The sequence below is a fragment of the Salvia miltiorrhiza genome, chromosome 5, assembly GCF_028751815.1.
Source record: "Salvia miltiorrhiza cultivar Shanhuang (shh) chromosome 5, IMPLAD_Smil_shh, whole genome shotgun sequence".
Lineage (NCBI taxonomy): Eukaryota > Viridiplantae > Streptophyta > Magnoliopsida > Lamiales > Lamiaceae > Salvia > Salvia miltiorrhiza.
In genome coordinates, this window is record NC_080391.1 from 14,082,401 (window position 1) to 14,197,256 (window position 114,856).

Here is a 114,856-nt window from a genome sequence, read left to right on the forward strand (position 1 = left end):
TTAAATAGTATCATATGCTACCTATAATATTTAATTATTTCATAAAAGAATAGGTTCAGGAAACAATATATTAAATTAATGAAATCGAAATAAGAATTTACAAATGTAAATGAATGACTATAAGTCTATAACTATGAGAATAATGTCACACATTGAGCACATCAATCAATGACGTAATAACAATGTATTACAAGATAATACATTATAATAAATTAGTGAAATCGAAATAAAAAATATAAAATAAAAAGAAATTACTATAATTGTGAAAATAATGTCATACATTGAGCGCATTAATCAATTACTTAATGAAATTATACTATAAGATACTATATTATGATAAACTAGTTCAATTGAAATAAAAAAAATAGTAGCACATATTCGAGTACAGAAGATGTCATCAAGAAAATAAAACTAATATAATAAAAATGAAAGATTAAACATGAAAAAGGAACAAAAATACTACAAATAAAATAAAAAGGTTCAAAACAACAACAACAACAACAACAACAACAACAACAACAACAACAACAATAATAATAATAATAATAATAATAATAATAATAATAATAATAATAATAATAATAATAATAATAATAATAATAATAATAATAATAATAATAATAATAGATAAAGAAAAAACACATAACGACAAAAGAAGGATTCATGAATGGTGTAACAGAGATTGGAATATACAAATACAACCTCTTGTGAATTACTCTAATCTTTAGTCACCGTGCCCAATAATTTCAAGATTTCATACCTATTTATTTTGAATTGAATTTTTTAAATTGGAGACAATGTCACTATTATAAGAAGATAATAATATATGCTAGTATGATTTATGTGAAGAGGAAAGGTACAAAGTTGTCACATTACAATAGAATATTTGTAAATATTTTTAAGATAATAATATGTGGATCCATTTTTATTGAATTGAATAATTATTTGTTTAAATTAATAAATATTAAAATAATTATAAGTTAATAAGTTAAAAAATTAAGAGCAACTAAATAAAAAAATATAAAATACGGAGTATCAAGCAATAGCAAAAATGGTTAGAATAATTTAATACATTAGTTACATTCTCTGATTATTTCATAAAAGTACAAGTTAATGAAAAAATCATAACAAATTAGCGAATTTAAAATTATATATATATATATATATATATATGACTATAATTATGATAATAACGTTATACGTTGAGCACATCGATCATAACTCAATAAAAATATATTATATGACAATATATCATAATAAATTAGTGAACTCAAAATAATAAATTAAAAAGAAATTACTATAATAGTGAAAATAATGTCATTGCTGACACATCGATTGATTACTAAAATGAAATTATACTACCGGACATTATATTGCATTAAATTGGTTATCTTGGAAAAAAAATATATGTATAAAACATGAAGGGATAACTGAATTGTTTAGAATAATATCATACGTTAATTAACTACTTTGTTTGATTATTTCATAAAGAATATAAGTTAATGAATAAATCATAATAAATTGGTGAAATTAAAAGAAAACTTATAAAACATCAATGTATGACTATAATTGTGGGAATGTCATACATTGATCACATCGATTGATAACTTATAAAAGTATACTATAGGACAATATATTATAATAAATTAGTAAACTCGAAATAACAAAATAATTTTTTTTAAATGAATATAATTAAAAAAAAAAACAATACTATCATACATTGAGCACATCGATAGTTACTCAATAAATTTATACTATAGTAAATTAAATAAAATAGGAAGTAATTACTATAATTGTGGAAATAAATTAATAAAAACAACAAAAGAAAAAACAAAAAAAATGAAAAATAAAATGGAAAGGAAAAACAAAACAAAAGTATTACTCCTATATTTTAGAGGAATATTGAGACATTTTTATTCACGAATTTTTTTAGAGGAATATTGAGACATTTTTAAAGGTTATATATAAATAATAAATCGTAGATTAACTTATTCACGAATTTTTATTCTTTAATAGAATTATCCGTTAATCGGATTATGCATGATTAATGAAGTATTTTAATTAACAAAATTCAATAAAATCGTTCATATCTTTTCTAAAATAATGTGAGCATATCTAAGTTGGTAGGATCTTGATTAGTGGCCATATCAATATTTTGTTTCCAAAATTGTTGCAGTAATAAAAGAGAAAAAAATCTTTAGAAATTTTCCAATATGAATTAAGGCTAATTTAGTAATAACAATAACTTAAATTAGGTAATAAATTTTTCAAGGGCATTATGTGCGCACATATTATGTGTGTTTAGCAGTACTCTACATTTAATTAATTACATTAAATTGATAAATTGATAGATACATGAACTTATTTAATTAAACATACAAATCCATTTAATTTAAATACATTAAACACTATCTACATTATAACTAGATCTAAAATTATAATTTAAAATTAAAAAAAAATTATAAAATTCTTATGTTCCCGGACTACTAATTTATAGACTATATTTAACATTGAACAATTCACAAGAGGCATAACTTCTTAAATAATGTCATTCGGCATGATTTTTTTATTTTTTTTATAACTTGAGGGAGGGGAAGCGATGGTGTTTGAACCCTAGACCTCACTGTTCACGGACAAGAGTTTGCACCGCGGCATGATAAGAAAGTCACAAGTGAAATATAATTCTATAATTCTATAATTAAAATTAATATAGGGTTTTTGCAATTTCTCCAAGAAAAATACAGGATATTGAAAAAGTACGGAAAGCTAAAGAGCGCAAAGATGAAACTATTATCCCGCTTCCAACCACAGAAGGCCAGCAGTCAACCTGCAGCTCCAACAATTCCTTGCGCGAGAAAAAGATAAATCACGTAACATCGACAACAATAATAAAATATAAGAAAAAGTTTGATATATGGCCAAAATATGAAAGGAATATACAGGTAAGAGAAGTATGCAGCACCAAAATTTAAGAGACAAGTTACAAAGCAAAAAGATTATCCATTAATGAGTTGGTTAGTCACGAATCCAACCCGAGTTAGTGTGGTGAGGAACATAGGGACCTTGAGCAAAACCTATAGATCCTTGATTTTGTGGAGGATGAGGAGGTGGGTGCTGCAGCGTCGGGCCCATCCTGGCATGATGGGGCTCGTGCAACCGAGCCGCATATCGCTGCGCTACAGGTGTTCTCATCTCCCCATAACTTGATGGGGCAGCTGCTAGTCCATAGTGATGCGAGTACCCGCTACCCCGCCCCTGGTAGGAAGGAACTGCTCTTTCTTGATTCCACTCATTAGGCTCTACTCTTCCTCTTCCGTGGACAACGACATTCATTTCCTCCGAGTAAGATGTATGAAGAGGAGGAGAGCCTATGAATCGACCAGTTGCAGCCGGTGAAGCATATTCCTGGTTACTTCCCCAATCATATTCACGTTGAGGGCGATATGCATCGTATACCTGTCCGCCACTCATACCAAGTTGAGGAGGGTGCTGTGCTCTGTATGCCTGTTCGCCACTCATACCATGTTGAGGAGGGTGCTGTGCACTGTATGCCTGTTCGATACTCATATCACGCTGAAGTTCCTCAGCACCGTACTTCTTCAACAAATCACTCACTCCCCCACTATTTTCTGATCGAGAGTTAGACCGACGTGTGGGGAGGTTACCCTGACTCAACTGCTGCTCGTAGCCACCCCTTTCACAAGGTACCTGTGCTACTTGACGATGCTCATCCCTTTCAGCTACTTGTCTAATCTGCCGATAGTCACCCCGTTCCCAAGGAACCTGTGCTACTTGATGATGCTCATCCCTTTCAGAACGAACCAGTGATGGAGTTTCACGATGTTCAGTTGGATAAAGTTGCAAATGATTATCCGGTGACAGATGGCGAGGCACTGAAAATTTGCTAGAGGATTCGTCCTTCAGCAATGTGTTACTTGGTGATCTTTGCTTTTTTCCTTTCCCACCAAAACTCTTGGGACTCGACTCAGAATGATTCTTCGCTGCAGCATGACTTTTACCCACTTCATTGCTGTTGATGTTGCATGGCAAACCATCCCCATGGCTCATAGACTCCTTCTGTGGCAAACCTTCCCGGTGGCTTATCGTCTCCTTGTCCAAGCCTTCCCGGTGGCTTATAATCTCCTTACTCTTCTGCTGCAAGTTTTTAGTTGTATCTGCATGTTCATCTTCGCCTTTACTATCAAACGCTTGTGCTGAATTAGTGGTGTGCAGCTCATTATGATTCGTATCCAATCTACAGTTCTTTAAAGCACCGGATTGGTGGCTGTGCTTTTTAGCGATAGCCTTGTGTTTGGGCGTCCAGGCCCGACGACTCCAGAGATAAAGTACCGGTGCAGTATTGTTCCAATCCTCAATTTGTTTGTCATTTACATCGACAGACCCAGGTAGATAAAATGACTGAAATAGACACAGTTCATTCATAAACAATTGTTGGCAGACATTACGAGGAGAAATAAACAGATCGATGGAAATGACTGCGAACTTACTTTGCCAGCCAGTATCTGATCATCTTCCCAAATCAGATCATATGGAGGCTTTTTTTCATCTAATCTGCAAATGAAAAACTAGCCTTCTCAAATCTCCTATGTATGCACCGATCTTCTGGTTTTGAATAAAGTAGGAAGTTTAGAGTGTGTCTGAGAGAGAGAGATTACCGCTGTGTCTCCCGAGGAACAATCAGAATTAACAGTTTTGGTTTGAATTCAAGAGCCTTATTGATAAACCTGTTAGCAAGTGCAGCATTCACTCCAAACGGTGGGTTCAGCCCCATGATCTACCCAAATAAACAATATCAGTTGCAAATAATTGGATCGCAATGCACAGAGAAAAATTAGTCTCACCAACTTCGACCCATCTGGCAGCTCTTCTTTTTTCACTCCCATCCAATCTCTTCGTTCAAAATTAAAATCATTCTACAGATAAACCCAAATGCCACACGTTATGCAAGCACTGAAGCAATGATGATAGAAGTCCTTTCAGATCTAATGATTCTCAAACAGTAAACTTTTGTGAGCAACTACGATATCACTGTCGAGATAAGGGATATAAAATGTGACATGTACCACCAAGTCAAAGTCAATATTTATTTGGTGTCATCATACAGAAGTATATAAGTGGTTTCCATATGGAACAAACATACCTGCAGAAGAGTTAGATTAGAAAACACTAATGTCTCCTAAGCTTTATCTATTAATGCACAAGGAAAATGAAGCCCTTCAAATCTCTGAAAAAAACTTATCATAGTTCGTGATGAAGCCTCATATCAAGCAAGATAAGATGCTCTTATGACTCTGACCTAGCAACCCCTGCCCTTGGATTGTCTTTCTAAACTAGTAGCCAGCTGGAGTTCGAGATCTAGTTTATTAACCGCAGGTTTGGAACCCTAATCCTACGCAGCCTAAAACTGCCCATCTCCCTCCATAAATGTGAATGCAAGTGCTTTCCCTATTGGGTTAGCAAGTACGCCACATTCACCACCCAAAATCTGCCCCCACCAGAAACAAGGAAAGATGAGTTATAATAAGAGAAGAAAACACTCCCCCTCAATTAAGAGAGAGAGAGAGAGAGAGAAGAAAACACTAAAGTTCAAAGTAATATAACACGGTAGTCTCAACTTATATGTGGCAGAAAGATTTTCTCAACCAAATTCTCTCAGCGTGCTTTCTTAAACATGGGATTACTCATTAATAGTGTGTTTGCATAACCAGAAAATAAAAAGATGACTGAACAGAATAATGAACTTCTAGCCATCAAAAAGAGGGTCCTTATTCACAAAATTGTCCCATGACAATGTTGAAGAGAAGCAATCATTTATCATCTAAATACATAGACTGACAGCCACCCAAAGCTCCTACTTCAAAAGGACCCATTACTATATTAAAATGTCATCTAATATCACCTTCACCAAAACTCATTTTTCTTATATTACCAATCTAATAGGGAACTGACTGAAAAACAGGATCACACAAGCAATTCATGATCTCACAAGTCACAAGTTAAAATTAATTTCCAATGTACTGATGAGCCATCAAGTCATAACATGTTTTGTCAAAATCCATGTACACCAATACAGCACTTAATCAGCGATTTGCAATTGGAAAAGGTCCTTGGTCTATAGGGATTGTAGATATATATTTTAAGCCGATTCCCAATTAGTCGAATTAGTTGGATGAATGTTTTTACCATTTCCCATTCTAAACAAGAAGGCATAGTAAAACACCCAAGAGACGAGATGATCCTGCATTAAAGGCATTCAGGATTACTGCAATTTGTTTTATTCGGATATAGCCCCTTCAAAAACAAGTAAACAACCAAGAAAAAAGAAAAGAAAATGGTGCTGAGTGTTAACCTTAGCTTGTAGGATGTCATAGTTTTTGAATGAGCATATCCTCCCCATCTCATCAAGCTTATTTTTCATAAGGCAGCTGAAGTCATTCGATCCACAACAAAAATCAACTAGCTGAACAAAGAAATGACAAAGTTTGGAGTTAAGAGTCCTAAGACAACACATTAGAAGTACACTTAAGAACTAAACAAATCATACTACCATCAATCTAGAATTATTTAACAAAACATATATAAGACAACTGCATACAGCAATAAACAATAGGAAACTTTGAAACTCAGGTGAATTAGCACCAAATTGCCCCTTTAAGGAATCTAAGTCCGAATTGAGCTTATCATGAGATTTATTCAGACAACACTACTTTTGGCTTAGACCAATAACCAATTTAGTTTAAAGCCACAGTCCATAAAGTCAGTTTCAAGCTAGACCCAGGAAACCCCTGTTCAAGCTAAATCATTTTTTCACAGTTGGGGTCAAAACATGTAAGCATTCTCAAAATCTTCAAAGTATTACTTAAATGAATTCTTGAACAAAAGAAGCAAGTAACTAAACATGTAATTCAGCCAACAAGTACGTCCATAGTCATAACTAGAGATTTGACAAAATAAAATAATTTAAAATGAAGTAGATGAATAGGGAAGAAAAATAATTTTAATTACCATATCACCATCTTGAACATACCAACGGAGTATATCAGCTATCTGTATAGTGAGACCACCACCAACACAGCCGATGAAGAAGCCAGTTAGACAATACAAAAGGCAAATTAAACATCATAAGACAACAAGAAATGGAACAACTAAACAAGAAGAAACGGATCAGGCATGCTACAACATACCATGTTTTACATGATATTATGAGGACAATTCATGTACTCATTAAGAAAAATGTGGTACTAAAATAAAAGGCTTCTAAAAAATGCAAATACAGGGATTCCATATTCAGCACTAACTATACATGCAATGAAGAAGGGCTGAAGTATTTTAATTTAAGTTTCTAACTTATCCCAACAGGTTTACTCCTTAGCAAGTTTGTGAGGTAAGTATGTTAATTCTTTCAAATCCAAAATAATTTTATTATTGCAACCGTAAGAAAATGGCAGAAAGTTTTTTTTTTAGTCAAATAAGACAATGCTTAAAGAGGGAAGATAGTACTCCCTCCGTCCCACTGTATCTGAGACTCTTTCTATTTAAGGCGTCCCACTGTAAGTGAGACTCTTTCTTTTTTTGGTAAAGATTTTACCTTTTAAATACATTTTCACTTTTTCACCTACAAACAAAATACGCTTTTCTTAATTTTCGTGTCCAAAAAAAGGTCTCACATACAGTGGGACGGAGGAAGTAGTTTTTCTCCCATATTCTAGTGTTAAGAACTCACATGCTTGCAGAGGTGAGCAAAAGAGAAACTACAAGACTAAGAACATAGTCAATTAGGCCATTCCCATCCACCATTTTCTGAAATCTAACAAAATATTTCCCTCAAGCCAACATACTCCTTGAATTACAAAGTAAATTCTCATTGAAAAGGTCAGCGAAACAAACCTCCTCCAGTTTATCCATTTTGGTGAAATGGCGACCAAAAGATGTATAGCGCATGCCATGTAGAAATGGAGCAAGATAAACTTTAAGCTTTTCCTGCAAAAGCAAGCATACCTCATTATATAAACATGGGATTCAAAACTACTTGGTACTAATGCATCTCCAAAATAGGCACGAAATACTAGAAAACCAGACCATTGTTATTATTCTAATCGCTGCCCTCGCAGACACTCCAATCATACAAAATACAAATACCATAAAACAAGAACAAGGAAAGCATGATACCCTACAGAATGACTTGTTAGTTGTGAGTTGTGACTTGCAATACCTATAAGTTCAGTCAAAAGTTGGAATGAACAAACATCTCAAGGCAAGGAAAACAGTAGACACGCAATTAAAATTAAGGTCATCATTTGATGTAGTTATGCGAACCATCTAAAACTACAGTATAACATTGTAGAATAGACAATTGATACTTTTACCAGTCATATGAGAATAAATCGTTTCATCTCCACCAAGATAACTTTAATCCGATACAAGTGGCTACAACTTTCTTGCAATTAATTTCAAGGTGATACACGCACCAATGTTTTAGAGTACGTTTTGTGAGGCGAAACGTTTTTCGTCCGCCTCATGAGGCGTAAGTTTCGAAATGGGGTGAGGTGTAAAAAAACGGAATTCATATAAAAACACATAAATTATAATTTATATATAATATCATAAAACACTTTAAAACATAGCAAATATTGCAAAACACATAAATACATAACAAATATCCCAAAACTCATAAGTTTTTAACTATTAATAAATAATAAGTCTTTAATAAGTTCCGAAACTGCTGGGAGTTGCTCCTCGAGACTGCTGCTGTGAGTTGGAGAGAATAGGAAGAGAGAGAAGCTGGGTCGGTGAGTTGACTGCGTTGTGCTGCTGCTAGGTTTTTTTTTTAATTTTTGTAATCTTAGTCTTTTACTTTAATTAAAACTCTAATTACTCCTAAATTATTAAAGCCCATTTAAATTAGGGCTAAAATTCATAAAACCCATGAATTTTCGCAGCACATATGTATAGAAATTCCATAAATCAGTTAGTTTGGATACACGCTCGCCTCGCGATCCTCACTGCCTCGGACCGCCTCGGCAAAGCGGAGGCAATCGTTCAGGGGGGAGGGGGGTAAATGCCGCCTGCCAAATGGGATCCTACCGCACCGCTTCAAAGCAGCGTTTAAGCGCCGTTTCTAATCGTTGTTTAAAACATTCACATGCACAAAAGACTTGTTGAATATTGCTCATGAGATAATTTGCACTAAAGAACAGCAACAGAATCAGAGTCCTTTGAACACAAAGTATTCTTATAGGAGAACCAGAAGTAGATCGTACAATTCAGGTAATAAGTTTAGGCTTAAGAATTGGTTGATTTCGCCGAGCTTTGCCCCTGTTCAGAGCATAACTTAAAAATTTAAACAATATCACATTCCTAAGAAAAAATCTAAAGAGAGTAGAAAGTAAAAGGAATATAAGCTGCCCACCAATTCAGACTCAAAAAACATTCTAATTTTTCTGCCTGGTCAGCTTGCCAACATTATTCAAAAGAATAGCCTTTCAGATCATCATCCAAGTTGTAATAAACTAATAATAGATCAATGCAACTAGTATCTAAACTCAACAGCTAAAAACACCGAATCTCTACATGCCCATATAACAATGATGAGCAGAGTGGTTTTCCTCTAGCACAATGCATGTTGTTCACACTTCACAGCAAGCAAACTGAGTATCTGTTTCTCTATGATGGCATGTACGTAATTTAAACAATTTCTGTCCTTACCAGTAGCAGCGCATAGTGTTGTAAAAAACGACTGGGGCGGCCGCCTTGAGGTGTGTCTCAAGGCGAGGCGGTGCCAAACCGCCCCAAATCTTACACCTCTATAGTTAAATAACTTAAATTAGTAAAAAAATACAAATCTTATGCACAACGAAGTCACCTCGAGGTACTGATGCAGTAAGGCAGTCGCAGTGCAACATTTAAATAACATGAGGAATATACCTTCCATTTCAACACCTGCTGAAGAAGCTCATTCCCACAAACTGCTTTGGCATCTCGAACACTGCCTTCATCCAATTTCTTGAGCGCAGCATGTACAGCCTACAGTTACTATCTAATTACTAGTTTTCAATATGATAAAGCAATCAGATCAACCAATTACATTGCACGCACCTGAACAGAACCTTCCACCTTCCCCAATGTAACATTCTCTGTAGAAAATTTTGAATACAGAGTTTGTGATGGTGGTTTATGCCTTTTTTTAACTTCTTGAAGTGTTACTGAAGATGATGCATCTTTCATCAAAGTCAATACTCTGCATCAAGCAACACAGAACAGTATGATAGAGCAAAGAAAATCTTTTGGTGTATTCCTGGGTGCATTAAGCAAGGGTTCAGGCCTATGAAAGATGTTTCTTAGACATAGTGACCATTCCACAAAATAAAGGCGCACTATTGAAATATGAAGATGGAACTGCATTACCTTCTTCTAGCATCAGCATCAAGAGTAAAAGTATTATCTGTTCTCTTTGCAGTTGGCTTGACCTTCTTAGTTATCTCATTCTCAGCATGTCCAGTAGTCACACTTTGGGGGTTCAGAGGCTCAGGTACCCCGTCATCTGAAGATACCTCCCCTTCATCATTTGTAGATCGTTTAAACTGCCGCCGAGAATTTCTGGTATTGGCTAATTTCTGCTTTTTAGAAGACGGAGTAGGAAGCTCCTCCAATCTTTTTCTGGAGAGATCAACACCTTTTCCCCCATTCCCTTTTTGTTGTTTTCCAGAAATTTTATTCCCTGCATTGTTTTTGAAAGCTAAACCTCTTTCCTTCGCTAGATACTTATTTTTATTTGTTTCCAACTCGAGCCTTTTCTTTTTCTCTTGTCGAGGGCCAGGGAATACTATATGGTTCCTAAGAGGTGTCAGCATCTCTTCGTCGACATCATGAGCTCTGATGAGAAGTATAAAATCAGGTAAGAACAAATGTTAGGACAAAACTGAAAAAAACAAATTAAAAACATCCAAGAATCTTACAAGCAGTAAATCAATAGGCGCTTGGGTATCAGACCCTCCCAACCTCTTTGGACAATTTCATTGTCAGGATCCTCTTCAGATCTAATATCCCTGTCAAAGTGTTGAAAACACTTACATGAGTAAGAGATGGAGATCTGCTCCAAAAGATTTCCAGAAAACACTTACAGCCCACCTTGGTAAACATTTTCTGTGGTATGCCTTTGGGCAGCGACGGCACACAGCAAATTGCATTTTGTCGGTTGACCTCACCTCTAATTCCTTGCAAACATCGCATTTGTGAATAGGACATGCAAATGGCTCCCCATCAGCAATTCTTTTCTCTAGTTCTTCTGTTGCAGCATCATCCCCAGGATGGAGAAGAGTAGCAACACATCGAGGATGATAGAAGTACCCACAAGCTCCATTAACACAACAAAATACCTGCAGATAGTCAGCCATGGGATAGCATCTTACGATTAATAGAAGTCTTGTCAAGAAAAGGAACAAAACACCAATAAAATAACTACTTAAGATTCCAACATCAAAACTTTTAAGCAGATTTTTTCCCTCCGAAAAATTGAGGAAAGTGATTCAAGGTCGCAACTCTTGTGAAGTTGCTATTCCCACTTGAGAGTAGTCAATACTAAAAGTGAAAAAACCATATATTTCTTGAAGATAAAACTCCCAAAATATAAATAGAAAAGGTGTAAAGGAAGTGTGGTTCATGTTCATTACAAATTTAAACATACACAACATTGTCTAACTTTGAAAGAAAAAAAAGAGAGCATGTAAATGCAATAAAAAATTAAGAAACAATTAGAATGTACTCCAAGAAGCTTGACCTTTATCTTCACCATGGTACATTAGAAAGAAAATGTGCTTGCATACCTCAGGATTAGATAATTCATCAGAAGATCCCAATTCTCCACATGCAAAGCATTGGTGCTTTTTATACTTGCAATTGTCACAAATGAAAGGAACATTTTTTATCGCCTGGCGTGAAAATCAGAAACCATCAGAGCCAAAATGAGGAGAGAGAGCGGTTGGGGCGAGGGGGGGAGAGGAGTAGAAAACATACTTCTAGTTCTGCATCAGTCAACCCCAGAGAGACACATTTGGATTCCTCGCCATCTTCAACAGTTGCATGGAATGACCGCATGCACTTGCCATCACAGCTGAATTCAACATATTTTCAAAACACCAAGTAAGAGATGCATTATTCACTTGTAGTGCAACCAGAAAATTAGCAACGGAGTGATCCTTTTGAATGAGGAAAATACTATCATGTCTGATCCCAAAAGACAAAAAGAAAAAAAAGCAATGTGCTTATAGGTGTGTCTTTTATCTTATGGTTGATAGTTTTGTATGTGGAGGGGGGAATCAAGTATGAGCACATTTGGCTAACATAAGAATTTATGAGACAATGTATTTGATGAATGCATAGCCGCCTAAAAGACTCAAGCACCTGTGTTCAAGCATAAATAGTAGATTTGTTCAACTTCCCTTTCAATGCAACTTCCCTTATGACAGAGAAGTAATGATGACTACAGTTCCCCAAAAGAGAAAGATGGTACTATATCATCAACATCTAACTCATAAGAACTAACAGAAGTTTAAGACCCTGCAATATGTGCATCCACAATCAAGCAAAATAACTACCACTATGAATTACAATGCATGACTTGGAGGTATCTCAAAACACAGTCTATAAAAGCCACCGTTAGAAGTAACGCCGGCGCCGCAAAGAAAAAAGAGTGCCCAATAATAAAACATCACAACCAAGACTTATTTTGGAGTGTAAAGAGCCAAGACAAAGCAGAGCTTCCTAGACAAAGACAGTAGAAATAACCATTAGGCCCCATATGGTACCAACTTTTTATAGTTATCAGCCTCAAATGGAGTAAGAGAATAGTTTCTAATATACTATAGGAAAACTCAATTTCGCTATCCAAATGTCTGAAGCCTATGCTTAGCTTATACAATGAATTCCCAGTGCATTCTCTTCTACCATTTCAACTCAACAGATAGAATTATTCTTCAATTTTAAGAAGCATCAGAACCCAAGAGACCAGGAGCTGTCACTCATAGGCTGTCGTCTCCTTAGAGCAGGTCTTAACTACAGGGCAAAGAAATACCAATCAATATTGACTAATAATAATCGCCATTCAGGCTAATTACCACCACTTAAACCAGGAGTCACTTTCAGGTCCAACTTATGAATAGAGAGATTTAAGATGTGATCGTAAGAATAGGAAGAGAAGTGGCAAGGTCCACAAGATGAATCTAATAAAGGTCGTCATCCCTCTGTAAGTAGGGCGAGTGAGGAAATTGATTTAAGACAAATGATACTAAAGAATCTTCTACACAAAGAAGATAGCAGATGCAGAAACTAAAGCACAGGAATGAATATGATACAGTTTATTATTAGCTGTAATATCTTTTATTTGTTGTTCTTAATATATTTAGTTATTTACGGTTAGAATAAATGGAGCAGGCTTTTGAGTGGGCCTCCAACTCCAAGTTATTTACTTGGGCTTCACTTTTTAGGTCTTTAAATAGGGTTTTTGAGCTAGGGTTTATTTATTTCAGGATATTTCTTTGTTTTAGGGACAGCTTCTGCTGTAGGGCCTCATTTGAGGAGGGTCTCTTTATGTCTTCTTTATTCATTCAATCGATTACTTTTCTATTCATCTTTCAATCCCTTCACACTATCAGAATAGAAATTTTCTGTTCCTAATCCAAGACAAATGACTGGAAAGCTGGTATTGTGACCTCACATTTGACTCACATTATTTTCTACTATGCAAAAGGTAGAAAGTAAAAAATGATGAAATTACTAGACAGAGAATGTCTTCCAATCTTTAATCTTGTATTCTCTCTAACTCTGCTCAGTGAAATCCAAATCTAGTTTTATGCTTGCAATAAAGACGATGCAAACAGTAACACATAAGAAAGCAAGCATGAGAGTGGCATAAAGCTAATAAAGCATGATATGGTTTACTGCAACCCAATTAAGATGGAACTTTACAGGTAGAATGCTTATATGTGATATGAGGAACAAGGTAAACATACATGTACAAATTACCGCCGTTATCACAGATTGCACACACAGAATCAAAACAGTCACTCTCATCAGAGTCACTATCATCATTTTCATCAGCCTTGTCACCCTCTTCGGACTCACTATCTTCACTTTCATCAGCCTTTTTTTCACACTCTCCTTGATCCTCTTTATCATTGACATTATCAACTATAAAGGGAGGCCTTACATCCTGCAAAGCAGCACGCTTACATTATCTTACTAGCTTCCCAGTTCTCAGAAGGGAGGTCAGTGCGCATGTGTGTCAGAGAGAGAGAGAGAGAGAGAGAGAGTAACCTCACTAAAAGTTTTCCTCTCCCAAGGTTTTTCCGCAAGGAATGCACTCAAAAGCTGGGTAAAGGGGAAACTGCTGTTAAACGAAATGATTTCCAAGTACAAGGAGGCCAAATAAACAACAAATCATATCATTTTAGTTTACAGCTTCAAGATCAAACAAATACAGTATTTAAAAAGGCAAAACATTAGAAATTGAGATGGAAGCAGCTACAAGCTACCAGAACTTCCCAAGAAGGTTCAGAAGAAGATAAACCATGAAACAGAATAAAATGTAGCCAAACATCCCTAAACCTTGCTCAGTGCCTTATTCAGTCCAGAAAACACTACTGACCTTGGATTTTTCTAATTCTGTATCCCGCTTAATGGCTTCTGTAATTAATGGTACATGATCTGCCAGATCATCCACACAAGGCCTTCTCTCAAACATGCTACAGAATAATAGAAAAATTAGATTAGAGTCAAACCACAAAGCATTAAAATTTCTGCATAAAACTTCCTGCAGAAACACCTATATTAACCTGAAAGTATCTTTAAGATTATCCCACAAAGCTTTCTGCGACCGCTGAGGATTCCACTTAGCAAAGTGTAAAACATGCAGAGTGACCCCAACCGTTCTGATTATGTCATGATAAGGTTTCCATGGCTTCAGAAGCTTGATCCAGTTACCCTGTGCTGACAAAACTGAGATCTCAGGCTTCCCCTTTAGGAGATTAAACTTCCAAGCAGTAACCTGGACATAGATTGTGCGAAGCCCTTTATCTGTTTTCCCGCGCAAGTATATCTGTAGTTGCTTTCCATCATGAGTGCTGCCTTCACTCCACACCACAGGTAACTTAGCAAATGAAATTGATTCATCATCAACACCACAGGTAAATTCATAATCAGACACATTGGTCGTTACTATATCGCCTTCATCATCAGAAGATGCCATCTTTTTCTCCAGTTTCTTCACTCAAAACACACTTGTTCACAACCCTAGCATATCCACGAGTCAGGAAAAATGCAACCCAGAACCTCAATCATAATTGTAAATCCATGAAAATCTCAAAGAATCTAAAACAATATCGTTGGCTGAGGCGGCGGTGACGCGATGCAAGAAGGTAGGAATAGGGGGATGCGAGGCGGCGCTGAGGCGATTGCGAATATGCGATATTGGGTTTAAGGCGATTGCGTATGGGAGTTTTTTTTACTCCGATGGAATTCTTAAAAAAAATATATATATATATATATATATATATTTAAAAATATCACTTGAAATAAAAAATATACTATCAACTTTTAGATCATCAAAATTTATGATTTATGATGAATATTGTCTCAATTTGAATCTCATAAATAATGATTTTTTTTTCTTTCGAAATTCAGATATTTTTTTTTTCAACTGCACGCAATATGAAATGAAAGATGAAATCGAAGATTTTTTTTCTTTTTCTTTTTTTGAGGAAGTGGATGATGTTTATTTCTTTGTGTTTTAATAATGATTAATATGGAAGACCATTAATTTGAAGAAGATGAAGATACAATTTCTAAAGAAGACGGTAGTTTTTAATGCGTCTTTGTTTACAACACATTCATTTATTTCTTCATTTTTTGCCCTTATAGATTAATAAATACTCCCTCCGTCCACAAATTAATGCCCTACTTGGGTCCTGGCACGGAGACTAAGAAAGCTGAAAAAGGTGATGTGGATGAAATATAAGGGTAGTTGACTAAAGTGATAAAGTAGTTGACTAAAGTGATAAAGTGATAAAGTGTAGTAAATATAGAATATAAAAGAGAAAAAGGTGTTTGAAGGTGGGTCCATTAGTGGCAAAGGGTAGTAAATATAGAAAAAGTAGGAGAGTAAAATGGTACAAAAAGCTAAACAGGGCATTAATTTGTGGACAGTTTTTTAAAGCCAAACAGGGCATTAAATTGTGGACGGAGGGAGTAATTTATTTTATTTTTTGAAAAGTAATAGTAAATAATTTATTTTGTACTTGATCAAATATTTCAATGTTAAATCATAACCAATAATTATTTACTAATTAAGGATGTAAATTAATTCTACATTCTTATTCTTATCTTAAAGGTGATTTTTATTTTAACCCAACCCTAAAGTAAAATCATATTAATGATGCTAACATTTATAGCATCAAAATCCCACTAACATTTATGATACTACCTTCACTTGGCTCTTTCGTATTACGAAATACTAGTACGCCCGCTCGTGCGATGCACGACTAATATTAAAAGTGAGTGATATTTTAAATAAATAAATATACATATTAAATGTAAGTAAATATAATTGATATTGTGTATAAATATAAAAATCATCAAATATCAAAAGCAAGTAAATGATAATGAGTATCATTATGTATCATATAATAATCTAAGATTTACTCCTATAAATTTATACAAATCTAAATATCACCTTTAAAAATTTACTTTTAAGCTAAAGAGTTCTAAAATGAACAAATTATAAGTTTAATTTTTTTAGTCGCATAAATATTAAAAATGATGCCCAATAAAAATACTATAAAAATAAAATTAAATTAATAAAGAAAAGGGAATGAAATAGGGAAAAGATATAACCGTGAAATTCAAAAGAATGGATTTAGGAGAGAGAAGATGATAGATGAGAGAGGAGAGAGAAAAGAAATAAATTTATGACTTTAAATAATAATAATTTATTTATTTTAAATTTATTTTTTGTAATTTTTACATCAAATTAAAGATCTTTTCGTTATCTTTAGTTTAACATCCATATTGAATATATTTTATGAATTAAAATTGATGATTTTTAAAAAAGAAGCAAAATTGAAAAAGAAAGATGAAGAAAGAGAAAATTTGGTGGGAAAAAGTTTACGTTAAACTCGTGTTTTATATATTATATAGATTTATACGTGTCAAAGGATCATTACAGTATATTCCTGTATTGCAGGAAGTACCCAACCACGGGGTACAAAAATCAACTGCAAGTGCTCCGCCTTGCTCCATAATCAAACATCAAAATTTACAGATAAGGATTGAAGAAAAAATGGTGTGAAATCAAAAGGACAAAAAATATATATTAAACATTTTTCCATTTTAAATTATGGGCATATATATACCTCGATGTGCAAATATAGGACTCATTATTCCCAGTGACTGACCTAAAGGTGTATATTTTTCTGTTTTTTTTTTTTTCCTTTTTCCTTTTTCTTCTTCCAACCAACAAAATTTTTCCAACCAATGGCTATTCACTTGGCAATTGTGCCTCCTCACTGTCCGGTGGCGGAGCAGACGTTGCAGTATCTGATACTGGATCATCAATCAGTGCAGATATGACGGTATCAGATGCTCCGTTGTCCATTGTCAATTGAGATATTTCAGAAACAACTGAGCCATCATCATCCCCGCAAACTGATGGGCCTGGGGAGGTGTCATGAGAAGCTGCCGCATTAGGGTATGAAGTTCCGTTCGTGGGAACTACCACAGGGGACACACAAGGAGTGGTGGCAGAAGCTGGAGATGCACAGCCATTAGTTGGTGTAGCGACTGCATCTGTAATAGAAACTGATGCAGGGGAAGGAGCCTCGTCAACTAAAGGTTCTGGTGACGCCCCACGACTAAACGAAGCTGTGGAAGATGAGTCTGAGTCATAGACAGGCTGCTGAAGGCTCCAGTACATAATACTTGCCGTGAGAGTAAGGATCATTTTTTGGTTCACCTGCCAATCCAACAGCAAGAGCAATGTCATTGTTTCAGACTCATATTTAGGGATACACTGTAAAGCTGCCTTCTAAGGTTGGTAGAAGCATTCAAGTCAGCCCAAATATGCTGGCAGGATCTTTTGTATAAAACTTGTTCACAAACCGTTCCTATGCATTCATTAGGAGAAGGAAGTGGTACTAAATAGGTTTACTTTTTTGTGTGGTGGTCTATTTTCTTCAGAATCAAGTGAAAAGGTACAGAGCACTTAATATTAGATGTTTCTCGAGAAGCAGAGCAAAAATTGGACCCTCACCTCCATGATATCCTCAGGCAACAAGAATATTGAACATCCAAGCTTTCTTGCAACACTAATAATATAGGTCGCATTTAGCTTCTTCTCCTCATCTATCAGAGAATAACAAAATGTCATATTCCCTTACAAAAATTCAAAACCTGAATATATATGGTACAAGCTATTAGATAATGAAACAAGGATAAGCAAAAGTAGATCTAATCAAGTAGAGAATACATGCAAGGAAGTAAGGCCCACATTGGATGATTCACATGCATACACAACCCCAAATGCCCAGACAAAAAGACAAAAAAATATTATTTGCTGCCAACTTACAATAACATTGTTAAAGGCGCATTCCTACTTTAATGAAATCACTTACTTTTTTTATGGGCCACATATTGTAAACATGTACAAATTTGCACTCGCACTTATAGATATCTTACTGACAGATGCAAATTCTCAGAGGCAACTGAAATTTTAACTGCAAAAAACCAGCCTAACCCAACAAAGTTTTTTAATTTCCATGAAACTGAGATGAACAATTACCAGTTTCACCCTTGGTTACAAGGTTCCAATTGACAACTCGAGGCTCAACTGCACTGAGAAGCTCCAGAAAGAACAATCCATTTGAAAGGCTCTTATCCTACGTAAGAATTCGACAAATACATCAAAAACCGGGCCAAAGAGTTCCATAGCATCCTATAGGCAAAATATTATACATGTGAGACAACAGATACTGGAAGGCAAACAAAAGCCATCCCCCACCTTGAAACTCTCAATTTTAGATTTTCTGCCAAGACTCCTGACTTTTCGGTTGGCCCAGTTCAGTATATCAGCATCACTCATCTCCCTCCCTTGGAAACGAGTTCTTAGTTTTTTCACAAGTTGAAGCATATTAAACCTCATTAACTGCCAAAGGAAAGCTGCAAGTACACCAGAGGTAAGGAAACATGAGAACCAAGCATGCAGCAGTGCAGCACTCATATTTCCAGTTTCAATTCACTGAATTGTCAAAACAATTTACAAGAAAGGAAACAAAGCTAAACCACCTTGGAACAGCCAAAATTGAATGAATAGGTACTTGTACACTTGCAAACATTCATCTTTCATTTGCCATGTTTAGTCTTCTAAATTTCAAGAGTCTTCAACTTTAGGGCAATAAAGAGTATTGATGTCACTAAACAAGTAAAAATATGTGAATATAAAGTTTAGTCATTGTGGCCATTCCTGAGCCACTAGCTTTTTGATCATCTACTCATCAAAATTGAAGGCTGACTTATAATTAGGTGAAAGCACAAGGCAATGCATAGTGGAAACCATTTGGTATTGAATACAATGGCCTTACTAGTAAATGACTAATAGACTAAATAAAAACAAATGAAAATAATGGAGATCATAATAACAAAAAATAAAAAATGGAAGAAGAAATGAAAAAATTTGGCTTGTTTCATCAAAATCTTCTAGATGGTTCATCTATTCTGCAAAGGACTTGAAAAGAATCAGTATCAAGTTGGTCGAGATCTTGTCGATGGTTTATGTGCAAACAATCCAACGGCTTGGTTGAAAGTGAGAGAGAATGTTCTGATAGAGTTAATCCACATTGCACATGACTTCAATCACTTTAATGAATATATATAATACATACAAGTACAACAAAGAACTACCATCTTGAGTTTTAATCACAAGACAAAGCAAACTCTTACCAAGTATAAGTTTCTTATTCCCTTGCACAAAATCATTACCAGCCACATTGACTAGGGATAGTTTCAACTGCATCCCTATCTTAACAACTTGGTTGCAGTTCTCTACTTTTCTAAATGGCATTTTTATGGGTGGTTTTGTAGCCTGCCTCCAGTGGACAGATCCTGGGGAAACTTTATCCATCACTTCCAGAAGAACCCACCTGTAAACAAGGTACCTTTGATTAGTATAGATATTTACTGAAGAGGCTAACACAACAGCCAGAAAGAGAAATGCAAGTGCAACTCCAGTTCCTAAATCATCACAAAAAAAGCAGTTCTTGTAGAGTAGAACAGCAGAGCACTCTAGAAAGTTTAGGATCCCGTTGGATGCAAGTGAATGGTGGTGACTTTTATGGAGCTGGAATACTAACCCATTCCTGACATCCTCAAACAAGTTGTTGACATACATGGAAATTCCTAAGCTATTGATCCACAGGCGGAAGCACCTCTCCTCTCTAGATATTAGCTCATCGTCTGTCATCATTTCTGCAAAAGATGCCTTTTTGCTGTCTGTCGACAAGCCATTCCTGGGGGAAGAAATATCACTTAATCAGAAAGTCCAAGAGATTTGAGTCACAAAATAAAAGTAACTATGTGAATATAGGTTTCACTAAACATTAAACCTACAATGTCAACAAATTAGAAATTCTTAACAACATGCGATAGCTACTTAACAGTCTCTATAATGCAGAATTAAAAGATATTTGGAGATACTACATCAATCAGCTATAGTTTTTTATCAGAGCATAGTAGTGGTGAAATACACGATTGAACCACCAAAAACTAGAGATGAGTCGTGTATGAAGCGAATATGAGAGATCATCTCTTTTGTGATTATGCAATACATCGTTTCCTTATCAGAAAAAATCATAACATTTATGAAGCATAAAATTGCTGAATAAATTCTAATTAGTTTTTCATTTGCTGTAAGATTCAAATCAATAAAGAAACCATTTCGTTTCCGCACCTTTCATGGAATATCTGTGCAACGAAAGCAAGATTCAAATTAGAAGATCCCTCCACAATATCCTTGGGAGTAAGGTATCTTTTGCAGTTCATTTTTTCTGCATGTTCGAGAACCAAGTCAGCCCTTTCATAGGGATCCTTTGTATCTAATGTGGCAGGGTTGCAATACTCCGGGGCAAGTACATTAAGCAGGTAAGCATAAGCCTCTCCATCCTGCAGAACATGAAGGCAGTATAACATTGCAACAGCTAAAGACACCTGGAAACTATAACAAAACAATCCATGTGCAACAGATACTCAAGGGCACAACAAGTCAACAACAGTTTTGAACTGCATTGATGACAGGCAAAAGTTACCAAGACGCAGAGTTGATCCCAAATCACTAAGCCCAAAACAGAGGTAAAGTTCTGTATGCTAAATTTCATGGTTGCCCAAAGAAAATCTCCAGATTACACTAAGCTCAGGGGCAGGGGTAAGCAAAGTGCAACTAATTTAGTGTGTAATACTAGAAATATTAGAACCAGGTGATGCTAATGTCACCGTAGATCCAATCTTCAAATAAAATAAATTAGAACAGTTGCAATCTATTATCAACTCCAAAACAAGCTACCTTCACATCAGAACTAAAGTTCGTCACCGTCTTTTTGTAGCCACCTTTCTTGAGATGGAAATTCATCCATTTCAGCAGAAGTTTTTCAGGGGCAAGCGCCATAAGCTCCTCAACATCCTGCATATATTAATGACACCTGATCAAAGTGTACAATTTAGCTCAGCTCTGAGTTGCACATTTTAGAATATAGTATAAAATATCACTGTAGAGTCATGGAGAGTCAAAAGGATGTGCAGCCTATACATTGTTGTCCTCCACAATTTCTAAGAGCTGGGGTGTCTTTCTGAGATTGAGATCTGCCAGTAGTTGGATCTGAAAATGCCACCCAAATGCCAAGGAAAGAATATATATAAGTAAAGACTCAACAATTCCAACTAAACTTGCTAAAATGTACTGATTATAGTAACCAAATCCTCTTGGCATCCCTTTCATCCTACTATTGATAAAAGCAAATTGAAATCTTAACAAATGTTGTGAAGAAAAACATGCTAACCTTTATAATTTGAGAAATTAATCCAAGTACCAGATGAGGCTGCATGAATCAAACAATTTACATATAAAGAACTTACAATGTAAGCTGAAATAAAAGAACTTCGTATCCAAACCTATGAAAGCTCAACTTACTCTTCCTTCAACAAGATCCTGAGTGCCAATATTGACCACTGTGCATCCAATAGCTTTTGCAGAGTTGAGACAGAGTGTGTGATTCTCATTTCTTTCCCAAGGGTTCAGTACCTTTTTTGTGTTGATAGCCCGCTCATCTATTGTACCAGGCACCGCAACATTGATAAGCTTGCTGAAATAATCAATAGAAAATTAAATTACCAGAAGTTGTCAACACTAAAGTCAATCAGGTGTGAAACTCCGAGACTGTTAAGTTCAAGTACCATAATAGGACTCCACCCTTAGCAAGGTCAAATAAAGCATTTGTGGATGGATCCATTGGAAGGAACTGCTTCATAAATGGATCATCCCTGAGGTAGCTATTGATATGTGCAACATATGAAGCCCTTTCAGTTTCATCGATGGTGTGAAGAAGAGTCGTGGTTGTTGCCTTCAGGAAGGATGAAGAGGTTTTTGAACCTCCTGATTTGGCATTGACTTTATTTCGTAAATCCAGATATGCCTGATTAACAGAAAGTAAACAACCATTCATCAACCTATGGCTCAAGCAGAACAAACTAAGTGCTATATGCTATAATTATCGACAATATCTCTTTGATGTAATCAGAACACTACAACCATTTGAAATAAGATTTAAGGAACCACCTTCCAACTCAAAAATAGGAAGGAAGTAGAAGAACTTACCCTGAGGAAGCCTTCAAAATCTACCTCGTCATTGATATCAGAATGTGATTCTCCCAATCGTTGTCTAATCTCCTCCTCGTTAAATACGTCATTTGAACTCTTCAGTTTCATGATTAAGGAGGGTATATCTCCAACCGTAACTTTACCATTCTGATTCTTCAATGATATGAACTACCCAAAGAAAATCATAATTACACAACCGCATATATCACAAATCAATTCAAACAGAAATGCACTTTGACTGGCTTGCTTCAATTCTTCAATTGAGAAAGCAGGGGCCAATGCCCAACAAAACAAAATCAAACAAAACTCAAGTCCGGAACATATATCATCAGATTGAAAATTGTTTATTGAAAAAACAAGCGATTCAGGAAGATTACTTTGGATTTGAGGCCCCGAAGCTCGACTTGTGTGAACTGGCTGTGAAGCCATTGATCAGCAACTACAACTCCCACAAAATTAGACATCTTCTTCTCGCCCCGCGCTCAATCAAATCGCGGGGTTATTTGTTACAGATCACCCTAAAATTGGAAATGGAAATTCAGCCCCAAGAGTCCACGATCCCAAGATTAATCTCTGCTTCAATCCAAAAACATCATCAGACGCGAAAACATAAGCAAGAAACCAACCATGCAAAAACAGATGGCAAATCTCCAATCAATGCGCTTCAATTCCTGACAAACGGAATATATAAAATTCAATCCGGCAATGATTAAAAAAATTAATGAATGATAGTAGTATAAAATGCAGACGTAAGAAGATCTCGAAATGGTAAAAGAATGAGGATAATGAAACAGGAAGGCGTTGTGGAACAGTTTTCAGGATTACATGCACACCTGCCGAGACAATCCGGGATTTTGGGGAGGAGTGTTCTGATTTCTCGATCCTTTTATTTCGTTGTTTATAAAGGTTTTGACTGTTGGACGATGAGAATCTCTTGCAAGAATGGAGGTGGAAATGCAATTGCTTCCGTGAAGGGCAAAGAGAGGAGAGGAGAGGAGAGGAGAGAGAGAGAGAAACAAAAACACGCAAAAAAACAGAGGCCAGTTAATTGTATACTCTCTGTATGGAGGCCCAGTTTCGACAAGCCAGTCGTCGTTGCCGATTGCACCCCACGCGCTATGCTTCCTCTCAACACCTCATTTTACACCTCACCTTCTATTTTTGTCCTTGTCTCCTTCCTTTCTTTTTATCTTTAATCTACTTCATCAATTCTTCAATCTCCAAAATTTGTTCTTTTTTTTTTTCATATTTTCTTTACATTTTACAAATTCTTATCTTATTACGTTTTGGCGAGTTACGTTGACCGACCAAATATATTTTTTAATTCACATTATATGTGTGGATTGGTATTATAGTTATTGAAAATAATACTCGATCAACAAAATAAACCATATCTTATCAATCAAATCGATTGAATGTATGTTGGAAACACACACAAAAAATGCATTTTTCTAACTTAAAAATTATTGTTATTTCCATGGATTTAATTCATTAGTTTAACGACTGAGAATTACATTACTTTTTTTTATTATTATAGCGGCGATGGTGAGGTATGGGTTTTTCTTCTAACGCATGTCGTTAGAATTTTCAATGAGGAATATCGTAGTTAATAGTATGTCTTACCTGTCATATATGAATCTAATCATTCTTCAGTCAAATAGTTATGATTGTTAACCAATACTTTAACAAGAACTTGGTGAGAATGACTCCCACCTGAGATGAGTCAAGATCTATATCAAAAATTTAATAACATATTTGTAATTATAAATATCAATAAAATTATACATATATTAGTATTCAAAAATAGATTTGAATCCAATTTTTAACCCATTTTTATGACGAGACAGACTAACACAAAATTCAATCCATAATATAAATAGTCACGAGAGTTTCTTTACTTGATGGCGGGTTTTGATTTCAAACAGAAGGGAAGGAATTGAAAATTTGAAAATCCTATTTTCACTTGTCAAATTGAAAATTAGAGTGTAATCGAATTGAACCGGATTGGATAATGATATGCTCAAATTTGATTTATTTAGTATCGAATCGAATCTCAACTTTATTTATCGAATACTTTGAGACTCGTGAACTTAGTCGAATATTTATAAACTTTTTAGATTTATATTTATATTCAAAATATTGATTTTTTTAAGATAAATCATTTCATTTAAAATAATAAATATATTGATTATTTTTTATACTAAACAACGCTAATTACATATTTAATACAATTATTATTAATTTAGTAGATAAATATAAGTTGCATATACTAATAATTTATATTTTTCAAGTTTAATCACTTAATGAACTTGTTTACGAGCTACTAACGAGTCGAATACTATCAAGCTTCAAGTTTGGTTTGTTTCTTTATCGAAATTCTCGAATGAATTTTTTTTCGAGCCAAACTCTGAATAGTTTGCGAACGGTTTGATTTATTTACAGTCTTATTGAAAATATAATATATATATATATATATATATATATATATATATAAGGATGCGCTAAAATAAAAATTCATTTTAAAATACAAAATATGAATCATTTTCAACATTTAGATCGTCAAAATTTACGGTTGATTCATCACTTTATTGGATAAATTCAAGTTACTGGATTCAAATCTCATAGGAAGCGAAAATTTTAATTTTCGAATTTAGACATTTTACATAACGAATCTACATAGAATTCATACATTTACACACGATTTCTCAAATATTAAATTTCAACCGTTAGAATATGAATGGATCAATGATGTAAACATGTTCCTATTTTATATTATAAGAGTGGTTTACAACCTAACTAATATATATATATATATATATATATACATATATATAGGGTCGCATTCTACAGAAACATAGCTTATACAGGTAAATCAGAAACATTGAACATGACAGTTAATCCTGTTGAACATACAAATAATTTGTTAAACTTTTGGGGGTTGGGGGGAGGTGTTCGATGGTTGTTCATGTTCAACAAAATTCCGCGTTGAACATTGAACATTAGATAAGATCAACGGTTGAGATTTCGTCTCATTTCTTTGCCTATATTTGCGTTTCTACAGAACTTTGCCCTATATATATATATATATGGTGTGGTTATAGTTAGAATTTTTTTTCGTGAGAAATGAGATCAATAACGAAATAAATCAATAAAAACTACGAATAAATCAACGTAACTCACGAATAGTCGTATCTAGTTAATATGGTGAAAATCTGGTCTCTTCCAGGGTTTGAACCCAAATGAAAATGTCTATTCATGCATTACAATAATTTACTCGTATAAATTATTGACTTATTCGAACGTATTCACACACATTCTTAATAATTCTCAATATCAATACATTTAACATTTTCAATGAAATATTTCTCTGTATATAGTCAAATAGGTTTAAATGGAAATTTTTTATTTATAATATGAACATATAATCATTTTTAGTCCTTCGATCATAAAATTTTTCAATAGGTTGAGATATATACCGTGTTATCAATTTTGTATTAAGTACACCATTCATCCTAAGTAATGGCCATTAAAAGATTATTACTAACCATATGAATAGTACAAACTTTTCGATAGTTTCTAATGTTATGGGATATTAATGATAGAGCATTATATTATAATGAAGGAGCATAGAGATTGTTGGCCCCATTATAGTTTGGAAAATTTAGGTGAAATGAATATATATTTCTTTTATTGCGGTAGGTCACTGATAAAACTGTACAAGTTAAGTGTTTCAAAGTGCAAGTAGTCGGTGATTAACACGATATTAAGTGATCAAATTTGTAAATACATATATTCAATTGGAAATTACAGTGATTGTACACATTTTAGATATTTAAGGATCGTTTCTTATATACACAATAAGATTAACATAGATACCTATAACACTAATATAATGTTTGCTTCAAAATTAAAGTTTTTTATAAATTAATAACATGTTATTTACTATTCATATTTTTTTATATTCTATGCCACACCTTTTTTTTTGTATCACACTTGAGAGGCATGCTATGTAACAAAAAAGATTTAAAAAAATTTATATACCTTATCAAATATGACATTAATATCTAATAAATAGTAGTAAAAGATATTATATATTACCACATACTACATAGCAAACAAAAATTTAATATTTTTGTTCACTATAAATTGTAATGGTTTGAAATATATTTGTGGTTAATGAAGATATATATTTCCTCTACTTTGTGTCTTTTACTTTTCATATTATTATGTTTTGGTTATACTAGTGTGTGGTGAGTAAAGATGGATTTTCTTACAGCATGTTATCAAATGGTAACATGAGTTTTAATCTATTCAATTGAATAACTTGTAGATTAAATGGAGACTTATTTGTTAACAATATATATTAACAAGGATAAATTTAATCTCATGACTTTGAAGATTTTAATTCGTGTTAACAAAAAATTGATTTAAATATATTTAAAATATAAGATAAATAAATAGAAATTTTAAGTAAGTAAAAATGAAAAAATATAGAGATGACACTTGGGGCTCGTTTGCTACGTGGGATAAGAGTGGAATAAATATCTATTATACATTAATATTTTGTTTGCTTTAAAACTCAAAGCTTTTGATAAAGTAAAGGCCCGTAATTTATAACTCACATATGAGTGAATGTGCATTGTTAGTCAAAAAGGTTAGTGCATAGCTCCTGACAAGCATTTAATGTTGCAACATTTTCTTTCAACATTTGCTGCAATATCTTCAAACATTACGGCTAAGTTTTGGCTTAAATTGAGCCTCGTTGCAGCATTGCAGATACACCTGTTGAGCTTGGAATAAATCTCAATAGAAAAATAGATAAGAGCATAAAAATAACGCAAGGATTATTGTGGTTCGATCGTAAAGATCTACATCCACGGAGAGAAACCTAAGATAATCCACTATTTTTTGGTGATTACAGTTACAAAGTTGAGTAGTGAATAATGAATGAGAAAGCCCTCAATTCCATGCATAAAGGTCTTATTTATAGATTACAAAATAAACTTAGCCCTAAAGCCCACTAAGTAGTGCAAGGCTCAAATCTTTGTACAGTTGGAGGCACCAAAGGTGACGTTGACATGGCTGCCATGGATGGCGCTGACATAGCTGCCATGGATGGCGCTGACATAGCTATCACGGGTGGAGGTTGACATAGCTGTCATGGGTGAAAGTTGACAAAGTTGTCACAGGTGAAAATTGACATAGTTGTCACGGGTGAAGGTTGACATACTTGGATGCCAAAGGTAAGTTTCCACGGATGGAATATCAGCTGTCAAGGCTAAGCCTCCACGGGTGGACTGCCAAGGCTAATTTGCCAAGGGTGGTCAGTCAATGTTGAGTTGTCACGGTTGATTCTTTGTTCTTATTTATATTTTTCACCTGTTGTGCTTGATCCAAGTAGGTGAACATAATTACGTCCATATCAACACCAACCAAAACAAAAACATTTCTTTCTATTAGAGAGAGAGAAAAATCTTGTGAGGAAAAACTTCAGTGTTGAAGTTATACACGAGTGATAAAAGTGAGTTCAGAGATAACCTCTGTGTAGTCAGATACAAAATACAGTGTGGTATTGTTTTTGTACTCCTCATTTTGAGATTCTCTAATATATTAGTGTGGGTCCGTGGATGTAGGCAATTTGGTTAAAAATATTGGTGTTATTTATTTTTATCATCATTTTCATATCGGTTGATATCTTAAATATTGCGTCACACTAGATCCAGGGCGAAATTAGTTGCGTTTAATTTCGAACAATTGGTATCAGAACCACGTTGGTGGTGAAAACATTTCTTTCTGTTAGAGAGAGAGAGAGAGAGAGAAATCTTGTGATGAAAAACTTCTTTCTGTTAGAGAGAGAAAAATCTTGTGATGAAAAACTTCAGTGTTGAAGTTATACATGAATGATAAAAGTGAGTTGAGAGATAGCCTCTGTGTAGGCAGATACAAAATATAGTGTGGTACTTTTTTTGTACTCCTAATTTTGAGATTCTCTAATATATTAGTGTTGGTCCATGGACGTAGGCAATTTGGTTAAAAATATTGGTGTTATTTATTTTTATTATCGTTTTCATATCGGTCGATATCTTAAATATTGCGTCACACTAGATCGAGATCCAGAGCTGAATTAGTTGTGTCGAATTTCCAACAATTGGTATCAGAGCCACGTTGGTGGCGAAAATATTTTTTATTGCGCTATTAGTATTCACATGAATAGTAAATTTGCGAACAATGTTTCGTGCACAAACAGTTGATAATTTTTCTTTTGAAATTCTTAGTATGTTTTGTGGTTGAGTGTAAACTGAACCTCCACATCAAAAACAATTTTTTTGAGAAAATTATCGTGCTTTCTGATCGAGTGGAATGTCGACGGACGAAAAAAAATTCAAAATTGACAAATTCAACAATGTGAATTTTGGATTTTGAAAAATGCAAATAGAGGATTACTTGTGCCAGAAATCAGGCTGACCTTGTAAAAGTCAGTCACCTTCAACATAAAACATGAGAAGACAACATCTCTCATGAAAGCTCTATCCAGCATGTATGAGCAGTCATTTGCAACAAATAAAGCTCATTTGATCAAAAAATTGTTCTATATGAAAATGACTGAAAGCGGGAGATTCAAAGAACATTTGAACGAGTTCAACGAAGTGACGGACCAACTTACCACGGTGTACATCAAATTTGATGACGAGGTCTGAGCTTTGTTAATACTTGGGCAGTTACCTAAGAGTTGGAATGGCACAGTTACGGCCATTAGCAGTTCTGTTGGTAAGTCTAAAATGAAGTTCGATGATGTCATGAGCATGATCTTGATCGAGGAGATCCGGAGGCAATTAGATGTAGCATCCACTTCAGGTGCCGCTTTAAACGTAGAAAGTAGAGGCAGAAACCCAAATAGAAGTCAAAGACGTGGACAGAGCAAGTCAAGGAATGACAATCAGCGGTCCAGGATCCACAAGAATTCCAACAAATCAAAGTTTGTTGAATGTTGGAATTGTGGTCAGGTCGGGCACTACAAAACATAGTGTAAAGTACCTTCAAAGGGAAACAAGAAAAATATCGAAGCCAATGTTGTTGCTGAAGAAGAAGGTGATGCCTTAATATGCTTCATGGAGAAAAGGGCCGAGTATTGGGTCATAGACTCTGGAGCATCTTACCATGCCACCTTGAATTGAAATTCCTTCATAAATTATATGTCGGGAAAATTCGAAGAAGTATATATCGAAGATGATCATTCGTGTAGCGTGGTGCATATATGAGAAGTAAATATCAAACTCAATAGATTTGTATGAAAATTGAAAGACGTGAGACATATTCCAAAGTTGAGGAAGAACTTGATTTCCGTCAAGCAATTGTCAAGAGAAGGATGCGATACACACTTCTCAGGTGATTGTTGGAAAATCACTAAGGGCGCCATGATTCTTGCACATGGCAAGGATACTGGTACCCTATACACAACAATGAATGCGTGTGTGACAATTGCAGTTGCTGATAGCAAGAAAAATGCAAATTTGTGGCACCAAAGACTTGGACACATGAGCCAAAAATGGCTCAAGTATATGCATTCGAACGGGAAACTACCAGAGCTTTAGTCTATTAATATAGACTTTTGCGAAAGTTGTGTTTTCAGGAAGCAAAAGAGAGTAAGTTTCAATACCAGTGGTAGAACTCCAAATCAAGTAAAGCTTGGTGTGGGTTTACTTCTTGAGACATAAGTCAGAGGTGTTTGAGACGTTCAAGAAGTGGAAGGCCATGGTGGAGAATAAAACTGGCTTACGGATAAAGAAGTTGAGATCTGATAATGGCGGAGAATGCGAAGACATGGCGTTCAAGAAATTTTGTTACCAAGACGACATCAAGTTGGAGAAAATGTTGCCAGGAACACCGCAACAAAATGGAGTTGCAGAACGCATAAGCCGAACGTTGACAGAAAGAGCTAGGAGCATGAGGATACATACAGGACTTCCAACACAATTTTGGGCAAAAGCTGTCAACACAGCGACATATCTTGTTAACCATAGGCCATTTATACCATTGGAGTACATAATAACGGAGGAAGTTTGGAGCAGAAAATAAATTAAACTCTCTCACTTGAAAGTATTTGGTTGTGTTGTGTATGTACACATTAGTGACAATGCTAGAAGTAAGCTCAGCTCCAAATCACTAAAATGTATTTTCATTGGCTATGGTGGAGATGAGTTATAATACCGTTTTTGAGATGACAAAACAGAAAGATCATCATAAACATGGATGTCATATTCAATGAAAATGTGATGTACAAGGACATGAATGCAGTGCAGTCTACCGACACAACAACTGACTATCCAACATATGTTGATCAAGATGATACTGCAGAATGTAGTACATCGTAGCAAACAGATGAAAGTTGGCAGACAGAGGAGCCCAACTCTGGGGCTGATTCACCACAGTCTCTAGCTCCAGCTCTTACACCTAGGAGGTCATCTCGACTCCATGTTCCATACAGAAAGTACATGAATTACATGTTACTGATCGATGTCTGTGAACTTGGATTCTACGATAAGCTATGTCAAGTCGGAGATTTTGTCAAGTGGGATCTTGCAATGAAAGAAGAGATAAAATCTGTTATCTATAATATGACGTGGGAACTAGTTCAGTTACCCAAAGGAAAGAAAGCTCTACACAACAAATGGGTGTACAAAATTAAATAAGAACACGATGGTTCAAAGCGATATAAGGAAAGATTGATGGTCAAAGGTTTCCAACAAAAGAATGAATTGACTACACGGATATCTTTGCTCCAGTTGTAAAACTGACAGCAATTCAATCGGTCTCGAGTATTGTTGCAACAAAGGACTTGCATCTAGAGCAGTTAGACGTAAAAACTGTTTTTCTCAATGGTGACTTAGAGGACATGCAACAACCAGATGGATTCTCAGTGAAAGAAAATGAGAAGCTGGTGTGCAAATTGAAAAAGAGTCTGTATGGCTTAAAGCGAGCCCCAAAGCAACGGTACAAGAAGTTTGATGGATTTATGCATAAAAATGGATACATGAAGTACAATGATGACCATTTCTGTTACTTCAAGAGGTTCGATATATCTTGCTACTTTATGTTGATGACATGTTAGTAGTCGGCTCACAGATGAACGAAAATCAAGAAGTTGAAAAGACGGCTTTCAGTGGGGTTCAAGATGAAAGACTTATAGAGATAAGCAAATAGGTGTTTTGCAGTTGTCCCAAGCCAATACATTGATCGAATCTTGCAAAGATTCAACATGAGCAGTGCTTAGCCAGTTAGCTCATCATTGTCTAACTATTTCAGTCTATCCAAAGAGAACTCTCCAAAAACTAAAAAGAAAAGAGACTCCATGGCTAAAATTTTGTACGCCTCAGCCATTGGAAGTCTGATGTATACCATGGTTTGTACTAGACCAGATATCGCTCATGCAGTGGGAGTTGTGAGCAAATTTATGGCAAATCCAGGAAAGCAACATTTGAAAGCAGTAAAGTGGATATTAAGATATCCACGTGGATCTACTGATAGATGCTTATGCTTTCGACGAGGTGATGCAGTACTACAAGGTTTTGCAGATGCAGATTTTGCCGATGAGGTAGATCGCAGGAGAAGCACTACCGATTATGTCTTTACAGTTGGCACGACTGTTGTTAGTTGGATTTCACATATACAAAAGATTGTTGCTTTATCCACTACAGAAGCAGAGTATGTGTGAATCACCAAGACTAGCAAATAAATGATCTGGTTACAAGAGTTGTTGGCAGAATTGGGTTTTGATCAGAAGAAGAATGTCTTGTACAACGATAGTCAGAGTGCGATACATCTGGCAAAGAATTCAGATCGCTTTGGGAGGATGATGTGTTAATACTAGAAAAAATCCAAGGAGCTCAAAATCCGGCTGACATGCTTACAAAGACAGTAAACATTGATAAATTGAAACTGTGCTCAACTTCAATTGGTTTGCAAGAATAACAAGACTGAAAGGTTGTTGCATTAATCATGGTGTGAAGACATTTGTGTTCAAGTGGGAGATTGTTAGTCAAAAAGGCTAGTGCATAGCTCCTAGCAAGCATTTAATGTTGCAACATTTTCTTTCAGCATTTGATGCAATATCTTCAAACATTGCGGCTAAGTTTTGGCTATAAATTGAGCTTCGCGGTAGCATTGCAGATACACCAACCAAAACAAAAACATTTATTTTGGTTAGAGAGAGAGAGAGAAAGACAAAATCTTTTGAGGAAAAACTTCATTTTTGAAGTTATACACGAGTGATAAAAGTGAGTTGAGATATAGTCTCACAGATATAAAATACAATGTGGTATTTTTTGTACTCCTCCTTTTGAGATTCTCTAATATATTAGTGTGGATTCGTGGACGTAGGCAGTTTGTGTCACACTAGATCCAAGGCAGAATTAGTTGCATCTAATTTTTAATATGTATCACACCTCAAAGGCCTGATACATAACATAAAAGATTATCATTAACGTATTTTAGACTAAATTAACCCTAATGTATCGCTCCAGCTAATATAACCTTCTCGCACTTTTGTTATTCAATCTCGTCATTCATCTCACATAATCACATTCTTGCTCTCTGGTTCATCATTTTGAAGGTTCTTCGTTTATTTTTCTTGTCATGGTTCTTACTTTGTTAATTTTCTTTATAAAAATTCAATTATATTTCATATGAGAGTCTGTTGGGGTAGACATGTGCTTGTGATGGGGTGTTTATGCTTGCGGTTGTGTTTTTGTTTTTCCTTTTGTTGGTTGCGGGTTTTGATTCTTTTTCCTTTTCTTTTTATAAAGCTTTAATTAGTCTCATGTATTAGGTTACGTTAATTTCCATTTGCATTTATCATGGTTACTTAATCTATGAAAGAATTCGTCGTTTAGTTATTCTCATGATTCGGAGCTGATAGCAACACTTCTTTTCCATGTATGTATTTGCTAATTTTTTTTCTTGCTGTGATATAATTTTTGATCTATCCGTGTTTAACAATTAAATAGGATCTTTAAACTAGAAGGAGAAAGGTGAATTTACATAGTATTTAATAACTAGTTTGATGCTTTTGCTTCAGTCTTAAAGATTAACAAGAAAATAAAAAGTGAGATTCTTACACTACATAATGTGTATTTTATAAAAACATCTATTGTGTATTTTTCATTGGTTTGTTGTTATATACGTTTTTGTAGCACAAGAGTGTATAAGGATATTTCAAGAATTGAAAAGTTTTAGAGAATATTAATACTTCTAACCAAACAATATCTTATAAAACGTGGATTTTCTTATACATCCAATCAAACATAATATTGATACCATATCTCAGAAAAGATATTCCGGTCAAATATATCACACATTATCTCATACCATGTAGCAAATGAGTCATTAGGATTAAAAAATGATGTGGTGCATTTGCTCCCTAGTTGTATATAGAGATTATTAAAATAGTGTTTTTAACGACAACTTTTCCACAAAATTTATCTATATTCTCTACTTCTTCTTTTTTACTTTTTTTTGTGTTTTGATTCTTTTCGTAATATCGAACGAGTTCAATCATATTATGCAAAATCTAACCCTACATTTTCGTAAAAATGTAGTATTTCACATTTTTGTATCATCAACACAAATTAAAATTTCAAACCTCTACAATTGATAACTATTGACACTGATACAATTAATCTGACACCGATGGAATTTTTCGTCGATACATAGCTCGATTTCTGCCACTCTTGTTGGACACTGATAAAAAATTTATTCGGAGTAAATACAACTCTCTTCATAACAAACAAAACTTTAAAATTTTATATTTATAAATAAGACTCTTGCTTGAATGCCAATAATATTTTCATAAAATCAATAAGATTTTTCTTAATGACAAATAAGACTTTAAAACTTTTTATTCGTAAATGAAAATTTTGCTTGAATGTAATAATATTTTTTCACAAATAAAATACGATTTTTTATAAAATCAAATATAACTTTTTCCAGAGCAAATAAGACGGTCTTCAAAGCAAATAAAACTTAATTTGGAAATAAGACTTTTCATATAATTAAATAAGACTTTATTAATATGAGTCAATAAAGATGTGGTACAATGAATAAGAGACTTATCTTTGAAGTCAGATATTAGAGGGTTTAATCCTCAACCTAAGTGTCAATTTTATTTATTTTTTTGTAAATATGGGTTGACCCACCTAAGTCGGTGACCAGCCCAGCTCGCCCTCAATCGTCTCCAAGCCCGATCTCTTGCAAGTGTGCATCTAATTTGTTTTAAATCCACGAACTTTACGCAATTTCTGATTTTTTCCAAACTAAATAAAATTTTGTTCTAAATATACCAACTTTGATATTTTCCAGAATTTTCCATAAAAGTCAACTCTAATTAAATTGAATCTGGCGTGGCACCAAATTATGTTGATGTGGAAAATTTCAATTTAATCGGAGTCGACTTTTGTGAAATTTTTTGAAAAATATCGAAGTTTTTGTGTATTTAGAATAATTTTTTATCTGTTTTGAAAAAAAAAATCCAAAATTGTGTAAAGTTTGTGGACTTAAAACAAATTAACCTTTTTTTTTGGGCAAATTCTATTGAATTTTGAAATTTTGGGATTGATGATTGTTGATTTGATGGACTTTTCTGAAATCAATGTGAATATTATCTTTTCATTTTTTTTTTCATTTTTTCTTTTAACTTATATTATCTTCTTAATGTGAAAACAATGTGAATATCTTAAAGGTTTACTTTGGTTTAAATTCATAAATTTTACAATTTTTTTGGGTTTCCCCCCCAAAAAAATGCAAATTAATAAAATTGAGATTTTGATAGTTTTCACTTGGGTGGCCGATTTCATTTCAGGATACATCTTAAATGAAAAAACTCTAATTTTGAACTACTTTTAAATGATTTTGATTCCATAAAATTTCCTTAAATCAACAATCATCTATCTAAAAACTTCAAAATTTAATAGAATTTGCTAAAAAAAAGGTTAATTTGTTTTAAATCCACAAACTTTGCACAATTTTTGATTTTTTTTTCAAAACAAATAAAAATTTGTTCTAAATACACAAACTTTGATATTTTCCAGAATTTTCCATGAAATTGAAATTTTCCACGTCATATTCAATTTAATCGGAGTTGACTTTTATGGGAAATTCCGGAAAGTATCAAAGTTGGTGTATTTAGAACAAAATTTTATTTATTTTGGAAAAAACCATAAATTGCATAAAGTTTGTAGATTTAAAACAAATTAACCCATTTTTTTTATAGGATGTTAGTGAATTTAAAATAAATTATTGAACTTTAAAGGGTCACATTATTAATGTTTTTAGGGCCATTCTTGACTTTTTAGAGCATCCGCAGTGGTGACCCGATAGGGGGGTCTCGTGTCATCCCGCCTATCGGGTCACCCACTGCAAGCGACGGCGACTCGGCCTCGACTTGAAGCCCCGCCAAATAAAGTGACACTTCTTCCGAATGGCCCGGGATGTGAAGTTGTGGGAGAATATTTGGGTGGAAGTTTGCGCGAAGTAGCCTTCCGGCCATTCCGACGACATGCTCCAACAAAAAGCCCAAGTCATCTTCCAAGCAAGGAGCCCAATTAACGGTCCCTTCAACTACTGGAATGCATGGAGGATGCTCCAGATCAACCGGAGGTTCAAGTCCATGTACCTTGAGGGCGACCTCCATTCCTCCAAGAGGACGAAGACGTCGGAGACAGACGACTTCACTACCTCGGCGTCGGGCGAGGAGATCACGTCTTCCCGACCAATTGGAAACAAGGCGGCGAAGGCGGCGACAAGAGTGATGAAGGGGAAAGGAAAGGCATCGCAAAGCTCCGGGCCTCCACCCGAATACGTTGAGAGGATGGACAGGTCGGACGAGAACATCAAACAAATGATGGCCGAGGTCGCCAAGTCGAATGAACTCAAGAAGAAGATGCACGACGACCAGATTTTATTCATGAAGACCGACGACATGAATTCAGAAACCCTCGCCCTCCACAAGCAGCGTTGCGCGAAGATCATCACTAGGATGAGAGAAGCTGGAGATCTTTAGGATTTTATGTTTTTAGTTTTTAATTACTTAATTTTAAATTATGTCTTTAATTTTTTTTAATGTAATCTTTTAGTATTTTTAAAATTAATGAAGTTTAATTTGAAGTCAATTGATTTATTTAAATTTCTGCAATTAAAATTAAATGAAAAATACAATAATCAAAACTAAAAAGATCATGTCAGCTATCATGTCATCCCATTGCAGCCCCACTGACCCAATGTGATTCCCCCTCTATCAGGTCACCCCACTGCTGATGCTCTTAGAAAATTTAAATCACGATGAGAATTTTCTCAAAATGTTTTAATCTCAGAAGGAATTTTGGAAATAAAATAATTTTTTTTTCTTTTATATTTTGATCAGTCCAATTTTATTGTCTTCTATTTATAAAGCCCAAGATACTACAGACTACAGTAAAATATCATCCGTAATTTAACTGAACTGGAGTACAAATAAATAAAACCAAAAATATAATGTCTCCCAACTCTCGCCATTCTCTTCTCTTTCTTCACATTCCCTTCAAAACACAGGAAATTCAAATCTGAATTTCGCTCTTCTCCTCTCTTAAATCCGGCGAGGGCTCGCCGTTCAACACCGCCGGCAAACCTTCTCTTATATTTCTTGGCCGAGTGGCACTTCTTCTCAACCCTCGAAAAGCAGCAACCACACAAACCCCTCTACTCGACCGACTCAACTCGGTTTAGATTCCCACCAGGCAAAACAAATTTAGTTTTCTTCTATTTTAGGTAATCAGCTTTATTTTATAGCTTGTAATTAAAATATAGATAGAATTCGAGCTCCCAGAAAGCACAGGAGTTTCCGACAAAATGAGCATCGTACCGAAAGAAACAATTGAGGTTATAGCCCAGAGCATTGGCATCAGCAATTTATCACCTGATGTGTTGCCTGCTCTGGCTGCTGATGTAGAGTACCGCGTTCGAGAAATCATGCAGGTCGTTATAATTTCCATTTTGATCTTTTCTCAATCAATGAGTTTGCGATCTTTTCTCAATCAATGAGTTTGCTTTCTATGCCCCATTTTGATGTATACAGTCAGTTTTGCCTCGAAAGCTTTTAAATTGCAAATTTGTTTCAGGAAGCTATCAAATGCATGCGGCATTCGAAGAGAACTACTTTAACTACGGATGACGTTGATAGTGCGCTCGGTTTAAGAAATGTCGAGGTTCTTTTATTTATGTTACATATTTTCTTTTACACACTTGTGATACAAGTTCCATCTTTTTAAATGAAATACTGTATTTATCCATTTGGCTTCCGAAGTATGTTGGAGCATTCTTCTATAGTGTTGTGCATTTTCATGGTTGTTGTTGGTGCAACTGTTGGTCATTATTTGTGATTGTTGGTTGTGGATTTTGACAATTATGTAGCCAATATATGGATTTGCGTCTGGAGATCCGTTGCGATTCAAAAGAGCTGCGGGGCACAAGGATTTGTTCTATATAGAAGAAAAGGATGTGGAATTCAAGGAAGTATGTGATCTTGACTGCCTGCTGAGCAAAATTTCGGAGAGTTGCTGTAACATTATTAGTCACATTTGTTTGTTTTTACATAATTAGGTGATTGAAGCTCCTCTACCTAAGGCCCCATTGGACACGGCAGTGGTTGCTCACTGGTTAGCTATTGAGGGAGTCCAACCCGCTATTCCAGAAAATCCCCCTCCCGAAGCTCTTCAGAGTACGTATTTACTTAGTGCTGTATCTTAGCCTTGTATACACATGCATTGAATACTGTAAATCAGCCTGTTGCTTTCTATGATAAGCTTCTAATTACTTTCCACTCTTTTTTGCTTGAAGGACCGAATAAATTATATGTCAATGCGTATATGTTTCTTAAAGTTCATTTTTCATAAAATGATGAGTTGTCTTATGTGGCAGTGCTTTCACTGCCTGCGGATAACAGAAAGACAGAAGTAAAAGAGGATGGAGTACCTGTTGACATTAAATTACCTATAAAGCATGTGCTGTCGCGGGAACTTCAGGTGCTGCTGTTGGTTTAATTTGCTTTCTATATGCCTGTCGAGAAGATAATATATCCAATGTTTTTCTTGGTTTGTGGTGCAGCTTTACTTTGAAAAAATTACTGAGTTGACTGTGAGCAGATCCGAGTCCCCTTTATTTAAAGCTGCATTAGTGAGCTTGGCAACTGACTCAGGGATTCACCCCTTGGTTCCTTATTTTACATTTTTTGTTGCTGATGAGGTAAACTCATGCAATTTCAATCTAGACTAACAATAGTGCCGGATGATAAATGCTGAACAGTAAGAATGACAGGTTTCCCGGAATTTGAGTAACTTTTCTCTCCTTTTTGCTTTGATGCGTCTTGTCTGGAGCCTTCTTCGGAATCCTCATATACACATCGAGCCATATGTAAGTCATTCTTGCATATACTCCCTTTTCATTTCTTTTCCCCAGTTTAGGTTTTCTTGCTTTCTAATGTCATAGTGTTCTCCTAGTACTAGGTAACTTTAATCATATAGAACTAGTCTTCAGATTGTTTTTTTACTTGTATGTTAGCAGGGAGTATCCTTGCTCATTAGGTCACATTTTAAACACTTGGGTTTGTAAATTATGTACCTTATGTTATGTGACCTTTTTGTTTCTCAAGCAATTTTCTTTTTCTTTTTTGAATAAATGTTCATGAATGTCAAATTCTGATCTTTGACTTCAAATGTATAATTAGCTGCACCAATTGATGCCCTCGGTGATGACATGCCTGGTTGCTAAAAGATTAGGAAATAAATTCTCTGACAATCACTGGGACTTGAGAAATTTCACGGCTAGTCTAGTTGCTTCAATATGCAAGAGGTGAGAGCTCTTCATATATACCTTCCACTACATAATGTATGATGCAACTTCTTGGCTCTCTTTTGTTTTTATGTTAAGTTGGGTGATGTGGCTTTGCATGAAACTACTAATAGATAATCTTAATAAATTTTTAGGTTAACTTCATTATGATACTCTGCAGATTTGGCCATGTTTATCACAATCTCCAGCCACGTGTGACCAATACATTGGTGAATGCTTTCATAGATCCATCAAAGACTCTTCCTCAACATTATGGTGCTATTCAGGGGATAGCAGCCCTAGGAGCTAATGTGGTATTTCTCCTAACTCCTTTTTGTTTTCTCTCTCTCCATGTGTGAGAGTGTGTCTGTACTATTTGTAGTATCTATCATTTTACATTTTATACACAAAAAATGCACAATGTAAAAGTATGAGACTTTGTGCACACTGTCGGAACTATATGCTTTGTTGTTTAATATATATATATATACGCTGACATGTATGAACTTTGTACCTTATCTATCCTAAGATGACCTCTGTTAAACATGCTGACCAGGTTCGATTGCTTATTCTTCCGAATCTTGATCCTTATCTGCGGCTTCTGGAGCCAGAAATGCAACTTGAGAAGCAAAAGAATGAGATGAAGAGGCATGAAGCCTGGCTTGTATATGGGGCTCTAATGGTAAGATATATTCATCCATTTTTCTGTGACAAAGGATAGTTATCAGAAATTTCTTGCGCAATGTGTACATGGTGCTATATGAGAAGGTTCCTCCAGATATATGTGAGATTGATTTTGTAAATTCTTATTGTATTTGATGATACTTTGGTTTTTTCTTTCTGTTGTCAGCTTTAGAAGTGCATCGAGGACCTTTTTTGTGAATGCTGTCTTCCAATCCTTTTATTACATGCTCTTTCAAGAATTTCTTTTATTGTAAATGTTTGAAATGCTATAGATTGGTGCTTACACTTTCAGTTTCAATATCGGAAGATAATGAGGGTGAGTGGTTTGTTAAGCATGACAGTAGTTAACTGTTAAAACTGCATGATGTGTGCAACTATTAAAGAGCCTACTGTTTGGCCTAAAGGGACTTTTGCATTATAAATTATCTTCTTGAGGTACATGAGGCTTGTTGCATTCTCTTAAGTTGGGATTTATGATTCTCCATGATGTGTTCTAAGCATGGAAGGCTCTATTATCACTAAGAAAAGATTTGGGAGGATTCAATTTAATGTCTCGCTGGTCTTGTTAATACTGAATAACTAGTGGAGTGCTCAGAGCCCTGAGGTACCCCTAGATCAAGATGCCTTAATCATTTAGCAAAGGCCGTGTATTCTTCCACTGAGTACAACAAGCTGAGGACCTATGAATTTATTTTACTGATTTTCAACACCTAAACTTCATTGCAATTGTTGCTTTGATCGTGGAATGAAATGGATGTACGTACCCCAAAAGGCTCTGTCCTTTCTTGTACATAGATTGTCAATTTCACTTTTGGCCCCAGCTGAATCTAACTGATGAGGTGCTATTTTGTTAGCGTGCAGCTGGTTTGTGCGTCTATGATCGGCTGAAGATGCTACCTTCTCTGCCATCTCCACCTGCACGTACTGTCTGTAAGAGCAATAGCAAAGTCGTGACTACATCTTCAAGTATGATTCTCTTTAGCTTTACTCTTTCGATGAATTTGATCAACCTTTGATTTCTTAATACTCTGTAACTAGTATTGGGGGTTTGGAATGGCTTTTGGGTCTATACTGCAATCCAATTGCAGCTCCATATACATGTATCACTGTGAGATAGTATTTATTGTGAGTATGCAGTATGCAAAGTTATTATTAGTGTTGAGATGGTATATGTATGCTTCATTTTCAACTAATTGTTCTTTTGTATGGTAAAGTAGTATCCTGAACTCGAAATATGACCTGCATGAAAATGAAGAAAATGTTTGTTGTCTCGCTAGCACTATCCGATAAGATGGAAATGCCATTGTGGAGGCTTATTGTTTTTGCAACTCATTGAGTCATTGACAATTTTGAAATTGCACTTGCCTTCCATCAATGATGAGAGTCTAATGCATTTATCTGCTTCCAAATTGTCTTCAGATAAGCGTAAAGCCAGCATGGATAACATGATGCACCAACCACCCTTGAAGAAATTGGCAACAGATAGTTCCATGGGTGCAAACTCTGTGCCAGTGGACATACCAGGCGCTAGCGGTGGATATTCAACAAATGTTGGAGCTGCAGACTCATCGAGGGCTTTAGGAAACAACAATGTGGTTGGATCAAGCAGCAGAAGAGAGTTAGTTGGTGGTCAAGGATTGAAGACTTCATCTGCTCTTGAGCAGGCGTGGAAGGAGGATACAGATGCCGCACAATTGCTGTCCTCACTGTATGAATATTTTGGTGAAAGCATGTTAACATTTGTTCCTTCGCCCGAAGCCTCCTTGTTCTTGTGATCTTTCCTCCATCCTAAAGCCTACACAAGAAAATTCTAGTGCCTGCCCTCTTGTTTTCGCTGTTTTCCCTGTAAGTGTTATGTTCTTCTGGAATGATGATCACATTTCCAAAATCCTAAAATGTATATTCATTCGCATAATTAGACAAGATTGTTAGAATATATACCATCCATATTTCGGAGAACTCTACACAGATTAAGTAATACTTTGAAATTCTGAGTTGTTTCCAAAAATTGGCCTAAACTAAGATGTGGATGTGCAATAAGCAGCTATCTCTCGATTGGCATGGCTTTTTGCAATTATTGGGTGAAAGTGCAGCTTGGGTGGTGTACAAAGTTTGATTACCTTTTTTTTCTGAAACGCAAAGTTTGATTTCCTAAATTACTCCAGTTTCACACTAACTAAACAGTGTTAACATACATATATTTTAGTTCGGAAAAAAAAACACGGAGTACATTATATTTTTATGTAGAGATTTATATCTAACGTGTTTTAACATTTTCGAACCTTTTTATTAGTCCGAGAAATTTTCAATTTTGCTATATAGATACCCAAGTAACACTTTTGAGCTAAATCGAATTAATTTGTTTTCAACAAAAGAAAAGAAAAGAAGAAAACATATTGATTCTTTTGTTTCAACTAAACTGAATTGATTTTGATTTCAACAAATCTAAACTAGTTGTTCTCGAAGAAAAATCCAATTTGATTTAAAATTTTAACTGCACTAAAAAAATTGAAACCAATTTCCAACCCAATTGATAAAACTGAAACTGGAATTATTAAAACCGAAGCAAACCCAAATAAATTTTGGTTTCCAGTTCATTTCTGCACACCCTTAGCTTTCCAGAAGGTTTCATATGGTGAAAGTTTTCCTTCATTATCACTGCTGTGTTGGCAGACCTATTTAATCATACCCCAAACTTGTGGGTTTTTCTCAACAAATTCCCACGCATTTTAATTGAAAAATGTATACAAATCAAAATACTGGTAGAGATTATCATGTTGGTTGTGCAAAGTAGATTGAATCATGGAATTTTTCAAGCAGAAAACAGATACAAAAACCATATTTATTTTCTTTCAAGGTACAGAAACCAAGATGTCATCGTTCAAAAAATGAATAAGAGCCATGGAAAGGATTACAGAAGGCAAAATGGAGTACAATCTGATAAATATTTCAAAGATGTTTTCACTAACAAAAACTTAACATAAATCTGACACGGGTTCCGATGTAATTCATTGCCTTTGGCTTCCCCCAGTAGTACTCAACAATGTAGGATTCATGGGCTGCTCAAAGATGTCATTCCGCTTCATTCAATATGGGAACAATCAGAGGGTTCATCTGTGCCAAGTATACAATTGCCCACCTGCGCATGCACATATACAATCTTACAACTTCGACAAAAATGAAAAGGAGTAGCTCACTAAATCAAGAAGAAATCTTTTTCCATAAATTATTATATGGGAAGAACCAAGAGACATGACCTTTCACAATTTTGATAGAGAGAAGAGGATGCATGTGGTTTGAGAAAAATGTGAGTTTCCACTTAAAAATATCTAGCAATGTTTTGGCCTAGAAGTACTTTCTAAACTCTCAGTTTCCAGCATTGTCTGAATCCAATTTTCCACACATGATGTGACATCCATCAGGTCATTTCTCTCAAAAACAGTTCTCCTGATCCTGGAACACCTGAAATTTTCCTCAGTTCTAGCCCAAGCATCCCCGAGCACTTTATTTGTATTTATGTGATTTGAGCCATATAAGAAAAATGTAAAATGTGCCTTTCATCAATATCAGGGTAACAGTCCTTCCCTAACACAAGCTTACATGTTTGCAAAAGAGAAAGAAAGAGAGAGATATGGTATGCTCTTAAATGGGCAGCTGTGATCTAACCTAAAAGGTCCCATACCCCAAGTGAATGCCAATCAAGCTTCTGTATAAGAAGTCAAGACCTAAATTGTTAACAATATTGTTGTCGATTAAAGAATAACAGAATTTTATTTAGTTGGTCTCTTCCCTCAATGTATTCGATGCTCATCTACAAAGCAATAGTACCTAAAGTAATTGAAAAATAAAATAAAAATCAAAATGCTAAGATGAGACTTAGTTTTCTCAAGGATTTTGAGACAGGAACTTCAGTTTTGCTGAAAAGAACACTGCCACCGCACCCCTATGCACATATACACAGAATCCACTCCTCATACGACAACTTACTTAAAGGAGATAAACTAATTACAGTTGAACTTTACCTCAACTACATCATTGGAAACATAGATGATTTAAGTTTAGCACAAAACAAATATACCGATTAATGCTTGTTATCATCACAAGGTCAACATGCATCAGTACTTCTTTGTAAACAAGGAGGGCGAACTTACATCATCCAACAGCAAACTGTCGCTGTAATAACCAATGTCAGATGTAACCTGCATTGCACAATACATTTACATCAGCAACATTATGAATGAGGTTATGAGGAAATAAACTCTTTCCACGAAAAAACAAAGTGAGTTCCGAGGCACAATTGCTATTTAGGTAGATCAACAGATGATAAATCCAGCTACCAAATATATTAAACGGGGGAAGCAATCCCAATTCTTTTTACTTAAAGAAAACATGGAGAAGAATAACATATAAGCAAAGATTATGATCAACAGACAGGCTACGGAAATTGTTCAAGAGCAACCAAAAAGTCTAGATAGCTCAAAGGAAAATACAAATAAAAAGTGACAGCAGAAATCATGGCAATCATATGACTTTAGAAACCAGATGCCAAAGAAAACACGCACTGTCACCATTACAAGTACAGTTCAAGCCACCTAAGGCAGAATAAGAAAAGAGAATGTCAACATACAGGTTTGCGGAGGGCCCTCTGTTGCAGCAGATTCTGGTTAACAATGATGCAATTACCCCAACCACTACGAAGATCAAAGTAGTCACCAGAAACCCCATCTCCGATGCTTTTCCCAAAGACAGTTAGTTATAATAAACGCTTTTACCTGCGAAGAGAATATAATTTACTACAACCAATAAGCAGATCCGTCATCAGTCCAATCTAAAACTTACCAATTTGATATCTTAACTTATCTAAAAACAAAATCCGAGTTTTAGATGATCTGGAATCCAAGGTTCAGTGGGATTGATACATTGATAAGAACCCTCAGCATCATAGAAAGAAGTAGGGAACAACATAGGTATCGGAAATACCTTGAATTCCGGAAACCGGCGGAATCTTCCGGTGAAGGGGAGTGCTCGATCCGGCGTCGGTTTGATAAGATTGAAATTCAATAATCAATCTGTTGCAGCAAATCGGGGAATAACCAAATTGCATCAAAATTCCAACATGTTACTCAATAGATTGGGCTTCAATTTTTTAATAAAAAAAGTGACTAAAATGTAATGGGCTTATTATACGTATATCCCAATGCAGCCCAAATTCAATATCGGACATTTTTTCCCCATTATTTTTTAATTAGAATTAAAAGAGGTATAATACTCCCTCCGTCTTGCCGAAGATGAGGCGAATCTTTTCGACACAGAATTTAAGGAGTTAGTGATTAGTAGTTTAAGTATGTTTGATAGATTTGTGATTAAGTCTTTATCTATATAATTAATAATATTAAATTATTTTTAAGTTAAATAATTTAATTGATTAATCTGAAAAGTTTTTTTTAATTTTGTCTTTTTAGTTTTTTTTTTTTAATTTTCAATTTGTCCCCCACCGTCACCCTGAATCTCGATCAGCCGCGCCACCACGACACCACCGCCCACTCGATCGCCTCAACGCTACCGTCAATGGCCTTGTCGCCTATCGCGCGTTTCCTGTGCATATTGATGATGATGAGGACGACATTAACAACCCCAATTTTAATCATTTCGTCGATCGTCAAAGCCCCCGATCTGAAATTGGAGGAAAACCCCTTTGTCTTGAAACACCTCCCTTAGCGCCGCCATTTCTCCGTACGCCACTCACGACGCACATACTACAATCGTCGTCACCGACCCCAAAGTTACCGACCGTCGCCGGTCTTCCTCCCCCAAAACCTCCAATTCCATAAAAACCTCAAAAAAGTCCCTCCTACATCAAGGAAAATCGAGGATTTCATGGGTGGTCTCAGAGATATTATCATCATCGACCTTTTTCCTGTTGAGGATTTCAAGGAAAATCGAGGATTAGAGGGATGGTTCGCGACGAGTAGGGTTTTTTCCGTCGCCGCCTCCCTCATCGCTCAAATACATCATGGCAGCGGAGAGGTGGCGCGGGAAAATGCTACCGCCGTGCGGAGGAGCCGAAGGGGGCGGCGCTTGGTTAGGGTTTGCAGAGGGGCGGCGGGGGACCACCGAGGTGGGAGCAGATCGTCGTAGTGAACCAAGGGAGAAGCAAATCTAGATGTGAGGCGGAGGGGGAAGGGAGGGGGAAGGGAAGGGTTAGGGCTAAGGCCAGAAAATGGGTCGAATATTTTGTCCTGAAATAATTAAACACTAAACTTAATTTTAAGAAAAATAAGGGATGATTTAATTATCTCTAATAATATCCCTAATTTTTCCAAAAGAGGAAACACATCAACTTCGTTGGGACGGCCCGAAAAGAAAATACGCATCAACTTCGATGGGATAGAGGGAGTATAATTAAATAAGCAATCTGCAAGTCGACGAGGCCTCTACACCACATAAAGGTAGAAAAATAACCGCACACAGGCGAGACCATTACCCACACAAAGGTGGGAACACTACTCACGCAAAAGACCACTACTTATACAAAGGTTCCCACTACCCGTACAAAAGTTGGAACACTATTCACACAAAAGTGGGAAAACATGGAACACTACACACAAAAGACCACTACTTATACAAATGTGGGAACACTATTCACATAAAAGTGGGAATACTACACCGCACACAAGTGGAATTGAATCTAAGATCTCTCATAAATGAGAGTTTTTGGACGCCTTAACTTTATCACTTGAACTAGGTTTCATTGACATTTTTTCTCCTATATTTTATGAAAGGGTAATTCTATTCATAGTCTCCGTTTTATTCAATATAACTATATTTAAATTAATAATAATATATAATATGAGTAAATAAAATAGGGATCACATGCTATTATTGAAAAATATCATTATAAAATAGGAAAAAAAAAGTGTGATAAGATAAATGCGATAGATGAGGCATGATAATTGGAAAATGGAAATGATAGATGCGACTTTTTATAAATTGGTGTTGACGATGACGGTGATGAATTCAGGGAGTGATGGAGTATCAATTTTTTGAGCAAAGGGTTGTGGATGAGACTGAGTGCATCAGTGCAGGCAGGCTGCACCTAAGTTATTATTTAAAAAAAGAAATTACAAAAATAATACTCCATAATAAAGTTATTGGTCTATCCAATTTTGAAATAAAATAAAAATATAATCGAAGAAATGAAATATGGTTGGGTCGAGTAATCGGTTTTGTACAGGGCGTATGGAGGAGAGAGAAAGAGAAGCATGGGTTGGAGCAGGAGCAGGATCATTAACAGCCTCGGACACGTACCAGTATGCGCCCTCGAATTCGCGCCACCTGGCTCTTACCTCTACACATCACTCCCATCTCTCTTCTTCTTCTTCACCATCATCCTCGCCTAATTCTCACTTCTCCAACCTTCTCATCCATCAATCAATGGAACTGGATAGCTTATGGAATATCGCCGCCAACTTCGGCGAGACGCACCAGCAGGTGGTTCCGATCACCGTCTTCGTCGCCGTCCTCTGCTTCTGTTTGATCGTCGGCCACTTGCTCGAAGAGAACCGATGGGTCAATGAATCCATCACCGCTCTCATAATCGTATGCACACACACACACACACATTTTCTCAATTACGTATTGGCACGCTTAAAACTCCCCGGTTAAACGTCTTTAATCATGTGCATGTCTAGAGATCTGTCTCACTTGAGATGATCGGTTGATTATTTAATTTATTAGTTGAATCGCGCGTGATCAATTTCATGTCTAGGGATGTGCGACGGGGACAATAATTCTGTTGATAAGCAAAGGGAAGAGTTCACACATATTGAGATTTGATGAAGAGATTTTCTTCATCTATCTCCTTCCGCCCATCATTTTCAATGCAGGGTGAGAATATTGTGACCTAGCTGCTCAATTGGTGGAGTATGTATGTTTATTCCTTGACAATGTTTTTTGTGTGGCAGGTTCCAGGTCAAGAAGAAACAGTTCTTCCATAACTTCTTCCCCATAATGCTGTTTGGGGTTGTTGGAGTTTTTATATCGTCATCCATCGTTACAGTTGGTAATTTTAGATTGTATGCATCTACGTATGTTTCTGCGTTGGTTGATATTGTGTAAATTTAGTTGTCTTGTGACTTTGGTAAATTTTCCCTATCTGTAGGCAGCTGGTTGATGTTTCCCATGTTCGGTTTTGTTGGTCTGACTCCCCGTGATTTTCTTGGTTCGTTCATGAATTTCATTCTTTATTTGATTCTGTGGAATTTTGCATGGTGTACTAATTAATCTAACTAACCTTCTTTCTCCAAAAGGTATTGGAACAATATTTTCATCGACAGACACCGTTTGCACTCTGCAGGTGAGGAAAAGCTGGATTAGGCATGATTTAATTCCTTGAATAATTAATAACTATATCTCTAGAGTTCAACATGAATCTTGATGTAGGTTCTGCATCAAGATGAGACTCCATTGCTCTACAGCCTAGTCTTTGGTGAAGGGGTAGTAAACGATGCAACTTCAGTCGTTCTATTTAATGCAATTCAAAAGCTTGACGTCAACACAATAGATGGCTGGACAGCAGCCCGAGTTTTCGTAGATTTCCTGTACCTATTCTCCACAAGCACTGCTTTGGGAGTTGCTGTGAGTTTGAGCTTGAAATATGTGTTAACACTTATGTAATGTCTGGTTCTTGAAGCATAAATTAAAAGCCAGTTTTATCTTTGTGCGTTCAGTCTGGCCTTGTGACTGCATACATTCTCAAGGGCTTGTACTTTGGCCGGTAATCTTCTTTTCATCCATGTATTTTATTTAATCTCTTTAACATATGAGGTCGATTTTGGTTTATATTCTGTCTGCAGACATTCAAGTATTCGGGAGATCGCTCTTATGGTCCTTATGTCGTACCTTTCCTACATGTTGGCCGAGGTAATGGAATCAATGTAGCTTCGCTACCTCATAGTTTACAAGTGAAGTGAATGCGATATATTGCCTGCAACATGCCTTTCCGAAGTATATTCGCAACATGTCTCTTCAAACTAAGTGGGATGCTCTTGTTTTGACAGCTTTTGGAGCTGAGTGGGATTCTGACAGTGTTCTTTTCTGGGATTTTCATGTCGCATTATGCATGGCATAATGTGACCGACAGTTCGAGAATCACAACCAGGTATGTCAATTACTTAGAAATATCGTACTCCGAGTCTCACTTTGGCTTACAGAAGGTCATACTCCAGTAGCAGTTGTTTGTTGTGGTTTAGTTATACACCCATGATACTGAATTCATAAGTAGCCATATTAAGGCAGTAAGAAGCAGATGGAAAATGAAACAAATTCCTCATAAGTAATCAGTATCTAGACTTCATATTTAACTGTTTCTATTTGCAGGCATGTGTTTGCAATGATGTCCTTTATTGCAGAAACATTTATATTTCTATACGTGGGAATGGATGCTCTGGATATCGAGAAATGGAAAATGAGCAAATTAAGGTAGCAACTCTTCTTTCAAGAGCCTCTCAAAAAAAGAAAAGAACTCTTCTTTCAAGAGAATTAACTTCTTCCCCTTTTAATACTCCACATTTCATGATGAGAAGAAGATAACTGTATGGTTTATTCGATGTGTTTTTTGAGCTTGCTCTCCCCTCTGCTCAGATTGCACTTTCGGTTGTGGTTATTGATTTTGTGATCCTTTTCAATTTCAAGAAAGTATTCATTGATTTTTATGCCAAATACTCCTTACAGGCCCTGGAATGCAATTGGTATATACTGTACTGTCATGTTCCTGATATTGCTTGGACGCGCTGCTTTTGTTTTTCCTCTCTCGGCTTTATCAAATTGTATGGACCGAACATCAACACGGTCAACACCAATAACATTCAAGCACCAGGTTAGCACATGCATTGCATTCGTACAATGAATCCAAGGAAGGAGGTTAGATTTTTTATTTGCAAGTTTGCAACTAGATGCTGGAGCTTGTAAGGTATCAATTGGTTTTGCTTATCACAAGTGTTGGCTCATGATCACTTATGACGTTTTCAAGACAAGAAGCTTAATCTTGAACTAGTTTCTTGCATAAACTCCTACTATAATTCCCTATATATGTGGTTCCTCTGTTCAACTAGGTCGTAATTTGGTGGGCCGGGCTGATGAGGGGAGCAGTCTCCATTGCTTTGGCATTCAAGCAGGTAAGACATGCTCGGCTACTGCTGCCATTGTTGTTTATGAGAAGGTAAATAAATGAAACCTCTCTCTTCCCGGCCAAATTGCAGTTCACGCACTATGGTGTGCCGCTAGATCCAGTAAATGCCACAATGGTGACAACAACGGTGATAGTAGTGCTCTTTAGCACATTAGTGAGTCATCTGCAGCATCTTCAAAATACAATCATTTCTTTTTGCAAATGAATTGGAGTTGAATGATGCGAATCTAATTGCAGGTCTTCGGCTTCCTTACAAAGCCACTGATACACTACTTGCTCCCTCAGAGCGGCACTAGCAACAGTCTAGATCGCGAGCCAACGATATCCAAGGAGGACATGAGGCTGCCTCTGCTTTCGTTCGATGAATCAGCTTCAGAGAACCTTCACCGAGCAAAAGATGGTCTGTCGAGGCTGATAGAGAGGCCTGTGTATACTATACATTCCTTCTGGCGGAGATTTGATGATGCATACATGAGACCGACTTTTGGCGGCCCTCGAAGTGACCAGAGCTCATCGTGAACTGCCGCTGCGTCAAAATATATGGTAAGAGCTCAGGTAACAAGGGATGATCAGCGACACTTGGAAGCTTTTGACTATTTTCAAGTGTAACATATATATAGATAGATAGGGAGAGAGAGATATCCGTGAATTCAGGTCTCTTTTTTGCTGACAAACGGTTTCATTCCACTGGAATAGTAGTTGTCGTTCTGAGGGAATCATTGATTTGGTTGATAGCTACACTGTAAACAGCTAGACAACATAAGGCGGGAGTAGACTCTTTTGGGAAAAATTTGTGCATCTGGATTCGAGGTTATACAATCTAATTAAATTTTTTATTTGTTAATAATATATATTAATTTTGAATATATCTTCATTTACAATGAATATAATATAAAATTGAATTTGACACGAATTTTATTAAGAATAGTATTTCCTTCATTTCATTTCACTTGATCTAGTTCTTTTTTATACTGTTATTAAGTTCTTTTTGACTTAAGAAGAGTAAGATTGTAAAATAAAGTTCTTTTTGACTTAAGAAGAGTAAGATTGTAAAATAAAGTAAAGTAAAGTAAAATATATGAACTCATATTTATTATAGTGTAAATTGATTACTCAAAAACGAAATAACCCAAGTCGGGTCGAGTGGGATAGCCCGAAATTAGGCTTCACGGATAAAGTAAATGAATTAGATAAATAGTTTCATTTTATACACCACAAAAAAAGTGGAAAAAATCATCGTTAAAATCTCACTTTTCGTCGCTAAATATAGTTAACGACGATTTAGTTCGTTGACAAATTTAATTAATGTTGAAAATTTTTAACGCTGTAATTTTATTTTTTTATTATTTTATTAATTTCAATTACACAAATTTTATTTTCCATTTTGCTAACATATTTTATATTCAATTGTATACACATTGATAAATTTTCCGGATCATTCATCTTGGTACTGTTTTAGGTCAAACACGATTAACCTTAAAAAAAATTCAAGTGATCATAAATATAGAAGATGCAAATTATTGATATACTAGCATCTATCAATTCATTTATACTCATTTTCAATATACAATCTCATTTATGCATACCCTTAAAATATGTGGAGATTGATATCTAAAATTTGTTAGTTTTTAATAACGGCCGATTTTAAAATAAAAAAAATAATATATTGTTAAAAAAGCTTAAGATACTATCATTGATTTTAAAATATATATATATATATATATATATATAATATAAAATTAAAATTAATTTTAAATTAAATTATTATTTAACGATGAAAATAAAATTATTATTAAATCAAATATAAAAATAAATTATTTTAAAAATTAAAAATTATAAAAATATGAATTAATGACGGATTAACAACGGGAATAATAACAATAAAATGAATTTTAAATTAAATATAAATATGAGTGGTTGTGATTACATTGAGTGTGACTGATGAATTATATATATATATATATATATATATATATATATATATATATATATATAAAGGGTGTTTGTAAGGTTGAAATATAAGGATTGAATGGAGTGAGAGCTAATGATATTTTTTATAATTAAAAGGTGTTTATAAGGTTGAAATATAAGGAGAGAGTGTGGGTCATGACTCATGTGCTTAAAGGAAAATATAGTACGGAGTATATTCTTTGTGGATAGAGAGAGTATAATTTATTAATTAGTAATTAAAATGTATTGATTAATTTAATTGGAATTCATTAACAAATAATTGAATTAACTAATAAATTAAGATCAGTTTAATAAATAGTTGTGCATTACAAGCAGCTGACGGTGTTATGCGCCCACTGACGGCCTTGCACGCTCTCTTGCATGCCTCGCCATCGTCGACCAGGAGCTCCGACTGCCTCGCATGCGCTCCTGCATGCTAGAGCACCGCTAGCCTCCAAGATCTAGGTCGACGCTGGCCTCCACAATTCAGGTTGTTGCCTCTCTATTTTCTTTTGCATGGATCTGCATCGCCTCGATCTTCACTGCGCCGCCTCCCCACTACTTTGCACAATTATTATACATTTTTACACACAATTATGAAAAAGTGTGTAAGAGTGTAAAATGCACTGTTATACGAAATTGTGAAAATCGTGTAACAATATATTTTACATAGTTGTACACACTTATTCGCAAAAGTGTATAATAATGCTAAAAGTGTGTAACAGTTCAAATACATTGTTACACACTTTTCGCAATTATTACATGATTTTACAAAATCGTGTAAATCAAAAAAAGTGTGTAACAATGTAGTTTACAATGTTACACACTACAATAGTAGTTGTATCAGAAATGTTACAATTTCCACAATTTTATCTGTGTGGTTATAATTTTGTTTTACTATATGGTTTGTGCTAGAATAAGGTGTTGCTTCAAACACAAAATTATACATAAAAATTTAAAAGTACATGTATACATTAATTCAAAAATATATTATACTCCCTCTGTCCACAAAAAATAATCAATTCTTGCCATTTTGGGACGTCACATAAATTAGTCCTTTTCACTTTTGCAATTTTTCTATTATATGGTGCATGGATTCATTTCTCTACTCATAATGCAATTAATTATTATTATTAACACTACCTTTTATGTGAGACAATTTCTCCACTCACAATAAACTTAATCATGTTCATTAAAATTCACGTCCCTTTTTAGGACTATTTTTTATGAATGGAGAAAGTGTGTATATATATATATATATATATATATATTGCATTAAAAAAATGGACAACTATATGTATAATAATGCATTGCTTTATTCCTTCAAAAAAAAATTAATGCATTGTTTTATCACAAAAATGCATGAGTAATACGAGATTACTGAGCCAAACATCTTAATGTATAGCAGTGGTTCAAAATTCAAATAGGATATGGAAACCATTTCCAATGCAATATGAGTTATGATGATGAGTAGATATAAGAGGGGTGGGATTGATAAAACACAGATTTGTGAAAGAAAAAAAAGCGAGCAGAAGGCCGCATCTTCCGCTGAGTAATATATATGAAGAAATAAATAGATTAAATATTCCACATATACATGAATAGTTTAGGCCATAATTACCCAGTATTTAGCATGTATAATCTCGGATCACCACAAATAAAGTGGCATTCCCCTTTTGAATGATCATCTCCCTTTTATCCTTCCCTTGAATGAAGCCACCATCATTTTTCACCACCTAAACAAGACAAGTTTTCTTTCCCTTTGCACAATTCACATACTTAATTGGTGCACTATTTTTCCTTCCTTCTTTCGTTTGGTTCTTGGAGAAGGCGTTGATGATTAGAAAGTCAGCAATCTGTTAGTTAAGAGAGTGTGATAAATTTAACCTTTTTCTGGTATGCTCCATCATTTATATGTCTTTAATTATTGTGTTTTGTTTGTGATGATTTGTTGCGAGGGACGCGTGTTCCGTTAGAATGAAAGTGCGCGCAGTAGATCATATATATATAAATAATGTATGTGAAGAGTTAATTGGAAATCTGAACGTATATATGGGATGGGACAGGACAGATCTAGAAAGAGAGAAGCAATGGATTCAGAGAGTAGTTCGTCGTTGAAAGAGGAGTTGTCTGACTCAGAGGGGAAACCGATTAGTCGGCAGCCGAGTGAAGCTTCCATTTACACCGAGGACGACGAAGAACTCGGACACATCCAGCTCGGCCCTAAATGTACGATTAAGGAACATCTCGAGAAAGACAAGGTACGTACGTTGCGTTAATTCATCTCCTTCTTCTTCTTAATCAATCATGTTCAATAATTGTGATTTCAGGATGATGAGAGCTTGAGGAAGTGGAAGGAACAACTCCTAGGAGGTGTGGATGTGAACGCCATTGAAGGTACGTACGTATATATATATATATATATATAATTATATTGTAAGTATGAATTTAATTAGAAATTAATATAGATGCAGAGTCTCAAGAGCCAGATGTGAAGATCATGAGCCTGACGATCTCGTCGGAGGGGAGGCCCGATATAGTGCTTCCGATCCCGGAGTCGGGGAACGTGAAGGGGTTGTGGTTCACGCTCAAGGAAGGAAGCCATTACCGTCTCCGATTTTCGATCAAGGTCAGCAATGACATTGTTTGTGGCCTCAAGTACACTAATACTGTCTGGAAGTCTGGCATCAAAGGTACCTTTCCTTTCATTTTCCATCATTTTCATTTCTCTTGTTATATGTTACATCATGCTTTGCTTTGCTTTGTGTATGAAAATAAGTTGATAGCTCCAAACAAATGCTGGGAACCTTTAGCCCTCAGGCGGAGCCCTACTTACATGAAATGGATGAAGAGACTACTCCCGCAGGGGTTTTTGCTAGAGGCACCTATTCAGCAAGAACCAAGGTATATACTCTTTTTTTGCAGATATTATCATTTCTAATTACCTACGCTCAATCATATCCTAATTAATTGCTACCATCTATCATACTGTTCCATCCAATTCCAATCATTATATGACAAGTTTAAATTAATCGACATGCCTATTATAGTATTATTTAACACTAGTTGATTTCGAAATTTTTTAAATTGTCTAGTATTAACGTAATTTTGGTGATATTGATAGTTATAAGTGAAACTCCCGAGCATACTTTTATTTAATTCTTTTAGGGTGCGTTTACTTTGCATGATTGATAAAATGTATGATTGAATATTTTTATCCTCAAGAGTATGATTACTCCAATTCTACCATTTTGATGGAATAAGAATCAAGCAAAATTAATTTAAATGATAAAAATAATCAAGGGCTTTGGTATATCCCAAAATTTCAATCTAACAAAATAATAAGGAATTAGCCTTATCATTTTTATCTATCAAAATTAATCATTCCAAGTAAACAGCTCAATTAAGAACACTTGTTTTTATTCCTTTTCTGAGTATGATTAGTAATAATTTTTTTATAAATGAATGATGCATGAATCCAGTTCATTGATGATGACAAGAAGTGCTATCTGGAGATCAACTACACATTTGACATCCAGAAAGAGTGGGGCAAATAGTCATCTGCTGCAGCAAGGAATTACTTCCCTCCAATAAGCTCGGCCCCTATCGCCACGTCACTACACTACCACTCATCGTTAACATTTTTCTCCTTTTCTCGGTCATCTGCAAATTTTATTTTATTTTCTAATTTCGGTTGATTTTATGCCAATGCATGCTCTTGGTAAATTGATTGTTGTTTTAGACTTTTACTTCAATATATCCGATAAAATTAGTTCCAGGAAAAAGAGTTAAGATAAAATGGGTACAGTGAGGAGCCTCTTTTTGTAAAAAATTGGCACTTTTGAGTTGCATCTAGAATGTTAAATTAGTCCATTTTCCTCATTTTCATGGCTCAACTTTGGTTGAATGTTGAGCTTTGTTATTAAAAATGTGAAGTTATACTTTTTTCATGTCTTCATATCTATATTTTTTTGGAGAATGCATATATCTGTACTTTTTTGATAAATTAACAATTAAATAAATAAATTTAAAGATAGTGCCACGATAAACTCAAACTCAAAACCTTTAACTTTAAACATTAATCACTCTAACCCTACACCAACACACGTACACTAGCATATATCTATACTTGGTACTCAAAAATTGGAATTGTGTTGAAATTGGTAACTGCTGTTCTAATTGTATCAAATCGGATTTTTATATTTTTGTTTCAAATACTATTTAATTATCATTTGTAACCTTGGAATATACGGAAAATATTTTTATATATTTTTTATATATAAAATAAATACTAACTCAATTTTGATATAAAAAATTCTAAATACAATAAAAATATATAATTGCATTATAATATTTATTTAATTTAAATACATATATGAAATTAATTATATATAGTTAGTTATTTTCTTTCGATTATTGGAACGATAGTATTTAAAATTGAAAGTGTATAAATAAGATATTTAATTATGTATATATATAATTCAAATCATTATCTTTTTCAATCGAAACGTCTCAAGATTCAATTCAATAAATATATGTCGACAACATAAATAAATAACTACTTCAATTTATATACAAGTAGTTTTATTGATATATACACACACACACACACACACATATATATATACTATATATATGGAAGAATTCAATGGAAAACATTAAATATTCAAAGAACAAAGAACAAATCTCAATTGTTGATCTTATCTAATCTAACGGTCACTATTTATTAACGTCATGTTCAACGAATTTTTATATTGAACATATAGGGGTTCGAACCCTAGAACCCCTAAAAATTGAGTATATGTTCACGCATGTTTAACGGATTTTTATATTGAAAATATGAACGTTTAACGAAATGACTGATATGTTCAATATAATTTGATGAACATGGGCGAGTTCATGTTCTCCATTGAACGCGACCGTATATATATACATCTGTGTGTGTGTGTATATACACACACACAATAATATCATATTTTATCATTTGAATATTTTAAATAACTTAAAATCATAGTATTAATTTTTGATCAACAAATTTTGTTGTAACATATTTTTACTTATATATATGTACAAATAATATATTTTTATTATATTTTTTATTTTAATCTCATAACATAAATAAGTGATTACTTATATTTTAAGTATATAATTCTTATGTTAATATAGTGAAGATTATAAAAATATGTGTCTCCTAAAACAGGCGAATTGAAGAAAATTTAACGGGACTGATTTGGTGGAATTTGGCGCTATCGTGAAGCTATCACATATCCAATAAAGTTGGAGATCAACTTAAAGATAAAAATCAACTTGAAGAATTATAACTCTATTATAAGTATGAAAGGGCTCTTATTCCTATTAGAATTTTAGTGTTTTAGCCTATAAATACATATAAAGTCTCAATGTAAGGATCATCGGTTAAATCTCATTACTTCCGCACACGCAAATTCCCAAGGTTAATACAAAGTTCCCAAAGTTCTCAACATATTCGCGTTTCCTTAGTTTTCTGTTAGAGTTGTTATTTTTTAACACAACATATATATTTATACAATGTTAGCAACAAAGGATATATGTTTGTACTATAAAATAATGAAAATAATCTAAACACAATTTTGTGTGTTTTTCTATTTATATACAAAACTATATAAGTGTGCATATACTCCATATTTTTGTAATTTTATTATTCCTTTCATATTATTAAAATAGTTGATACCTTAAATTAAACTTTGATAAACTTCAATGTAGATTTCACTATAATATACTTCATCCGTCCACAATATCATTACCACTTTGTGGACAACATGAATTTTAAGAAAGTGTGGTGGATAATAGTTTATAATAGTGAATATTATTGTGAGTGGAGTTTGAGTCTTACCATAAAGGTGGTGGTGGTGGTGGATATTATTGCTATAAATGGAAGTGACAATAATATTGTGAACAAACCAAAATGACAAAAGTGGTAATGATATTGTGGACAAAGAGAGTATAAAATAGTAATATGACATTTAATTTAATTTTTAAAAAAATTATATAATTAAAATAAAATACAAATTAAAAATATCATTAATAACTCAAATAAAAAAGATAAAAGACAAATCGCAAAACATACATATAAATATATAGGGGCGCGCTCCAGTGAGACCCCCTATTTTTCGTGTAACATGACTACATGAGTACAATGAATAAGACATATAATACTAATGAACAAAACTTATATCTAATGAGCAAGATGTATATACTGATGAAAAATAAAATTTAAAAAATTCGTAATGAATAAGACATATATACTGATGAATAGGGTCGTATATACTGATGAATAACAAAATTTAAAATATTTTGCTCCCTCCAGGATTCGAACCCTGCGAAAAAAAATCACCCTCCAGATACAATATCAGTCATAGGATTGATAAAATAAACGCATCAGATCGTGCCCTATATCTCACTAAAATTAGGGGGTCTCATTGGAGCGGCCCCCTAAATATATAATAATCTTATATATTGATACATAAATATTCAGTACATACATATATATGTGTGTGTGTTCAATTTGTTTCACGACTTTAAATGATCATATCTTCACTATAAATCCGATTTTAATTATATGTATATTGAATATTTTTTTCATTAAGCGAATAACATGGTTTTGCAAAAGAATATAATTATAGAAAGAGAAAAAAGAAAGAATGACTTCTAACGTTGATACAGAGAGTATTTTACCGTTTTGCTTTGTTTATGGATTGATCGTTGAAGTTGGTTTGAGTTTTGGGCTTAACTTGAGCTTTGAGCTTTATAGCATTGATGTGGAAGACTTTCGCCTTGTTTTCGAATAGAACGTTAAGTTTAATTTGAGCTTTAGGGGGGGTGTATTCGTTCAGGATTTTTATAGATTTCTGCAGACTTTTAAAGTCTGGGTGTATTAGTTCAAGACTTTTAAAGTCTAGGTGTATTAGTTCAAGACTTTTAAAAGTCTTTTAAAGTCTGGGAGTATTCGTTCAATACTTTTAAAAGTCTATGAAAATCTGGGTGTATTCGTTAATCTATGGACTTTAGAGTTGGAATGACTTTCATTGATTTCGTTCAAAAAATAGGCATCAATAAATCCGACGAGACACCACGAGAATTCACAAATCTGGCAAAATCACCGCGCTCGTTGGGTTCCAGCGCCCGCGGACAAGAAGCCAGCGGCCGCTGACCCAACGCTCGAGTATGAAGAAGCCAGCGCTCGCTGGTCGGTCTCAGCTGATAATTCATTCCCTATAGTAACCGTAGAAGCCTTCACATCTCTCATATATTCCTTCACTGCACTATTGTTCAAACTACTCAGAGCGTGAAGTGGTAATGTTTGCTTATTTTGACCAAAAAATGGTAGTACGCTACAAAGGTCAACCCTACAGTGGCAGACCTCGAAGAAGCCACCACTCCCTTCGCTAAACCATCTTTCCTAGCAACATAGTCAAGTTCCTCACTTCGAGAAGCGCTGGGACTAGTGGAATCTTCTGCTGCATCGCAGTCTGTTTGCTTCCAATGAGCCAGCCAGAGAGATTGGTATGGCTGCACAGTTTGTCTGCTCCTCTCAATAGCATCATTAACGTATCTTTGCAACAACGGAAATTTTCATTACCCAGCGGGCGCTGGGACTCAGCGAGCGCTGGGCCTCAAGCGCTCGCGTGAACCCAGCGCTCGCGGGGCCTGCAGCGCCCGCGCGGTCTCCACGCTCGCTGGCTTTGTGGATTTCAAATCCGATAAAATCATGAAAAATTCTTGCTAATTCACCTAAAATCCGAGTCAGAATTCCTTCCAAATCATGAAGAATCCATGAGACTTCTATAGACTTTTTAAAATCCACGGACTTTTAAAATTTACACAAATCTTGAACTAATACACCCCCCTTAAACTTTATAACATTGATGCACAATTAAGTGGATTGTATGGGTGGAATAATGATTACACTTTTATTATAATTTTCAATTAATTAATTTGGTTTACAGTTGGGTCGAGTAGTGGCAATATTGATAAATAAATGGTAATATTGAAGGTTATAATTAGTGAATTATATTTACTAAAAATTAAAATATACATAAATATATTTTTTTGTGGACGGATTAAAATGACAAATTGAGTATTTTTTTATAGACGGAATGAGTATTTAATATTTGAGTTTATCGAGACAGATAATCAATTGTTATAGCTTTATTGATATATAAATACATCAACTTCAGAACAATTCTGATTTTTAATATGAAATTTAAAAAGTGTCAAAAAATACACCAACTTATTAATCAGAGTAATTTTAACACAAATTCTTTTTTGAGCCAAATTAATTAAAGCTTACTTGGATGAATTAATTGTGATATTTGAATGAATTAACTTTGAAACTAACTTCAAAATTAATTACATGAATTAAACTCAAACATAACTCTAAAATTTTCATCTTTTGAATGATCTTAGCAGCAAATAGAACGAAATTTCATACCTTCCATATTGGGCAACAATAGTAACGTCGTCCAGGATTCGCAATTTAGCTCGACATCGACATCTCAACTTAATATCTGCCCAATTTGAGCAAAGATTTTTTTTCAAAGAAATGACGACATTGGGATGATGTGTCCAAGATGTCATTTTGTAAACATTTGATTTGTGTACATTGGTATTCCAAGATACCACATCAATTCAATTTGAGGAAAATTGAATTAGTTTAAAATTACTACAATTAGTAAGTTGATATATTTTTTGATACTTTTTAAAGTTCGTGTTAAAAACCATAATTGATCAAAAGTTGGTATATTTTAACACCAATAACCATTATTATAACAACTAATTTTTATAAATTCAAACAAGTTAGGGGAGTCAGCAAGATTATCAAGCGGGCTTGATATGGGAATGTGTAATTTGATTTGTGTACATTGGTATTCCAAGATACCACATTAATGAGTATTTATATTATGTATTATTAATGTTTACGCTATAAATTTACTTACAAATATTCGAGTTGTTATTGTGACGATTATTTAAATATTATAATAATTATATTTTACATTCAAATGAGTAATCAGTGAGTAATGTTAAAAAAGTGTGAGACTAAACTAAAAAGTAATAAAATTATTTTTAACTATGTTTGAGATAAGTATGAGTTCATAGATTTTATACACGTATAGATGATTGAACTATATTAAATTCACCGTTTTGATTCATCGTCATGTACTTTTACTTTTATCTATAGTGATTTTCAAACTGTAGTGTATAAGTGTGTGTATATATACTTTTCTATACGTTTATCTTGAAATTGTAGTATATTAAATATAAATAGATTTATTTCTTTATTATGAAAAAGAAATGATCTACTATATTTTAAATAATAGCTTTATTTATAATTAATTAAAGATTTTAGATAATTAATTTATATTTTAAATATCAAATAAGATAAATTTACATTGCATGTAAAATTTTAAAGAGTGAATTTATTTTGTAATAATTTTTATCAATCATTTAAATATTTAGCAACTATGAATTTATTTGTTATAGATAAAAAAAAATAAGAATGATTTAAATAATAATAAAAATAAATATTGTAAACTTTTTAAAAAATAATTATATATAGACCTCCTGAATCAAAAGTCTGGCTCCGCCCCTGCATCACGATCAACGATTTAAAATTCTATTCGAATATAAAAATATAAAATTACTTTTACAATTTTATTATTAAATTAGAATATAAAATAATACTTACTCGAAATTCGACTGATTACAAACTAAATTTGCTTAAGAAGAAAAATTGAAGGGGAGAGAGAAAGAAACCAACCAAACCACCAAAAAATGTTCAAAGTTTGTTGAGCCTTGTTAGCACGTGATATACAATAGTACTATTGCGGAACTATATGGCCTTAAATTTTAATTAGAGCAGAAACTGAGGGGAGAACTCTAATTTCTGATAATTTTGATCGCGAGTCGCGAAACCCCATTTCTATCAGAGCAGTGAGAAAAAGGAAGCCCGCACAAAAAAGGTAGCTAACCTCAGCTGTTATCAGCTCCAGCAGTTTAAAATTAGGTCGTCAACGATATTTGGATGCAGAATACTTTTGATAATTCGAAGTGGATTTGATTTGATTCGATTTGGTGGCAGAAAGAGCAGAAGAGGGGTTAGGAAGTGGTGGTAATCTTAGGCGGAGATGTCTGACCTAGACCGGCAAATCGAGCAGCTCAAGAGATGCGAACCGCTCACAGAATCTGAGGTGAAGGCCCTTTGCCTCAAAGCAATGGAAATCCTCGTTGAAGAGAGCAATGTTCAGCGCGTAGATGCACCAGTCACTGTAAGTATACAACCACGAACTATAGTGTCTTATTTAGCTTTAACTTTTCTTGAATATTTTGTAAATGGGGTCTAGTTTTGAGCTTATGTAAGAATATGCGAATCAAAAATCAAGTTTGTCCTTTCGTGTTTCGTTTTTCCTGTATAAAGTTCAATTCAAGTTGAATGCCTAGTTTTAATCGTTTAGATGTTATGACATTCGACTTCTCACTGGGTTAGCTGCATAACATGGTGAAACTTTCTCTGAATGTAAGAATGAGCATCAAAGTTAAAGATTATGGGTAAATGGTAATTGCTGGAAAATTTAGCTTATCATTTGAATCAATTAATCCGACCACATACCCGATGGTATTTTTATGTTGTGTAATGTGCTCGAGCATTTAGAGAACAAGCTATAATAAGTGAACAGTGATTCAGTTCAGATGTTCAATGCCACCGGAAATAGCCTAAAATCTTGGACTCTGAATGTGTGTATGTAGGTAAAAAAGCTAACATGTCCTCTTTAGTATTTATGCTATTTATAGACACTTTTACCTTGGATAAATATATGAAGGATACTTCTCTCAACAGTTGCTTAGCTGCTTAAGTGTACATCAGCAGAATATCATTGCCCTAAATTTGATTCTGCATAATGATCACAGCCTTTTTCCTATATTATATTGTCATATGTAAATTCAGTTGCCCTGAGCTTTTGCTAGATTAGGCCAAATCTTAAACAATTCACTTTTACTTTTTTGTTTAATAGTTGAGTGAGGGGATAACGAGCACCAGTTCATTAGGAAGCTGCTATTGGGTAATCTAAGTTTTAAAAGAGCCAGGTTTAAATGAGTACTTAAGGTTGGTCATGAATTAAACTGTGGATGATGAGTCTCAGAAAAGTCAGTTATTATTTATCAAAATGATTCAGTTATCTAAGCATCCAAACACAGAGAGTATTCACATTGTCATTAGATGACAATTAGGCCATGTCTTAGACTGAGCAAAGGAAGTTCTAGCTAGGACTTCAATATTAGGATTTCCCTTCAAACCCCTTTACCTCCCAATTAATACAATTACAAATAAGATTACCTCAGGAAGTTAATATAGCCTGTTTTATTATCTGAGGCACTAATCGAATAGAGAAATAAATGCATGAAACATGTGTTGCAGGAGCTAATAATCACTCCGATCTCAGTCTAGTCCTTGGCCTTTTTCTCAAGCAAGAAAACAATCTTCGTTTGAGGAAAAAACCCAAAAGAGAGGTTGGAGACCTAAGAAGGTGAAATTTAATAAAATAAAAGCATGAGGAAATGCATTCGTTGAAAATGCTCACTTTTCTGTATCACAACGGTGTGATTTTGAACTACTTGTATGCATTAGTAACTTTGTAGCCTGTGTACCCAGTGCAATAACTCCGAGAGTAATATTGGTGGCCTTTGTTTGAAATTGCTCACTTTTCCTTATCACAATGGCATGATTTTGTACTAATTGCTGCGCCAATTGATTATGCATTGAAGTAATTTTGTAGCATGTGTTTTAAGTGCAATAACTCTGAGAGTTATATGGCAGCATGTGTGTGTAGAAGAAGGGGGGAAGAAGAAGATGTGAAAAATCCAAATTTGTCCTCTTCTCCATCTGTTTATCTATTATATACTGTAGTTTTGGGCTAAATCACTAATGGTAGTATGGAACTAATAGCTGCTGTATTTCCACATTTGAAGATGTTCTGCCATGCCTTTACTTCCATCTATATATTTGCTGATACTGATTCTTAAATTCTAAACGTTTCTCTATTTTCTTACTTGGTTGGAATAGATCTGTGGTGACATACATGGGCAATTCTATGACATGAAACAACTTTTTAGAGTAGGTGGTGATTGTCCAAAGACAAATTACTTGTTTCTTGGAGATTTTGTTGATAGAGGATTTTACTCAGTTGAGACCTTCCTGCTTCTGCTTGCACTAAAGGTAACTGCTTTTCTGACTTACCTGTATATTAAGTGGTTTCAGTATCTATGATGCACATCTATCTAGCATTCTATGTTTGGCAATTATGGATGCATGCCTAAAATTTCCTAACAGATAGTGTGCATGGGCATTGGACAGGTAAGATATCCTGATAGGATAACTCTCATAAGGGGAAACCATGAGAGCCGGCAGATAACACAGGTTTAGTCTCTGTTCTGTGTGAAGTTTAAGCTATGATGTCACATACATATTTATGACTGTTCTCTTCTTCCAGGTGTACGGTTTCTATGATGAGTGCCTACGGAAATATGGTTCTGTCAATGTTTGGAGATATTGCACTGATATTTTTGATTACTTAAGGTTGATGGTTTTAGATGTTTCATCAGGTCTATGTTAAATGAGAAGTGCAAAACATGATGCACTCTTGAATTACATATTTTATGGGCTGTAAGAAATAACAAAAGAAAAAAAATAAAGGCTTGATGGATTGGTAGTTCAGTTAGATAGTGATACACGATCTAAAATATACATGCTTTGTATAGCCTCCACTTAAATGTATTTATGAGCATATCTTAACATCCTGGTTGTCCTTGGCATGACTTATCTCTGGACAGGCTGCTTCAATAGTAATATGATATCTTTCCTGCATGCCCATCTCTTGCAGCCTATCAGCACTCATTGAGAACAGAATATTTTGTGTTCATGGTGGTCTTTCACCTGCCATTTCCACATTAGACCAGGTCTAAGTTTTATTTTGAATCCAAAATTTCACTGTTTGTTGTATAATGTTTATAGGCATTGACATCGTTGATATTTTAGATACGTGTGATAGACCGCAAGCAAGAAGTTCCTCACGATGGTGCCATGTGTGATCTTTTATGGTCAGATCCAGAAGACATTGTTGATGGTTGGGGTTTGAGCCCTCGTGGAGCAGGTTTCTTATTTGGTGGAAGTGTCGTCAGTTCATTTAATCACACCAATAATATTGACTACATATGCCGTGCTCATCAGTTGGTAATGGAAGGTTATAAATGGATGTTTAACAACCAGATAGTCACGGTCTGGTCAGCACCAAATTACTGTTACAGGTAAACTGCAATTGATTTTAGCTTTTTCCTTTCGAACCATCTATGGATTGTGTCTGCGCTACAGATGTGGAAATGTCGCTGCAATCCTGGAGCTGAACGAAAACCTCGAAAGTGAATTCCGTGTTTTTGAAGCTGCACCACAGGTACAAGTTGGATATGATGGGTTGTTTTCTTTGCATTCCATGTTTAGATCTGTGTGTATGTGCGCATGCGTAGGTGTTGCAACTAGAAGGAAGATTTTCAATTTGTATGATATATATATTTCCTTGAGTAGTAGCCTCTTGAACTTGCAGGAATCAAGGGGAGCACCTGCTAAAAAGCCACCTCCAGACTACTTCTTGTAAGAGTGAAGTGGTAAGTTATGGAATATTAATATTAGGTGAGTTGTAAATTTTTGGCAATGCTTGCTCACAACCTATCCTATTCATAGCGCTAGATTGTGTTGTATTTTCTATATTGTATGCTGTTAGAATAGCAGTGTTGTTGTATACAGACGTCAGAAGCAGGAAAAACAAGTCATTTCTGTGTCGGAACTCAATCAAGCATGTATATGTACTACACCAATTCATTGATTTTGCACCACTTTTCCTATTTTCCATCTAAAATGGTGGGTCATGAGTTGGCACAACAGAATTTCCTGTAATCGGCGTCTTTGTCACGTAATCACGGCCATTCTCTATTGTCAAATGTTAAGCATCACGTGCAGAATTGCAGGATCTATTCTCATTAGTCATTCCTTTCCAATTTCTTCAGAATCCATAATACATTTTTGCAATACTTTCATCATATCAGATATCAACTATTAGGGCCCGTTTGATTTTCAGTATTGGATTAATCAGGATATAAATTATCCTGATAATTTAGTGTGGATTAGTCATGATTTCTAATCTCAGATGGGTGTTTGATATCATTGGTAATTAATCCCAAAAAGTGTTTGGTATCCATTGAAATAGGTTGGATTAACATATCAAATACCTAAATTAGTAGCCTATGGAGGGGGTGGAATAATTAGTGTGGGTTAATCCCATGGGGGAGGTGGGATAATTAGTGTGGGTTAATCCCATGGGGGAGGTGGGATAATTAGTGTGGGTTAATCCCACAAAATAATATCAAACATTACATAAATTCATATTAATTTAACTTATCCTGCTTTTAAACTCATATCAAACAGGCCCTTAATAAATTAATCAATAATATATTGTGAATAGGGCTGTATACGAACTGAGCCGAGCCGAATACCTCCAGGCCCGGGCTCGGTTCGTGAAGATTTGGTTCGGCTCGAGCTCGAATTCGAGCCTAAAAATGAGCTCGAGCTCGGCTCGCTTATATAATACCAAGCTCGAGTTTGGTTCGAATTCGGCTCGTTAATTATTCGTTTATCTCGAGCTCGAGCTCGGCTCGAATTTCAAGCTCGAATTCGAGCTCGATTCGAATTATTTATATATTAAGGTTTCATTAAAATAAAAAAATTATATTTTTTCATATATTACTAGACTATTTATGAATCATAATTTATAATTTATTTTTAATAAATAGATAATTTATCAAGTTAGTAGTATTTTTTTTTAATTATGAGTATTATTTTTATTGTTTAAAAAATATTTAACAATTATTATTTAATGAACCTATTCGCTAGCCTATTCGCGAACATATTCGTGAACCTATTCGTGAGCCTATTCGCAAACATATTCGTAAATAGGTTCGAGCCGAACATGCACAGGCTCGAGTTCGGCTCGATAATTTTATCGAACTCGGATTCGGGCTCGAGTTCGGCTCGTTTAGAAAACGAACGAGCTTTTTTCGAGCCGAGCCCCGAATAGTTCGCGAACGGCTTGGTTCGTTTACACCCCTAATTGTGAATAAGTAATGTTGAGAAATAAGCATGAAACTTTTCCAATATTTGATTTCGGTAATCCCAACCCAAGCCCCCTTGGGTAGACTCGAGCACCAAAACCAATTTTATTTTATTTTTCTACCTGTGAAAAAAAGAAAAAAACACATCTTTCTTTCTTTATTGTACTTATATTGAAAATTCAAATAGTATTTTGCAATAAAAAAAACTCTGCATGTGCCACTGAATATTACTATGCATAAAGGATTGGTTTGCTATGGTTAATAAATGTGTATAATGTATAATATATCTATGACGTGATAATATTTTATTTGCTTCAAAGTTAGTTTGAAAATAGACAAATTTAATTTATGTTGTGATAAAAATTTTAGTCAATTTCAAAATTAGTTTATTTATATATAAAGATACTAGTATGATTTTTCTTTAGAAATTAAATGTGCTTATTTTCTTGATTAAGTGAGAATCATGCCGCCAATGTTAATGTCTCAAATCATGAAAACGTAATGCAAAATTTCATCACCGCATCAACATTACAAGGATTCATCCAACAACAAGCTCAAAATACATAAAATTACCATGAGAACGCACAACAAAATAACATAAGCATAGTCATAGTCATAGAGCAATTTCGATAGTCCACCCACCAAGATTTGATGGGAGAAGTAGGCCCTTGGCTATGGAGGAATGAATTAGAGAGTTGGAAAGGATTTTTGAACATATTAAGTTCACTCACGCACACAAAGTCTCATGTACTGTTTTTCAATTAATGCGATCACGCTAGCAATTGGTGGGAATCCTACAAACGATCAAGAACTGGACAAGTACGACAAGAGTTGACATGGAATGACTTCAATGAACTTGTGACCAATTAATACTTTTCCCGCTCCTACTGCAGTCAAAATGAGGCAAAAATTTTAGATCTCAAGCAAGAAGATTTATCCATCACCGATTATGAAAGGAAGTTCAACCAACTTTCACATTACGCCATGCACCTGATCAACACCAATGACTTAAAGGCGGGTAAGTTTCTAAGGGGACTGCGCGCGACCATAAATTCGAAGAATATTGGTTGCTCAAGAAATTGAGGATTATGCATTAACCGTGAGGCGAGCTCAAGAAGTTGAGGTGGGTTTGGAAATGGATAAACTACCGCACACGAATATGGTTAGGAACGAAAAGAAGAAATGAGGGATTCCTAACGAAAGAGAAAGAGATATGCAAAACAAGAAGGGAAAAATCGAGAATAAGGCGGAAAGAGCACCACAAAGAAACTACCCCCAATGTCCTGAATGTATCAAATATTGTCTTCAAAAATATTTGTACTGCTACGAACTATGCTATATTTGTCACCAACCAGGTCATTATGGTCTAGTGTGTCTCTATAAAGGAAGAAAGAAACCCGAAAGAAAAGGGAACACATGAATTTTCTACTTAGAACAAGCTAACGAAGAAAAACGTTAAGGTGCGATAAGTTTTGTTTCTATTGCTACATAATATAGGTTATTATAATGATAAGTTATCTCATGATATAATATGTTTATGAAATTCAAGAATAAGATGTACGATTAGAATTTTGGGAATGAAATGGAAGGTTGTACCACTCTAAATATTTAGATTTTTATAGAAGCCTTATTTAGGAATTCGCTATGTAAATGTATGAATTGTGAAAAATAATGTTTTTGCTACCTATGGGATTCGAACTCGGGACCATGAATTCATCCAACAAGGTGATGAATCAACCATAGATTTTGATGATCTAAGGACTGAAAATAGTTCATATTTTATATTCTAAAACATCATCTTGTTGGATGAAATCATTTTGTCCCATGGTCCTGAATTCGAATCCCAAAGATAGCAAAAATTTATTTTTCGTAATTCATACTTTTATACAGCAAATTCATACATGTTCTACATAAAATTCATACATTTATGTCAGTCATAAGATACATTAAGTCAACACATACAAATCAATCTAAGATCTCACCATATATGGAAGATTTCATTGGAACCATTCCCTATACACTACCTTATATATATTGACTTATTCATTATTCTTACTTCTTATGAAAAATAACAATCTCAATAGAACCTAATTCTCTCTCTGTAGCTATACACACACACACATAATTTTAAAGCTCACTTTAGCAATAATAATAATAATAATAATAATAATAACCTTATGATCTTATCTTCGTCAAACTTGTTTTTGAACTCTATAATTTTATCATCATTAGGAATTTGTCCCATAGTTTATAGGCTTTTAAAATAATAATATTAATATTATTACTACAATTATTATTAGCATAAAATTCTTTGTGGATATATATATATATATATATATATATATATTACTACAATTACTAATCTTTAGTAATAGTAATATTGATATTATTTAATAGATATATTCTTATCTTTTCAAACTAAAATAGATTTAATTCATATTTTAAAGCGTATTTTGTCCTCAACTGAGAAACTTCCTAGGGTCATCCATCATGGAATTGATTCAAGCCAAACATGTTTAACTTTGGAGTTTCTTCCATGTGCTCACCAAAATTCAAGATGCATCTCTCTTTTTTGCTGACCATATGGAAAAAAACTCTAAGGTTAAACGTAGTTAGCTTGAAGCAATATCCATGATAGGAGACCTCTATGAAGTTTCTCAGGAAGCGTGCACGTAAAGATAAAACACATTAAAAAAATACTCATGTTGGTATGTAGACAACCGTCAATTCTAGAACCGGATCGTTACAATCAAAATCACAGATTAAGGGAATAATCAAACTTGACGCTTCAGCTCTGCCATAATTTTGGCGCTTCAGCTCCACCATAACTTGGTGCTTAGCTCTGCTAGCCTTAGCGCTTCAGCTCTACCACAATTTTGGCACTTTGCCAGCCTTGTTGCACAACTTTGCTCTCAGCTCTGTTGGCTCCACCAACCGCCAACCTTAGTGATCAGTCCCACCGGCATTGGAGGTCAACTATATGCATATCATTGCTATATATCTCACCTTAGTAATCTTAATTTCTTATTTTGTAGGAGGCACACACCCTCATTTATGATGTAATATCACAAATATTTGCTGATGCAATTAGAGTTGTATAAGAAGAAAAAGACAAAGGTGCCTTATGGAGACGAAGTTGATGATTGTGGTTATGACGATCAAGATGAAGATGTTTTGACAAGTTTTTAGTCCATTTTTCTTATCCTAGCCTGATGCAAGATGAATGTTTGCAGACTTCTTCTTATGTTCTTATTTGGAGCCACAAAACTTTGATATATTTGAATTTCTTTATTTGAGAAAAAATCATTTGTATGATTGGGGTTGTGGAGCGAGTATACATTATTTTCCATTAAATAATCTTATGTGTTAAATCATTTAACATGCTATTTTTATTTACTTTTATGTTTTGGAATTTGAATTTTTTATTGAGTAATTAGTATAGATTATTTTATTTTTTAAAATATTATATATATATATATATTTATATTTTGATTATGTTTAATATTTATATTTATTTATTAAAAATATTGTTCAATTTCGATGCCCGTCCTATACAAAATTAATAATATTTTAAATAAAAATAATAATTCTTATAATTGAAAGAAACAATTACTTATTTCTTATAAAAGTATGACTTTATATATACAAAAATAATTGAGTCAGGTAGGATTTGAAGCCCGTGACGTGACTAAGGGCCTCTACGTCCAAAAGTGATAACATCTCCCATATAATTCCGGCGGAATATAATGTATTTTTTTTTTTTTTTTGATCAATTAAAAATCTATTAAAAAACTGGGGCGGTACCAGGAGTACCAAAAACATCATACAAGTGGTGCGTACTCGTTAGAGCACCACAAGGTAAAAGGAACATTGGAATCGACCACATGGAAGATTTTGTTCCAGCTCCAAAGCCTCCCTTTGACCTCATTAACAAGATTGGGCACCTCCCAATTCTTGTTCTCAAACCTACTCTCATTCCTATACTTCCAGATCAGCCAAACAGTCCCGACGTGTACAATGTATATGTAAAGTGGACATCCGATTTAGCATATATAGACTATAGAGAAATAAATAGGAATGAGGCAAATCCAGAATTCATTTTAGAGCTATTAATAGCAAAACGCACGCGGCGGCTTAACAGATATGGCCTCTCCCCACACCCACAAGAGAAGAACATTACTGATACGGCTATCGGTGGCCATCGCCGCCGTCCTAGCGCTAGCGCTGCTCATCCTCATCCTCGCCCTCACTGTCTTCAAGGCCAGGCATCCGGTCATCTCCGTTAACTCCATCGCCGTCTCCGACCTCAATTTCGCCGTCGACGTCGCCAGGCTCCGCCTCCACTTCAACGTCAGCCTCGACACCAACATCACCGTGCGCAACCCTAACCGCGTCGGATTCAAGTACGCCAACAGCAGCGCGCTCCTCCGCTTCCGAGGAGACGACGTCGGGGAGGTGCCGATCCCCGCCGGCGAGATCGGCGCGCGCGACACCAGGAATCTGGACCTGACGCTGGCGCTGATGACGGATCGGCTCATCTTCGACTCCGATTTCTACAGGGAGGCGATCACCGGCACGCTGCATTTCGAGACGTTCATCAGAATGGCGGGTAAAGTGAGGGTGGTTTTCGATTTTCACGTGGTGTCCTACACTAGCTGTGATCTGGAAATTCATCTCTCCACACGGATGGTTTTCAACCAGACCTGTCGTTATAAGGTTAAACTTTAATTAGTTTCTCTTTTTTGCATAATCACTATTGATTTTGTGTTCATACTTGTAAATTGTAATTTGCTTTCACAAGATAGATTTAAGATTTGTGCACAACATTTGTTGGTTTGTTAACGATTTGCATTTGCATAAATTGATGGTCCAACTCAAAAAAGTACTAATATTTCGGTTTAGACGGTTCAATTTTCAAGGAGAAGTAAATTTGGAGGTGGAGAGGAGAGCAGCAAGTCTCCACATGGAATTTGTTGATTAAGAAAGGTTGAAAGTCTTTTCTATAAAGAAGCAAAAGTCTGCTGCTTTGGGTTTTTGAATTTATCTTTTTCTTAATTCGAGGTACAGAATCAAAACAAAGGTACCGAGGTCCAACGTCCAAGCATCTTAACATTTTGATTTTTTCACAAAAACACACTATCAGTATCACTCCTAAGAGGACATCTACTCGCAGGGGCGGATCCAGGATTCAATGTTAGGGGGGTTGAATCTATTGGACTACGGTGCTTGAAAATATTTACACGGGGGTTCGGGGGCGGGAGCCCCCGAAGCAAATTTTTTTTAGCATTCCGTACACTTCATTTCATACATTTTTTCAACAATCACTTAATATAATAAGATAATTGTTCGCAATTCAATTAATTCAACATCAAGTAGATTGAAAGCATATAAAAACGTACTTTTATTCATTTTTCTTAAAAAAAAATTGTTTCATCTTCTAAACAAATAAACTAATTTTCATTGTTAGTAATTAGTAATTTTACTTTTACCTTTAGAATTGACTCAAATTTCACATTAAAAATTAACTAAGAAAGAAAAAATGATAAAAATAATACTATAAATGTAACAACTCAATGTGTTGAGCAATTAATATGGATAGTTGGATACTATAAATAATGTATTACTATATTTTTTCTTGTATTTTTTTATTTATATACACATATATATAGATATAAAACAAAATAATAAATATATATATCTATAATTAAAATTAAAAAACAAAAAAAAAAAAAAAAAAAAAAAACTCAAAAATTGGGAGGGGGCTGAAGCCCCCCTAGCCCCCTGGATCCGCCACTGTCTACTCGAGTAGAGCGTTGCACTCGAGTAAGGCGTTGCAGGGGACCTTACTCGAGGCCTACTCGATCCTTCGAGTATGCACGAGTAATTTAATTTAATTTTTGTTTAATTCTCTTCTCCTCTTTAAAAATTAAAAAAATCAAATAGGCTATTAAGTAACCCCAATACAGCACTACTTACTCAATATGATCCTCCTCTATCAAGTAAGCTATCAAGTAAGCCCATTGCGGATGCTCTAAACAAACAAAAAGCCAAACACACAATCTACCTTTAATTGTTTGCGAAAAAAGATAGGCCATAATAATTAAAAAATAAAAAACTATAAAAAAAACTACAATGTGGATAAAATAATTAAAATTAACTAAATTCTTTTTTATTTTGAACTAAATTTTTTAAATAAATTTACTTTTAAAATATTTAATCATATTTTTATCTAGACATATTTTGTCCAAATAACATTATTGTAAATAAATAGCTAGTAACTTTAACATACTCCACTAGAAGCATCCTCAGCTGCTCAACCACCGTGCTTCTGGACCTAATTCAATTCCCGAATTGTGGGATGGACCAAAGGGGTAACAGTAACAAAGAAAGAACTTCAACATTTGACTTATCCAAGCTCATAAGAGCACCTCCAGTGAGGGGTGGCCAAGCCGCGTTGATGCGGCGCACTGGAGGCGGCCGCGCACTGGCGCAACCCCCCTTCCCTCCCCCTGCCCCCTCCCCGGTCGATGCGGAATGATCGGGAAAACCTGGTGCTAAGGGGGGAAAGGCGCGGTGTGTGTTTACAAGCACCCATTTTAATTAAAAAGTAAATAAATAGTATTTAAAACGTAGAGAAAAAGAAGATGGAATAGACGCAGATAAGAAGAAGAAGAAGAATCGGGTGATATTGTTATTTTTTTTTTAAAATTGTTATCTCATTTTTTATTGGGCTTTTTGCCCTATTTAATGTTGAATGGGTCAGATAATAGATGGAATAGCGGCCTTTTTGCCCTATTTAATTTTTGTTGGATTTTTTTTTCATTTCTTTTTACCTAATTTTTAATTTTTAATATAATTTTTATTTTACTTATTATAATTTTATTTTAATTAACGTAATGTTCAAATTTAATTTTAATGAAATGTTAAATTTGAAAATTGAAGAGTAAAAATAAGATAAAATAAAAATTTGAAAATAAGAGCCTTTTATAGAGTTAGTGCATGGAGGCTCTAAGAGCAACTGCAGCGCATAGTGCGAAGGGGGGATCGACCCGGGTCTTAGGTGGGTGCCGCGCGCTGGAGACGCGCCCAGATGCGAGGCGGGGTCGAAGCCTCAACCCGGGGCGAGAGAGGAGAGTGTATGCCCAATTTTTTTTAAAAAAAGAAACAAAAATCGGTAATTTTGAATTAAACGGCTCTTTTGCAATTTTTTCTTTTTTAAAAAAAAATCGACCGTTGATTGCAACGGCTCTTTTGAATTTATTTTTTTTTCTTTTTTTTCTCTTCTATAAATACCACTCTTCCACTCTTTCAAATTCACCAACATCTTCAACTACAATTCTCTCTCAAAAACAATTCTCTCTTCTATATTTCCAAAGATGGATCATGAATTCGATGAATACCTCGAGCAACAAGGCGGAATGAGGCTTCCAATGATGGGGTTTGCTCTATTTTCACAAGCCTCCAATGTCTTGGCTACGGGAAATGTTCCTACGCCGGCGGCGAACGCCAACGTTCAAGAAGAGCCGGAGGAGGCGAAGCCGAAAGCCAATGGCACCCGCGCTGCATATTCTAGCGAGGAGTCCGAGCTCGTGGCAATCTTGTGGGCGGAGGCAACCCATAATCCTGTTTTGGGGACCTCCCAAAAGTTGCTCCAATATTGGGGAGCAATCGCCGAGAAGTTCAACGCGCTCAATACGTCGGGAGCGCCGCCGCGAAAGCCGGATCATCTCAAGTCCCACTTCGCCCGTGTCCAAAAGGAGACAAAATTCTTTGAGGGCTTCTACAACACTTGCAAGGACAATTGGGGGAGTGGTATGAGCGACGATCAAATCTTCCAACAAGCCCAGACGATGTTCGAGGCGAATTTCAAGAAGCAATTCTCCTACGTCAAAGCTTGGAAAGTGCTTCGTGACCGCCAAAGATTCACGTCGCAAGCCGGGGATGTCCACTCCGCCAAAAAGTCGAAGGGCTCCGATGGTGGAGCAATCACTACTTCTTCGGAGCCGAGTGTCACGGCGAGACCCCAAGGCCAAAAAATGGCAAAGCGAGACAAGGGCAAGGCGAAGAAGGGAGAAGGGTCTTCGGGAGGAGGATCGGCGTTCTCCGACGCCCTCGAGAAGGTGGCCGAAAGCATGAAGGAGCATGCTCTCAAAACGGGGGAAATCGCCGAGGTCAAAAAAATGCAAGCCGAGATGAAACGAGAGGAGAAAGATATGAAGCTCTTGAACAAGGACACGACGGGTATGACGGATGCACAATTGGCCTTGCACAACCACCTAGTCCAAGAAGTGCTCAAGCGTCGAGGGCTTATTTAAATTAGAAAATTATGTTATTTTTTATTTTATTATCGTATTTTAATTATATTTTTAATTTTATTTAAATTATTGTAATGTAGAATTTTAATTTTAATGAAATTTGAATTTTAAAAATAAAAGTGTAGAAATATGAATTTTGTGGAAATGGGGATCTAAGCACCCACCTAAGACACAATGCATTGGAGAGGGGTGTGTCTTAGGTGGGGCTCACTCCTAAGACACCCCTCTAAGCAACAAGCATTGTGGATGCTCTAAGGTTGGGACCACTTTATAGAGCCTCCCACTGGAGATGCTCTAAGAAGAGATAGTGGTTGTCTAGAGAGCTATTTCTCTATAAAGTTACTCATCTCACAACAAGGGTCTCTATAAGGTGGCTCTATAGATTTTTCATTTCATTTCTAAAAATTAAATTTTAAATAAGTTTTAAAATAAAAAAATTATTGTAAGGGATGAATCTGACAATTGCGGAAGTGACGTCAGTCACGTCAGGATCGACGGGCACTAGCAACCTGAGACCACAAGTAACGTTAGAGCCCTTCGAAGAGCACCGGTGGGGGTGTCAATGGAAGGGCCTCCGACGCTCAAGTCAGTGAACGATAGTAATAAAAATCGTATTGAAAGCAATTGAAAGTAAATGAAATAGTGAATCGGATCGATTTGGTCGACGGAGTTGAAGGTGATTGAGCAATGAGCGAGGGTCGTTGGGTTGTCTCGGTTGATCTGATCACCGAAAAACCTAAGGCTGGGAACGTGGAGGCAGAATAGTGCTAGAGAATGTGTTGGAATGCGAATGATCGTAAGTATCAGTATGAATGTTAATGACGGCGTGTCCCCCCATTGTGCTAATGAAATAGTATATATAGGTTATGGGCCTGCAAGGAGACGACTAGGGTTAGGGTTTGTTGGAACGTTCTTTGAAACCCTAGCGGTTCCGATTTTTTAGGAAACGATCTTCTGCGACTTTCGTTTGACCTAGTCACCCATGTTTGACTAGGTTTTTGTAAGCTTGTAATCCAGTTTGTATGCTTTCGTGTCGAGATGTTTACTATGGTGCTGCTGCCAGAGCGGAGGAATCGCGCCTCTGCCAGAGCAGAGAAATCATTCCGTTGCAGAGCAGAGGGGTCGCTGACTCCTCTGGCGAGGACTTCGCTGATTCCTCTAGCGAGGGTTTCGCTGATTCCTCTGGCGAGGACTTTGCTGATTCCTCTGGCAAGGACTTCGCCGATTCCTCTGGCGAGGCGCCAGAGGAATCGCGGCGAGTAGGGAAGTCGCCCCGAGCAGAGGAATCGCGGCGAGCAGGGAAGTCGCCCCGAGCAGAGGATTCGCGGCGAGCAGGGAAGTGACCCCGAGCAGAGAATCGCGGCGAGCAGGGAAGTCGCCCCGAGCAGAGGAATCGCGGCGAGCAGGGAAGTCGCCCCGAGCAGAGTAATCGCGGCGAGCAGGGAAGTCGCCCCAAGCAGAGAATTCGCGAGGATTTCGCTGACCTCTGGTCAGTCGGATTTTATCTACTACAGTTTGTCCCCCACTCCATAGTTGGAATTTTTTCAACTATGGAGTGCAATTTAACTTGTATAGGGTGCGCATAGTGAGCAGGGCGTTGCCCTTTTCTTTGATTCCCGGCAGCTCGCGTGAAATAGGTGAGCCGGAAAAATGTGGTATTAAATGGTCGGGGTGACACAACACTGGGCGTCCTAGAACCGCGATACTTTCAAAGGCCCAAAATGTATCCAATGGCGTTGGATGTTACGGTGGCGATGAATCATAAATGAATAAATATAGAATCAATCGGTGAATTGTTGTTGAACCGCGAATTGTACCTAGTGTTTGATTGGAAATGTGAGAGAGGGTAATTGGATTATTGAGAGCTCGAGAGTAAATTGCTGTAGTGTTGCAAGCAAAGATAGCGTAGGTTTCAGATTACGCGTACATGGCTATTTATAAACCCATGCTGGGGGTAAGATAGTAAATTCGTTGCTAAAACATGCGCCTCGCGTGGTCAAAGGCATAAGAGTAAATTTGCCCCTAGGCGGGAGATTTTCCCGCTCTTTTGGTGATTTTTCCGGCGAAGGTGCGATTTCTCTGGCAAGAGCCATTTCTCTGGCGAAGGCCATTTCTCTGGAAAAGCGAAAAATTTTCAGTTTGGGAGAGGCGCACTTTGCGCTGATGGACACGATGGGTCTTTACCTCAGGTTCGTGAAACGGGCTTGTGCCTTGTATAAGTAAGTTCTTCCCCCCATTTAGATTTAGTTGTTGAAACTTAAGTCTAAATTCAGGACGTTCGGGGTGGGACGGGCTTGCGTCTTTTAAATGAAGTTTTCTTCCACCCATTTAGACTTAGTTGTTTAAACTTAAGTCTAAATTCAAGAAGTTCGGAGTGTGATGGGCGTGAGCCTTTGACATAAAATTTTTATCCCCCCCATTTAGACTTAGTTGATAAACTTGAGGCTAAATTCAGGGTGTTCGGGGCGAGATGGGGCTTGCGCCTTGTATGTGAAAAAAAAAATTCCCCCCATTTAGACTTAGTTGATAAACTTAAGGCTAAATTCAAGGTGTTCGGGGCGAGATGGGGCTTGCGCCTTATATGTGAAAAATTTTCCCCCCATTTAGACTTAGTTGATAAACTTAAGGCTAAATTTAAGGTGTTCGGGGCGAGATGGGGCTTGCGCCTTATATGTGAAAAATTTTCCCCCCCATTTAGACTTAGTTGATAAACTTAAGGCTAAATTCAAGGTGTTCGGGGCGAGATGGGGCTTGCGCCTTATATGTGAAAATTTTTCCCCCCTGGTGTGGAGGGGGAGGGGGCTGCGCTCCTTAAAGCTGCCTACATACCCAATTAAGGGATCAAGCCCGAATGTAGTTCTGACTTGCATGCAAAGGTCAGTAATTGTAGTAGATGATATGGGTCTCGGAAGACCTTATTGAAATAAGGTGAAATTTGTAGAGTTTAGGATCAAGCGTGGTACTGCTTGAGATGTAGGGCGTTCCAACTGTTGTTGATTTCACGTCCGTCTGTCAATCGCAACTTGTATGCTCCACGTCCAACCACTTTGGTGATCAGATATGGTCCTTCCCAATTCGGGGCTAATTTACCCGCACTTGTTTCCTTGGTGTTCTGGAACACTTTTCGCAACACCCAATCGCCCGGCTTAAATGTGCGAGTGCGGATATGTTTGTTGTAGTGTCTGGCGATACTTTGTTGGTAGGAAGCTAGTCTGATATTCGCTTTGTTCCGTTTCTCGTCGAGGAGATCTAACTCGTGGCACATGGCCTCTTGATTCCCGTCGTCTGTCGTGAGCTCATGTCTGGCAGTGGGTACTTCGCTTTCTGTTGGGATTACTGCCTCCATCCCATATGCGAGGGAGAATGGTGTTTCCCCTGTTGATGCTCTTGTAGTTGTTCGGTATGACCATAGCACGCCTGGTAACTCATCTGCCCATTTGCCTTTGGCCTTCTCTAGTCGTTTTTTCAAGGTGTTCATGATGGTTTTGTTGGAAGATTCCGCTTGCCCGTTGGCTTGGGGGTACCTTGGCGTTGAGAAGCTTAGCTTGATGTTCCAAAATCTGCAAAAATCTTGAAAGTCTGCGCTTATAAATTGGGACCCGTTGTCCGTGACGATCTCCTTGGGCACCCCATACCGGCAGATCACGTTCTTCCATATGAACCCCTTGACTTCTTTGTCACGAACTTGGTGGAAAGATTCTGCTTCTATCCATTTGCTGAAATAATCGGTCACTGCCAACATGTATACCTTCTGCCCGGGTGCGGTGGGCAGTTTGCCTACAATATCCATCCCCCATTTCATGAATGGCCACGGTGAAGTGATAGTGGTCAGGGGCTCCGGGGGCAGATGTGATATTTGGGCGAATCGTTGACATTTGTCGCACTTTCTAGCATAATCAGCTGCGTCAGTTTTCATGGTGGGCCAATAGTAACCGTTGGTTAAAGCGCGGTGTGCGAGGCTTCTTCCTCCTGAGTGATTGCCACATTCACCTTCATGTAGCTCGGACAAGACGTATCTTGCTTCTGCAGGGTTAATGCATTTCAAGTATGGACCGGTAAATGAACGTTTATACAGTTTACCTCGGATGATGCAGAACCGTGCGGCCTGAGCTTTAATTCGACGTGCGTCATTCCGATCATCTGGGAGTATTTCTCTTTCGAGATATTCCATTATTGGGGTCATCCATGTTTGTCCGACTGATACTGCAGTCACGTGTTCCTCGGCCTCATCTCTTTGTATTGCTGGATATTGAAGGCAAGTGATAGTTATGGTTTTAGGTTGTGCAGTCTGGATTGCTGACCCCAGATTGGCCAAGGCATCAGCGTGGCCATTTTCCCCTCTCGGCACTTGATTGATGGTAAATTCTTCAAAGCACAATTGGAGTTCTTTCGTCTTGCCCAAGTAAGCCGTCATTTTCGCATCTTTGACTTGAAATGTACCCTGCATCTGATTGACTACAAGTTGAGAATCACTAAATACGTTAATGCGTTTTACCCCAATTTCTTTAGCTAGTCCGAGTCCAGCTATCATGGCTTCATATTCAGCCTCATTGTTGGTTGTTTTGAAATTACATCGGATTGACCGCTCAATGTTGTCTCCTCGTGGTGATGAGAGGACGATTCCAAGTCCGCTCCCTCGTACGTTGTTGGATCCATCAACATATAGTTTCCAAGTTCCAGTTTGGTCTGGTTCTTCCGTCAGACAGCATAACTCTTTGTCGGCCTGTATAGTAAGGTTAGGTGCAAAGTCGACAACAAAATCGGCTAATTCCTGAGATTTAAGTGCGGTCCGTGGTTTATATGTGATGTCGTATTCGCTCAATTCTACTGCCCACTTTGTCAATCGGCCGGATAGTTCCGGCTTATGGAGTATGGCCTTTAAGGGGTACGTCGTGGCGACTACGATCGGATGGCATTGGAAGTATGGACGTAACTTTCTCGCTGCATGGACCAGTGCGAGGGCCAGCTTCTCTAGCTGGCTGTATCGGGTCTCTGCCTCAAGTAGTGACTTGCTCACGTAGTAGATTGGTGACTGCTTTCCCTCTTCCTCTCTGACCAACACGGCGCTGACGGCTGTATCAGAGACGGCCAGATACACCAACAATGTCTCGTGATTCTTTGGTTTTGCGAGTAATGGCGAGCTAGTCAAGTACTGCTTGAGTTGCTTTAAGGCTTCCTCGCACTCCTCAGTCCACTCGAACGTTTTTGATTTCCTCAAAGTGTTGAAGAAGAGGTGGCATTTTTCGGACGATCTTGAAATAAAGCGGCTTAAAGCGGCTATTCTCCCCGCTAGTTTTTAGACGTCTTTCACATAGGTGGGTGAAGGGATTCCCTGGATCGACTCGATTTGAGCCGGGTTTGCCTCTATTCCCCGCTGGGTAACCATGTAACCTAGGAACTTTCCTGCATTGACACCAAAGGAACATTTAGTAGGATTTAGCTTCATATTGTATTTTCTAAGAATCTCAAATGTCTCCCTCAAATGATCAATGTGGTCCCTTGCACGGATGGACTTGACCAACATGTCATCGATGTAGACTTCCATTGTTTGGCCCAGCAAGCTTGCAAACATCCGATTGACCAGGCGTTGATATGTTGCTCCTGCATTCTTCAATCTGAATGGCATATATTTGTAGCAAAATAGCGCTATGCTGGTCATGAAGGACGTCTTCTCCTCATCATCAGGGTGCATCCGGATTTGATGGTATCCCGAGTATGCGTCCATGAAACTCATCAATTCATGTCCTGCTGTCGCGTCCACTAGCATGTCGATGTGTGGAAGTGGGAACGAGTCTTTCGAGCATGCCTTATTGAGGTCCGTGAAGTCGATGCAGACCCGTCATTTGTCGATCTTTTTCTTCATCACCACCATATTTGCGAGCCATTCGGGATAGTGGACGTTTCGAATGAGTCCATTCTTGAGGAGCTTCGTGACTTCATCATTCACTACTTGGTTCCTCTCTGGTGCAAACTTTCTACGTTTCTGTTTCCTCGGTGGGTAGCCCGGGGTGACCTGTAACCTGTGAACAATAATACTAGGGTCAATCCCTGTCATGTCCTCGTAGGACCAAGCGAAACAATCATAGTAATCAGATAGGAAATTGATAAGCTTCTCTCTGAGCTCTGGTTCGAGTTGTGCTCCAATCCGAACTTTGTGGTTTGGAAAGCTCGCATTAATTTGAATTTCATCTATTTCCACCGTCTCTTCCTCGATCAGGCTGCGTGGTCTCTTCGTTTGTGCAGCTCGATTATAGTGCTCCGTCTGGCACCTCATAGATTTCGACTTTCTCTCTGGCACCTCGGTGACTTCGCTGCACTGGCCTTTGTCGATTTCGCTGCTCTGGCAGCTTCGACTCCTCTGCTCTGGCAGCTCGTCGACTTCGCTGCTCTGGCATTTGTCGATTTCGAGGCTCTGGCCTTTGTCGATTTCGCTGCTCTGGCAGCTTCGACTCCTCTGCTCTGGCAGCGCGTCGACTTCGCTGCTCTGGCCTTTGTCGATTTCGCTGCTCTGGCAGCTTCGACTCCTCTGTTCTGGCAGCTCGTCGACTTCACTGCTCTGGCCTTTGTCGATTTCGCTGTTCTGGCCTTTGTCGATTTCGCTGCTCTGGCAGCTTCGACTCCTCTGCTCTGCAGATTTTGATTTATCTATTCTGCAGACTTCGACTCCTCTGCTTCGCAGATTTCGATTTCTCTGCAGCTCCGTGTGTTGACTCATGTCTTGAGTGCACTGCAGGGTATGATTTGGGTGTTCCTGTTCTCCCATGTGCTTTGAATGGGACGGAGCTTCTTGCTGTAATTGCTATAAAGACGGGCTTTTCGCTTTCATAGTGGTTTGGTAGCACGCCCTGGAGTCCTTCTGCTCTCCCTTGATCTCCTTAACTCCCCACTTGGTTGGGAATCGTATGACTTGATGATAGGTGGATGGTACTGCTTCCATTCCGTGGATCCATGGACAGCCCAGGATGACGTTGTATGCTGACGGGGCGTCTACCACGAGGAACTTAGTGGAAAGATTGACTCCCTCTGCGTAGACGGGAAGATCGATCTCCCCTACAGTAGTCGTACTTTCGCCACTGAAGCCAACGAGTACGGCTGCTTTCTTGATTAGTTTGGACTCGTCCAAACCCATCTCCCTGTATGCACTACAAAACAAAATATTGGCAGAGCTACCATTGTCTATTAGCACACGCTTTGTTAAACAGTTAGCAATATAAATGGAAATAACTAAAGCATCATGATGGGGGTGTAGAAGCTTGTCTGATTCGGATGTTGCAAAGTTGACTGTTAGGGTTGAATCCGTTGGTCCAGCTTTGCTGGAAGGCGGAGCCCCTAATTTGCTTGATCTAGCCTGTCTCGTGTGTTTCTTGGCGGCTGAGTGGGTGATTCCGCTGACTTCGGAGCCTCCGGATATCACGTTCACAGTCCTCTCATGGTGTGGCCGGTCTGGTGGGCTGTCGTCTCTGTGTTTCTCTTGTCTATCCCTTCCTTGTTGTAGGGTAAGCTTGCCCTTTTCGGTTAGGTAATCGATGAGGTGGCCTTGATTTAGTAGGTGGGCCACTTCCAATCTGAGGGCGATGCAGTCCTCTGTTCGATGTCCATGGTCGGCATGGAACTCGCACCACTTGGATCTATCTCTCTGGTCGGCTGGTGCCCTCATCTTTTCCGGCCATTTGACCTTGTTGCCTAGATTCCTGAGAGCTGAAACCGCCTCGGTCGGCGAGATAGATAAGTTGTATTCTGGTATCTTGGCTCTTTCTCGTGGTCGCTTTTCGTAAGGTTGGTCATACTCTCTCCTTCTGTACTCTTGTCGTGGAGGTGGGTAAGGTTCAGACCGCCTATCGCTCGTCATCCTATCCACCCTGGAGTCTCTTCTATTGTTTCTGCTTGGTGAAGATCGGTGGTGACTGTATTGATCTTCTTCCCACTTGATTTGTGCCCATGCCTTGGCAAGGACGTCCTCCATTGTTCTACAAGGGTATTTGGTAAGATCTTTGTAGAGGTCTGAGTCGGGCAGAAGACCCTTTCGGAAGGCGGTGACCGCCGTTTGGGTGTTGCAATTGGTGATGGACACCTTCTCTTTGTTGAATCGGCTGATGTAGTCTCGGAGAGACTCGCCACGCTGTTGTACCACAGCATAAAGATCCTTCGATATCTTTTCGAGTTTCCTGCTACTAGCGTATTGCTGCACAAATATATCTGTTAGTTGAGCAAAACTTGAAATAGAATAATTTGGAAGGTTAGTGTACCACTGGAGGGCCGGTCCTGTCAGACTAGAACCGAACCCCTTACACATGCAGGCCTGCCTCAATTCACGAGGAATCGCGGCAGTGAACATTCTTTGCTTGTATTGAGCGATATGGTCGGTCGGATCCGTCGTGCCGTCGAACATTTGCATGCTCAGGAAGCTAAACTTGATGGGCATCTCCACCAGGGCAATCTCATCCACAAATGGGGAGTCGGCATAGCAGTTCTCCGAGCTCTTGTGGATAGGTGCCGGGACATCAGGAATTCGCTGGATCATTGCCTCCATTTCGGCCAATCTTATGGCCAGGGCCGGGTCCATGTTCGGATGGGTACTGGTCGTGCCTTGTTTGCTTGAGTTGATATGGAATGGTTGATCGGACGCATTGTTATCTTGACCAGCTGTAATCGTTTGCCTTGAGATTCCGTCCAGCTGACACGTCAGGGTGTTGCGCACGTGATCTCCTTCCAGTTGCCCTGGTGGTACTATTTGCACCTGGGTAGTGTCGGTCTGACCTGTCAGAAGAGATCGAACCACCTCTCCTGACATTGAGTTGATCTGGGTTGGGGTTCCCATTACGATTGTCCCGGTCATCCCGGTCGTCCCGGATGTTCCAGTTGTCTTAGATACCCCAGGTGTCTGATCTAGGACTTGTGTTTCACCTGCAGTCACAAGAGTAACACCCGTGTTATGATGAATTATCCCAGATCCAGTGTTTCTTACCGAAGATAATGGATCGTCTGGGATGATCTCAGTTCCGTGAGGGGTGAGAGGGATGTCCTCGATGTCCACCATGGAATTGACGGGGACTCAGAACCGGTCCAGATGGCGTGTTTGAATTGGCGGAGGAGTTTGGATCTGGGTGAGAGTGTTCAGTCAGGCTAGCAACTCTAGGTTTTGCTTCTCCAACATCAGCCTACTGACAAACATGGTTTTCGTACCTCAATATCGCATGAATTGTTGTCATTTTCCCCCATGAATTGATTGCTAATATGTGTTTGTATCCCAATTTTGAGTTTTGTTGAGTTTTAATTCCTTGGTGTAGTTTTGGAGTGATTTCAGGGAAAATCAAGAATTAATTGGAGGATTTTGAAGACATGAGATCGAAGTACGTCTCGAGAGGAATCCGTGAGCGCAAACGGCGACCAAATCCGAGTCCGGAGGAGGGAGAACGGAGCAAAACGAGCGGACTGTGCAAAACGCCCAGTACCCCGCGGTCACCACCCGCGGCCGCGGGGTAAGACCGCGGGTCAGCTGTTCCCGACTCAGGAGACACCCGCGGTCACCACCCGCGGCCGCGGGGCGGGACCGCGGGTCCCCTGAGCATCCCCCACGTTTGAAGGCCGCGGACGCGGGCCGTGACCGCGGGAAAAGGGCGGGGCTCCCCCAAATGGACCCCAAACGCGATTTTAGCCTCAAAACTCCATTTTTCTCTTCTTTTCCCCAATCATTCACCACACACACCCACTTCATCTTCCCCAACTCTCCAATCCCAAACCCTAGCCTCCATTCTCTACCATTTTTTTCTCTCTTCCACACACAAAAACAACACCAAAATCAAATAAAGAAGGGGAAGACTTGGAAAGGAGCTCATCAAGACTACATGATTGAAGATCAAGATTATAGGATTTGTCTATGAATCTCTATCTCTCTATATCTTTATTTATGTTTTCTTATGACTTGAGATTTGCTTTTATTATGAATATGCTTGGCTAAAATCTCTTATCTTAGGGATTAGATTAGATGGATTTGTAATGGATTGATTTCTTTGTTCAATATATATCTTGATTGTGCTTATTGTTATCTTTTCAAGTCCTAGATTTATCTCTTGTATGATTGGTTGGCCACCTTTTGTGCATTTATAATTTGTGATTTGAATCGGGAGAGGATAATTACAATAGATTAGGAGTTTGATACATATCATCTCAATAAACCGGGAGGTTGAGAGGTGGGTGAGGGCTTGTTGATCTTTTGTGCTCTTGGGAGTTATAGGTTAGAAATTGACCGGGGACGGCAATTATGACCCGTAATCTACTGTTTTAGTCGTCCGGGAGGGGGCTAAAACTAGTGGGGAGATCGTCCTAGATAAGTAGGCCATATCAAGATTTATATTGATTTAGATTGAAGTTCATTACGATCCATCGAAATCTAGTCCCTAGGATAACTTTCATTCGAGTCATTCCCCAATTTATTAACTAAGTTTATCTTGTTGTTATTTTATTTACTTGCTTTATTTAGCTTTGTTTTAGTTCTCAATATCTCTTCATCTTTGGTTTGTCTAAATAGATTGAAAACAACTTATTAATAATATTTAGAAGTTTGAATTCACCAATCCTTGTGGGATACGACCTTGCTTCCCTATGTTGCAACTACACCGTATACTTGCGGCGTGGTGAAAATAATAGCGAACAAGTTTTTGGCGCCGTTGCCGGGGATTGGTTGAGTTTTTACTTTTGATATTGTGAAAAGTTGTTTTTATCTAATTTAGATATTGTTTTTATGTTTGTTTATTTATATGTTTATTTGTTTTTGTTAGAGAAAATTGCTCCACAACCGTAAAAGCGGCACCAAAAAATGGATGATGGAAGGAATGAGTTGGTTGAGCAACTCCAACTACAATTGGCGTTGATGCAACTTAAGTTGCGTGTTTTGGAAGCCAAAAGAAATTGTAGGCAACCAATGATCCAAAAAGCCTTCCAACCAACACCTTCCTATGGTGACTTTTATGACATGGGGTGCAATGCCATGGAGTGGCAATCACCATTGGAGTATGAGGACCATTTCAATAGTTGGAATTATGAAATTTCTTATTCCACTCAAGAAGGCTTCCAAGGGGGAAATCGATACTATCAAGAGGAGAAATCAAATTCAAAAGACGATCTCCTTCAATGCTTCATAGCTACACAAGCTTGGATAGAAAAAAGTCTAGCAAAATCGGAGGTTATGCTAGAAGAGCAAAGAAGGTCTTTGGCTACCACTATGGAAAATCAAAAGCGAATTGATGATTTGTGCATGGCCATTAGCCTTCAAAATGGAACCTTGTATGAGGAACCAATGCCAATGCTAAGTGAAGAGCCTCAAGAAGTTGAAGAAGATGAGGATCAATTCTCCAAATCCCTTGAAGTCGAGAGCCCAACTTTTCCAATGCAACCTCTACAATTCCAAAAAGATGAAGACTGCACAAGCTTCAAAGAATGCAAAGTCATAAATTTTGTCGATCCTTACCTCGACACGGGCGATTCTACGAAGGCTTGCTTCTTTCACTTTTATTTATGTTCATCTTTTGATTTTTATTTTGATTTGCCTAATAAGGAATTGTTTGAGTGTGGTGATACTCTAGATGGTGAACGAGATTACCATGACGCCCGGGATGTCTCAAGAATTGCAAAGCCACCATATTTTTGGATCGCAGCGGATGGAGCTTGCAAATTTGATGAGAAATGGCCACCGCCTAAGCCTCCACCTCGTTTGTGAGTACGAGACAAGTAACCATTTTCTCCTTCATCCAAACTTATTTCTCCTTTGTGTGAAATAAGTTTGGGGGGAGGGTGAAGATGGGTTACTTATCTCGTTTATCCGTTGTTTATTTATTTAGTTAGTTTAGTTTTCGAATAATGAGATTTTGTCTCTGTTTTTGAGCTTTTCCTTGTCTTTTGTTTTTGAGCTTGATTGTTGAAAAACATGAGTTGGATGAAATGTGTGTTGGGCTTATGATATGAATGTTGCTTTTGAAAAGAAATTGTGTGTATCACTTGTGGATTATGCATGAAAAGTTTGAACTTGTGACAAGTGAGTTAAATGTTTTGCCTCCAAGAACTTGATAATGAGCTTGTAAGATTTGAGCCATTGATTGTCATATTATCACAATCTCATTTTGTTCTTGAGTGTAAATCGATTGAGCATGTATGTTGGTCTCTAGAACTTGCCATGAGTCCTCTCTTGAAAATAAAAGTAGATGTGTTGTTAATATTGAAGTGATTTAAGGCCATCTTTGTTAGCCACTTGACCCCAATTGTGCCAAATTCTCATATGATCCTAGTTTACCCCTTTTGTGCCTTGTAGCCTTTCTTTGAATGAACCAATGATAAAGGGGTAGAACTTAGAGTGTTAGTGGTTGCTTTGATGAAGAAAAAAAGTTTGGGAAATGATTGAAATTGCTTATCAAGCTTTGATTGTGTGAAAATCACTAATCCCCTATGAGCTCAAAAAGAAAAAGAAATGAAAATGAATGTGAATAAAAGAGCATAAAGGGGAGTGATTTGCCTTTTGAATCATAGCCATGATAGATATCACTAAGGATGAAAAGATGAAATGTAGGGATTTTGGTTTTTGATTGATAAGAGAAATGGTGAAGTTGATTTGTTCATTGTGATTGATGGATTGTGGGATGAGTCACTTTGCCTAAAAAAACTACTCACCTTACCAAAGAGCCCTCATTACAACCCAATGAAAGCCCTTTTTGATCTCTATTTATAACACATTGAAGCATAGAGAGTTAGGACAAATGGCAAGCCTATGGTAGATTGCATGCATTGTTTCGAATTGAGTGTAAACACGTCCATTCTAAACACTTGAGAGTCGAGTGCATCATTGAAACATTCACCTTGTGAGGATTCAAGCTTGGAGGCTATAATGTTGAACTTACTATCACTTGTGACTTCTTGAAATGCATATCTACTTGTGATACACTAGTGAAATATTTTGAAAAAATTGAAGCCCTTGAAATGACACCAATTCATTCTCACATGTTTGTTATCTTTTATTTCTCTTCTCTTTGTTGTTTGGGGACAAACAACGCTTTAAGTTTGGGGGGGTTGACAAACATGGTTTTCGTACCTCAATATCGCATGAATTGTTGTCATTTTCCCCCATGAATTGATTGCTAATATGTGTTTGTATCCCAATTTTGAGTTTTGTTGAGTTTTAATTCCTTGGTGTAGTTTTGGAGTGATTTCAGGGAAAATCAAGAATTAATTGGAGGATTTTGAAGACATGAGATCGAAGTACGTCTCGAGAGGAATCCGTGAGCGCAAACGGCGACCAAATCCGAGTCCGGAGGAGGGAGAACGGAGCAAAACGAGCGGACTGTGCAAAACGCCCAGTACCCCGCGGTCACCACCCGCGGCCGCGGGGTAAGACCGCGGGTCAGCTGTTCCCGACTCAGGAGACACCCGCGGTCACCACCCGCGGCCGCGGGGCGGGACCGCGGGTCCCCTGAGCATCCCCCACGTTTGAAGGCCGCGGACGCGGGCCGTGACCGCGGGAAAAGGGCGGGGCTCCCCCAAATGGACCCCAAACGCGATTTTAGCCTCAAAACTCCATTTTTCTCTTCTTTTCCCCAATCATTCACCACACACACCCACTTCATCTTCCCCAACTCTCCAATCCCAAACCCTAGCCTCCATTCTCTACCATTTTTTCTCTCTTCCACACACAAAAACAACACCAAAATCAAATAAAGAAGGGGAAGACTTGGAAAGGAGCTCATCAAGACTACATGATTGAAGATCAAGATTATAGGATTTGTCTATGAATCTCTATCTCTCTATATCTTTATTTATGTTTTCTTATGACTTGAGATTTGCTTTTATTATGAATATGCTTGGCTAAAATCTCTTATCTTAGGGATTAGATTAGATGGATTTGTAATGGATTGATTTCTTTGTTCAATATATATCTTGATTGTGCTTATTGTTATCTTTTCAAGTCCTAGATTTATCTCTTGTATGATTGGTTGGCCACCTTTTGTGCATTTATAATTTGTGATTTGAATCGGGAGAGGATAATTACAATAGATTAGGAGTTTGATACATATCATCTCAATAAACCGGGAGGTTGAGAGGTGGGTGAGGGCTTGTTGATCTTTTGTGCTCTTGGGAGTTATAGGTTAGAAATTGACCGGGGACGGCAATTATGACCCGTAATCTACTGTTTTAGTCGTCCGGGAGGGGGCTAAAACTAGTGGGGAGATCGTCCTAGATAAGTAGGCCATATCAAGATTTATATTGATTTAGATTGAAGTTCATTACGATCCATCGAAATCTAGTCCCTAGGATAACTTTCATTCGAGTCATTCCCCAATTTATTAACTAAGTTTATCTTGTTGTTATTTTATTTACTTGCTTTATTTAGCTTTGTTTTAGTTCTCAATATCTCTTCATCTTTGGTTTGTCTAAATAGATTGAAAACAACTTATTAATAATATTTAGAAGTTTGAATTCACCAATCCTTGTGGGATACGACCTTGCTTCCCTATGTTGCAACTACACCGTATACTTGCGGCGTGGTGAAAATAATAGCGAACACCTACTCTCCTTTTCCTGGGCCATCTGGTCTATCAAAGCATTGAGCTTCGCGTTCATCTCCACCTGGGCTAGTAGTTCCGATTGGGTTGAACCCAATTGGTCTGAGGCGTTCTTCGGGTCATGAGCGTCGTTCGGAGCACTCATGGTGTAACTTTTGATTGCTAGGGCCCCACGGTGGGCGCCAAATTGTAGGGGATGAATCCGACAATTGCGGAAGTGACGTCAGTCACGTCAGGATCGACGGGCACTAGCAACCTGAGACCACAAGTAACGTTAGAGCCCTCCGAAGAGCACCGGTGGGGGTGTCGATGGAAGGGCCTCCGACGCTCAAGTCAGTGAACGATAGTAATAAAAATCGTATTGAAAGCAATTGAAAGTAAATGAAATAGTGAATCAGATCGATTTGGTCGACGGAGTTGAAGGCGATTGAGCAATAAGCGAGGGTCGTTGGGTCGTCCCGGTTGATCTGATCACCGGAAAACCTAAGGCTGGGAACGTGCAGGCAGAATAGTGCTAGAGAATGTGTTGGAATGCGAATGATCGTAAGTATCAGTATGAATGTTAATGACGGCGTGTCCCCCCATTGTGCTAATGAAGTAGTATATATAGGTTATGGGCCTGCAAGGAGACGACTAGGGTTAGGGTTTGTTGGAATGTTCTTTGAAACCCTAGCGGTTCCGATTTTTTAGGAAACGATCTTCCGCGACTTTCGTTTGACCTAGTCACCCATGTTTGACTAGATTTTTGTAAGCTTGTAATCCAGTTTGTATGCTTTCGTGTCGAGATGTTTACTATGGTGCTGCTGCCAGAGCGGAGGAATCCGCCTCTGCCAGAGCAGAGAAATCATTCCGCTACCAGAGCAGAGGGGTCGCTGACTCCTCTGGCGAGGACTTCGCTGATTCCTCTGGCGAGGGTTTTGCTGATTCCTCTGGCGAGGACTTTGCTGATTCCTCTGGCGAGGACTTCGCCGATTCCTCTGGCGAGGCGCCAGAGGAATCGCAGCGAGCAGGGAAGTCGCCCCGAGCAGAGGAATCGCGGCGAGCAGGGAAGTCGCCCCAAGCAGAGAATTCGCGAGGATTTCGCTGACCTCTGGTCAGTCGGATTTTATCCACTACAATTATTAAATTTAAAATCATATTAATGTAAAACATATCCTAATAATTAAACTATGTATCCCATCCTCGACGTTTAACGATCTTTTCCACCATTCGATTATGTACGGCTAATTCTTTCGGCCCCATTCTCGAAGTGTCGGTGTTTAAAATTTGGTTGTCGGCTATGTCGCACTTAACTTGTTTTACATCACCAACGTAGTCAATGACCTTTTCCGTTAACAAGTCCAATTTTTTTCTTATTTGGGGCTGACGACGATTCAATTTTTTCCATTTTCTTTTGACACGCTTTGTCGTTTTTTGGCCTATTATCCTAGTCGTGATGCTCGGTTCGGAGGACGTCGTCGTGTACCACCCTCAGAGGCATTCTTTGTCATTTTCGTTGAATGGACGTCTTCATTGACAGAGGCGAATCGTTGAGATTCACGGAGGATGCGCCAAGACGCAAAGTATTTGAATTGAGCCTTGTTGTTTGTTTGAAATATTTCTTGGGCTTGTTGGATGATTTGATCATCGCTCATGTCGATACCCCAATTGCTTCGACATTTTTCGTAAATCGCCTCCCAAGCCTACACATTCTTTTGGACACATTGAAAATGCGATTTGATTTGTTTGTTGTCGCGTGTTAGCGTGCTGGGAGGATGAGAATCATTATAACGTTTCGTGATTTTTGTCACAATATAATTAATTAAATAATTACCACAGCCATCTAAATCAATAAAAATACTAAAAACAACGAATATATATACAACCACCTAATATTATAAAAGCATCATAGATAATTTTTAACATGATATAAGAAATAATAATTTACTCAAGAAACTCAACTTATAACTATTCAATATTTCAATGCATCAGTTTATTAAAACTTATGCACAAGTTTTTACGCCCTTCCACATGTGTTAAAAAAAAATATAGAGGCCCACATGATTAATAACACACTAAACAGATTTTTAAAGAGCAGTTACCGTTTTCAACGCATATTACTTTTGAAAAAAAAAATCGTCAGTTTTTGAAAAAAGATATTACGCATACAGAAGATGGAACAACATGATTTGTTGATTTCTTAAAGAAAAAGATCAAAGTTCAAAAAATAAATTCCGCACCCAAGAGGTATCTTATCATTTTCGGTAATAGTTTATGAAAAATCATCTGCTGCAATTTATGTTCACTTGTGTATGAAAAAACCATCTACTGATTTTGCGATTTCTTAAAGGAAATGATCAAAACAAAACATAAAGTCCGCACAAAGAAGTATTATGATTATATTCTCACTATTTTCAAGTAATAGTTTACGAAGAATTATATACCACATTTTTATGTTCAATCGTGTATGAAAAAAATTATCTACTGTTACCTTATTTTACAGGCAACGGCGCTAAAAAGTTTATCACTATTTTATTAGCAACGTAAACTGCAACTAACACAATATAATTGTAGCAAATAAAAAGTAATCGAGTATCGTATTCTCAGGAACTGATACAACGAAATAACTTTATCTATTTCCTAAACAAACTAACACAATAGACAAACAATCGGAAAAAGGAGAGTATTAAATTAAAACTAAAATTCCAAACACAAGCAAAGACAATTCAGGTAAATAAATCAGATAATAAAAACAACTGACCCTAGGGTAGTAAATTCATCAACTAAATCCACATAATCAACCTATTAATCCTAATTACCAATTTAATCCAATTATGATGAGAGATCACAATTATAATCAATTACTCTCGTCAGAGCAGCAAAGATCGTAGATTAATAAATTATCTATCTCCGTCAGGTCTCAAGATAATCTACTAACTCCCAATAGCTCCCTATGATCCGCCCATCTCCGTCAGGTCTCAAGGTTAAAATCATATCATACATTCCTGAATGCGCTAAACAGTTATCTCCGTCAGCTCTCAATCCGAATAGCTACACATCAAACTATTGATCAGATAATTCACAAGAATTCAAGCACCAGGAATTATGAATCATAAAGTGGAAGGCAAAAATGTATTAACAAATTAATCACATGAATTTAGTTAACTATTTACAAACCCTAGAATCAGCTAAAGAAAACTAGCCAGACATAATAAAATAAAACATAAACATAATTATAAAGACAACAATTGAAAGAACTGAATTAAATAAAACTCTGAATAAAACTGATGAACAATCTTGAATCTTCAATCCTAGCAGAAATCCGATCCAAGCTCTAAAACGGGAAAGCAATAATAATCTAAAGGTATGAAACTGAAAAACTAAAGTTGGGAACCCTAAATAGGTCACAAGAGGACCTATATATAGTGCCAGAGTAAAATATAGAGTTTGAGCTCGAAAATAACATTGAAAACGCATAAAAAAATGAAATCCCGGACGCGCAGTGACCCAGTCGGCGGTCACCTCGTCCTTCACAAAATTCCTTCATGATGCGGTGGGCGTGCGGCGGTCACCGCCAGGTCGCCGCCGTCTTGTTGTTGTACGTGACTTTCTTGTTTTGGTCATAACTTTCTTGTCCGAACTCCGATTTGTGATCCATTTGCGCTCACGAACTCGTATTGAGACGAACTACAACTTCTATTTCGGACAAGTTTTCCAAAATCGAACTCAATAATCCTGCAAATTCCTTCAAAGTTTCAGCAAGAATCATGTTTCACAAGATAAATCAATATAAGCACAAAACAATCATCCAACACTCAATTTCCTATAAAATTAACATCATATAAACATTAAAAATCATGGAAACATGTGTGTTATCAATGGAACACAATCTTCAATGCTCATTTGACCATGATTGATTGAATATGAAAAATATCAAACAAAAATTAATTAGTAATTCCTACAATGTAAATATTGAGAAAAAGTTATAGTAGATAAAAATTATACAATAACTAAAAAGGTAGAATGAAGAACAACACCTGTAATGTGCTTTGAATGAGTAGATGTGAGATTAAAAGCAGAAAATTAGAAAAATAAATATTAATATACTTTAAGAAAAATAGAAAAGTAACAAGCATCAATTGAAATCTTTACAACGAACTCAAAATAAAAGTTTGATAGTTGCAAAACAAAATTAAATAAATACTTGATTATGTACTAGATATGACAAGTAATATATCACATAAATATAAAAAAAAAATATTAAAATAGCATTAAAAATATTTTAAGTGAGTTCCAAACCAAGTGGTCGAATTTTATCCTTTGTTCATAGGAATAAGATTTACTTATGTTTCACAACTCATATAAAGATTTAGAATATAAACTCTGTAAATAATATTTTTTTAGTAAAAATAGATAGATCTATGACGTAGATATAAAAAAACACATACTTCTACATTCTAACTTGAAGATTCTATAGAAACAACTTCATTTTATACCATATTTTTTGCATAAAATGAGATATGTACAATTTTTAGATTTCAATAGATCTATAAGTAATATGTCTTACAATATTTTATTAATAAAAATGGACATATATATACAATTGATGAGGACGGTATTTGGGCATCCGCTTTGAGACGGAAAGATCGACCCAAATACCAATTCCATAAACAGGGGCAAGACCTCCCCATATCATTAATAGGCAAGTTCTTGTTTGCGAGTTTAGACCTGACATAGGAAATGAAGCAGAACCAAGGGGCTCAGAAGAGGACTCCAAGTTTACAACAAGACCTGGGAACCACAGAGTAGACGGGCATTTATAGATCCAGCGCATGAGGACTCTGGAAGGGCGCAAATATGAAGAAAGAGACAAAAAGTCATTTTTATAGCTACGAAAGGGTGCACCTAGGAGTGTTTGTTGTAACCGTTTTGTAGGCGGTCCCTCTAACTTTCAACAGAAGCAGCAACGACGGAATAGTCGGTTGTCGGTCCACGTGGAAGATGCTAAAGATGAAAAGACGAGGACACCCACGATCGAGAAGAATGAGGACCCTAAAAAGACGGAAGTGCCCGCTCCGTACTCAGAGCTAAATTTACCAAAATACCCTCGATTGTAATAGTCTATAAATAGTGAAAGAATCTATGTTGCAACACACAATGACACTTCCAGCAATAAAATTACTCCTACTTTTGTGCAAATTCATGAATTCCTTTTACATTTAAATTCAAACATCACATAGTTGTTGCTTAAGAACTCATTCCCAATAAGAACTAAGAAAAAATATCTAAAGTTTATTTCCACTAGAGATCAAGAACCTGGTTTTTACAGAAGCTCTTTGGAATCTCGCAGCCCTCTCATCAAACCGCGGATCTGTCATAATCAGAAGCGAAGGCCTTTGGTCTTACATGTTAGTATTTTCTTTCATCTTAGTGTATTTTAATGTTGGCCGGAACCACCTTCACCAACAATATTCTTTTATTCTTTGTAGATCTATCGATTATCATAAAAAAAATATGAGTTCCACATAGTGATCAAAATTTGTAGCCAAGTAGGTTTACGATTCACTTGTATGAACTCATTTAAAACATTAAACAAGTAATAAAACAGAGAGTTTCTATACAATATTTTCTATAGATCTGTTAGATCTACAAATAAATATGACATTATTTAAAAAATGCATGTGAGTTCCACATAGTGATCGAAATTTATAGCCCATTAGACATATGATTCACTTATGTTTCACAACTCATCTAAAACTTTAAAATGAATAGCACGTTTCTATATAATATTCTATATATCTACAAGTAAATACACTATTATGAAAAAAAAAGCATTGCATGTGAATTCCACATAGTGATTGAAACATTTAGTCTAATGTTCCACAACTCCATATATTGACAAAATAATAAAGAATAGAGGAAGAATAATGGAAGCTGAAAATATAAGAACATAAGAGAATGAGAACGAACATTTGCAACTGACTTGAGAGAGAGTGATAGAGTTGAGGAATAGTGAGATAGAACGTAAATGAAAGCTGTCCGAATGAAATAATGAGATTGGAACAAAGTGATGGAACAATACATATATGTACCAATTATACGTTGCTATATCCAGAGTATGAAGTCGGAATGGACTTAAAATTTTGATTGCTGAAGATGATATTAATGATGTTACTACTACCACAAACGTCGTATATAGGGAAGTTTTTAAAATGTGTAATAGTGTATATTTTTTCAACACTTACTTATATTTTGAGACATTTACAAATTACTCCATCCGTGATATCGTTTCTACATTGTGGATGGCGCGGATTTTAAGAAAAGCGGTGGATAGTAGTAGATAGTAGTGGATATTGTAGTGAGTGAAGTTTGGGTCCCACTATTATTGTGAATGAAAGTTTGTAGACCCTACTTCTATAAATGGAAAGTGGAAACGATATCGCGGACGGAGGGAATATGTTTTATATTCATATTTATTGTGGAAACGATATCGCGGACGGAGGGAGTATGTTTTATATTCATATTTATTTAGTTAAAATATTGTTTAATTATGATGATGGTCGTGCATCGCACGAGTGGGTGTATTAGTGTGTAAGAAGTGTAAGAAATATATTGAAAAAATACAAACATGATTGAGGCATTAAGGGTACTATAGTTTATTTTGGTAGATTTAGCATATTTCTTACAAGAGTGTGTATTTTTCATAAACAAGTTATAGAAGTAGGTAATCTAAATTCCAACCCTAAATAAAATATGATTATTTTCTAAGGACGTTACAAAATAAAAAATTAAAATTATTATTCACTCCATCCCAACGAAAGTGAATCGTATTCCTTTTCGTTTGTCCTAATGAAAATGAGGCATTTTTTTTTGGTGCAAAATCAGGTAATTTAAAGCCCTAATTAAAAAAATTAATTAACCCCTTAGTATTTTTTTTCTTAAATCACCCTAATTGATAATCATCCCCAATCACATTTCACTTTTTTCACACTCACCTACACCAACATCAAGAACATGAACACCACCTTATACTACGACGTATAGCCTCCAAGAACAACTCTCAATCAGAGAATTGGGTTTGTGATGACAGAAAATGGGATGGACGAAATAACGAAGGAGAATGAGTGAGAGAGGGTGCAATCGACGCTAGGGATTTTCGGGGGAGGAGAAGCGACGACAAGGCAATTGTCCGGGGACAAGGGGTGGGGCAATTTGTTGGGAAGGCGGCATTATAGTTCAGTCATAGCGATTAGGGATTTGGGGATGGGAGATAAAACAACACTAGCTAGGGTATTGGTAGGGGGACATAAGGGACGATTGAGGATTGGGAGAGGGGAAGGGGGGCTAAGGGGAGTAAGTCAGGTTCAGGTGCCGTGGAGATTGTGTTTTACTCTCTTCTGTCCCATTGCAAATGTCTCACTTTCCATAATGGGATGTCTCATTATAAATATCTCATTCCTTTCATTTGGCAACCTCTCTATATCTAATATATACATATTTTTTTACCAACTCACTTTATCTACTAATTACACATTTCTTAATTTTTGTGTCCAAAAGTAATGCGACATTTGTAATGGAATGGAGGGAGTAGTTAATTTAAATTATTTTTTATAAAATTATTAATTAAAAAATTTAAATAATACATTTAAAAATTATTAATTACATATACAATTATTTATTCATAATATTAAAAATATATATAAATAATTAAACATTAATTTCTTAAATTTTATGTGCGAAAAATGCGACTTATGAAGGGAGGAATTAATATGAATACCCGAACTCTATTCCTAGGATTTTTATTTGATTTTTTTTTTTTAAATTTATTTGATTTTTCTAACAATATAAAGTGTGTTTTTATTTTTTTATTTTTGTTGAGGAAAGAATAAGTATGAAAAGAAGTAAGTGAGTGACCCATTGGTGATACTGATAGGTGAATGCGAATCGCGTTGATGGGCGTCACTGTAGAATCGGCCAATAGCGTATGAGCAAATATAAAAGGCGAAAATTGGAAAAAGGGGAATAAAAAAAGAAAAAGAAAATCCGAAATCGGTGTGTCTCTCTCTCCTGGCGCTCTCTCTCTCTGCCCTGCTCAAGTTTTTTTGCTGGCCACGCCCCCCAAGCCCCCCTACTCTCACTTACATACGATTTGATTTACTCACCACTCAAAGCTCCTCTGCCTCTACAATTACCCGCCAAAAGGTTTATTTTTAAGTTTTTAACGATTCCTAATTTCATCTTTCCCCCCTCTTTGCTTTTCTTTTTCCCTCTCTCCCATCCCCTAGGGTTTGTTTTCTTTCTCCTCTTATCATGGCTGCTGCGCCTCTCTCTCTTGTCTGCAGGTTTGACCGGATTCTTGCCTCCATTATACGCGCCTTTCGATGTGACTGCTCTTTCTGCCTTCTGTTTTCGGATGGAATTAGCGGTTGACACTCCCGAGGCGAGATCGGAACCTGTCGGTGACAAGAGGGCGGCGGACGAGCTGGATGTCTTCAAGGATGCCTCGCCGCCGCCGCCGAAGAGGACCAGAGGATTGAGCGACCGACGCTTGGTTGGGGATGTTCGGAAGGTAGCTGAGATGGTGTTGGTGTTGGCCGCCATGGGGAAAATGCGCGGAGGGAAGGGCCCCAGTGATGTTGAGAAGGAACTCATGGCGGAGGCGCGGAACAAGTTGGCCCAGGTTTGCGAGGGTTTTGCCCCCAAGGACGTCTTCCCAGGGGATTCTTTTGGGGTTGTCATTGAGGATTTGGGGCTTAATAGATTGAAAGAGCAGAGGCTAGGGTTTCGGCCTCCTAAAATGTCCATAGCTGAGAAGCTACTCGTTTCCAAAAGAAAGGTTTGTTCTTTGACTTTCGAGATTTTGACTACTTTATTTGGTGCTGTGTGTCGTAATCTAGGGATCATGTCTCTTATGACTGATGAAAATTGAGTTTGATATCTATTAAATGTCTTCTCCTCACGATGATTTTGGATGGACTATAGATTTGTAATTCCACTGTTAAAGGAAATTCAGTTAATAAATTGTTCTACACAATTTTTCCTTCTCCTGCTTTTTCTTTTTTCTGTTTTTTGTGGAAGCCTCCCAATGTCTCATTTAATGTTCTATGGAACTTTTGGGGTGTCCCACCTTCCTGTACCATATAAGTGGAAGTTTTTGCTTGGAATATTTGTGTTTTGTTCTAGTAAATGTAATTCATCGGTAATTTGAATCATTAGATTCTTCACGCTTTTTCTCCCCACTTATGTGGCTGTAGTAGACGGAATTTCTGGTCTCTTAGCTGCACATTAATAAATCTACGATTATTTACTGCAATACTCTTTGTCATTCTTGTTCGTCTAGTTGCCGAATCTTATTCTGTTTACATATAGTAAGCGAAAATATCAAAGCCTAACTTTCCACTTTGACAAATATTTCTGTGAAAATTTATTCTGATACATACTTTTGTAGCTTTCCAATTTAATTCATTAAACTGTATTATATATAATGTAAATCAAGAGTAGAAAAGAGAAGTTCCGATTTTGAGCTTGGAGTTGTTTGTTTTTCTCTTGGATGGATCTTGAAGATCTAACGTTTCTGGCAGCTGACTACTGCTCTTTTAGATGTGATTAAGTATGTGGGGTAGACTTGGAAGTCATCAAGTATCAGGAAGAAAGAAAAATTATATGAAACGTATTAATGAAATTGAGTTCAATAATCTTGTAAAGATCAAACCCCTAGGAGTAGGATTTAGAAGTATTGTACACATTATGCTTAGATATAATTGCAGTAGTGTATCTTGATCTTCTTTTATAAAAACTGAACCTGATACTGACTTCACAGACACCAGTTACGATAGTAAATTTAAAATTGAGATTAATCATTAGGGAAATCTGTTGAACCTGGTGAACAAAATTTCATGTATGACTTGATTACATTTATACATTTTACATCTACACTTACATGACTGACTTTGAACTTGTTATATTCAATTTCTCAATATTTGCTTCAACATTCTGCTGATGGTAACTTAGCTCTTTTTGTTATAAAGTTGAACCCATATTCAGCATGAGTCTTCTGTCTTTCTTAGTTCATATTAATGGTATTTTAAAGGATGTATATTATCAATTCTTCGTTGAGCTCGAGTTCTCAAAGCATGATCATTTTTTGTTATAGTTTTATGACATGCTGAAATAGTCACACAAGATGACAGACTCCTTGATGTTTGAAATATTAGCTATAAATTTTGGCAATCTGAACTTGAACCATTCACATTTGCTTTTCTGGAAATTCTGATTAAAAGATGTCAGAAGTTCAAGGAATATAATTTTTAGGTGCTTCTATGGATATTCTTTATAAAGTTTGGACTGTTATTGTTAGAGAAGATTATAGGTCTTAGGAAACTGCACCTAGAGTAGTCTAAATGATGCATGTCTATCTGGCAAAAAACAAGATATGATCAGATGAGAATGGCTTAAAATGCAACAGAGTGTGTGAATCTAAGATTTTAAAGTTTTGTAATGTTTGAATTTCATTTTGTTTGTGTTATGTGCACAGTATGATGAATCCAAGGATTTTTTTGAGAAAAATATTACATGCTTAGCAAAATAGTGCTAATGAAAGTAAAGGAAAATGTAAAATATAGGGATTGCACCTTGCAGCTTGTTTTGTTAAAATATGGCTCATTTATAATATCCTCCGTAATCACTCCGTGTGGTCTGAAATATTACTTGCTATCTTGTATAGGGTTTGCTTTGCAGTGGTAGTACTGTAACAATTGTTTTGTGATTTTCTGCAACATATATGATCCTTCATATGGTTCTAAAAGCTTGTTCAGTCCATTAGCTGAATTAAATGGAGTATCTTTGTTGCTTTTTTCTTGCAGCACTGAATTCCCTGTAACATATGCTTTATGCTGTTAATTATTCTGTGTCTTATTGTTAGATGGAAAAAGCAGAAAATTTCTCACTACCATCTACTCCTCATTCATCGCGTCTGCATCCAAGCTCTGGATCAGCTGCTGAAAGTCGAAACACGGCACATCCAATCCGAATGCCTCAGTCAGACAAATCAAGTCACATGCCTATATCTTCTGGAAGTTTCCTTCCCCCTTCATCTTTAGTCCATACTACAGCAGTAAATTCTGCACCATTACCATATCAGCTTCCTACTAGTGAGATAAGACCAGTAGTTTCTAGCGGATTGCTGCCTAGCCATTTGAATTCAGCAGCATTACCAAGAGTTGACCGGTCACACATCAGATCAGATGCAAGACCAAATGGTTCTGCACACCCTCAGCAAATTCAAGGTAAAATGAAACTTTCTTTTAAGCCTTGAAGGATTGTTCCTTTGTTTTGCTGTGTTTTGCTGTAAAATCTTTGAGCAAGGTTAAACTTTAGGCAGAAGCCTTACTGTGCTAGCATCAATATTTTAAATGTACATTGGATAATCTAGTGTAAATATCTATTCTGTTGTAATCTAACAAGTTATCTTATTTTGTGCTGCAAAGGACCATATATCACCTTCTCGTTATGCTTCATAGCTCATCATTTGATATTCAAAATTTTGCAATGTGCCACTCTGCAGCTAATTACTCTGCTAACTCAAATGCGAGGACTCCAACATGGTCATTGCAACCCCAGCCTGCATTTTCTTCCAAACCGGCAGCAGATAATAAGGTGCCTGTGAATATGTCCCTTAAGGTTGAGGGAGGGGCTGGCGTAGCAGCTGGACTAGCCCCTCAAACAACAGCTAGGGCAGTTGCTTCTCAGACATTAGGACCACTATCACAAAGCACTAGCCATGGACCTCCATTGGGAAATTCACATTCTGAGGTTGGTAAGATTGTTCAGAAATTATTGCAACCACGTGTTTCTGAGCGACCCACTTGGATTCCTCCTTCTAGGGATTATATGAATAAGGCTTTGACTTGTCAAATTTGCATGTCAACGGTAACAGAGATAGATAGCATACTCATTTGTGATGCTTGTGAAAAAGGGTATCACTTAAAGTGCCTCCAAACTACTAATCAAAAGGGAGTTCCAAGAGGGGAGTGGCATTGTGGAAAATGTTTGTCTTTAAGCAATGGCAAACCTTTGCCTCCTAAATATGGCCGCGTCATGAGAAATGTGAATACACCAAAATTGTCGTCGAATTCGGCAGCTATTACATCTACCTCAAGTAAATTGCACGGTGGTGCAGAAGAGAAAGTAAGCCAGACGAAAGCAATGTTCAATGGGAATACTACTGTGGAAAACTGTTCAAGTGGCGTTGTAGGTAATAACTATAGCCACCAGACATCTGGGTCTGAGAGAAAAGAAAGTAAAATAATGCAGGAGAATGATAATGCCGCCATTGGTGCTAAGATGGATGACCTAGTATCTTCTGGGAATTGCCCAAACAATTTGTTGAAAACCTCCTGTTCTGCTGATGTTTCATCTGCAAACTCAGATGACGTGAAAGCTGCTGACCTGAAGGTAAATTCTTCTACTGAACCAGCGATAGCTCTTAACACATCTGATAAGTCAGAGGCAATTCCCAAGGCTGTAGAAGCAAGTCCGCAGGAGCAATCTCTGGAAAATCAGTTCCTGGCGAGGGATTCAAAAGAATCTCATGATGATGAATCTTCAAACAACACAGATCACCTGAATGATCAAAACATCGTGCATGGTAATCTTCCAGAAATTGTTGCAAATTCTGGGGCAACGAACCAGGATAACTCTTCATCACTCAGCTTGCATGCTGTCAACTGGATTGGTGACCCTGTCCAGATTTTGGATGAAAAAGTTTATTATCCATCTTGCTGCATCAGTGGACATCTATATAAACTGATGGATCATGTTCTTATTCACTATGACAATGACAAACTTATACCTTCGAAGCTACAGGTCAGCAATCTCTTACATGTTAAGACTTGGTGATAATTTCCCCTGTAATCTTCTGATACTTGCCTAATGTTGTTGATTAGTGTTGTCTTACATGCCTGTCTTGAAGTCTATTTCAGGCACCTTTTCCCAATTTACTTGTGCTATTGGAAATTTCAAACAGCTAATTTAAATCTCTAATTGATCTAGTTTAAGATAGAGTACTGCTGTTTTGCAAAATCTGATAATAGACCTACAAGTTCAATCCTGATAATTATGGCAGCTGTTTTTATGGACTTAAAAAAAGTTTATGCAAAGAAGTAACTATAATTTAATTCATCTCTGGACTTTGTTGCTCAATTTGCTACCAATCACCGGACATGTAAGTTTAGAACACTGACCATGAAAGATGGTTTTGCCTTCTTTAACATTGTTTGTACAATTGTGATTAATTGTGGAACTCTGAATTATTTTATGAAGATGGACATTATTTTATCATGATGTTGGACCTCAATTTTATATAACTCTGTTCTTGGTTTTACCATTGCTTCATGCCATGATCATCAACTGAAATGACTAGCTATATTCTGCATGATTTGGAATCTTTGACATTTTTATTCTTCTTTTCTACTTGCTCAACCTTGAGGAGACCTGAATATAGATGTAGAAAACTGATTTCATTGAATTGATTGGAATGGCGTGTATTTGTTTTGTGGAACTGTTTTCCTAATTTTTTAAGTGAGGGGGAAGAAATATGCTATATTTTCATGTGTTTCTGACATCATAATATTTTTGCTTTTTCAGGCTATGTGGGAGGATAAAAATACTGCAACAAAGTGGGTAGTGGTGAATCAATGTTACTTTCCTGGTGATTTGCCTGAGTCTGTTGGCCGTCCATGTGGCCTTGAAAGCAGTGAGGTGAATTCCTGTTTAGTTTGGCTATGTTTGCTGTTTTCCTATGGTGCCGATTTTGTGATGCAGTTTATTAACTGGATGAGTGGTTTGTGGAGTTCCGTTTATAGTCATCATTTTCTTGTGAAATTTTCAGGTATATGAGTCAACATGTAGTAGATCGGTGATGGCCGGCTTAATAGAAGGCCCTTGTGAAGTCCTCCCTCCAAGAAGATTTGCTGAAGAAAGTGATCGGAGAATTCGTTCTGGGCGACAGATTAGTGATCATTTGCCTCCGGTTTATCTGTGCAAGTGAGTTCATTTGCTTAATGTGGAGCTACCTCTGAGATACTTTTTTTTTTTCAATATGATAAACTTTGTGTGCATGGTTGTGGTGATATTTTATTCTAAGGTCATAAATTTTAAGAATTTGGTTTCTTGATTGTGAGATGAATTCTAGGGATAATGCCTGTTGCTCCTCAGTAGTAATTAAAATTTCCTTAATAGCTATTATTCAGGTTATGCTATGAGCAGATGGACAAACACAACATATTTACGTGCATATTTATCTTTGTTGCTACCCACACTCTTCAGTTCCCAGTCTCCACTGGACGTAATTTTTACTGTGTTCTGTCATGATGGCTGGCCTTCTGAACTGGTGGGGTGATAGTATGTTATGATATTTGAAGATGAAAATATGTGAATTTTGGAGACATGGTGGTATGAAGAACCAAACTGATTATTAGCTTTAGTAGTTACTTGCAATAAGAGATACATTTAGCAGGATTGATCTAGAAGGCTCACCAGTTCATTGTTTGCTTTTCATGAGAACGTTAGCCCTTTTACTCTAGTGGAATCACTTAAATAATATAGGGGTGCAAATATATATATATATATATATATATGTATCATTTATTCTGGGTATTATATTATATTCAGTGTTAACATCTCCTTTTTTCTCTAAAAAAAATAACATCTCCCTTGTGTGACAGATGGATTTATGATGAAGCAAAAGGACTATTCCGGGATGTTTCCTGTTAAAGAATGTTGTGCTCATATTAGGTGAGTGAGTTAATTATGTTGATCTCATTCTTATCAAGTGAGCACATGCATAGTATTCTGGGTCTTAAGTTTTTCTATTTATAAATGTGTTACTGCCGTTCATCTCAAACTCATTATGTCCTCTGCATATTACATGTTATAACCCAAAGATAACAGAAGAATAATCTTGTGCTAGATCAACAAAAGGATGCAATTCGGTGTAAGATGGAGCAGTTGTTTGTGGCCCTTCACTGTCACGCTCAAGCAGGATATGCTGAAATCCAGTTTTGTGTACAATACGTAGCCCGTGTAGCCTGTAGACTGTATCATTCTGTGGTTAGGTGCAACTTTGGCTCAGCCCTTTTAGCGTTCATTCTCAAAAATAGATGATTGTTTGATGTAAATGTGATTAATACTTGTCAGTTCCTAATTATTAATTTTTTTAAAATACAAATTGATTCTGCAGTACATTGAGCTTCTTGTTTGGGCCCAAACTCACTGCAAATAGGCCTCCACTCTGAATTTTATTTTAAAGAAAAAAATATAGATTGGTTAAGGGAGTGCATTATATGTAGATTATAGGTTGTTGGGCATGAAATGGAAGGCTGAGGCATGGATATGATGTTGATGTGTATTCATCATAATTTAGGTTTGGAGAACATGAAACAGTAGTAATGATAGGCGATTGAATCTATCCAAATATTGTTGTGTATGTCTTCGTGAAAACAGTGATTGGGTTGAGTAATTACGCTGTCGGCCAACAGTATCATTCCTATCTACCTCCTACATATTTATCTTTACCACAATCCATATTATCCATATCAATTATTTCACACCTTTCAATTCACTGTCATATCTTCCCTTTGCTACATGAAATGAAATCTGCTTATGGATTGATTGATTGTGCCTCGAGATGAAGTGGTTGCAGCTCAATCAACGCAACTTCTATATTCTTCAACACGCAATACAGGAGGATAGTGACTACAAAAAACCTAATACCTTTGCTACCCGCTGAATAAAATTAAATTAACTAAACTCCTTATCTTCATTAAATTCATTCAATTTCCAAGATTTGTTACTCTCATATATTCCCTACATGTATCCTTGATAACTCGGCAAACAAGAGTTGAAGACTTTTGTATCAATATACACAAATGATTAAAATGTTAAGCTGTTGTCATGAAGAATACAACTGCCCTCCATCTGAAATAAACACACAATTTACTACACTATGATCTCACTGAGACTGTGTTACTCTAATTTTTGAATTGGAAAAAGAGGGGAGCAGTGAGGATTAACCCTTTGAGCTCTTTCTTCACACCAAGGGGATATTTTGTAAGCACATAATGAAAATGTTTAAGGCAATTTAATTATAAATCCTGCCACTAACTTTGAAAGGATTTTTCTTGACGAAATATTTCCAGTGTTTTTTTTGGTGCATTTTGTAAAGTATTCTTTTGGTTTTAATTTGATATAATAGCAAGGTCTTTTTTTCTTTTTAGATAATTGCAACATTAAATTTAAAGATTTAACCTCAAAGATTAATCACTCCGCGCTAGGCCAACACACACAATAGCAAGGTCTCTTTAGTTACAACTAGTATCATCATCATCATCATCCCTTTGGAAAACTATAACTTTGATTATCTTATTCAATTCGAATTTTAACCTAATTAAATTATTGCCTACATTTTATGGAGTTTTATAATTAAAATTTTGGTTAAAAGAAGAAAGTGTAATTTAATTGAGCCTGAAGGCGACAGATTGTTTTGATCGGCAGATAACGAAAAGTACCCTAAATTATATGTAGAGCCTATAATAATGTTTATGTTCGAGCAAGAAGAAAAGAGAAGGATAACAAAATAACAACTAGAAATGTAACTTTTTTCTGGATGAATTTATAGCTCCTTTTATAAGATTATATACATATAGAGAGAGAGATAAGATTATATATATATAGAGAGATGAGTTATATTGAGAATGCTATCTTTCATGAGAAATGATAATGATTGCATAAATCAATATATAATGTTGTATAAGCTGTTGTATAATACTGCATAAATTTTTTACCTGAGTTCAAATTTTGGAGGGAGCGAAAATTGTATATAATTAATTGAATTTCGTATGCAGTCATTACAAGCAGTTTATGCAAATTACAAACATTTTATGCAACATATATACTGACTTATGCAATCATTCTCCATTCTCATCACATTTGTTCATTCTCATTTGATATTCTCCCTTAGGGTTAAGATCAATGGAAAATTCTATATTATTCGTTCTGAATAAGTCAAAAACTTTACCAAATAAATTAAGAGACCGCATGAATAGACATTTATTCATAAAAACGCCAACTTCAGAATTTGAACCCCAGGCGACCTTCAGTAAATTTATTTGTTCAGTAATTGTTGGCGTATTCAATAAATTTATTGACTTATTCAGACTGCCTTTCTCTTTCTCTCTATATTTAGCATTCTCTATTGATCTCTTCCACACACATATATATATATATATATATAGGGTGGGGATCTATAAAGAATCCCCTTAGTGTAGAGATTAAAGAATTAATCTTAACCCTTAATTAAATGATGATTCACGGTCAAGATTACACCCAATTTCTAATTATTACCTTTTTATTAATTTACTGAATAATCAAATTTAATTGTAGCAAATTCGTTGGGGGTTATGAATGGTATTTCGCCTATTTACTGAACAAACCTCCCGAAATTATAGATGGCAATTAATGATTTACCACCTACAGAAACCCTAATCAGTACACCACGCTCACCACGTTCACTCTCCATCTACCGCAGAGGCGACTCTCCATCTACAGCGGCTGGTTTTCGACGGCGAATTCGATTTTTTCCGGTGGCGCTTACTGAAAATCGTGGTTAGTTGTATGTATTATTGTTTGATTTCTTCTTCTTGGTTGGTGAATGGCGTGCGAGCGACTGGGAAATCGCAACGTCGAATTTCGAAATTTGATTCTTCTTCTTGGTTTCTGAATAGATCCAATATTCTCCGTGAATGGAATGGAATGGACCATGAGAGTGTCGCATATATCTGTGACCTTGTTGTAGGACTTGAACGTGAGTGCTTCATTCAGACATGAGAAATCCATTGATTGCTGCGCCGCTGCAGCAGGTATTGGAGCTCAAACTCTTCCTCTCTTTCTCACTGTGCTGAAGTGCAACGGTCGTGCCTTGATTTTTTTTTTCCTTTGTTTAGTTTAATATTGTGGTTGATGTTTTAGATTGAATTAGTATTAAAGTATTTGTTATTATGAATTTGGATATTTCCTGAACTAGTATTTTGATCCATTTGAGAGTGCATGAGGCGAGATTGGTAGTGTTGTATAGATTATCATCTAGGATTCTGTTGTTGTATAAAAATTAATATTTGATTAAAGGTTATTCGGTATGTTATGAAGTTTATTCATAAATTTTCTAAGTATATTCTTTAACTTTTGCAGTTTATTCAAATAAATTTGATCTTTGTTCATTTAATAATTCTATCATGTATATAAATTGTGTGGTCATGTCATATTTGTTTATTTATTATTTATATAATTTAATTTGAGGCAGATACAATTTAACCGAGATTCTATTTTTGTATGAAAATTAATATCTAACTATAGGTTATTCAGTATGTTATGTAGTTTATTCATAAATTTTCCAGATATATTCATTAACTTTTATAGTTTATTCAAATAAATTTGATATTTATTCATTATGTGTGATTCGTCATATTTGTTCATTCATGGGTGATGGCACGCATGACTGGAAATGCAACATATCTAGTAAACGATCGCAACAATTCTCAAGGATGCTCATACGGTATTATGCATCCATTTTGTCTTGGGAGGAAAAGGAGGTGAAAAATGCTGTTGTGGACAAATACTTTCGAAGAAATGCAAGGATCCAAAATTCAATGTAAATTCGATTCTACTGGGATGAAATTTGGGCACAGAGGAGTCCCATAAAAAAAATATGTTTTTTAGATGATTGAAGTCATTTGAAACATATGTTTTGGATGATACAATAAAGTCTGGATTTTGTGTCAATTGATTTTGTTTGACTTCATTGGTTTGTGATGTGAAATTATAGAATTATAATTTCTCAGTAAAATATCTGCTAGTGGGACATTGTTTCGGATGGTGTTTGTGATTCAAAATGATTTTATTTAGATTAGTTGCTTCACTGAACGATGTAACATTTGTGGAGAATAAAAATTGTAAGATATTGAATAACGCGTATAATGTACTGAATAACCCAAATAAATTAATTAAAAATGTTGTTTAGACTTGAAAATATAACTGAATAACTTGTATAATTTATTGAATATAAACAAATAACTTCCATAATTTACTGAATAAATACATTACTATTCTGAAACACCAGAAAACCTCAATTAAAGAGCATCTTTCTCAATCGAACTCTCTCTCTCTCTCTCTCTCCCTCTCTCTCTCTCTCTCTCTCTCTCTCTCTCTCTCTCTTCATTCACCAAACAGCACCTCTCTCTCTCTTTCTTCAACCCCCTTCACACCACCGCCTTCAAGCCTCTCTCTCCCTCTCGTAGGGACCGTCGCCGCCACCTCACGCCGTCGACGCCCTTCGTCTCGCCACCTCCGAACAGCAACGGCAGCAACACAGCAACATCAGCTGCACCGCCGCTTCACCCTCCGTCCTCCCTTCCGCGCAGCACACATATAATGTACTGAATAACCCAACTAAATTAATTAAAAATGTTGTTCAGACTTGAACATATGACTGAATAACTTGTACTCCCTCCGTCCACTAATTCATGACCTAAGGAGCAAAACACGAGTTTTAAGAAAAAGTGTATTTTTATTAGTTGAGTGGAAAAAGGGACCCACAATTAATGTATTGTTTATTAGTTGAGTGGAGAAAAAGTGTATTGTTTTGGGACCCACCAATTAAATATAAATAAAAACTTACTAAAAATGGATAGGCCTTGAGTTGGTGGACGTACCAAAAAGGAAAGAAGGCCTTGAATTAGTGGACGGAGGGAGTATAATTTATTGAATATATACGAATAACTTCTATAATTTACTGAATAACTACATTACGATTCTGAAACAACAGAAAAACTCAGTTAAACAACAGATCACTCCCTCTCTCTTTCTCATTATTGAACTCTCTCTCCCTCTCTCTCTTTTTCTCTCTTTTGCATTCACCAAACACCGCCGCCTCACGCCGTCGACGCCATTCATCTCGCCACCTCCGGACAGCAACGGCACGCCACAAGTAGCGGCAGCAGCACAACAAAAGAAGCTGCACCGCCGCTTCACTCTTCATCCTCCCTTTCGTCGAGCTCCATCTCCCCCTCACCGAGCTCACGCCGTTGCTCGCTATCACCGCGAACCACCAGCACCTCTTCCTCCTCGCACTGAACACATCCTCTGAAGCTCGTCGCCTCCGTCGCTCAGATTCCCCTCGTTTAACCACTGGAACTCCAACCGAAGCTCCTGTGTGAGCTCTCTTCGCCGCCTCACTTCACACGACGACCGAAGGCCAAAATTGATTTGATTTTTCAAGTTTAGATTTTTTTTTTTCAGAATTGATCGACGGTAATGGGGTGTGGCGGTGAAGAGGATGATACTAACAGATTTTGGAGAACAAAAGATAAATACCTAATCTCTAACGTTAATATCTAGCTAAACTTAAGGAAAGAATCAAATCTTGCCATAATAACTCAAGATATTTTCGGATAACTTATAACATGTTATGACAATTATAGCCTTTTCTTGAGTTATTAATTCAGAATGATATTTTAATTAACAGCCGTTAGATGGGTTGATTTGGAAGGCTAAGATTCATTCTTTATTCTTCATACATTTAGCTTTCTTTTTTGATCCCTTCCCTATATATATATATATATATATATATATATATATTATGTAGAGCTTAATTTTTCTATTTAAAACATACAGTCCACGTTTAGATATAGAGTAATGCTAAACAGCCACATTGTGGCCACCCACAAATTAGTTAAATAGAAATGAAATTAACTTATGTAACTTATTTTTTAAAATAAAAATAAGATTTAGTTATTTTATTGTATTCTCTACATTGTAGTAATTTTTTCGTAACTTTTTATTTTTATTAAAAAAAATAGAAAAATGCAAAAAAAAAGTATAATGTAGAGAATATAATAAAATAACTAAATCCTATTTTTATTTTAAAAAATAAATTAAATAAATCAAAAAAATTTCTTATTAAACTAGTTTGTGGGTGGCCACAATGTGACTGCACAAATGTATTGTTAGAATTAATACACTAAAATAGAACACCAGTTATTGATTTTTAAGGATAAATCTTTTACTAATCAGTATTTCTCTACAATCAAAATTTCTTAAAAATAAAATTCAGGATAACCCACTCTCGTCCTTGTTCGGAGAACCGGATTTAGACGAATCGGAATCGGAATCGGATCCAGGATGGTCGGATGGAGTGGAATCCATGGATCAGGCTATCGCTACCATTGGAATGATGGATGACATCGGTGTGGAAGATGGAGACGTTTCGGTTCTCCAAGAATTGAACTCTTCGATTCCTTCGCAAGACGTCTCAGTTCTCCAAGAATTGAACTCTCCGATTCCTTCGCAACAAACCGTCGCAGATACGTCAGTCGAGGTTACCAATCATGAGGAGACAACGTTGGGAGGCTCGAGACTGCTTTTGAATGCGATTGCTGCCGCAGTTTTAAGCCAGTCTTCTTGCAGGGCCGAGCAGGCCACTCTTTGTGAGGTACCTATTTCCTTGCCCACGGTTCCTGCTGTGAGAGAAAAGAGAGAAAAGGAACCCATTCTTCTACAAGGGGGTATTGATGATCTGGAAGATAACAGTGAGAGTCTCGACGTGAATGTTTTTGTAGAAGAAAACAACCATTCTGAGGGAGTGTCTAGGACCGAAAAGGATGATTCTTCGGGCTCCCAAGCAGGGGAAGTTAGGCTGCCTTCCAATAACAAAAGGGCTGATCACCGATGCACAAAAGGAAAAAAAGGTAAAAGGAAAAAGAAGAATAGAGCGAGGGAGAAGGATAATTGGGTGCGTTTCATCTCTGAAATTGAACTCTTCGATTCCTTCGCAAGACGTCTCAGTTCTCCAAGAATTGAACTCTCCGATTCCTTCGCAACAAACCGTCGCAGATACGTCAGTCGAGGTTACCAATCATGAGGAGACAACGTTGGGAGGCTCGAGACTGCTTTTGAATGTGATTGCTGCCGCAGTTTTAAGCCAGTCTTCTTGCAGGGCCGAGCAGGCCACTCTTTGTGAGGTACCTATTTCCTTGCCCACGGTTCCTGCTGTGAGAGAAAAGAGAGAAAAGGAACCCATTCTTCTACAAGGGGGTATTGATGATCTGGAAGATAACAGTGAGAGTCTCGACGTGAATGTTTTTGTAGAAGAAAACAACCATTCTGAGGGAGTGTCTAGGACCGAAAATGATGATTCTTCGGGCTCCCAAGCAGGGGAAGTTAGGTTGCCTTCCAATAACAAAAGGGCTGATCACCGATGCACAAAAGGAAAAAAAGGTAAAAGGAAAAAGAAGAATAGAGCGAGGGAGAAGGAGAATTGGGGGTGTTTCATCTCTGAAATAGAACCACTAAATGGGAGAGAGGAGGAGGCCGCAGAGGAGGAAGACATTGGGGAGAGACAAAAAGGGTTGCTTTTGACAGAGGAGGGGGAATTTCAGGTCAGAAAATCTGGGACTTTGGGAAGAAGTTAGGTCTTTCAAGTCAGACTGAAGAAGAGGTGATTGTCCGCCAAATCGAGAAGCAAGGTAACTTCCTTTCCTTCAATAATGCTGGGAGTCAGATGAATTGTCCATGAATTTACTGTCATACAACATTAGGGGCTTGGGGAGTATTGCGAAACAGCGAGATGTTATGGAACTTGTAAGAGGGCATAAGATTGATATTTGTTGTTTACAAGAGACAAAAATGGAGACTTTTAGTGATGTTTTTTGTAATTCTTGGTGGGGGTTTAATAACACAGATAAGGCAATCAGGAACTCTGAGAGGAGAGCTGGGGGAATTGCGTGTTTATGGAATAGGGAGGTGTTCGAAGCATCTAGTTCTTGGGATTTACCGGGGGCCTTGGTTGTTAACGGTAGGTACAAGGAGGACGGTCTCTTGTGTTGCATTATCAATGTTTATGCGCCAACTGAATCAAAGGAAAAGAGGATTCTCTGGGATGCAATTGGTTCTATTGTTGAACAGAATGCGGATCGAAGTGTGTGTATTTTGGGAGATTTTAACGCAGTCAGGAGAAGAGAAGAGAGGGTGGGCAGCGGGGAGACGTTTCGAGCGTCGGATGCGAGGTTTTTCGAGGATTTTATTAGGGGGAACGATCTGAAGGAAATTCATACACAAGGTCGAAAGTACACTTGGTACAAGCCCAATGGCAAATGCAAGAGCAAGATCGATCGTTTCCTTGTTAACGAAACTTGGATGCTTACTTGGGAAGGAAGTTCTGCACGCGGTCTTCAGCGTTCGATCTCGGATCACTGCCCAATTGTTCTTACTACTAGAACGGAGGATTGGGGACCAAGACCTTTTAGGTTCCTAAATGCTTGGACGAATCACCCGGACTTTGAAGATGTTGTAAAGAAAGTGTGGACGGGGACTGACTGTCAGGGATGGAGCTTTTTCGTGGTTAAGGAGAAATTGAAGAAACTTCGCGAGGCTTTAAAAGTTTGGAATCGTACATCCTTTGGTGAGATTGATTCTAAAATTCACGAATTAAAGAAGGAGTTACAACAGAAAGATGAGCTTGACGAGCAGAGTTGTTTAGGCGAAGTGGATGTTATCAGGAGAAATGAGCTCCAAGCTCTCATTTCCCTTCAGATGAAGCATAAGCAGATGACTTTATAACAGAAGGCTAAACTGAAATGGCTTAAGGAGGGAGATGTGAATTCTGGCTTCTTCCATAAGGCGATTAAAGAGAGGCGGTTGAAGAATGACATAGGCGGACTGATCTTTGATAACTCATGGATCTCCAAACCGGAAGAGGTAAAAGCTAGGGTGAGAAATCATTTTGAAACCTTTTTCAAGCGGAAAGATAGACAGATGCCTGTTATTCCCATTGACTTTGTGAGATGGAAAATCTCTGATGAGGAGAGAAATTGGCTGATTAGAGGTTTTGAACCCGAAGAAGTTAAAGAAGCGGTCTGGAGCTGCTCTGGCGATAAGAGTCCAGGACCTGATGGCTTTAACTTTTCATTCTGGAGATCGGCTTGGCATGTGATTAAGGAGGATATCCTCCAGGTCTTGAAGGACTTCCACGCGAACGGTAAAATTCCTAAAGGAGGTAATGCTTCTTTCATCGTTTTAATACCGAAGAAAGAAGGGGCTGATTCGTTGAACGAATTTCGTCCAATCTCGCTCATTACCAGCTTGTATAAAATCATTGCAAAGATCTTGG

At 36.6% G+C, this 114,856-nt stretch overlaps 10 protein-coding genes across 18 annotated transcripts; 6 read left to right on the top strand and 4 right to left on the bottom strand.

Moving 5' to 3' along the window:
- Positions 1–2,889: 2,889 nt before the first annotated feature.
- On the bottom strand, positions 2,890–15,533 carry LOC130986231 (protein ENHANCED DOWNY MILDEW 2-like). The gene is made up of 18 exons (XM_057909571.1): positions 14,850–15,533; positions 14,663–14,759; positions 14,332–14,385; positions 14,028–14,227; positions 12,034–12,130; positions 11,844–11,948; positions 11,149–11,396; positions 10,977–11,066; positions 10,426–10,893; positions 10,117–10,258; positions 9,946–10,044; positions 7,909–8,001; positions 7,027–7,068; positions 6,371–6,481; positions 4,863–4,934; positions 4,677–4,795; positions 4,509–4,572; positions 2,890–4,419 (listed from the first exon to the last, which is right to left on the bottom strand). The coding sequence occupies exons 1-18, from the start codon at positions 15,260–15,262 to the stop codon at positions 3,016–3,018; spliced, it is 3,918 nt and encodes a 1,305-aa protein (XP_057765554.1). The 5' UTR covers positions 15,263–15,533; the 3' UTR covers positions 2,890–3,015.
- Positions 15,534–17,356: 1,823 nt separating this feature from the next.
- Positions 17,357–24,082, bottom strand: LOC130986232 (fimbrin-1-like). 2 transcript variants are annotated; one of them, XM_057909573.1, is made up of 16 exons: positions 23,764–23,952; positions 23,557–23,601; positions 23,308–23,448; positions 22,928–23,098; positions 22,507–22,745; positions 22,244–22,415; positions 22,113–22,151; positions 21,863–21,931; positions 21,620–21,736; positions 21,011–21,222; positions 20,415–20,570; positions 20,005–20,204; positions 19,067–19,224; positions 18,848–18,944; positions 18,320–18,411; positions 17,357–18,022 (listed from the first exon to the last, which is right to left on the bottom strand). In XM_057909573.1, exons 3-16 carry the CDS (start codon positions 23,392–23,394, stop codon positions 17,549–17,551), a joined length of 2,283 nt encoding a protein of 760 aa, XP_057765556.1. In that variant the 5' UTR covers positions 23,395–23,448; positions 23,557–23,601; positions 23,764–23,952; the 3' UTR covers positions 17,357–17,548. The 2 variants fall into 2 exon arrangements, with proteins under 2 accessions (XP_057765556.1, XP_057765555.1); XM_057909572.1 differs by lacking the exon at positions 23,557–23,601 and having other exon boundaries at positions 23,308–23,503; positions 23,764–24,082.
- Positions 24,083–37,405: 13,323 nt separating this feature from the next.
- Positions 37,406–42,476, top strand: LOC130986234 (transcription initiation factor TFIID subunit 6). The gene is made up of 12 exons (XM_057909574.1): positions 37,406–37,933; positions 38,077–38,163; positions 38,369–38,470; positions 38,558–38,675; positions 38,876–38,979; positions 39,062–39,199; positions 39,272–39,367; positions 39,681–39,805; positions 39,966–40,098; positions 40,341–40,466; positions 41,323–41,434; positions 41,888–42,476. Exons 1-12 carry the CDS (start codon positions 37,808–37,810, stop codon positions 42,241–42,243), a joined length of 1,623 nt encoding a protein of 540 aa, XP_057765557.1. The 5' UTR covers positions 37,406–37,807; the 3' UTR covers positions 42,244–42,476.
- Positions 42,477–43,294: 818 nt separating this feature from the next.
- LOC130986235 (V-type proton ATPase subunit e1) lies at positions 43,295–45,691 on the bottom strand. Of its 2 annotated transcripts, none has more exons than XM_057909575.1 (4): positions 45,449–45,691; positions 45,096–45,240; positions 44,620–44,667; positions 43,295–43,607 (listed from the first exon to the last, which is right to left on the bottom strand). In XM_057909575.1, exons 2-4 carry the CDS (start codon positions 45,191–45,193, stop codon positions 43,541–43,543), a joined length of 213 nt encoding a protein of 70 aa, XP_057765558.1. In that variant the 5' UTR covers positions 45,194–45,240; positions 45,449–45,691; the 3' UTR covers positions 43,295–43,540. The 2 variants fall into 2 exon arrangements, with proteins under 2 accessions (XP_057765558.1, XP_057765559.1); XM_057909576.1 differs by having other exon boundaries at positions 45,096–45,261; positions 45,449–45,600.
- Positions 45,692–47,623: 1,932 nt separating this feature from the next.
- LOC130986236 (sodium/hydrogen exchanger 4) lies at positions 47,624–51,523 on the top strand. 2 transcript variants are annotated; one of them, XM_057909579.1, is made up of 14 exons: positions 47,624–48,067; positions 48,237–48,355; positions 48,433–48,530; positions 48,630–48,689; positions 48,778–48,824; positions 48,911–49,105; positions 49,198–49,244; positions 49,324–49,390; positions 49,528–49,628; positions 49,879–49,948; positions 50,201–50,345; positions 50,581–50,643; positions 50,728–50,811; positions 50,895–50,960. In XM_057909579.1, exons 1-13 carry the CDS (start codon positions 47,672–47,674, stop codon positions 50,802–50,804), a joined length of 1,485 nt encoding a protein of 494 aa, XP_057765562.1. In that variant the 5' UTR covers positions 47,624–47,671; the 3' UTR covers positions 50,805–50,811; positions 50,895–50,960. The 2 variants fall into 2 exon arrangements, with proteins under 2 accessions (XP_057765562.1, XP_057765560.1); XM_057909577.1 differs by having other exon boundaries at positions 47,629–48,067; positions 49,847–49,948; positions 50,895–51,523.
- A 2,598-nt stretch (positions 51,524–54,121) lies between these two features.
- Positions 54,122–56,557, top strand: LOC130986237 (rho GDP-dissociation inhibitor 1-like). Of its 4 annotated transcripts, none has more exons than XM_057909582.1 (6): positions 54,122–54,503; positions 54,679–54,868; positions 54,938–55,004; positions 55,082–55,300; positions 55,387–55,511; positions 56,090–56,557. In XM_057909582.1, the coding sequence occupies exons 2-6, from the start codon at positions 54,698–54,700 to the stop codon at positions 56,162–56,164; spliced, it is 657 nt and encodes a 218-aa protein (XP_057765565.1). In that variant the 5' UTR covers positions 54,122–54,503; positions 54,679–54,697; the 3' UTR covers positions 56,165–56,557. The 4 variants fall into 4 exon arrangements, with proteins under 4 accessions (XP_057765565.1, XP_057765564.1, XP_057765563.1 ...); XM_057909581.1 differs by having other exon boundaries at positions 54,221–54,503; positions 54,674–54,868; positions 55,076–55,300; XM_057909580.1 differs by having other exon boundaries at positions 54,222–54,503; positions 55,076–55,300.
- Positions 56,558–62,391: 5,834 nt separating this feature from the next.
- On the top strand, positions 62,392–66,524 carry LOC130986238 (serine/threonine-protein phosphatase PP-X isozyme 2). 2 transcript variants are annotated; one of them, XM_057909585.1, is made up of 9 exons: positions 62,392–62,605; positions 62,725–62,911; positions 64,705–64,857; positions 64,996–65,058; positions 65,132–65,217; positions 65,522–65,597; positions 65,677–65,945; positions 66,010–66,088; positions 66,239–66,524. In XM_057909585.1, the coding sequence occupies exons 2-9, from the start codon at positions 62,771–62,773 to the stop codon at positions 66,287–66,289; spliced, it is 918 nt and encodes a 305-aa protein (XP_057765568.1). In that variant the 5' UTR covers positions 62,392–62,605; positions 62,725–62,770; the 3' UTR covers positions 66,290–66,524. The 2 variants fall into 2 exon arrangements, with proteins under 2 accessions (XP_057765568.1, XP_057765567.1); XM_057909584.1 differs by having other exon boundaries at positions 62,487–62,911.
- A 5,418-nt stretch (positions 66,525–71,942) lies between these two features.
- On the top strand, positions 71,943–72,527 carry LOC131025543 (uncharacterized). Its single transcript, XM_057955336.1, has one exon. The coding sequence runs from the start codon at positions 71,943–71,945 to the stop codon at positions 72,525–72,527; it is 585 nt and encodes a 194-aa protein (XP_057811319.1).
- Positions 72,528–79,064: 6,537 nt separating this feature from the next.
- On the bottom strand, positions 79,065–81,881 carry LOC131025544 (uncharacterized). Its single transcript, XM_057955338.1, has 2 exons — positions 81,506–81,881; positions 79,065–81,403 (listed from the first exon to the last, which is right to left on the bottom strand). The coding sequence occupies exons 1-2, from the start codon at positions 81,879–81,881 to the stop codon at positions 79,065–79,067; spliced, it is 2,715 nt and encodes a 904-aa protein (XP_057811321.1).
- Positions 81,882–98,647: 16,766 nt separating this feature from the next.
- LOC130986239 (uncharacterized) lies at positions 98,648–105,879 on the top strand. 2 transcript variants are annotated; one of them, XM_057909586.1, is made up of 8 exons: positions 98,648–98,841; positions 98,982–99,475; positions 101,561–101,924; positions 102,203–103,503; positions 104,284–104,397; positions 104,528–104,682; positions 105,363–105,432; positions 105,608–105,879. In XM_057909586.1, the coding sequence occupies exons 2-7, from the start codon at positions 99,053–99,055 to the stop codon at positions 105,409–105,411; spliced, it is 2,406 nt and encodes an 801-aa protein (XP_057765569.1). In that variant the 5' UTR covers positions 98,648–98,841; positions 98,982–99,052; the 3' UTR covers positions 105,412–105,432; positions 105,608–105,879. The 2 variants fall into 2 exon arrangements, with proteins under 2 accessions (XP_057765569.1, XP_057765571.1); XM_057909588.1 differs by having other exon boundaries at positions 98,651–99,475.
- The last annotated feature ends 8,977 nt before the right edge of the window (positions 105,880–114,856 follow it).

Coding starts and splice junctions, on each gene's coding strand:
- LOC130986231 (XM_057909571.1), bottom strand. CDS start 15,262: ATGGCATCTTCTGATGATGAAGGCGATATAGTAACGACCAATGTGTCT. Junction 10,894..10,976: donor CGCCTATTGATTTACTGCTT/GTAAGATTCTTG, acceptor ACTTCTCATCAG/AGCTCATGATGTCGACGAAG. Junction 7,069..7,908: donor AAATGGATAAACTGGAGGAG/GTTTGTTTCGCT, acceptor CTCACTATACAG/ATAGCTGATATACTCCGTTG.
- LOC130986232 (XM_057909572.1), bottom strand. CDS start 23,394: ATGTCTAATTTTGTGGGAGTTGTAGTTGCTGATCAATGGCTTCACAGC. Junction 18,945..19,066: donor CTAAAATTGAGAGTTTCAAG/GTGGGGGATGGC, acceptor ATTCTTACGTAG/GATAAGAGCCTTTCAAATGG. Junction 18,023..18,319: donor TGCCTGAGGATATCATGGAG/GTGAGGGTCCAA, acceptor TTGGATTGGCAG/GTGAACCAAAAAATGATCCT.
- LOC130986234 (XM_057909574.1), top strand. CDS start 37,808: ATGAGCATCGTACCGAAAGAAACAATTGAGGTTATAGCCCAGAGCATT. Junction 38,676..38,875: donor CCCTCCCGAAGCTCTTCAGA/GTACGTATTTAC, acceptor CTTATGTGGCAG/TGCTTTCACTGCCTGCGGAT. Junction 40,467..41,322: donor TTGTATATGGGGCTCTAATG/GTAAGATATATT, acceptor CTATTTTGTTAG/CGTGCAGCTGGTTTGTGCGT.
- LOC130986235 (XM_057909575.1), bottom strand. CDS start 45,193: ATGGGGTTTCTGGTGACTACTTTGATCTTCGTAGTGGTTGGGGTAATT. Junction 44,668..45,095: donor AGAGGGCCCTCCGCAAACCT/GTATGTTGACAT, acceptor TGTGCAATGCAG/GTTACATCTGACATTGGTTA. Junction 43,608..44,619: donor ACAGTTTGCTGTTGGATGAT/GTAAGTTCGCCC, acceptor GTGCATGCGCAG/GTGGGCAATTGTATACTTGG.
- LOC130986236 (XM_057909577.1), top strand. CDS start 47,672: ATGGTTGGGTCGAGTAATCGGTTTTGTACAGGGCGTATGGAGGAGAGA. Junction 48,690..48,777: donor GACTCCCCGTGATTTTCTTG/GTTCGTTCATGA, acceptor TTTCTCCAAAAG/GTATTGGAACAATATTTTCA. Junction 50,644..50,727: donor TTGCTTTGGCATTCAAGCAG/GTAAGACATGCT, acceptor GCCAAATTGCAG/TTCACGCACTATGGTGTGCC.
- LOC130986237 (XM_057909581.1), top strand. CDS start 54,698: ATGGATTCAGAGAGTAGTTCGTCGTTGAAAGAGGAGTTGTCTGACTCA. Junction 54,869..54,937: donor AACATCTCGAGAAAGACAAG/GTACGTACGTTG, acceptor TTGTGATTTCAG/GATGATGAGAGCTTGAGGAA. Junction 55,301..55,386: donor CTGGAAGTCTGGCATCAAAG/GTACCTTTCCTT, acceptor TATGAAAATAAG/TTGATAGCTCCAAACAAATG.
- LOC130986238 (XM_057909585.1), top strand. CDS start 62,771: ATGTCTGACCTAGACCGGCAAATCGAGCAGCTCAAGAGATGCGAACCG. Junction 62,912..64,704: donor GCGTAGATGCACCAGTCACT/GTAAGTATACAA, acceptor TGGTTGGAATAG/ATCTGTGGTGACATACATGG. Junction 65,218..65,521: donor GATATTTTTGATTACTTAAG/GTTGATGGTTTT, acceptor CATCTCTTGCAG/CCTATCAGCACTCATTGAGA.
- LOC131025543 (XM_057955336.1), top strand. CDS start 71,943: ATGGCCTCTCCCCACACCCACAAGAGAAGAACATTACTGATACGGCTA.
- LOC131025544 (XM_057955338.1), bottom strand. CDS start 81,881: ATGCTAGTGGACGCGACAGCAGGACATGAATTGATGAGTTTCATGGAC. Junction 81,404..81,505: donor CAATGCAGGAAAGTTCCTAG/GTTACATGGTTA, acceptor TCTAAAAACTAG/CGGGGAGAATAGCCGCTTTA.
- LOC130986239 (XM_057909586.1), top strand. CDS start 99,053: ATGGAATTAGCGGTTGACACTCCCGAGGCGAGATCGGAACCTGTCGGT. Junction 103,504..104,283: donor TTATACCTTCGAAGCTACAG/GTCAGCAATCTC, acceptor TTGCTTTTTCAG/GCTATGTGGGAGGATAAAAA. Junction 104,398..104,527: donor GTGGCCTTGAAAGCAGTGAG/GTGAATTCCTGT, acceptor TGAAATTTTCAG/GTATATGAGTCAACATGTAG.